The following is a 144,179-nucleotide window of genomic DNA, read 5'->3' on the forward strand; positions in this document are numbered from 1 at the left end:
ATGAGGCGGAGACCCAAAGATATGTAAAGGAACGAAGGAGCACCACTCACAAAAATCCACAGCAATGCACTTACCTGCCCCCTCCGACCACGCCGGGTTGTCCTTTTGTGCCTGGGCGCACTTTGGATGTCACTTCCTCATTTGTTAGTTGTCACGTCACTAACAGTTTTTTTTTTACTATAGTAAAATTGATTTCCAAATGAACAGGAAAACAATGACGAGTTATTTCTAACCCTGAACTCCGTGTGTAATCACAAGTGTCCACATTAAAGTTCTTCCATTAAATGAAGAGGCAGAGCAGCGTCATTTGACGTTATCTATCTATCTATCTATCTATCTATCTATCTATCTATCTATCTATCTATCTATCTATCTATCTATCTATCTATCTATCTATCTATCTATCTATCTATCTATCTGTCTATCGTGGGAGGGAAAATATATTTAAAAATTAATTCAGGAACGTTAGCTTTGTCAACATCCCCTTCTAGTACTTCAGCCCTGGATTGCTTGAGTGAGCATTTTCTGTTTTAGTGTTTATATGTTATCCATATGGAAAATTTAGGCTGTAACGTTTATTATAGAGTCAGATGAGATTCTACGAAGGTTTAAAGAAGTTATTAAATCATTCAATATTCTAAGCAGGAAACTCAGTACTCTGATCTTCTTTTGTAAGCAGTCATATTCCTATAAATATTTCAATAATAGGAAACAGGTAGGGTGGCGCAGTGGTAGCGCTGCTGCCTCGCAGTTAGGAGACCCAGGTTCGCTTCCCGGGTCCTCCCTGCGTGGAGTTTGCATGTTCTCCCCGTGTCTGCGTGGGTTTCCTCCGGGTGCTCCGGTTTCCTCCCACCGTCCAAAGACATGCAGGTTAGGTGGACTGGCGATTCTAAATTGGCCCTAGTGTGTGCTTGGTGTGTGGGTGTGTTTGTGTGTGTCCTGCAGTGGGTTGGCACCCTGCCCAGGATTGGTTCCTGCCTTGTGCCCTGTGTTGGCTGGGATTGGCTCCAGCAGACCCCCGTGACCCTGTGTTCGGATTCAGCGGGTTGGAAAATGGATGGATGGATGGAAACAGGTATGTTATTTAAGTTTATGTGAAGTTGTAAGCATGTACTGTATGTATATTCTTTGGGTGTGCACATAGAGGCTAACATTAACTGCTCATGACCCTCACGATTCATACATATGGTTATCTAGGACATCGTTGCTATTGCCATCCTTAGTTGAGGCCTGGTATTTATGTCACGTTCTTTGAATTGAGCATGAGAGGCACTCTCCGCTTTAAACTTGTAAATATTTTTTTTTATTATTAACAAATTTATCCTTTGAGGTAAAATATCTGCTTAACAGGACATGCCAGTTGGTTAATTTAAGGAATATGGCAGAAGGCAGCATTCATCAGAAAAGGTAATTAAATGAATGGATGGATAATCTGCACTGGCAGACAAGCCTTTATGGACAGAAGGGTGTTCAAGGTCAAAGCTGAAGAATATGCTGTTGGATCTTCAGTGTGTTTCTTTTCCCTTTGAATATCCTATATTCTAAGTTTTTCATACACCACATCGTTAAGCACTACCAAAAAAAAAGTTCAAAAATATTTATATTAAATTTCTAAATATGTTATTGAACACTTATGCCAATAAAAAGTTATTCAGATAAAAATATTGAAATTTCAGTGCTCTCTAGTAAATGCAACCACTACCGCTCCTGACACTGTGGATCAGTATATCTGAAATCTGTAACAATGATGGTTATAAGGTTGTAGCCACCAGAGGGCGCTCCAGCCGCCCAAATCCCAACGCAGACTCATACAGGCACAAGTCTTGCCACACAACACGGCTTTATTACTGTGGGGAAGCACTTCTGTCTCGTTCCTCACTGCACAGCACAGCACAGTAGAAACACCAATTACACAATACACAGTCCTTCCTTCCTTCCTTCCTTCCTTCCTTCCTTCCTTCCTTCCTTCCTTCCTTCCTTCCTACTCCACTCCTATTCTATTCTATTCTATTCTATTCTATTCTATTCTATTCTATTCTATTCTATTCTGGCAAGCTTCATCCCTTTTTCTCCCGACTTTGGCTCCCCAAGTGAAATGAGGTGACTGCATTTATGCTGCACCTGGGATTGCCAGATCTGGAATCACTCCCAGGTGTGATGGCAGCCCAATGTAGGGCTCTGCAACTCCCTCTGGCGCCCCCCACAGAACCCAATAGGGCTGTCCCGCACTCCAACTCCCATGAAGCCCTGTGGGAATCCATGGAGCCACAGCAACCTAGTGGGCTGCTCTCAGGTGCTCCTAGGGGAGGCAGTGTCCTGTGCACATCTAGTCCCCTGGTCCTTCCAGTATATCAGTCTCCTGGCCAGGCAGCGGCCAGAGCCGTACATCACAAAGTATATGTAACGTCACACTCGTGTATGTTTTTGTTGTCCTCGGCCAGGCCAGCGTCTCAGTGACTGGCAGCGAACAGAATAGTGTCTTTGCGCAGTGGGGCTCCCTTTTGGTGCCTTACTTGAAACCCAAAGACTCACGAAGAGCGACCTGCAGGTGATATCGTAGTTCATTGCTGCTTGCAGTGCTCCAAGTGGTGTGTGCGATGAAAATCAAGGGTATGACATTCAATTCAGGGATTTTATATACATTGTCAAAACCACAGTAATTGAGGTTTGTTCTGTATTTAATAGTTTTAAACTTTCCTGCTGACCATTTATTGTTAAGAAGCAGTGCATGTAAAAAGAGAGGAATTCCATATAGACTGTTAATTCTCTTTAATAATTTATTAGAGGACTATCTGTTTTGCCTGTATGTGTACATGTCTGAAATCATTTGTGGAGGCTTTTCTATTAACACTAAAGCCTTATTAAGTTTTATTGAACCTTTGTTGAGTTACTGCTGCTGCTCAAAAGAGCAAAATGAAGGGGGATATCATTAAATGTAATTTCTGAACAGCCTATTTTCTTATTGGCTATGGCGAGACTGACCTCCATTTACTTAGCTAAAGTACTTATTCTCAGTCAGTGTCATTTTGGGAGCCTACAATATGTAATGAACAACTTCGGCTTGCACTGACCCAACTGACAACAGGTACGGCACTGCCAAATAGCCAGCAATATGTCAAAGAGTACAGTCAGGACAGGCAAATTCCACATAGAACTCCCTTTAGCCCAAAGTAAAATGATATGGTTGGGGTTGACTTTCTGTGTTGCAAGCTTGCAACCATCATCCACCCATTTTCTGCCACTTACCTGGGTCCAGGTCACAGGGGCAGAAATCTAAGTAATAATGCCCTGACATCCCTTTTTCCTGCTACCTCCAAACTCTCTGGGGGAATACTGAGGCGTTCCCAGTCCAGATGAGAGATATAATCTTTCCAGCGTATCCTGGGTCTGCCCCAAGGTCTGCTACCCAAAACACCACCACAAGGAGGGGTCCAGGAGGCATCCTAATCAGCTGCTGGACCACCTCAACTGGCTCCTTTTAATGCAGAAGACCATTGGCTCTACTGTGAGCTCCTCCTGAATATCTATACTTTTCACCCTGTCTCTTAGGCTGAGCCCAGATACCCTGTGAAGAAAACTTCACTTCAACTTCAATTAAATAGTTATGTTTTGGACTGAATAAATAAGAAATACTTTTGAAAATTAATTTAAAGATTTGCAATAAATCATATGCTTACTATAAATGCAGGCTACTGGACACCAGTCAATAAGCATATACAGTATAAGTGAAGAGAACCTCAATGATTAAAAGAAGGTAACTCTCCTCATAACAGAACTGAAGGAAAGGACCACATAAGGACCCTTGAGTACTAAACATGTTGTGCTGGATAACAAAAGGTGTTTAAAGAAATTCTGTATCCCCCAGAATTCAATGTGTACTACGTCAAACAAGTGCTTCGTGTGTTGGAGCCGTGGACGATAGAACACCGCGTTTTTGCGTACGACTGTTTTGTGAAGAATAACCAATCTATTACCGCAGTTCAGCGTGAGTTTCGTTGCCATTTCAATATCCGCAGAAATAAAGCTGTTCCCGCTCGTAACACTATGCTACGTTGGGTTAAAGCACTTCGTACACAAGGTACACTAATGAACAAAAGACCACCAGGGACTACATGAATGGCACGTACCCCTGAAAATGTGGAAAGCATTCGACTAGCCCTGCTGCGCAGTCCAAGTCGATCTGCTCGGAGGCATTCTTCGGAACTTGGCCTCAGTAATCGTTCGGAGCACTATATCGAGATGATAAACAACTTCTTTTTACCTGAATTACAACGAAAACATTTCCCATCTGACGTGTGTGGTTTCAACAGGATGGGGCGACAGCCCACACAGCTAGAGCATCAATGGATGTTATTCGCCCTCTCTTCCCTGGTCACCTCATTTCCAGGTTTGGTGACATTCATTGGCCTCCTCAGTCCCCTGACTTATCCATGTGCGATTATTTCTTGTGAGGTCACCTCAAGATGTATGTATACGAGCATAAGCCCCGTATATTGGAGGAACTGAAGGAAGCCCTTCGCGTGGAAGTCACCCAAATCGACAGAGCGATGTTGAAAAGAGTGGAGGCCAGCTTCCATGAACGCCTTCAGAAATGCATCAGTGATAACGGACACCACATGGGAGATGTTGTTTTCCACACTTGATTTTGTCAAATGCTATTTCGATATGAACTCAAATCTTTCAATGAATTTCTTTGTAAGAAAAAATTAACAGTTTTGTGATTTTGTAAAAAACGTCCGTCCTTTCTGCCTCACCCTGTATATGGAAGGACTCTTTAACACTTTGTAAACATTTAACTCTTTTAAAGAGAGGGTGCTGAATGACCACAAGGAAATTTAATGAGGAGGAATGAACCTCAACATCTTAGAATATCAAACACTTTAGATCGAACAAATAAAATAACCACCTCCAAAATGCACAAGAATTACAAAAAAGAAAAGGAAACTTCTGACATGGGTAAAGATACGAGACATAAGATCAGTCACAGTGGTGCATTATAAAGGCATATTGCTGAAGGCACAAAGGAGCCCCAGTAGTTTCTTTGTGCAATTTTGCTAAATAATTAATTGATTCAATGTTAGTGTGTCAGACAGAGGATGTTGTGGAATAATAATTTTAGGGTAACAGCATTCATCTTAAAGAAATAGCATAAAGGCTTAATATATGTCAGAAACCTGTTCATGCACACCAGGAAACCAGATAAAGGTCAAGTGAACCACAAAATGTACACTGAAATATAAGAATTGCTTTAGAAAAAATACTAAGATGGTCAAGTAAATAATGCACCAGAAGAAAGGTTGATGTAATATACTAAACTAGCCAACCCGCGGCGTAGCATACGCCGCATAATTATGTATTGATGGGTGAACACTTCCTGAACGACACAGTTGTCCAAATGGGGTGTGTTTGAGGATACGACTGTGAGTGAATGAAAAGATGGAACTCTGGAGAGAGCAACATACAATTGTCCGTGACTGAAAGCGGGATCGTCTGTGAGGAAGAAGGCCACGCTGGTGAAAGTTACTTCATCGGTAGGGATAAGTTTCAGTACTTGTTCATTAAGGTGTAGCGAGTCTTCGTTGGTGACGCTTAATATAGCTCACGTACTGAGTTGTTCCGGAGTCACAGTTGAGAAGTCGATGTCGCCATATACAGTGGAACCTCGGTTCACGACCATAAATCGTTCCAAAACTCTGGTTGTAACCTGATTTGGTTGTGAACCAAAGTAATTTCCCCCATAGGATTGTATGTAAATACAATTAATCCGTTCCAGACCGTACGAACTGTATGTAAATATATTTTTTTTAAAGTTTTTAAGCACAAATATAGTTAATTATACCATAGAATGCACAGCGTAATAGTAAACTAAATGTAAAAACATTGAATAACACTGAGAAAACCTTGAACAACGGAGAAAACTTAACACTGCAAGAGTTCGCGCTATAGTACTATGAACCGCTCGCTAAAAACACTTTTTAAATGAGTTTTAAGCACAGGGGAAAAAATGAACATTTGAAAAATCCGTAATTTAATTTAACCACCAAGAAAAGTAACACTGCAACAATGCATGCTACGAACCGATCGCTGTAAACAGAAGTGAAAACAAAATCAAGCCCAGTGCATTCTTTAATTGCCTTCTCTGCCTTATGCGTCCAACCCCCTCTCTCTCTCTCTCGCGCGTTTGTGTCTCTCTCTTGCGCGCCGGTGTGTGTGTGTCTCTCTCTCTCGTGCGCCTGTGTGTGTGTCTCTTGCGCGTGTGTGTGTCTCTCTTTCGCGCGCCTGTGTGTGTCTCTCTCTCGGGTGCCTGTATGTGTGTGTCTCTCTCGCGCGCCTGTGTGTGTGTGTCTCTCTCTCGCGCGCCTGTGTGTGTGTGTCTCTCTCGCGCGCCTGTGTGTGTGTATGTCTCTCTCGCGAGCCTGTGTGTGTGTGTGTGTTTCTCTTGCGCGCCTGTGTGTGTCGCACTCTCTCTCGCGCTCTCTCTCTCTCTCTTTGGCTTGCTCGCTCGCTGCACAGGGAATGCACAGAGAGAGACTGAACACGTGCGGAAATCATCGGTGCGCACAAACCGAAAGGGAAACTGGCTTGTTCGTATACCGAGTGTGTGGTCGTGAACAGATGCAAAAGTTTGGCGAACTTTTTGGTCGTAAACTGATTTGTATGTGTTCAGAGATGTTCTTGAACCGAGGTTCCACTATAGTTGTTGAACGGGATCAGAAATAAAAGGAAAACAATGTGACGGTAATGGATGTGGGAGGAGTGTTAGAGTTGGCGGGCGGGGCTCTGTTGTGCGTATCCCATGATGCAGGAGAAGGGTTAGAGTTGGCGGGCAGGGCTCTGTCTTGCGTGCCAGTGTATCCCATGGTCGGGCGACTTGGTGGATTATATATAGAAAAACAGCTGGAACCGAAAAGAACAATGAAAAGTCAACATGGCTCAGAGGTGCATGTGGACTGTAGCAGAGAGGAAAGTGACTGAGGCAGTGTTTGGTGAGGTGTTGCGTGCTGGCACATGAGCAGGCAGTGTGCATGCCTCGGGAGCGAGGGTGGACTCGGGAGGAGGGTTAGAGTTGGTGAGTGGGTCTCTGTCGTGCATATCCCATGATGCGGGAGGAGGGTTAGAGTTGGCAGGTGGGGCTCTTTTGTGCGTATCCCATGGTTTTAGAGTTGGTGGGCAGGGCTCTGTAAGTTGGTAGGTGTGGCTCTGTCATGTGCATCCCATGGTCTCTGTCTTGCGTGCCATGGTCGGCTCCTTAGTGCAGGGGTCCCCAACCACCGGTCCGCGACCCACTACCGGGCCGCAGCCGTCTGACAGCCGGGCCGTGAGAGAACTGCCGGCAACGGAGACTCACTCAGACTTTTCAGAATGCTTGGTGGGCGGGGCTTTGCAGCGGCCCAGAGAGAGGAGAGAGACCGAGGTGAGAGAGTATTACAACAAAGTATTTTTACGGTCCCGATAGTTTCCCCATATGACACGAGACTATAGAAATCTCTTTACTACGAAGTACATTCAGCAGATGCTTTCATTACAACGAGGTGACCTTGAAATGCTTGAATGAATCATCCACAGAGCAGTTAGATCTGTGGCCGCAGCTCAGTTGTACACATTTAGGCTACACAACGATCCCCAAACAGAAACATTGTAAAAAAAAATTCTTTCTTTGAACTTTCCTCGTACTGTTTTTTTTTGATGTTTTTGTTTTCTGTGGTTTTCAGTGATACCTTTTGCTTAGTGCTTGTCAACATCTGAAAAACATCCATTGGAATTTAACTCATTGTCACCCTCCTATAGAAACGGCAGACACGAAAAAATCGATAACAGTGTTAATGTTTGTGATGTGCAGTCTGTTGGAATGGCAAATGCAAAGCATATGTCTTTGTTATATGCAAAAAAAGAAGAAAAAGCCCAGGTTGCAAACGTATGCGAACTGCTTAATAATAATAGAAATGTTATGTAAATTGTGTATAAAACTGCCCCCTCCCATCCCAACCCCCCAGCCCCTAACTACCACCCACCGACCGGTCCGTGGAAAAATTTGCATCTAATAAAGTGGTCCTTGCTGTCAAAAAGGTTGGGGACCACTGCCTTAGTGAATTGTTGGTGGGCGGGGCTCTGTGAGTTGGCGGGCGGGGCTCTGTCTTCCATGCGTCTTGCTTGCCATGGACTTAGTGAATTATATATATAGATAGAAAAATAGCTGGGATATGAATATAGAAACCGTTTAGCTTTATGAATAAAAGTTGAGAGGTAATAATAGATGTATTTTAAGATAATTGTAACTTTTGAAAATAACCTGTTAGCCTTACATGAAGTGAAATATGAATTTCTTTTCTAAATAATGCAAATCCCAAGACTGCACATAATTGAACAGTATTCTGTAATTAGAGCAATTGGGAAAGGGAATGTGGAGCTTAACTGTTTTAGTTTATTTTTATCTAATTTCCAGAAATAATTAGGAATTTACCAGTCCAGACTGTGGATTTCTTCTTTGATTTCTGCTTGCTATGCTGACTGAGAGATGTTCTCTGAAGGACACTGGTATTATATTACATTCATTATGAAAAGGGGATCGAGAATGCCTGTCTAGGCTCCAGTTCAAGACAGGAATAATAATGGAAAGTAAATACTTTAAAATTTTGTATAGGAACCTCCACAGAACATGACTCTTTAACTAATAACCACCACACCACTCTTTCTCTTTTCTTTTCTTTGGTTTGCCACTTCTGGACATATGTGTGTTCTCTATAGGAGAACTATAATCGGCTCTAATGAACTTGTAATATTAATGGGATTGGTTTCAGGGATCTTACTGACCAATACCCTCCTGCTCTACATTCCTTCTAAGGGGGGAAAGATTGATATTTAGTTTGCAAAGTTATTTGTAAAACAGCAAAGGTTATGTGCCAATACAGTAGTTTGATATTCTTAGACAATTGAATGCTTTTCCTTTGGAATATACAGTATATAGTAAGATTGACTTTATTTTATATTGTGATGATTTACTTTTTATGATGAATATGCTTTTAATTGAGTGGAGTCCACAACAATAGAAAAACTAGATACAACTATAGGAGGAGGAGGAGGAGGAGGTTAGCATGCGCTGATACAGCGAATTGCCATGCCCACAACACAACAAACCAGCTCAGGATCCAGATTAGGACCCGAGTGCAGCCATGCAACAGGTGACATCTCAGCACCACACTAGTTCAAATGGAGTGGAACAGTGTGAGGTTTTTTTTATGGTGGCTGAAGTGCCAATTCTGCCACCAAACCCCCAAGTTTTTCCCTGCTATAGAGAAAACTTTTTTATTGAGGGATATAGTTTTTGAACATAATGGCTACAATGAGTGGAAACTTCTGCATTGTGCTTACCAGTGGCAGAAATGATTTTTGACCATAAAAAACAAATTGCCTAAGAGACAGAGACTGGATAAAATGACCATCTGTTTTACAGCTAGCGTTATTTTTGATAAGGGATACCCCCAACGGAACAGGCCTAACACCTTGAGATATTTTGGAATCCATAGGTGAGTTTCAAAAATTACAGATGAAGTATTGCAATACTGATTAATATGGAACAAAACTTTTAAGTTTTTGCACCTGAAGGTAAAAGTTGTTTTTCCTAGCATATTTTTTATGACAGCACTTGAATTTGAACCTGAAGACTGAGCTGTGCTAAAGGTCTGCAGATAAACCAACCATCCGACTCCAAGGAGAAGCAAGCCATACCAGAGAGAGGATCAAGCCATGGACCAGGCCATTGACCAATTGACTACCGGACAATGTACTCAAAATTCCAGTCCAAGGGATCATGGGCTCCTGCTGCCAAGATCATCATGGTTCCAGAATTGTACAGGACAGCCTGCTTGGCATCCAGACCAGAGCCTCATTCATTAGATCAAGAGTCTTGGATATTGATATCCTTTGCTTTGGGGTATTGGACCCCAAGACCCGATTCACACTTTTACTGTACAGGGTTTTATATTCTTTCCCAGAGCCCACTTTAACTGTCCTTTCCAGGAAAATTCATGATTTGAACTATGGAGTTACAGAAGGTTATAGGAGGAAAGGTTAATTATCTGTAAGCACACCAAAGCAAATGAACTCCTTTTATAAGCAATATGTATTTATTGAATATTTAAAACTATTGTTTTATTAATGGAAATACTGCACAATTATTATTTAAATTGTTTAACCTGTATAGCAATTGGAGTACAGTAGTATAATTGAACAAGCTTAGAAAATGAGATTAGCATAACATGGTCAGCACTTAGAGCACAGGCAATGTGTAAGAGTAAGTACTTCTGGATAAATGTTTCTAATAAGTCTATTGATACTCGGTTGGAAAAAAACATTTAATGTTTGTATGTAATTTGGACTGTTAATCAGAATTTAACACATGATCATTAGCACTTGCAGCATTACCAATTAAAATTCAGCCCTATTTAAGGTTTCTTGGTTATTGATTTAATAACTGAATAATAGAGTTTAACATAAAGGGAAATTTGTTAACTACGAAGAACAGTAGTAAACTTGATGGACAGTTAAGTGTTTTGGGAATACTGTAGACACATATATATACAGTATATTGATATAAGGTGAAGATAAAATTTAAACTAGAAGTCTTTTTATACAAGCAAAATGCACCATTTGTTTGATAACTATTGTTTTTCATGAAGAATGTGAATTTTATTGTGTAACAGTAATTGATACAGAGAAGAATTATATTAGGAACTTTGCATTAGGATTAGATGCAACATTAGGACACAAATTTTATGATATTGGGTTTTAAGGTTTAAATATGCTAAATTAGACGCAGTGTATAGCACAAACCTTTAAAGTTTGTAGAACATTGTATAAGGGAAATTAAGTTTGTGGGATAGTGCTGACATTGTTTTAGGAACGGGGGTAATTAGGGCCATATAGACAGAAGTAGTTGGTGGCAATACAGGACAAATAATATATTACGGCTTCTTGTGCCTAAGTAATATAGAAGATAGCAAAACAAAGTAATACTTCAGCACAACAGAGATGGAGTATCCTATGCATGGAGTAGTGAGTGTGCAGTTTGTGAAATTGGAAAGCCCAGATACAAACCAAGGATCCCAGCTGGTGGTAGAAGATTTTAACATCAGTAAGAAGCCAATGACTTGCATTAATGAGAGTAGTGTTGGCATCTTCTGATGGGAGGATTGACACCTACTTTTAGCAAGATAGCTGTTTTTATGCAGCAAACATAATCATCTAATTTAAGGCCACAACAGGATGTAAATTGGGGCAACTTTGTAAATGACAGCACGATGATGTGAGCATGGTTGTTTGTATAAGGATTCTGTCTCTGGTTATTATTGTACACATCATTGGCACTGATGTTACTGACCCAGCACACCACAGCATGGAAAAGCACACTGGCCAGAGTTGTAGAAGATGTTAAGGATATATCAAAGGAAGAAGTCCCATAAGGTACAAGAGCCTGCTCTACGCTTTCTTATACAGCTCTTCTGTGTTACGTCATCAGTCCAACCTGTCATTGATATGTACCCCACCAAGTACATATAGCGGACATCACCTCCACATCCACTCCTTCACATCTTCAGTAAATAAGCACTTTGCATGATTTTACAGATTAGTACTGCTTGATAGTTGACCAGACTGAACAGAAATAAAATCAACTGAAGAGCTGTAAATATCCTTTTGTATCTAGAGTTTTGCCATGATCATCCACCCAATTCATTTCACAAAGATGACATTTCTCTCCTAAAGATGACAAAATCAAATTTTACATGTGTTGCAAATTAAGGACACCTATCCACAAACACTCCCATTTTCGGATTACATTTGTCTTAAGATTGTCATTCACAGTTTAGAATTGCCCTGTCATGTTTAAATGCCTGTTTTCCAAAAGATATATGATGATTAACTGTTTCATTTCTTTCTTCAAGCTCCTAGAGGCTCCTCTACAAGGATAGAGTTTTACGCATTTTTAAGCGTTATATTTTTGTGTAGTGCGATGAAGCTATGCCTCTTAAATTTTGTACTTAAAGAACTTAATTAGCCCTCCTGATCAGGTTGTCTGTGGGTCGCTGATTCTACTGAATGACTTCACACCTTTATATAACACAGCTTTACTCATATTAAATCTTTTATTCCAGATTTAAAGTGATGATAAATAAGTAAGAGTCTTTCTAATATGGTGGCTTAACAAAGGGGATGACAAAGTTCATATATCTTCAAAGGCTGTAAAACACAAACTGCTGAACACATTACAATAAATGCACATAGTAAAATCACATCCTCGTGGGCAGACACTCTAGGCTCTTAGAAAACAGCAGGGTCTAGAAAAGTGCAGAGTTTGTGAATTCTGACCACAGACTTGATGTTGCTACTCTGAAGATCCAGTAGGTCCAATAGGCTACCAACTAGTAGGAGAAAGAGGCTAGACCTGGCCAGACTCCAAGATCAGACCATTCCTAATGAGTTTGCACAGTTTGTGTGAGGAACTTACAGACTTGGTGCGACTGCTGATCCTAATATGATGTGGGAGATTCTTCTGTGACAAGACCTTTAGGATGGCTGAGGACTGTGTTGGTATTGCCGGTGTTCCCAGCAGGAGAAATTTCATCTTGCAGGGCACCCTGGATATCATCGAGACAAGTTGCAGCGCACGGCTTGATGGCAACTCAAGTCTGTACAGGGAACTGACAAGGACGGCTGCAAAGGTTCTGAGGGCAGATAAGGAGACGTTTGTTAGAGGAATCTTTGAGCAGGTGACACACCATCTGTAGTCTAGTGACCCACGTACTACTTACAGAGGAATCAAAACATTTTAAATATCCAAATTTATTCCTCAGAGAGTCTTGGTCAGGACGGGTGATGGAACAGTCCTTACGGATGACACTGTAGTTGTGACTCGCTGGGCTGGCTACTCTGAAGAGCTGTTCAAAACTGATCCTCCAGCTTGGACGTTGGACATCCCTGGGTCCACTGTTCTTGAGACTGAACCTCCAATTAGCTGTGAATCATCCAATCTTACGAGATTGCATAGGTGGTGAACCAGCTCAAGGTAGGAAAGGCTGCAAGGATATATAATATCCTAGGTGAACTTCTCCATGCTGGTGGTAAGGCTGTCCTCCTAGCATTGCAAGCAATCTTTGCTTCCATTTGGGAGACAGGCATCATTTCAACTGAATGGATAACGGGACATGTCATAACCTATCTGGAAAGGGAAGGGTGATCGCCTGGATTGCAGCAACTACAGCAGGATAACACTGCTGTCGGTCCTGGGTAAGGACCTTGCTAGGGTCATCCTCAATAGGATCCGTGATCACTTGCTCACTTACCAGCGGTTTAGAGCAGTCTGGTTTTAAGCCTATGAAGTCTCCCATTGACAAAATCCTGGCACTGAGGGTTCTCATCAAGTGCAAATGCAATTATCAGCAGACTTTTTGTGCAGCCTTTGCCCACATCCTGAGACTTCTCAGGATCCCCTTAAGGTTGCTGGATATCATGGCCGACCTGTACACTGGTACCGTGACTGCTATGCAGAGTGGAGGCAGGACCTCTGTATTTTACCCAGTTGATTCTGGGGCTCATCAGGGGTGTGCTCTTGATCCTACCATGTTCAATGCTTTCATGGACTGAGTGTTGGGCTATTCCAGTGCATGCTCACCAACTTGACCTGACCTGATGGTTGGCTTGTACTTAAGACAACATTTGGCATAAACTTGGAACCCCTATTGGACCGTATATCAATACCTCACATAGCATAAACTCTCACTCATCAACATGGAACCAGTTTTTTTTTTATTTTATTAAAATCAAATAACATTCCATACAAATAAATCAAGTTTTATAAAAATAGGTTCGAAACAAATCAACCCCCACCCCTGAGAAAGAGAGTTAGGCCAGCAGAGTAAAACTTTAAGCTAGTAAAAATAAGCAAATAGATAAATTAATAAAAATAAATGGTTTCCTCAATTTAAATGCTTATTCTAAAATGTTGTTGATTAGATCTGACCAGGTTTTGAAAAAGTTTTGTACAGATCCTCTAAGTGTGAATTTGTTTTGTTTGCAATTTCAAGAAATTGGTGGTGGGTGTGCAACATGCTATTCCAGTGCATGCTCATCAACCTGACCTGATAGTTGGCTTGTGCTTCGACGGCATTTGACATATACTTGGAACCTCTATTGGACCGTATGTCAAAACTTCACATAGCATAAACTCTCACTCACCAACCTGGAACCAATTAACCTACTGTGCACATCTCTGGGTTGTGACGGGAAAACCAGTGAAAACACAGGGAGAACATGCAATGTCCACACAGACAACAACCAAGCCATAATGTTAAGGGAACCCAGGCTCCTGAAGGTGCAAGTCATTAGTCCTTCCAACTATACCTCTGTCTTCCCATAAATAAATATATTTTAAAAAAATGCTGTGTCTTATGAAGAAAATCACAGTAATTACAATTAACAGCTATCTAAAAGCTTTTGTAGTTACCCCCAAACATACCAATTGGGTTTAACGTGGCAAAAAAGCCATTTTTTCACATCTGAAGTGGAATTAATCCACCTTTATATTTATTTTCTAAAAACATATTTACGTTTAGGGATGAGGAGCTCATGGACCTATCTAGGCCGCAGTGACTCCTAACCGGACACCAACTTTGAACGGGACGCCAGCCAATTACGTACCCACACGTATGCTTTCATGCTGTGCCATTTTACCTTAGCCGGTTATTCGTGTTGGTTACTTGACAGGAAAAGCGAAGTGCCTGAAGTGAAAAACGACGCAAAGGAAGGAAAATACATCCCCCCTACAAACAGTGAAAATAAGTCACTGCAAAAAGCCAAAAAAAAAGCAAAAAATCGCAAGGTTCTATCACAAGCTACAGTTATGCATCACCTAAACCGGGTCAATTTGGAGCCTTCAACTAATCCTGCACGGGCATTTAAAACTGAAAAAACAAAACCGTTTGTAAATATAACTCAAGGGGACGAGAGGCATTCAATTACTTGTCAAACATGTTGTCAAAGAAGGCGACATCCTTCTGATTTAAGACGCGATTCAAAAGTCGTCACTGGGGCGTAAGGAGTCTTATTGGCTGGGAGACGCCACGCCCACTCCCAGCCGTCAACTGTCTTTCCACGCGTTTTCTGAAGTGAGACTGGAGGGGGAGGGGAAACAGATAAAGAAAGGTCTATTGAAAACAGGAGACCAGCGAGCAACAACAAACGTCTGTTGTAAAATCAATAGGTACTGTCCTGGCGCAATGCACGTTGTTGACGGAAATTATTTTTGTTGAAACATTCATTAGTCTGTTTGAAACGCTACGCTGCAGGCTTGTTTGGATTTAAACCTCACATGTGGCTGTTAATGTACTCAGTGGAGCCTGCTTTGATTGCCAGTTTGCTTTTACTTTTGCCTTTTGTTAACCTGCAGCTTTGATCACACATTCGAGTGAAGCTGCAGTAGTACCTCTAGGCGTGCAGTAACACTGGCAAGGTGCTCGCAAGTGGACGTTTTCAAACGCTTCGTCAGCTCGCTTTTCGTTTTCTTTTTATTCAAACAAGGAAGTGCTGCAGTTTTTTCCAGATCTGGGCCTCCACATTTCATTTCACTTCTAAATCGTTTATGTGAAACTTGTCTGTATTTTTCTGTTTTTTTTTTCATGCGTTTTTCTGGCTTTCTTTTATTCACGAATTGACTTTTCACCCCTCCTCACTTTAATAAGGAATCGACAACTTGAAGCAATGATTCCCGGGTATGCTCAGCAAAGTAATGTGTTCCCACCTCCAGTCAGCTTAGCAGAAGAGGCGCACGTCTCGAGCTTTCAGAAGTACAAGGAGCTTTACATGAAATCGGTGGAGAATCCTGAAGGTGAGGGCTTACTTTCTTACTGTCATATATATTCAGGCCGCAAGCACAAAGTCCACCTTCTTCGGGTGAAAAAAAAAATCACATATTTCTATTGTGCATTCTGAAAATTTGACATAATAATCGCTTTTATGAGCAGTGAATGTGAAGTTGGAGAAGTGCGAGCGCTAATAACAATGACAGTTAAACTTGACCTTCGATCACACGTGAAGTCTCTGGAAGCCATAGTTCTTTCTTTCTCCGTATGACATAATATAACAATGTTAGGAAACATAAGAGTAATTATTCGTGACTGCGGTATGTGTATTTTCATATACACAAGGTACGGTTTGCAAAATCTCAGTCACACACTTGCAGTGCAAACTTGTTTCCATTAAGTCCATCATTACCCCGTTCTCATAGTCCCAGCTGCGTGACGTCAAAACGCCGCGTCCGCGGACATCTGTGCAGCATCTGCGCAGCAGCGTTATATCCGTGACAGCCAGTGCTGCGTGGGTTTTTACATTTCCTCTGTTTGGGTTTTCTCCGAGCATTTTGTTTTTCCTCGCACATTCCAAGACACGCAGGTTGGGTCAACAAGTTACTTTAATTGTATTCACTTAATCAGACAGTCGATCCTAAATTGTATTTGGTGAATTCAAGACAATGATGGACAGTATGTAACAGACTGCACAGGCCACCAGTCCATCAAAAAGCCCACACTCTCACATATCCCCATCCTTACATAAAGGAAATATAGGAGCGAAATCTATTTAGATATGGTGATATTTCATAGCCTTGACACATAGTGTAGGATTTTTAAACCACTGTTGGATCTGAGAGTTGACACTGGTACCCAGTTGTGCAATTTCCTTGCATAGAGCAAGAACTTTTTTTAATCATATTCCTTAAATTCTGTTTATATTCATTACAAATTGAGGAACTGAACTCAAGTAGCTGGTAGATGCTGATGTTGAACCCTGCACACTGTGTGTTGTTACAGAGGCTGATGCACAACATAGGCATATATTGTGATTTTCAAGGTCAAATTCAGAAACAGAAGTACTCTGTAAACTGTGGTAATGGCCAGTCTTCACAAACGTTTTCTGTGAATGTTGATTTATGTGTGCATACAGTGTATTGATCGCCTGTTCTGCTCTGGAAGGAGCAGCTACCTGACAGAATGCTGATTGCATCATATTGTCCTCAATGATGAGAACTTAATGACACTTTTGCTCTAGGTCAAGTTTAAAATTAATACTTTGCCATCCAGCAGCAAAGCTTTCTTTCAAACTGCCTATGCCAAAATTGTATGCAACATACAATATTTGAGTATCTCAAATTATGAGAATAATGATAACAAAATAAACAGTTTAATATATGTTTTAGAAACATGTCAAATTCAGGGAAGAATTGGATAAGGGGCAATAGAAGAGTGGTTTTGTTCCTGCTTTGCGCCCAGTGCTGGCTGGGATTGGCTCCAGCAGACCCTCCCCTCCCCGGGACCCTGTGTTAGGATATAGCGGGTTGGATAATGACTGACTGGCAATAGAGGAGCAGAGTGTTGAGTGAACAGCTCTCTAAATATACTGGATGCCAGAAGAAGAGGGAAAATGTATGTTAATTGAGTGTAAATGCAGGAATTATGCCTTTGATTTATGCCTTTGAACCCATGAAGATGCACACATGTCAAAGAAGGAAATGTTAAAAATGTGTGTTGAATTCAGTTTGTAGTTAATTTTAATCGCATAATCTGCTGATATGTTAGTAAACATTACAGTAATCCCTCGCTATATCGCGCTTCGCCTTTCGCGGCTTCACTCCATCGCGGATTTTATATGTAAGCATATTTAAATATATATCGCGGATTTTTCGCTGCTTCGCGGGTTTCTGCGGACAATGGGTCTTTTAATTTCTGGTACATGCTTCCTCAGTTGGTTTGCCCAGTTGATTTCATACAAGGGACGCTATTGGCAGATGGCTGAGAAGCTACCCAGCTTACTTTCTCTCTCTCTCTCTCTCTCTCTCTTGCGCTGACTTTCTCTGATCCTGACGTAGGGGGTGTGAGCAGGGGGGCAGTTCGCACACCTAGACGATACGGACGCTTGTCTAAAAATGCTGAATGATTATCTTCACGTTGCTATCTTTTGTGCAGCTGCTTCCTGAAACGACATGCTGCACAGTGCTTCGCATACTTAAAAACTCGAAGGGCACGTATTGATTTGTGCTTGAAAAACAAACTCTGTCTCTCTCTGTCTCTCTCTCTTTCTCTTTGTCTGCTCCTGACTGAGGGGGTGTGAGCTGCCGCCTTCAATAGCTTTGTGCCGCAGTGCTTCGCATACTTAAAAGCCAAACAGAGAGAAAAGCAAACAAATCAATAGGGCTATCTCTGTGACAGTCACTGCTCCTGACACGCACTCCTTTGAAGAAGAAGATATGTTTGCATTCTTTTAATTGTGAGACGGAACTGTCATCTCTGTCTTGTCATGGAGCACAGTTTAAACTTTTGAAAAAGAGACAAATGTTTGTTTGCAGTGTTTGAATAACGTTCCTGTCTCTCTACAACCTCCTGTTTTTCTGCGCAAATCTGTGACCCAAGCATGACAATATAAAAATAACCATATAAACATATGGTTTCTACTTCGCGGATTTTCTTATTTCGCGGGTGGCTCTGGAACGCAATCCCCGTGATGGAGGAGGGATTACTGTATACTAAACTTTCATAACCATTTAAAATAGAAGATATATTTGTTAATAGTTAATAGTAATTGAGAATAGCATTGAATAAAATGAGACACACATTAAAATGCAAATCAATATTTTAATTAAGTGAGACCCATACTCACAGACAGTAGCTCTTAGCTAAATTACCAAAAAATCGAAAAAATTGATTTTTTTTTTTTAAATATGGCTTCTGTCATCATGTAGGCCTAAAAGCCGTAATACTTTCTGTTTAAATTTTGTAAAGGTCCTATATATTTGCTGTAAGGAATTAGTTGTCAGCTCCTCTTATGGTCCAAAGGTATAGTTACAACTTTTTTGGGCATAATAAATGACTCAGTTTTTGTGTACTTGTATCTAATAATTAGACCTTTGATTTACAGTGAGAGCTCTCAGTATACTCATGAATTAATAAGCTAAAGCCACCCTCCTTCACTATTCCAGCCTTCTATCCATTTCCCTAACCTGCATATCCTTGGCAGGGGCACGGGGAAAGTGAAGCCTGTCTCAGCAAGTGCAGAGTGCAAGACAGCATTCCACTTGGGGTAATTTGGTTTTGAAAATGAATCCACTGAATAAATTACATGTGAAAGATCGCTGTTGTTGAAGAGAAGACAATAGCAGAAGGTGCTGATGTTTGGAATTTTGAAACCTGTTATTTCAGCACAGTGTATATATAATGATGTGCGTTTTCATTTGCTAATGCCTAATTGCATAATGGTAGTGTTGAAATTGTTATGCAGTTAAGGAAAGTTATGAAATATTTGTGAAGGCTACTGTGTTTGTCAGGTTAAGTGAAGTTTTACTGATGTGCCAAAGCAAGGCTACCATGCTAATACCAGAAATGCATTGTGTTAAGTTAGGCCGTGATACATTAGCAGTTAGATAGAACTTTATTTGTTTCCAGGGGAAACTTTAGTTGTTTTCAAAAGCTTTTTAATCAAATAAATACATAAATTTATATACAGTGCCCTCTATAATGTTTGGGACAATTTCACATTTTTCATTGAGTTACCCCTCTGTTCCGCAGTTTAAAAGTACAAATTATACAATTCAGACCTGATTAAAGTGCACATTGCTGAGTTTCATGTAAGAGTATTTGCATGTGTTTCAGTTCCAGCAAGTAGAAAGTATGTAGGCCTGCTTCTGCCCTTTGGAGTCTACAGTTGCCATTGTTCAAAATGAGGACAAGAGCTGTGCCAATGAAAATTAAAGTCTAAAAATACAAGAATAAAACCATTAGAGGCATCAGTAAAACCTTAGGATTACTTAAATCACCTGAAATATCATTAAGAAGAAAGAACACACTGGTGAGCTCAGTAATCACAAAAGACTGGTATGCCAAGGAAGACATCCACTGCTGATGGCAGAAGAATCCTCACTATAGTAAAAAAAAAAAAGTCTCAAACACCTGTTCGACAGACTAGAAAGTCTTCAGGAGGCAGATGTTTATGTGTCAGAGACTACTATCCACGGAAGACTTCATGAACAGAAGTACACAGGCCACACTGCAAGATTCAAACCACTAGTTAGCCACAAAAACAAGATGGCCAGATTATAGTTTGCAAAAAAGTATTTAAAAGAGCCTGCAGAATTCTGAAAAAAGGTCTTGTGGACAGACGAGACAAAGATGAATCTGTATCAGAGTGATGGCAAGAGCGAAGTGCGAAGACGAAAATGAACTGCCTAAGATCCAAAGCATACCACCTTATCTGTTAAACGTGGTAGTTGGGTTGTTATGTCTTGGGCATGTATGACTGACCTTGTACTTGCACACTTCTCTTCATTGTTGATGGAACTGCTGATGGCAGTTGCACAATGAATTCTTAGGTATATAGAAATATCTTACCTGCTCAAGTTCCAGTAAATTCCTGCAATCTCTTTGGAGGGTGCTTCATCCTACAACAAGGTAATGAACCCAAACATACTGCTAATGCAACATGAGAGTTTTTCAAAGCTGAAAAATTTGGAATTTTGAACAGTCACCCGATTTAAATCCAATTGAGCTTGCCTTCCATATACTGAAGAGAAAACTTAAGGGGCCAAGACCCCAAAACAAGCACCAGCTGAAGATTGCTGCATTAAGAGGCTTGCAGAGCATTACCAGGCAGATACTCACTCAGCACTTGGTGATTTCTATGAATCGCAGAGTTCAAGCAGTCATTGCACACAGCGGATATACAACAAAGTACTAAATATAACTGTTTTAATATACCTGTCATTACTATGTCCCAAACATAAGGGTGCCCTGAAATGGAGAAACCAAGTAGAAAAAAATGATGGTTTTGTTGATAAGTTGAAGACAATTCTCTTTGCACCAAGAATCAAAGTTCTCTACCTGACTCCTATTGCTCTGTCACATCCCCTTAATACCCCATAATTACAGAATCATGTGAGAATTTCTGTGAGTGACATGACCTGGTGTTATATTTGTAGTTGGAAGTGTACAGAGTGAAGAGAAAAGGAGACAGGCCCGTTCTTTGTGGTGCTCCAGTGTTGCTTACATCTGTATCAGAAACATAGTCCTTGAGTCTCACAAACTGTTGGCCTGACAGTCATTTATCCAGGACACCACAGGCTCATCCTCCTGCATACATCTGAACTTACCTCTTAGCAGGGATAGCTGGCATTAAAGGCTCTGGAGATTGTAGTTTCACAGATTAGAGTTTGAATTGGTATCCAGTACAATAGCAAAGATGGTTAAAGTCAATAATTAAATAATTCAACATGATTCAGTATTGAGTGAGGAGCTGTTTTTTTGTTTTTGAAGCTCTGGAGGAAGCAGTTAGTATTTAGTTGGAAGTTCTTCGCATTCCTCCAAGTATTGATGTTATTGTGTAAGGTAATCTGGTGTAAGGATTTACTGCTGTTACAGGTTCTACCTGTCTGTTGGACTTAAACCGCTTTTTCAGTGATAATACGCAGAGCAATGCATTTTTAAATCTTAACAGAAAGTGATTATTTGCTACAAGCAGCTTGTAGCCTTTGCTGTGACCTAACAAGCTTGTCATGTTGTTAGATCCCATGGATATCCTAGTGTTTGCACAGCTCACCCACTGCTCCATGATAGACACACACACAGACACCTTAGTGTGTTTAAATGTTTTGATGTTTTTTTTGTTGTTTTCATTTTCACAATAATCAGAATTATATTCCTTCAGTCTCCATGAGAAACAAGAAAGTAGAAAATATGTTCAGTGTATACTGACAAGGGAATAATTAATTGCACTGTTGCATTTTCCTGGTCTATTCTTATCAGAACTTTGCTACGTCAAAAAGAAAACAGTTATTTTTCCTTCAGAACTACCTAGTAAGCCAGATGGAATTGCAGCATGGCAGATTTGCAAGTCCAATTTTGAAATTACATTAACCTTTGGAATCAAGTGAAAAGGGAGTTCAATTTTTATTTTGTTGCATTAATCATTATCTTGACTTGTAAATCCAGATTACCCAGCATTTCTACTGCACCTCAAATCCACACTTAAAAGAAACAAGCATTCAGGAAGAGACAAATCTGAATGTTGTTTCAGTTTCCTCAATTATACTATACAAACATGAAAAGAGAAATCTGAATAGTCAAGAGCATTCTCTGCAATATTACTTTGGTTTCTTTGGTTTATATGTTTTTTGAAGGTTCATGTGGGTGCAACTTTAAACTATAAGACAGTAGATAACATTTGTGTGGGTTCATAATTTTAAAATGAGGAGCAGAAGAAGATCCAGATATTTACTGCATGCTTCCAGTTTAATTTATTTCTACAATAAAAAGACAACATATGGAAAACGAATGCTCTTTACCAAATGTATTATGTCTTCTAAAGTCATACAATTAAATTCTGTAAACCCTGAATTGAGGCGAATTAATGGATATAAACAAAAAATGGATTTTCTAATGTGCATTAGTTTTGTTTTCTCCCTTTTAAGTTCTTTAGTCCAGTCTGCCTTTGTATACTGTGTATCTTTTAAATATATGCGTTAGAATATGAGTTGTAACCAATCAGACACTCAATGCTGTAACTTTCTATATATAAAGCAAACACAATACAAGCAATCCAAAAGTTTAAAGAGAGAGTTAAAACACTTTAAATCATAAACACAAGAAGTAAGTAAAAAAATGGCAAGAGCCCTGTAGACTGTTATTTTAGGATTTTAGGGTAATTTTAATAACGCTGCACTGGTCCATGCACAGAATTTTACATTTATTTCTTTTCCTAGATAATTTAAGATGTGACTTTCTTATTGAATTATTGAGGAGTTGTTCCTTTTGAGTAAAATCCATCAGTACATTAACAATGTACAGTAGTATGAGAAACAACTGTTAGTTTATTGCTACATGATCTAGTCCTAACTGATACTGCTCCAAGACATGTCATTAAAAGGTCTGAAGTAATTAACTTTGGAAGAAAATGGTCATAATTATTACTTTATCAAAGTTGTTGTAATTTAGGACATGCCCAAAACATATGACCAAACAAGGCCAGTGCTTAATGGCATTGTTTACAATTATATCATGTTGCTGTTATATTTTAGGTAGTTTCAGTATGTAAAGATGTGTACAATTCGCAGTTTAATATGAATTACAGCTTGTTTTCCACAGATTGTTGAAGAATGTAATGTAATTGAGGTCCATTCCTTGTATGAAGTATTAAAGGAAATCATTCAAATATTGTTTTTCTTTTAATAGTGAAAAGTTCTCTTTCAATGGAAGGTTTGTAAAAATGTTACTGTGGGACAATGCAGCCTTTTCATATAAATCTCCAGAAGAGGGAAGATTAGAGGTGTTGCTGGACTGAAGGCTGATAACATGCCGCCTTGATTCTTAGGTTTTTGAATTCTTTCCCCTGGGCAGTACTTTAATGGAGAGGTTCCTTTTACATCACTGCGTGATGTTGTCAGGAGGTGCACACAAGACTGTGGAGTCAAAGTCGAAAGCAATTATTGGGTTACTGAAGTTGGATACAGAAAAATGTTCTGACTCCTCCTAAATGTAAATTGAAATATAATGTGTAAAAATTTCCAGTTTCACATTGTAATTTGATGAATCTATTTTTTCTTCTAGTTTTTTTTAATTGTGTAAGTTTTGTGTTTTGTTTAATGTTACTAAATGTTTGTAACGTCTTTAATAAATAATTTAAAAAGAGCCACAATGACATTGCTACAGCTTTTAAATCCAAACTTTAACAGGTTAGATTGCTAAAAAGTAGCCTGATGATTCATTTTTTTGATGAAATGGCTGATATCTTGTATGTTATGTGCTTTCAATGAACATAGTAAATATATACATCTGATATGGTCTTGTAAAAGCAGCTTGTTGGGCATCCAATCTCTGCCAAAGAGCTTTAACTTTATCCAATTGCGTTTGTCCTTTCAATTCAACCAATGTAGCATGTTTCGAGCTGTAATGATGGTCGAGATTGACCTTTTTCATCACTGCAAGTACATCCTCACAAACTAGTACACTGACTTGCCTTTTTCTTTAACAAAAAATTAATCATTTGTCCATTTCTCTTTGAAAACTCGAGATTCAGCATCTATTTTTCTTTTCTTGACTGAAGCCATGATGTGTCAGATGATAAGGGATAATAAACCTGTTGCGTTCACTCTGACTGTGACATGGACTGGCATACAGCCTGAACATGTCATCCAGATGACCCTACTACTTTATTATTATTATTTTATTTTGTATTAATCATTAACTCTTTCAAGGCAGATATTGACTTTTGTCAAGAGGAGGGGTTGAAGGTGGTAATCAACTGTAAACGGTGACCAAACTCACCGTTACATTTTAGTTGGACTGTCTTTGCCAGTGGAAAAGTTAGGTTTGTTTGTTTGACCAAGGTTTCTTGTGTTTGTGTGAGTAGTGAATAGCAAGCAACAGCAAAAATGGCATCAACATCTGGTGAGAGATCAAAGCGAATGCACAAAGAAAAATATTCAATGGACAACGTTTTGCATATTATCGCTGAATTGTAGTCTGACTTAGACTCCAATTTTGGTTGAAGTAATCAAAAATGAACCTGTTATCAGCATCAGCTGATCGTGGTGCTGAACACATTCGTGTAGCTGATACGCCTACAGCAATGTTTGCATGCGAGGACTGCCACTTACAATGGCAAGAGGTAGAAACCATTGCACTGTGCCTGCTGCTGCACCCACCCCATGAACACAGCCTGCCGGCCATTGTGCCGCCCCCATAAGCGGCTCAAGCCACAAGAAACGGTGAACTGGTGGCCACAGCACATGGTAACAGACGTTTTATGTTGATTTATGCGTGAAACCATTGCTTTGTGTGCTTTTCAGGAAACTGTGTATTTTGGGATACTCTGAGTTAATGTCCATTTTGAGCCCTTAATGGAAAAAAAATATTATGAATTGCCTGGAGGGCTGAATCAAATTCTCTTATGGGCCGTATGGAGGCCACAGGTTCTCCACCCTTGCATTACATCATATCCTTTCTCTTATTACACTGAAATATTTCTTATGCACAGTATATAGTCTGGACCATAAGTATATGTACATTGATATTTTAGCTTTTTACCAAAAAATGTTGGTGTTGAAGCTGTATAATGAGCATGGGCTGAAAGTGCAAACTTCCAGCTTTAACCTGAGGGTACATCCAAATTAGGCAAATAGTTTAGGAATTACGGCACTATTTATATATTTTCCACTCCTTATCAAGTGACCAGAATTCGACAATTAACTGACAAGCTTTTCTACGGCCATGGTGTGGTGTGGCCAGTATCCTCATTATCAATTAATCAGATAAAAGGTCTGTGGAATTAGCATTTAGAAGCTGTTGATGTGAATCAATTTGAGGTCTAAAGCAAGTGAAGCAGGCCATCATTAGGCTGAGAAAACAAAACAAGCCCATCAGAGAGAGAGAGAGAGCAGAAACAATAGGAAAGGCCAAATGAACAATCTGGTAAAAATCCTTAAAATAAGAATGCACTGGTGAACTCCGCAAGACATGGACAACCATTGAGGACAACTAAGCTAAGTGATTGCAGAATTCTTTCCTTCATGAAAAAGAAAACCCTTCACAACATCTAGCCAAGTCAAGAACACTCTGTAAGGTAGTTGTATCATTCAGTGCATTTACATGCACACAACTGGGATAAGTAAGTAATCCGGTTAAGGCAGAAACCTGGTGTCTTAAAAATCCATGTTTACAATCACAAGTAATCTTCTGGGGTTCTTTTTTGGCAAAATGTACCAACATCATTAAACAGCTCAGAAAAGAGTTTAACATCCTCATTGGCCACTGTGAATCCAAAAACAGGCATGAAGCCTGGGATAATTTTCCAGTGTTTTATAAATATATTTTGTCCTTCATGAGCTCAGAAGTAAATAACATTCATGCCCTCTTTACATCCTTGGCCTGAGACCTCAAAGATTGAACACATGAACACTGGCCACATCATCCCCCCGGTCACACTATTTCAACACATCTATAGCAAATATGTGTCTTAAAAGTAACTTTATGAATGTTTCTGTTACTGGATTGCATGCAGCACACTCTTTTCCTCTTGACTGTGCGATTGATCTCTGCAAAGAAACAATGCATAGGTACATGTGCTTCTTGCCTTATTCCCAGTGGTGCTGAGATAATAATAACACTGGTGTTTTTACTTAAATAAAAGAAGAAATGCGTTATGCAGACTGATTACTGTTAAAATAATAAGTAACCTAACACATGTTGCTGCTGAGCTTAGCACATCTTCAGTTTATCAGCATGAATGTAGTGATTTCTGAAAAATCTTGACAGATTATTTCGAGCAAGAGAAGGAATAATGCAATCACTCGAGCATTTGTCTCAGGAAATGTATCTTATGGACGCTTCAGTTTGTGGCTGGTGAAAGCTTGTGTGAAGCTAAGCAGGTGAACAGAGTACAAAGGATATGTACAAACTACAAAATATTTAACTTGGTTAAGGGTGTACATTGCCATATAACCAGGTTACGTGCGGAGAAATCTGCTTCTGCTAACAAGGTTTCTCAGAGATCAATAATCCAATTTCTCTAACCCGAATGAAGGTTTACATGCCATTTTAGGAAACTGGTTTCTGTGACTAACCAGGTTAATAAAGTGCATGTAAATGCACTGATTGTCAAAGTCTACAGTGAAAGGTAGACTAAATGTAAGTAAATACTGGTGGTTTACCAGAACGTGTAAACCACTGGTAAGCCTCAAGAATAGGAAGGGAAGACTTTGACTTTGATTTTGCCGGAAAACATCTGAAAAAGCCTGTCCAGTTTAAGATAAATATGTACCAGAAGGATTAGAAGAGAAGAGTATGGAGAAGAGAGGAACGGTTCATAATCCAAAGCATACCGCATCATCTGTAAAACAATGTGGAGGCAGTGTTATGGCATGGGCATGTATGGCTGCCTATGGAACTTGGTCACTAGTGTTTATTGATAATGGTATGACTGCTGATAAAAGCAGCAGGATGAATTCTGAGGTGCATAAGGCTGTACTATGTTCTCTGATTCAGCCAAATGCTCCAAAACTGATAGGATGAAACTTCCCAGTACAGATGAACAATGACCCAAAACATACTGTGAAAGCAACCGAAGCTCTTTTCAAGGCAAAGAAGTGAAATATTCTTGACTTTCACTCAACTGAACAAGCAATTCACTTGCTGAAGACAAACCATTTCAGTGAAGGCCGACCAAAGCATAACTAAGGAGAAAACCCAGCATTTGGTGACATCCATGATTTGCAGACTTCATTCATCATCAACAAAGGGTTTTCAACAGAGTATTGAAAATGGTCATTATATTTATGAATATGTTACTTTGACCAATTACTTTTCAGTCCCTGTAAATGTCTTTTAATATATAAACTTGGCTGTCGTTCCTAAACAGCTCATACAATTTTTTTCTCTGAATCCCTGTAGTGTAGTGAGTAAGGGTCCATGGCAGTGTACAAGTTTTTAAATAAAAACCATGCACCTTGGGCTCTTTTGCTGTAGCTGTGTGCAGCTTTGCAGCCCCATGATGAAACTGGATGGTCGAGATTGCAAGTGAAGGCACAATCTTCCCTGTCAGGTTTCTCGTTGGCATTCAGCGGCTTGTAATTAAAAGCATAAAAGAGTATAAATGACCCTGGGAAAATCAGAGAGTGGAGAAAAATGAAAAAAAAAACAAAACTTACAGGAGGTGATGGTTTAGTGGAGCTCAAGGCTTTTGGTTTGGTAGAAGACTGCTCTGCTGAGTGATTGCCAGGGTGGAGCAGCCCACCAGAAAAAAAAGTAGAAGGTACGGAGTTTGAGAGTGGAAGTGGTAGACTCTGATGGAAGCAAGCACTGGTGGCCTGGAATTTCCTGGGTTATAAATTGCTAGAGTGCCGAAGGAGGCAAGCATGGGGATCCTGGATCACTGATTGAGTCGAGTGTTCACTGGATAAGAATTTAACAGAGCCTTGGTGACTTGATGAAGGGAATGATCTCAGATCTTTGTGTTTTTAAGGATCAGACATTTATCATTAAGTTTTTATTTATTTATTTATTTTGCCATTGACATAATTTATTGATTGATTTTTATCTTCCATGATGAGCACTTGTTTTTATAATGGATTGTTTATTATATTAAGAAATACACAACACTTTGTTCTGGCCTCTAATTCAGTCAGTCATTGTCTACCCCGCTTAGTCCTGAATAAGGTCATTTTGAGGTTGCTGGAGCCTATCCCAGCTAGCACAGGGCTCCTTACTACGAGGCAGAAGCACTACCACTGCGCCACCATGCTGCCCTGTTTGGAATAACTGTTTTGAAAAACTGTAAAATGCACTTATGCACCTAATTTGCTGTTGTTTGAGTTATTATTGTGCTAGCCCATCTCAGTCTATTACTATCGATGAACAGTGCTTACTTAAGGAGGTTAATGCCTGCTGCAGGCAACTCCGGCGTCACAACCCCTAGAATTAAGCTGAAAGTGTTCCCTTCAATCACGTCTTGAGTGCTTCCATTGAAATCCATTGTCGTGGCGTACCAAGTGAAAATTACAATTGTGTGACTGTTCAAATGTATAGCATTTGGGTTGTAAAGAATTATGAAATCCCTGAACTGCCAGCCATATCCCTTTTAAGCTCTGAAATACCAGCCCAGTCCTTTGTTTTGTGACTTCAGTCAGTGAAATGCTCAAATTGTGGGTGGCTTGTGTGCAGTATGACAATGGTATGACAATTCAATAAAAATGCACAAGAAGAAAGGTAAGATACCCTGCCTGTCAGATCTGTTCTGCAACCTCCTTGGCCAAATGAAGTTGTATTTGTCATTTGCACTATTTCATAGATCCTTATCAAACCCAAAAAGGACAGAATATGCAAACTGCTAAGACAGACAGTGATTGGACGCCGAGTTAGAACAATGGCTTCTGGATCCTTGAGGCAGTATTGTTGACCAATGTGCTACCCTGCACACACAGTATTTACTTGTATGTATGTATGAATGTATGTATAGTATTGTAGTATTATTTTTTCTGCACCTTTTCACTTTATAGCTGCACTCCACATAAAACAGATATCTGGAGCACCCTCTCCAGACTTTTCAATACTGAGAGCTCCTCATTAGGCTGCTCCAGGCAAGCTAATTTGATGTCACTGCCATAACACTTCTGACCAAAAGTCTTGCCGTCTGGCAAGTTGTTAACTCTGTATGTGGCATTTATTCATATATTATGAAAAAAGATGGGTCTCTACAATACTTGTGTAATGTAGTTTGTTCATTTAAAATGCATTTTCCCATTATATGTTTAATTTTTTTTATTATAAGAGTAGAATTGTCTGACATGTTTTTCTTGATATTTTTTTGTAAACAGAGTTCTGGAATGACACCATCAAAGAATTCTTTTGGAAGACTAAACACACAGGGAAGTTTTTGGACTACAACTTTGATGTCACAAAAGGAGATATTTTCATTAAATGCATGGAAGGTGCTTCAACAAACATCTGCTACAATTTACTGGATAGAAATATCCATGAGAACAAACTTGGAGACAAGGTTGCTTTTTTCTGGTAAATGTGACTTTTGCCTTTGGTCTTTACTGCATTCTTGCATAATATTTTGTTAGTACAGTGGATGTTTTCATAGCAAATTATGTTTACAAAATATGAATGTCTAAATATATATTTTACTGTGCATATTTTGTGATGTGTGGGTTACAAACTTGCACAAGAGAGAAGGAGGTGAGTCCAGGTTTCCACAAAAATCAGCTTTATTGTTGTGAAGACAGGAACATTCATAAAACATTTATTTAAAAGGGAGCTGTCACTCAAACACACCACATGCAGCATGCAAGCAGTGACTATGATGTTGTCCTGTATTCATTAACTGCTCAAATGAAAAGAAGAGATAGTCATTTCTTCTCTTGTGCATGAAGGCTATGTCATCGAGATATGCTCCAGCATATGCAGAGTGGGGTCACAGAATCTGAACCATCATCCACTGAAAAGTTAACAGTGCGGATTCGAACTACAATCCCTCATCTTTTCCGCTCCAAGATGACCCCCTAACCCCGCACCCTCCCCAGACATGGGTGTGAGCAGTTTTCAACAATGTCTCTCTGTGCCCACTTGGGGCCACCAACTGCTCAATCAGTCTGCCCTCAATGCAGTCGGCCCAACTGCTCAATCTTGTTTATCATAGTAAAGTAACTTTTAGCAATAAAACTTAAATGAAGAAACTCTGAGTGGCTACAGGCTCAAACTTGAACCTTTTCAAGAATTTATTCATAAGCAAGATTCTTGTGATCCGCTGTGGCAACCCCTAATGGGAGCAGCAGAAAGAAGAAGAAGTACTGCATATGCCTGGGCTTACATTTAAGCTCTTTAGAGTTATTTAGTGCATTCCACAAAAGGTTACATTTATATTTTATGAAAATGAGCGTTTTAAATAAAGGATGCCAGATTGGGGCCTTGTAGTGTGTTGCCATTGCTTTGATCCTAAGCCCTTTCTGCAGACTTTGCATATTCTTTATATTTGCTTTGCTTTCCTTTCACTGTCCAAAGATCTACGATAGTGGAGTTGATTAATTTTCAAATGAGCAGTTTTTTATCAATTACCACGTTAGAAGTTCTGATTAAATATAAACAGTTTCAGTGAGAATGAGTATGGGGTGTGTGCATGTTCATACCCTGAAGTTGGTTTGTGTGCCATCACAGTGGGTTGCCTGCCTTGTTCCTGGTGTTGCCAAGATCTTAACTACCTCTTTTTACATTTTAGTATGTTTCAAAAATATAGTAAAGCAGAATGACAATAAGAGCAGTTATTTACCTTTATAAATTATTAGCTGTCCCCTGCTGCTCCACCCGTGTAGTAGTGAAACAGGACAAACTTGAAAAATCAGTAAACAAGCAGGTATTGCTAGCTAAGTGGAGGCAATGTACGCTCCAAAATGTGGCGAGAGCTAGAGCAACTCGAATGGACGCTGGCGTGTAAGTGAGGAGGGCCCTGCCCGGGTCCCCACTCCTGACGCCACACTTCCCCCTGCCCTCAGCCTGCACCTCTGTCTCGGATTAGTGCGAATATATGTCTCCTGCAAGTGAACTATGATACTTAGCGTGATGGCTGAAGTCACAAAATCAACAGGAATGTTCAAGGAAATTATAGAAAAAAAACCTGATCTAAATCCATTAAGTACAGTAATCCCTCCTCCATCGCGGGGGTTGTGTTCCAGAGCCACCCGCGAAATAAGAAAATCCGCGAAGTAGAAACCATATGTTTATATGGTTATTTTTATATATTTTAAGCCCTTATAAACTCTCCCACACTATTATAAACATTTCACGCACAATTATACAGCATAAACCCTTTGTATTCTCTTAGATATTAGGTAAGATTCATTGAAATTATGTATGTAAACACAGTTAACATACAGTAAAACCTAAATATTATTTGAAAGATATCGAGCGTCTCCGATATCACATATGTTACAGCCATTACGACAGACAGGCCACCATCAATAAATACGTAAGAAAGAAAAATTGTATACAGTAAAATGTGTGTACAGTGACACTAAACTATGTACATGTAATAAGTACTGTACGTAAATAATTAATTATGGTTACTCACCAACAATGACACGACGACTTGTCCGATAACGATGAGTTTAATTTTACTGCACAACAAAGGATAGCGTTACAGCTCTTCTAAAGGAGCCTCTTCAGGCGACTGTTTAGCACCGCCGTTGTTCTTCTTCCATCACTCTTCAATCCAAATCCCTAAAGCAGATTCCATCCAGACTACTGCCTTACAACGTCCACTTGCAACTCATTTTGCGCCCTGGTTAAAAGACATTGCGGCCGTAGATCTTATATGCTTTTCCTCCTTTTTAAATAAAAAGAATCGTGGACTCATTTATGCTGTAATGGTGTCCTGCAGCGGTGTAGCTGTTTCCTTCCTTCAACATATCCAAAACTTTTACCTTTTCTGCAATCATTTGCATCTTCTGTTGGCGCTTGTGCACGTTAATGTTGAATGAGTGAGATTAGACTTCCTGGTTAATGCAGCACTCCGTCGCTGAGCCAATCAGCAGCACACAGGAACTTAACCGCGTGCTCTGATTGGGTAGCTTCTCAGCCATCCGCCAATAGCGTCTCTTGTTTCAATTCAAATGCGTCCCTTGTTTCAATTCAAATGGGCAAATCAACTGAGGAAGCACACATACTGTAGACCGCAGACATCCGTGAAGCAGTGAAAAATCCGCGATATATATTCACATATGCTTACATTTAAAATCCGCGATGGAGTGAAGCCGCGAAAGACGAAGCGCGATATAGTGAGGGATCACTGTAGTTCTCTCATGAAAAGCGAACATACATACAGACATATTTAGAAATAATCCTTTAATTGTTTTTGGTTTGGTTTGTTTGTTTTGGTTCTTGTCCTAATTTTCTGTTCAGTGCTAATAGTAGTGTACTCTGAAAGAAAATGAATTATCTGACACCCTGTTGGTCAGTGATTTTGGAAACATTATTTTTGGTGCTTGTGTATTTTAAGGCTGATGCAATTAATCTATGTAATCAACCAATCAACTAAAATTTTAAATTGAATTGTGTTTTCTTAATCAACTGTCTATCCAGCACATTCTGCGCATGGCATGCTATGACGTTTTGTTCAGTTTTTCAGTAGGCTAATCATGGCAGCAACTGCAACACATTCAGTGGAATAAGGTTCCCCCAAATATTGGGAAAAATTCTCTGAGAAAATGGTTGTTTATTGTGTAAAAAAGAGTTGGTTGTCTATGACATCACTAGGTCAGTGTATGAACACCCTAACAGGAAGCATGCTGGAGGTGTAGCACAACAAAAACCCACAATTCCGTAAGTAAAGCACTTGCACTTACTTAGCTATTAGACAATAGTGCTTTCAGTGTTGTGAAGTTGGTTATCTTGAGAAATTCATGTTAGTGACTAGCACCAAAATAGAAGTTAGAGCCATAATCTTTGGAAAGAACAGGTAAATTGCACTTGTCAGTTGCCACCATCACAGCTTGCGTGTGCACTGGAGTAAAATAATGCTTCAGTGCGTAGGCTAAGTACAATAGACTAGTCTGTGAAATTCATTTACTAACATTATTTGGGGAAGACATTCATTTTCACTGTTTGCCAGATATTTTATTCCAGGTCCACCAACTTGTAACTCTTTAACTATCAACTAGTGGATCCTAAAGAAGACTACTTATTAGCGGTCGTCAAAGTTAAGCAGCAATAACATCATATATAGACACAGGTCTGCTTTATTAATCTATTTTTAGGCATTCTCTCCAATCATTTAACTGTTAATAACAGCTTGGACGTTTTTGAAAAGAAACACAACTTTTACTGCAGTTTAGATTGGCAAATGTATAGACCGCACAGTTCAGCAAAATTTTGGATTTAATGTTAAAAAGATATGTATGTCTTAAGTAAATAGATTTTGGGCACTTTTCATGTTCTTCCTTAAGTTTGTGTAGACAGGCTGATGACTGGCTAACTTTCTGTCTTGCCAGAAAGGAATACAGTGGAACCTCGGGTCACGACCGTAATTCGTTCCAAAACTCTGGTCGCAACCCGATCTGGTCGTGACCCGAAGTAATTTCCCCCATAGCATTGTATGTAAATACAATTAATCCGTTCCAGACTGTACATATGATTTCTCAGTTTTTTTTATTTTTAATAAATTTGCAAAAACCTCAAGTGAACTTTTTTCACGTTGTCATTATGGGGTGTTGTGTGTAGAATTCTGAAGAAAAAAAAGAATTTAATCCATTTTGGAATAAGGCTGTAACATAACAAAACGTGGAAAAAGTGATGCGCTGTGAATACTTTCCAGGTGCACTGTAGCAGCATTAAAAAATTCCAGAGAAGAGCAACTAGGCTCATTCCAGGGGTACAGGGAATTAATTATGAGAATAGATGAAAAGAGCTGACCCTTTTCATTTTAAGCAAAAGGAGATTAAGAAGAGACATGACTGAAGTGTTTATGAAGGGAATTATTACGGTTGATCAAGACTGTTACTTCAAAATAAGTTTGTCAAGAACACAGAGACACAGTTGGAAACTTGTTAAGGGTAAATTTCACACCAACTTTAGTTATTCTTCATACAGAGAACCACAGACTTGTGGATAAGCTACCAAGTACAGTGATCCGTCGCTATATCGCGCTTCGCCTTTCGCGGCTTCACTCCATCGCGGATTTTATATGTAAGCATATTTAAATATATATTGCGGATTTTTTGTTGGTTCGCGGATTTCTGAGGACAATGGGTCTTTTAATTTCTGGTACATGCTTCCTCAGTTGGTTTGCCCAGTTGATTTCATACAAGGGACGCTATTGGCAGATGGCTGAGAAGCTACCCAGCTTACTTTTGTTTCTCTCTCTCTCTCTCTCTCTCTCTCTCTCTTGCGCTGACTTTCTCTGATCCTGACGTAGGGGGATTGAGCAGGGGGGCTGTTCGCACACCTAGACGATACGGACGCTCGTCTAAAAATGCTGAAAGAGTTGCTACCTTCTGTGTGCAGCTGCTTCGTGAAGCGACATGCATACTTAAAAGCTCGAAGGGCACGTATTGATTTTTGACTGTTTGTTTTCCTCTGTGTCTCTCTCTCTCTCTCTCTCTCTCTCTCTCTCTCTCTCTCTCTCTCTCTCTCTCTCTCTCTCTCTCTCTCTCTCTCTCTCTCTCTCTCTCCTTGCTCCTGACGGAGGGGGTGTGAGCTGCCGCCTTCAACAGCTTTGTACCGGCGGTGCTTCGCATACTTAAAAGGCAAACAGCCCTATTGATTTGTTTGGTTTTCTCTCACTTTCTGACATTCAGTGCTCCTGACGTGCACTCCTTTGAAAAGGAAGGTATGTTTGCATTCTTTTAATTGTGAGACAGAACTGTCATCTCTGTCTTGTCATGGAGCACAGTTTAAACTTTTGAAAAAGAGACAAATGTTTGTTTGCAGTGTTTGAATAACGTTCCTGTCTCTCTACAACCTCCTGTGTTTCTGCGCAAATCTGTGACCCAAGCATGACAATATAAAAATAACCATATAAACATATGGTTTCTACTTCGCGGATTTTCTTATTTCGCGGGTGGCTCTGGAACGCAACCCCCGTGATGGAGGAGGGATTACTGTATTGTGGTAGACAGTAGGACTTCAGGGACCTTCAAAACTTGACTTGATGTTATTTTAGAAGAATTAGGTGGATAGGACTGGTGAGCTTTATTGGGCTGAATGGCCTGTTCTTGTCTAGATTGTTGTAATATTCTAAACAATGCTTGTTGTGTATTAAAAGTACAGAATATTGGTTTTACCTTAGTCTTCTCTTCAAGATATGAGTTGATAACCGTCTCCTTCAATAAGATTTCAGTTGGTATCATTTATACTTTACAATACATTATTAAGCCACTATATTATATATATATATTTTCACGGCATTTGTAGTCTGAATCACAATCTGATTGTATGGGTGGTTACATACCAGGTAACGCTTGTGGTTGGTCAGCAAGTCGGCTAACATCCACCACGATGCCCTCAGTTGTGAGAAGCAGATCATAGAATGGTTGAAATAGTTTACTGTCAAATAATGCAAAGAGTATGCGACATGTGTTTCGCCCTAATTCTGGGCTCTAAACTATTTCAACCATATATGTATAATATGAATTTCCCCTTGGGACTATCTATCTATCTATCTATCTATCTATCTATCTATCTATCTCTCTATCTCTCTCTCTCTCTCTCTCTCTCTCTCTCTCTCTCTCTCTCTCTCTCTCTCGCTCTCTCTCTCTCTCTCTCTCTCTCTCTCTCTCTCTCTCTCTCTCTCTCTCTCTCTCGCTCAGTTTCCATCCAGTTTTTTGCGACGTTTTGTTATCGACAAACAGAATATACGTAAAAAAAAATGTGCGAAATTTGCTGTCTCCAGCCTGTTTCCATCAAACTGGCTTTTTATCGATAAAATGGTGTCCGTGATGACGTCATCCCCCCCCCAAAACGAACTGTCGCATAACTTTTGTTGTATCGCGAAAAAAATCTGCCCTTGACCCGTTTCCATACATAATTTTGTGTATGTCGCAAATTATCTACCTTTTGTTTTCCACGTTACACCCCCTCCACTAAACAAAGAAACAAAGAAATGGAGAGATTATTCAGACAGTTTTTTGAAATTTGCCAGCTTACTGTTATTTCAGTTTCACAAATAATTGGAATTGTACATAATATCCGAAGACGACAGCAGAATGAAGCAGTTGCTTGTGTGATAGCCCTAGAGCTCGAAGAAAGTACCCCAGTGCGACGAAACCCACGGGTATGGGAGAGACGACGGAATAAGACCTTCTGGGAGGAGGTGGTGGAGAGACACTTCACAGAAAATCTCTGGCTGCAACATTTTATAATGACACGGCCGACGTTTGAGATGTTGTGTGGATTCATCAGTCCTGATGTTGCGCCTATCACAGGTTGCCACCGACCACCGGTTCCAACCCAAAAGCGGATTGCCATCACCCTTTACAAGCTGGCAACCTGCGCCGAGTATAGAGTAGTTGGAGAAACTTTCGGGGGTTAGTAAAACTACCGTCCATCGATGTGTATATGCTGTGTGCACCGCTATTAAAGAAAAATTAATGCGGCATTATATCAGACTTCCGACTGTAGCGGAGGCCAATGAAATTGCATACCGCAATTCCTTGGTGCATCTTGTGCCACAGATTTACGGTGCGCTGGATGGCACGCATGTGCCTATTCTTCCCCCGACGGAAGGCTACCGCGATTACATTAATCGCAAAGGGTGGCCATCTATTGTTCTCCAGGCCCTTGTTGATGACAGGTGCATGATACGAGACATTTGCATTGGCACTCCTGGAAGTGCCCATGATGCAGCTGTGTTTGCAGCATCGGATCTGTACAGGTGAGCCTACCTTTCAACATCCTTTCTCAGTGCGATAACAACTGAATTAACCTGCTTCCCTTAAGGTTTTTAATTAAAACTGAAATTTGAATTAATACAAAATAACGACGTTTAATAAAAAAAAAAACTCTCTTCATCAGACCATGAGAACCGCTCTGCCATTCTCGTTTTGATTGCACGTGATGAAAATGTGACACATTTATTTGCGCTAAAGCCCTTTTTTCCGACAAAAAGTGTTTCCAATGTAGTTTTTGCGACATCTGAAGTATCGATATGGAATTTGTGCGCTAAAGTTAAACAGAAAAATATTATTTCGACATGTACAACATTTTATCGATAATTAGCATTTCCATCAGCTATATCGGTAAAAAAATTTGAAGCGCTAAATATTTTTTCGCAAAAACTCCTTGGATGGAAACCTGGCTTATGACTAACATATATCTGAATTTAAGATGGATTTAAAAACATATATATGAAATGAGTCTTAGGATTGATCCATTGTAACACTTGAGTATAAAAGACCTCAAAAACCTAATTATTTGGTCATGTTTTAAGCTGAACTGCTTACATAAAGTTATGTTAATTTAAACCGTTATTAATCAAAAATATTGTTTTTAAGCTTTACTGACTTAAATATTTTATTGTCAACAGTGTTGTTTTGCTGCTTTTCTTGCTTGAGTTATTTTAGTTGTGTTTTTAATATCCTGATGTTTTAAAATTCTACATATAAAATTAATCTTTATTTAAATATCTTAAAATCTTTACAGCACACATTTACAGTCATATGAAAAAGTTCTTATGACTGTAAATTCTTTGGATTTTTGTTTATCATTGGCTGAGCTGTCAAAGTAGTAACTTCCTTTTAATATATGACATGCCTTATGGAAACAGTATTTCAGCAGTGACATTAAGTTTATTGGATTAACAGTAAATATGCAATATGCATCATAACAAAATTATGGTGCATAACTTTGGGCACCCCAACATAGATATTACATCAATACTTAGTTGAGCCTCCTTTTGCAAATATAACAGCCTCTAGACGCCTCCTATATCCTTTGATGAGTGTCTGGATTCTGGATGGAGGTATTTTTGACTATTCTTCAATAAAAAAATCTCTCTAGTTAAATTTGATGGCTGCCGAGCATGGACAGCCTGCTTCAAATCATCCCATAGATTTTCGATGTTATTCAAGTCAGGGGATTGTGACGGCCATTCCAGAACATTGTACTTCTCCCTCTTCATGAATGCCTTTGTAGATTTCGAACTGTGTTTTGGGTCATTGTCTTATTGGAATATCCAACCCCTACGTAATTTCAACTTTGTGACTGATGCTTGAACATTTTCAAATTTTGCAAAATAAAATGCAATTCTGTTATTTTATTGCTTAATTGAAGACTCTCAAGGGAAATACAAATGCCATTAATTATTTATTTTCTTTGTACATTCATAACTTTCCAGAAATAGAGTGGAGTACTATGAAAAGCTGGTCCCTGTCTACTGCCGTTGGTGCTGGATAGGCTTTGGCTGCGGATGACCCTGACTTGGGAAATAATAAGGATGGTTAAATAACTTTCAACTCATGAATGAGCTAGTGGGATTGTGGAAGGCCGCAAATTCATTTTATTTGTCTGGATAACAATTAAAACAACACTCATGTTCCAATTCTTTTGTAAGTTTTGCCCAGCTATATAAAAATTTCTATAACCTACTGGGTTTTTCTTGCATTTTAAATCTCAGGGATTCTATCAATACCACTGCTTCCTTAGTAAAACTTTGTTTTAACATTGTTAAAATGGTTTAGCATTTTGTTTTGAAATTTAGCACAACAACATTTTTAAGAGCCCAGAGCGTGTCCATGGAGATCACTGGCAGAACCGTATAAAAGCAGCCATAGTGTATAGTTCATTACCTAAGTTTGTGGGTACTTTCTGGAAGTCTCTAGTGGTTCTTAGTTTGGCCAAACAAACTTATCTCCCGTTTTCTCACCTTGATTTTGTTTAAAATTTTGGCTTGGACGAATCATTGGACTTGTTTTTCTGGTTTTGACCCTGCAGTCTTCTAGTCCGTTTCTTCACTGCTCTCATTGCCTGGCATTTTTCTTCTCCTGTCAGAATACAAACAGCCAGCCTAGGTTTTGAAAGCTTGCAGGATCGGATTTATTTGTAGAGTTGCACTATTTTAAAAATAGAATCAAGCTCATGTCCTGTGAGGTCTTTTGTTGCTCAGATATCTTTGATGCTTTGAGGTTTCTTAAATTGTACTTGGTGTCAGGTATCAAAAACTCCATTGGTGTATGTAGGTGACAATATTATATTTTCTTCAATTTTTGAATGAATTTCCAGCTTTGGTTTAATTTGACTACTGCATCTAGTAAGCCGATTTTTGCATAGTACAAATGTCTTTAAAATTAAAACTGCATTTTTGGTTTTACAACAACAATATTTATTTATATAACACATTTTCATATAAACAATGTAGCTCAAAGTGCTTTACAAGATGAATTAAAAAGGAAGTTAACATATCAAATATGAACAAGATTAGGCAATAATATTGTACAGTATGTAACAAAGAAAAAGGTAAGGTTGAATGGCCAGGAGGACAGACAACAACAACAAAAAAACTCCAGTTAGGTTGAGGAGAGAAAAGACAAAATCTGCAGGGACTCCAAGGCCAAAAGACTGCCCAGCCCCCACGGGCATTCTACCTAACATAGATATAATCAGTTCTCATTGTTTACAGGCTTCACATGGAAGAGTTTTATAAATGATGGTCATGCGGACATCTGGGATATCCACCTTCAATCCATAAATGTAGGGGGTAGCATGGTACCTTGATAAGGTGATGTTGGTGCAGGTTGCCACCACAGAAGAACTGGAAAAGACAGGAGAGAATAGTACAGATTGGTACGAAATTGCAGAACCCAAAGGAAAACAACTAGATACCCATATAGTCTAATAGGGATACATCTAAAATGTAGCTACGAAAAAGCCATTTTAAAATAACGGGTTTTTAGCAGTTTTTTTTTAAATTGTCCTACAGTATTAGACTGACGAATTTCTATTGGTAAAATATTCCAAATTTTAGGTGCATAACCGCAAAAGGCTACCTTACCATTAGGACAGACATTCCAAAATGTTGGATAGGGTGAGATTATTTAAGGCTTTGTAAACCATTAGTAGTATTTTAAAGTCAAGTCTAAATGACATGGGTAACCAATATAATGACGCTAAAACAAACTACGATATCTTGGTAACTAAAGGAAAAAAAAACATTCATGGAGATCATGGGAGAATTCAAGGTCTTTGTCTTTTTGAAGCATACTCCTGCTTCTTGATTAATCTGTTCAGTATTATGTTTTTTGTGAGTTATGCATTGATAGATGCTATTTTTTTCATTATAACCAATTTATTTTATTATTCATGTATATGTATTCAAGAGAACGTAAAACTAGCAAACCTTGTTTCTTAACTCTGATTAGTTTCAGTAGAGATTTTTAATTCAAATATTATTTGGCTGGCTTTTGTATGCTATCATGTCTGCTAATAAGCTGCAGTATGTATCATGCATTTTATCCATCTACTTACTTTGTAATGTCTAATCCAGTGTCTGGAGGACAGGAACTAAACCTGCATGGGCTGCGAGTCCTTCACCAGACATGCTCGCCTCTCTGTCCACCTTAACTTGTACAGCCAATTTAGAGTTGCCACTCAACCCAGCCCGCCAGACATTTTGGCTGTGTAAATAAACCTGGGGTCACAGAAAAGACACACAAAGTTGTGAATCTTTGTTTAGTTAGTTCTATAAGGTAGTCCTCATCTTCTAAAGTTTTGGTTATAAATGTTTACATGTTGACCTGGCTGTATTAATGCAGTGAACTTTATAGTGGGACGTCGTATCCTAAACATCATTCATGCATGTACTGTTACAAGTGATGATGTATTTTTTTATTATTGTAAGTCTTTTATTAGTATTAGTAATATATTAATACACTTGTCACTGATGAGAGTTTTCAGGAATGGTTGGTATATTGTTGGAATAATATATAAACTAAGGTTTTTAGAAATCCATTTTTTTTATGGATATACAGTAGAAATATATAAATAAGCATGTTTTTACTCTTAAGCATTTGACTTATTAACTAAACAACTGTTGTTTATTTTTACATATTTCGGTTTTTGACTTAAGTTTTTGTTTATGACATCTGTACAGCATAAATACTGTGTTAACCGGTGACCTTGTTCACTGAATATTTTCCTGGAAATTTGCCTTGGGCTGGCTTAGGCGAACATTCCCTAATCCCCCCCCCATGCCCCCCACATAGTCCATGATGTTTTACAAGGCCAGTGTGACATCACAGAGCTCTAGCAGTCTTGCTCAGAACTTTCATGCCGTTAAGATAGTTGCTGTCACAACCCTATCAGTATTCCAGCCGGATTTCAATCCCACATGTATTTTTTAATATAAAAAAAAAAGCAAAAACTTGCAGTATTTTCATTTTAGGGTTACATTAGCTCAGTGTTTGACATGCATTGGGTTGCAACCTAGTTTGGTGTCATACGTCTCTATCAGTTGGTTGAAAATTGCCATTGTTGGTTTGGGGTGGGTCACTTATGTGATCGATGGCACTGTATGATAGGTTTTCTCATCTCTAGTTGAGCTTATTTCATGAATGGGAACCGCTTCATCCTACTCTACACTACAGGGTAGCATTGATTTGCAGAAGAATTTGTTTATTAGCAAAGATTTTCACTACTTTGTGATCAGTGTTTTGTGTAACCATTTGGCTTTGGGCTCAGCTTATCATGAAAGCAGGTTCTCCTCTATATTCACTTTAATATAGGCAGGCGCAAAAAGCGAGCAGAAGTTCATATAGGAAATGTCCAATAGAACATGCTGCAGTCCTCTTTAACATTTCAAATTATGTTATGGGTGCACTGTTGAAGCTATTAAGCAGCTGTCACATACCACATGCTTAAGATTTCTTCTTAAAGTTGGTTAACACTTCTAGGTTCAGGGCCATGGCAAATCTTGAAAGTAGCACACAGGTTATTACATACAGTGCAGCACAGACCCTGGATTTGCCTCTCAACAGTTGTTTACAAGCCAGCTCATTCCACTGCAAATTTTAACCGGTTTCGTATTCAAGACTTGACTTTGTTTTTTAATGTCATCTCCCTCTCAGTTCTTACAGCTATTCTAAGAGAGGCATGATTGATCCAAATTAGTAGTGTTTAGCCAAGTGTGTGAAGAGTTGTGCATGAGATTAATAAACAATGGTTTTGTTTTGGAAATTAACTACTAAGAAGTGCTCTGTTTTTTAATAGTAGGTTAAAAGTATTTTTTATATTTGTTTAGTTTTGGATATGAAAATAGTTTGCAGTACTTCTGTGATCATTTTATTTGATTTAGTTATATTTCATTTTCAACTGGATTGCTGCTGTTGGCAGCCATGGCTGGTCCAACATAAAACTCCTGGCATGTTTCAGATGCCTTAAATTTTGCTATTTTATAACAACAACAACATTTATTTATATAGCACATTTTCATACAAATAATGTAGCTCGAGTGCTTTACATGATGAAGGAAAGAGAAAAAAAGACAAAGTAAGAATTAAAATAAGACAACACTAATTAACATAGAATAAGAGTAAGGTCCGATGGCCAGAGAGGACAGAAAAAACAAAAAAACTCCAGATGGCTGGAGAAAAAAAAATCTGCAGGGGTTCCAGACCATGAGACCACCCAGCCCCCTCTGGGCATTCTACCTAACATAAATGAACAGTCCTCTTTGTATTTAGGATTCTCATGGAAGGACTTGCTGATGATGGTCATGTAGACTTCTGGCTTTTAACACACCTGCAAACCCAAACATATTGTGCAAACACAGGTCCTTTTTTTTTTTTTAAGAAAAAGGAGCAAAAACAGCACAAGCACACTGTATTAGCCCTTGGAGAGTTTGGCTGTATTGCTTGTTTGAGAAATGTAACTGTTAAGCTGTGTTTTAAAGTATGTGTTCATCTGAAGACGTTTCAGGTTTAGCATAACGCATGTACGATTTGGCCAGTTTGTCACATTTCTTAGCCTTAATTAAATGACTGAGGTACAAACTTGTTGAATCTGTCCAGCAGAAGTCAATTTGTTTTCATTATCTTCTGTGGTCATGCAAGGTATGACCCTGGATCCAGGTAAATGTTGGGGCACCAAATGGGTTGCCTCATTTAATCAACAAAAGCAAATTCAACTTAAGAGTGGATGATGACACATATAAACCAAGCAAAGAAGTGTTTAGTGGCCTCATTATGCCCTTCTGACCTGGATTGGAGCTTTGTATCTGTCAAGCATCAGTCCAAGATACAACGGCATCTTCTGTGAGTGCCACGAATGTTTTGTCCTCCAACTGGATGTGGCGGAGTCAGTTGTCCTCATTGTGCATCTTCTTTCTGATGTGGGAACGTAAAGAGACAATACCTTTAGTAACAGCGGACCTGCTCTTCCCAGGATGGTATTGCTTACCAAGGATAAGCCAGAAGGGTGATACTCAGATGCCCATGTGTAACACTGCTCATCATAGTAAGAGGCATAAAGGATTGGAGACTATAGTGCATATACCAGGCCCAAGGCAGATACCTTCTCTGCACAGGGATTAAACAACTTTGAAGAGTCTGCTTTTACATTTTGTCATTCTGTTCAATTCCTACATCTACAGACTACTGTCCTTTTTAATCAAGGACCGGGAAAGTGAAAATAGCTGTTGCCAAATAACGAAACAGTTCACGTTCTTGGTATCAATATTCAGATAGCCTATGGCCTTCAAACATTGTGCTTGTTATATCGGGGGGGCTTGATGAGTGTCCAGAATTTTCTCTCATCTCATTACCCAGCACAGTGGGAGGGATTGGTGAACCGTATTGGCCATATTGTGAACATTTAATAATCAGGAACAGGTATGTAGCAGGAGGTTTTTTTTAATTTCTTAAGTGTTTGTATGCCCCTGGTAAATGCATTTTTTTTACTATCAGATTTGGAAATTTTATTAGGTTGTTGGCTGACACATCCTATTTGCAGTAAAGTATAAATTTGTATATTCCGTTATGCCTACAACTTGACTGTTAGTTGACTTACTGCAGTTTTTTCCTTCTACTTTTCATGTGCAGAGTAAATATGGCCTGTTGTTCCAAAATAATATCCGCATTGTCACACACAATAACCATTAGATAGTGGGAGGAAACCAGAGCCCTTGGAAATAATCATATTTGAATGGTAGGATATTGTAGTTCACAGACAAGACTCTTCAGTCTGGAATTCAGGAGCACTAAAGAGAAAATATTCATTGACTTTTAGTCAATTCACCATTTTTTGGAATATTGATCTTGAGAATACTGTTTGTAAATGAGACAAAGCAATTAAAATTATCTGGCCTGCTTTGTTGATGAATAGCCAGTTTGTCTCAGTGTTTTAGCCAAAATATGCAATAAGGTATTGTGTGTGGTTGAACAGCAAGATTGTGCAGTTTGTTCAGAAGTCCCTTTTGAAGTGCTGCTTGGATTACATTTTTAATGCAGTTAACCTCATGCTCACGAGTTTAGAAGCCATTACAATGTTGTATTTAAACCCACAAAAGTATGTTTTATTTTCTCCCAGAACTGTATGCATACGCACTTGATCTATTGGTTTCTGCCTTAAATAGAACTTTCTAAATGCACTGAAAAAGTATTTGCCCCCTTTTCAGTATCCTCGGTTTCATATATTTTACACAATTATTGCCCTCAGACCTTTAGAAAAAATGCAATGTTAGAGAAAGGGAATCTGACTGAACACACAATGCAGTTTTAAAATCATCCATCCATCCATTTTCCAACCCGCTGAATCCGAACACAGGGTCACGGGGGTCTGCTGGAGCCAATCCCAGCCAACACAGGGCACAAGGCAGGAAACAATCCTGGGCAGGGTGCCAACCCACTGCTGGACAAGTTTTAAAATCAATAATTTCTTAATTCAAGGAACAGATTTATCTAATGCCCTTAAATACTTGGTTACAACACTTTTAGCAGCAATAGTCACAACTAATTTCTTACTGTGATTTAGTATCAGTTATTCATGTCACTTTTGGAGTTCTATCTCACTCTTGGATGGATGGATGGATAAATTATATTTTATTTGCAAATTTAGCTTTTTACTGAAGCTTAATAAATGTAACACACAACAACAACTCCATACACACAATAATTACAAAAAACAAGATAACTTCTGACTTGGCTAAAGATAATTGAACAATTGCAGTGAAGCATTATACAACAGTATAATGAATGATCCTCAGTAGCATTTCTTGACACACTTCTGCTGAGTGATTCTTTTGCTGAAAGTGCTCCATATTGGTGTATTAGAGAAAGGATATTAGAGAGGATGTGTAGCATTGTTCATAATGGCTGTCGGTCTTTATTCTCCCCTCTGCTGCCACCTCCAAGGGGCCAAGAGTGTAACCCATAACTGAGAGGGCTTTCTTACCTGCACAGCACACTAGAAGTGATGTTACTAGCTCAGTAGAAGATTATTGCACTGGCCATCACAGAGATGTAGAACATGCAAAGGAAGTCTGTTCTTTCAAGAACTACTTTAATTTAGACTCACTGGTAGGTTTATGAACTTGAGCTGCTCATTTCAAGTCCTGTTATGGCATCTCTGTTGGATTCAAATCAGGTCTTTGATTAGGCCACTTTCTTCTGAACCATTCAGCGGTAGAATTACTTTTGTATTTTGCCTCATAAACAAGTTATGCTTCAGCTTCAGGGCTTGGACAGGTGACTGGACATTCTTCTCAAGAATATTCTGATAAACTGTAGACTCCATGGTTCTTAAAAAAATAGCAAGTCTTCCACGACCTGAGGCAGCAAACCATGAAAAATAAAAATAAAACCTCATTCAGTAATACAGTAGGTGGAGAATATTGTTATGAAAGTGTGCTGCTGTAAAGGCATTTTTTATTTGATTTACAAAACATAGCACAGCTAGCACAACACAGGTCACCTTGCTTACGATACTGAAAGCGAAAACCCACATAATGGTCAGAAATATTGCTATGAAAAAAATTTTTAACAGTCAATTGTGTAATGCATCCTTATATTCTCTAGGTTCCTGTGCATCTTACTACTTTTTCAAATTAAATAGTAAGAATTGTTTATATATGCACATAATGTACATAGTGATGTCTTACAGATGTCAAGGTTTTGGTTGTCAGAATAAGCATTCACATGGAAGCTTTCATCAAAAAAATCACAGCCAGTGTTAAGACGTGTATTTCCATTGTTTCCCCAGAATTATCTTGTCCAGTACAGACAAATTATTTATAGAGCTTTCTGTTAGATATTGTCAAGACTTTCTACTCTGCCCTTTACTACATAGTTCTGAAATTGTGTATATCAAACACTAGCCAAATATCTTAGTACTTACATACTATCACTTAACAAGGTTATCCAACAATTATAATATTGCAACCAGAAAAGTTACATTTTGCATTTTCAGTTTTAGTAATTAAGTTGTTCGCAAGTCTTAACAATTTCTAAGCTCTCCTTAACAATCAAATGAAAGCTAGCACTATGATGACTTTTGTATTCGGTCAGTTGTTTTAGGATTTAGTTAAGTGATTTTTTTTCCGGACCACAGTCACATTGCATTTGTTCCTAACAAAATATTTGTTTATTGGTAGTATGATACATATCCAGGTCCACTGAAACAGGCCATGTGGCTGCTACAATGCGAGGTATTTATGCATTTTCCTGGCATTGGTCTATCACCTCTGGCTGGAAAATTTGAGCTTACTGTATTTTATAAGTCTGTAGACTTTGCTTCTGCCTTATCCTTAAACCTTTATTTTTAATTGGGTATCCTGCTTATCTGTTACCTTGTCATTACAAATTTAAACTTTCTTTTGATGAAACATTGTTTCTTGAATGCAGTCTTCCTTCTAACATTCTTCAGTCCTGACTCAGAGCTGACTATGTTTTCTTTGTCCATTTTCCTTTTGATAGTGCAGCTATTTGCTTTTTAAGTTCTCTGCTTCTATTCTGCAGGAGATAAAAAGTCACTTTCTGTTATTTAGATCTGAATATTGCAAAAAGCTATTGAATTTGGCTGTCACTTACCTAACATTTAAAACTTTTGGTCATTTAAATCAAATGGCTAATTATGGTTTAGGAGTGCAGTTTTATAAGCATGCCCCACAAATTATCAAAAACCAAGAATTTTTTCTTTGCTGTCATGGTTCATTTTGTATTTTAATATTAGGCAAGATTAATAAGTAATAACATAGATGTCAATTAGCTTGAGTTCAACCAAACTTGCAAGTCAAACATGGAGTCAGTGTTTTTCTAGTTTTAAGGTTTTTTTTAGTTGTAGTTTCAGGTTTTTTTATTTAGTTTTAGATTTTCAGCAATTAAGTTTTTGTCACATTTTATTAGTTTTGTATTACTCCCCAAAATGTCCACACAGACACAGTTTTACAAGTGTAAAAACACAGTTTTCTTGTCAAATTGTATATAATTCATGTTGTACCTATTAATTTAATACATTCTATTTTACTACCTGTAATAGAACTCCATTTTCTCCTGATAACGTGACAGTTCAAGGCTCCCAGTGAAATCATATAAGGCAAGAATCAACTAACATGTGTGCTCTGATGTCATTTGTTACTTTAACTTGCAATAACTTTAAGCATATGGTTAATTAAAAAAATGCTTTTTTATTTTTAAGATTCCGTTTGAGAGCAGTAAGAGCACTGCACCTCATTTTATATTTACAGTGGGTACGGAAAGTGTTCAGACCCCCTTCAATTTTTCACTCTTTGTCAAATTGCAGCCATTTGCTAAAATCATTTAAATTAATTTTTTCCCTCATTAATGTACACACAGCACCCCATATTGACAGACAAAAAAAAGAATTTTTGAAATTGTTGCAGATTTATTAAAAAAGAAAAACTGAAATATCACATGGTCCTAAGTATTCAGACCCTTTGCTCAGTATTTAGTAGAAGCACCCTTTTGAGCTAATACAGCCATGAGTCTTCTTGGGAAAGATGCAACAAGTTTTTCACACCTGGATTTGGGGATCCTCTGCCATTCCTCCTTGCAGATCCTCTACAGTTCTGTCAGGTTGGATGGTAAACGTTGGTGGACAGCCATTTTTAGGTCTCTCCAGAGATGCTCAATTGGGTTTAAGTCAGGGCTCTGGCTGGGCCATTCAAGAATAGTCACAGAGTTGTTGTGAAGCCATTCCTTCGTTATTTTAGCTGTGTGCTTAGGGTCATTGTCTTGTTGGAAAGTAAACTTTCGGCCCAGTCTGAGGTCCTTAGCACTCTGGAAAAGGTTTTTGTCCAGGATATCCCTGTACTTGGCCGCATTCATCTTTCCCTCGATTGCAACCAGTCGTCCTGTCCCTGCAGCTGAAAAACACCCCCACACCATGATGCTGCCACCGCCATGCTTCACTGTGGGGACTGTATTGGACAAGTGATGAGCAGTGCCTGGTTGTCTCCACACATACCTCAGTGCAAGACACATGACAGCCCGCATGGAGTTTGCTAAAAGACACCTGAAGGACTCTGAGATGGTGAGAAATAAGATTCTCTGGTCTGGTGAGACCAAGATTGAACTTTTTGGCCTTAATTCTAAGCGGTATGTGTGGAGACAACCAGGCACTGCTCATCACTTGTCCAATACAGTCCCCACAGTGAAGCATGGCGGTGGCAGCATCATGCTGTGGGGGTGTTTTTCAGCTGCAGGGACAGGACGACTGGTTGCAATCGAGGGAAAGATGAATGCGGCCAAGTACAGGGATATCCTGGACAAAAACCTTCTCCATAGTGCTAAGGACCTCAGACAGGGCTGAAGGTTAACTTCCAACAAGACAATGACCCTAAGCACACAGCTAAAATAACGAAGGAGTGGCTTCACAACAACTCTGTGACTGTTCTTGAATGGCCCAGCCAGAGCCCTGACTTAAACCCAATTGAGCATCTCTGGAGAGACCTAAAAATGGCTGTCCACCAACGTTTACCATCCAACCTGACAGAACTGGAGAGGATCTGCAAGGAGGAATGGCAGAGGATCCCCAAATCCAGGTGTGAAAAACTTGTTGCATCTTTCCCAAGAAGACTCATGGCTGTATTAGCTCAAAAGGGTGCTTCTACTAAATACTGAGCAAAGGGTCTGAATACTTAGGACCATGTGATATTTCAGTTTTTCTTTTTTAATAAATCTGCAACAATTTCAAAAATTCTTTTTTTTTGTCTGTCAATATGGGGTGCTGTGTGTACATTAATGAGGGAAAAAATTAATTTAAATGATTTTAGCAAATGGCTGCAATATGACAAAGAGTGAAAAATTGAAGGGGGTCTGAATACTTTCCGTACCCACTGTATTTTTGATGGATCTCCTGAATGTCCTCCACTCATTTCAAAACTTTGAAAGTGATTTTTTTTTTTTTTTTTTTAGAATTCTTTACTTATTTTTTGAAATGCTGTCAAAGCTATTACTTGCATTTTGTTACTAACAATAATAGCAGTAGTGGAGATTGTTTTTCCATGTATACAGTGAATATTTTACAAGCATACCATTTACATTAAATACTGAACATCTGTTATAGCAACATCAGATCTTTCATATGATAAGCAATGTGCAAAACATGGGGAGCTACCAGTGAGCCTAGAGGTTGTAAATGAACAGATAGAATGACAATTGAGAGACCCATATGACACAATTGTAATATCCTACTATAAAACTATCTGCACTTACGCAGACTCAGTCAACATACACATTGGGTAGAATATGAAAAATTCATACAGACACTGACCAGGTTAGCACTGAATAATAATAATAATGCATTTTATTTGTATAGGTGACATTAATAACACAGGATATAAACTAATATCAAACATTAAACAACAAATAACAGATAAATAATTGAAAGTTAAAGTTCTGGCTTAGATTAAGAGCTGTAGGTTAAGTAGGACAATGTTAGATAAGGAATATTTTTTGCACATAGATGCATTGCCGAAATTTCTTTCAATGTGGAGCAGATTTGGTATATTACTCATGTTAAAGTAAACACAGAGTGGGTTGGCTGGCTTCAGAATTAACAGTGAGGATGATCTCCTAAGCACACCACATCATTATCCCTGTGTTAAAAACCTATTCAGTACTGCAGCATTTTAAATATATAAAGATTATAGCATTATATCCATTTGCTATTGAGGAAACATTTTTATAGTCTGACTTTATGTTCATCATGATAGTCTGACAGAAATATGATGCGTAATATCGCACCACCCAGAACATAAGTACTAATAACTTGATTAAAACTTAAATGCATATTTGTAAAGTCTGCTCAGTTAATGACTGGCACAGTAGTGGTATCAACAACAATGCTAATGGTTTCTCTGTGAAATTAGGCTGAAATTGCTTAAACTCTTCCCTTCTTTGTCGTATAAAAATATTTTATTCCAGTTATATTACTGACCGAGTTTGAAGCGTTCGAGAACTGCTATTGGAGTTTGATTTATCTTCCATGGCTGTGTCTTCTAAAGTAACACATGGCATGTTTTAAGCATCTTTTCATTGAACTTTGATAAAAGCTGCTTGCCATTCATTGATAAAGGGGCCTTTCTGATGATCAATTATGGCCAATGAAATACACAGAATAAATTATTTACAAGTGGTGAGGCTTTGGTATTTGCTTGCTCTAATTTTTATAAGCGAAAACTGCGTGATGAATTAAATGGACAATAAAATCCACATATTCAGATGCCAGCAACAAGGGGTACTTGAATATCTGCATGAATCAAAAAATCAAAACTGCATGGTTTCAAATATTAAATTATTATATATATATCGGCAAGTACATACTCACATGTACATTAAGCACAGAGAATAATGTGGTGAAAAATCCATATTAAAATTAAAAAAAAGTTTTTTTTTATTTTCTCATTTTTATTTAGTTATAATTTTAGACATGATTTCACTTTTGTTTTAGTTCACAAAATGATTTTCATTAACTTGTTTCCTTTTAGTTGTACTTAGCAGGGGAATAAACACTGCATGCATAGCGGTACAAGAATTAACATACTTCTCTGGCAAAAAGAAGTACTGTATGTTGGGAAACAATTTTGTGATTCTCAGAAGTGGCCACATTTAGCAAGAATTCAAAAGCTTAACTGTAAAATACTTAATTTACACATTATCATGGCTGATACCCCAGACTGTTAGATTACATGTTTATTCTGTAATAAAGTTTATCTAATCTACACCGTGTTCCAAATTATTATGCAAATTATATTTTTCTCTGATTTTCCTAAATAGTCGATGCAAGTGGCAGTCAGCATAATTTTTGAGTCATCAACCATTACAGTGTAATTCGAATGTTGCTGAACAAACCTCCTAATGATAACGGTATGTTTTTCAAAAATAAAAAACTTAAAATGCACTGTTCCAAATTATTATGCACAACAGAGTTTCAAAACATTTTATATGCTGTAAAGAACTGAATATGGTAATTTTTTGAATTTGCAGCATTAGGAGGTCATATTTACTGAAATCAAAAGCTATTTCAATCAAAAACATCTTAACAGGTCAAGTTACATATTAACATAGGACCCCTTATTTGATAGCAGCTTCACAATTCTTGCATCCAATGAACTTGTGAGTTTTTGGAGAGTTTCTGCTTGAATTTCTTTGCAGGATGTTAGAATAGCTTCTCAGAGCTGCTGTTTGGATGTAAACTGCCTCCCACCCTCATAGATCTTTTGCTTGAGGATGCTCCAAAGGTTCTCAATAGGATTGAGGTCAGGGGAGGATGGGGGCCACACCATGAGTTTCTCTTCTTTTATGCCGATAGGAGCCAATGATGCAGAGGTATTCCTTGCAGCATGAGATGGTGCATTGTCATGCATAAAGATGATTTTGTTACGGAAAGCACAGTTCTTCTTTTTGTACCATGGAAGAAAGTGGTCAGTCAGAAACTCCACATACTTTACAGAGGTCATTCTGACACCTTCAGGGACCGTAAAGGGGCCGACCAGCTCTCTCCCCATGATTCCGGCCCAAAACATAACTCTGCCACCTCCTTGCTGATGTCGAAGCCTTGTTGGGACATGGTGGCCATCCACCACTCCATCCATCTGGACCATCCAGGGTTGCACGGCACTCATCTGTAAACAAGACTGTTTGAAAATTAGTCTTCATGTAGTTCTGGGTCCACTGTGGCCGTTTCTGCTTGTGAGCATTGGTCAGTGGTGGCCGAATAGAAGGTTTATGCATAACTGCAATCCTCTGGAGGATCTTGCTCCTTGATGTTCGCAGGACTCCAGAGGCACCAGCAGCTTCAAATACCTGTTTGCTGCTTTGTAATGGCATTTTAGTAGCTGCTCTCTTAATCTGATGTATTTGTCTGGCAGATACCTTCCTCATTTTGCCTTTATCTGCACGAACCCATGTGTGCTCTGAGTCAGCCACAAATCATTTAACAGTATGATGATCACACTTTAGTTTTCGTGAAATATCTAAGGTTTTCATACCTTGTCCAAGGTATTCAACTATTTCATGCTTTTCGGCAGCAGAGAGATCCTTTTTCTTTCCCATATTGCTTGAAAATAGTGGTCTGCTTAATAATGTGGAACATCTTTCTTTAGTAGTTTTTCCTCCAATTGGGCTCACCTGGCAAACTAATTATCATCACAGGTCTCCGAGATGGATTTCAGCGATCAAAAGAGCCCTGAGACACAATACCATCCATGAGTTTAATTGAAAACAAAATATTTAATAGTTATGACACTTAAATACAATTTGCATAATATTTTGGAACGCGGTGTATGTATTGATTGGGAGGTTAACATGGGCCGCCTATTTTGAGGAGAACATTTCTGAAATTTTGACCACTGTCTCACTATCAAGAGGGGAACTTTCAGAATTCAGTTCCTTCTCTGCGGTAGTATACAAGGCTTTGAAAAGTGGGTATACAGGGAGCACAACGTCAAAGTTTAGGAAGGGTTGGTGGCGGTAGGGGCTGTGCTAAACTGGTTTGATGACAATCATTAGAGGTAGCCTTTATGCCTATCTTTTAGCTATAAAACTGTTCATGAATAATCGGTCTTTCCTTCTGTTAGTAATATGATCCATTAACTTGTTTAGTTGGATATATAGTAAAAAACATTCTATATACCTTCAAACACAAATAGGTATGAAGAACTTTCCAAGGGTTTATGGTTGTGAGTATTTGACAAAATGTTGACTTATTTTTCAGCTAAAAAGCTGAATTTATGATGGGGTGAATACTCTGATCCTTTTATTGACGCACAGTGCCACTAATATAAGAGCAATGTTATTCATGTTAACCTTGTGTTGTGGTGGTTTCTCTTTTTTCCCTCACGTGTACTGTATGTGTTTAAATATTCATGGATGCATATGTGTATAGATCAGTTCTATACTCAAGAAAATAGACTTTAAAACCTAAACTGCAGTCATTAGCAGGTCAGTACCTTGGATGCACTTTGGATGTGTTTTACAACAGTATATTAAAAGTGGATAATATTGTAAAACACTTTTTTGATACATGTATTTGTAAAATCTCCATCAGAGGATATTCTCATTTACATTGTTATAAAATTATAAGCAAATAATAATTTTCTTTGTTTATTTTAGAGTTAAAATGATGGCCATTGTAAAATTGCAGAATATGGAGTAATCTGTGCTGAGACCCAAAAGACTAATACGACAGAAGCAAAAATGAATGGATGTAGTCTTTTGTATAAAGAACCTGCATTTGTTCCATATTCCTTTTGTGCTGGTCTTTCATCTCTTTAATTGTGTCTTTCATTTTCTTCTTAAAATAATGTAACTCTCCTTTTATCTCTCCCATCAGCAAAAAAAGTATATTAAGATGAGATCCCCCCCCCCGACAAATTCTAAGTATTTTACTTTGTGAAAGTCTATTGCTGATTTTGCGACACATCTCTCTATTGGCAAAAAAAAAAAATCTTGGGAGAAGACGAAACGTGATTTTCTCAGAGAAACACTTTCACGTCCCACAAGACGAGTCTTTGTGCCAAAAGATGTAACCACGCCCGGGGCCGGAAATAAAAGACAAAGAGTAGATGACAAAGTAGAATGTCGTAAAGAATTAAAAAAAGTTGACATGGTACGCATACAAAGAAGGTTAGAGATAATGGAAGTACGAGAATTGAAAAGTCTCAAAAAAAGGATACTAAAGATCACATTAGCGCAAACAAACAAGTTATTACTCGGTCAAATAATGGAACAGCAAAAAGAGATTGAATATATTGTTCAGATTTGAACTTTAAGTTGGAGACTTGCAGATCGTCTACTTCGTGTTGCCATCAGGGAAAAAATAATAGTGTTTCTTCCCAATAAAGAGGCGTATCCATGAGAATTAAAAGATTTGTTGTTTGGTGAAAGTGAAATCCCGTGAGAGAAAATTTCAATCCCCGTGAGACAAGAGCTTATGCAAAGGGATCTGAAAAAGTCTTGCCCACATAACCACGCACACGTTTCAATCATGTCTCATTTGTGTGAATGCTATTGTCAAACACATTTCTTGTAGAGAGAAAGAAACGATATTCACTCACGGACAGTTATACATAATGTAATTCCAAACACGGAATCAAAATTCAATGCGATATGGATGAAAAGGTAAAAGTGAAAAGAGATCGAATATATGGGCATAGGTGATATGACAGAAGTATGTAGATATTGTTTGGCTTTAAACTTTAAGTTGGAGACATGTAGATCGTCTAATTCGTGTTTCCGTCAGGGAAAAGTAGTGTTTCTTCTCAATGAAGAGTCCTATCCGCAAGAATTAAAAGTTTAGCTTAGTGAAAGTGATTACATCTTGCCTGAAGAAGGGGCCTAAGTTGCTTCGAAAGCTTGCATATTGTAGTCTTCTTAGTTAGCCAATAAAAGGTGTCATTTTGCTTGACTTTTCACTTTAGTGAAAGTGAAATCCACAAATGCGAGTAACAGGTGCGAAGTTGCTGGCATGTAGTGCAGGCGGGGCGGGGGGGGGGGAGGTCGAGCGAAGCGCTCCAGTTTTACTGAAATTACTATAAAGTATCTTTCATATGCAAGGGGAAAAAATTGCAACATAGCTAATGAAATATGCTCATTCTAGAAAACTAAATTTAATAATAATGAGAGCAGCCTGGAGCATTAAAACATAAACAAGGAGAGAATTATTAATTAATTAAAAAATACTTCTGCTTTTTTGTTCATTTAACAACTTGGCAAGATAAAACATGTTTCTTATTAGTTTTGATGTGATATATAATATTGCTGGCTAACATTCCTGTGTGTACATTTCTGGGCTTGCTTCCCAAATTGCCCCTAGTGCTACCTGGACAAGCACCAGCTTTCAACTAGCCGAGAAGATGACTTTTATTTTCTACTCTAGATTTTTGATTATTTCCTTGTATTGACTCAGAATTAAGTAAAATCCTTGTAGGATGTGCCAGGCAAATAATTAATGGTCCCCTGGATCTTTCAAGGTAGTTCAAGGGATCTGAGGATGTTTAGATAGATAGATAGATAGATAGATACTTTATTAATCCCAATTTTTAAATGTACAGTATAACTGAGGCTGACACTGCTGTATGTAAATCTGTAAAATTTTAAGTTTAATCACAGTAAAAGTCTTTTTTTTTAACAAAGAAGTCAAAAAAAGTGTATTGTACGTTATAACTATAGTGACATGTAATGAAAGGTATATATGATTCACCCATTTTGACAGCAAATGTATCATACTTTTGGCTTTTGTAACACAAGTCAATATTAGATTCCATTTTTTATATAATAATAAATATAAAATCATAATATGTTTCTGTCTTTTCTCTAATCATGCAAATGTGGCTGAACCAGTTGCCATTATTATATAGGCTACATAGTTTATTGAGTAAGGGGGGTTGTAATGGGAGGGAACCACACAAATATCTGGGATCTTCAATTCCCGTCAGGCAGTAGGAGTAAGCTGGGGCTGATGGGAGGATGCCTTTATCATCTCATACAAAGTTTTATACCTGCCAAAATATGGATCTCGTATAGACCATAGGTGCAGTATTCTTTTCTCAAATAACTAGGGGGCTCCGCCCCCTGCTCGCTTCGCTCGCCAACCCCTGGCAATGGGGCATGACAAAGAGTGAGATGTATGAATTAGATATAGAATAGTGTGCAGGTTTGGATGATGCCTATATAAATAAAAAATAGAGTGTTTGGCATAGAGTAATGTTTTATCGGAATATTTCTTTGTATACAACATTAGTAGTAAAGATGGTGTCTTGTCTTTGAATGAGTCTTCCTTGGCATGGATCATTTATAACTTTAACTTTAATGTCAGATGAACGTCGAACACGTGAGAAGGCAACATAAAGTTGTCCATGTCCAAAAACGGGTTCAGAGAGGTAGATGCCAACCTTGTCCATGGCTTGTCCTTGTGATTTGTTGATGGTCATGGCAAATGCAGGTTTAATGGGGAACTGTTGGCGTTTCAATGTAAAAGGTAAATCCAGGTCAGAACTCGTAAGGTCAATTCTAGGAATGAGAACAGTATTGTTAGCATGTGATTCTGTAAGAACTGTTGCTTGAATAACACCGTTTTTAAGGGTAAGGTTGTGTTGTGGTCATCCGTCTGGGTTAATAGTGTTCAAATATTCTAAGGGGAAATTCAGATGTTCATTGTTGTCATCAGAGTCAACTTTGTCAGAGCTTAGAAAGAGCCGTGTCTCTCCAGGAAGTAATGAAATGACCTGGTTATTAATGTGATTAACATTAATATTTTTTGGACATAATATAGTGCGTTTTGTTAACCACATATGCGAAAGCAGTATGGGCCATTGCCTTTTGGTGGCCTGATATGTACTCCGGTAGATGCAAAAGCAAATGAACTATTGTAGGATCTAATGCAGTTCATAAATTTTTTACTTTCAGGCACATCGTTAGTTAGAAGCTTCTGTAGATATTCAGGATATGAATGTAAAGGAGGCAGTCTAATCTGCCCCTTTTGACAACAACGTGTAAATTCATTATTTGTATTGCCAGTTGTTTCTTCTGGGAAGTTAAGTGAATGACAATGATTGCAAATGACATTCATTAATCCCAATGAATTTTCCTCAATAGTGGACTCATTATTGAAGGCGTTTTCTGGCGTTGATGTCCGCGACGGGCATGTTTTGCTTGTGGCGTTCGAGTGCCGCGTTGTTGCATGTCCATTATTTGTGACGCGCTAGTTTTTTTTTTTAATTGATTCGCCTCCGCTTTGCCAAAAGTCCGTTTCAGTCTACATCATGCATTGTTTGTATCGAGCCTTGTCCGTTTTTGTATGTCGGTCAGTTGAGCTTTCTGCTTTTGGAGTCTTGCTTGCTTGTTTTCTGGCAGGTCATATGCGCGTTGTACACGTCTTCATTCATTTATTCTGTCTATTCGCTCCCTTTTTTGTATGTCTGAGTCGCGAGCTCTTTCTTTTGAAATCGTGCTTGTTTCGATGCAGCACTTTGAGACGCGCGCTGTATGCGTCTACGTTCATTGTGTCTGTCCATTTGGGCACGTCTCTGTAACGGGGTTACTTGAGCTTTGCGTTTTTTGATCCGAGACATTTTTTCTCCGTTGCTTGTAGGGTGTGTGGGGTGGTTTTGTGTTCTTTTTTTTTGTGTTCCATGGGCTTGTTAAATCCCCCTCTTGGTGTGTGTCCCGTCCGGTGCCTGTAGGGGGGGGGGGGGGGGGGGGTGCCTTGCTGTTGTGCGCGAGCGTCTTCTTTTTTTTTGTGTGCTAGTTTCGTGTGCAATGGGTTTCGTGCTTTGCCTGCGTTTGACTACTTTTTTCTGTGCCTTTTCCTTTTTTCTCTGCTCGCGCCGCCTCATTTCTTTGACTCCTTTTTTCTGTGCTCACTCCTTTTTTCTGTGGTCTTGTCCGCCTCTCGCGGCCCCTCATCCGCTTCTCGCGGCCCCTCATTTCTTGGGGCGCCTGCGCAGTACGTCTTTTTGCGGCTACGGCCCATGGCTGGATGTCCCTGCGTCCATCCGGTTTAGCATTCTCGGTTAGTAATATGGATCTGGATAAGAATTTCATTGCCTCTTTGGATTACAGCTTTTGTCTTAAAGTATGACTTTTTGTCTCACTCTGGGAAGTGTTTAGCCATGTTCAGTTCCTAAAAGACAGCTTTTGCTTGTTTATTTTCATCTACATTTTCTGTGAAAAATACAAAATAGATGTATGATGTTGTCAAACCCTTAAGGAGGACTGTGATCCTTTCTTTCTACTTTAAAAAAGTTACAAAACTCCAGAATATCCTTTTTAGTGAGTTTTGCAGTTGTAAAATGAAGTTTAACATTAATTTCACAAAACTATGTAAAAATAAACTGTATTTTCTATCTACTATTTTGTGATTTTATATTTTACTTAGCATATGGCATGATAATTGTGCCGCTAGAGAGGAATTTTGGTAGCCTCCTCCATGTTGGTCAAACATGCAGATAGGACTTTTTTGCATTGTTTACATGTGACATTAACTCTGAAATTAACTGATGAGGCTAAATTTTTTTATCAAAGCAAAACCTTCCTCTTTTGAAAAAGACAATGCTGTTGTACACCCACTTATTGTTACTTAGTGTGATAGCAATAAGCCACATTAATAACTGTTACTGTTTCTTGATGGCAGATATTTGTTCAAGTCCATTTTATGACAAGGCAGTCGTAATGTTATGCTTTGATGCTAGCATCAGAATATGTAGCAATTTTAAATCAATGTTGAGTGAAACAACTTTTAATCATATTTATAAAATTACTGAATATCGCCACTATTGCTGTCTTCTGGTATAATTACAGTGATCTGCAGTAATGTCTATGAACCCCAGTTCTCGACTGTCCTCACTAGTGGGGATGCTTTCTGCAGTCCATGAATTCAGTTATTCAACAGACCATTCAGTTTATTAATGGAAGTGGGATTAAACTTATGTTAGTGAAACCCCAGTAAATCAAGAAATACAACAAAGTAGTGTTGATGGTTTCTGACCCAACAAGGATTCGTGAGCAGACATTAATAGCTAGAAGAGAGACAGTGTATATGATGGATGGGATACTTGGATTTCAGCCACCAATGAGAAAACAGTTAACATTTGAGATGCACACAAATATTTTATTTCTTATCTTAACTCATTATGCATATATACCTGGGCAATGATGAGTACTTCAGCTGGTATTGCAATAGATTCTTTCAAAAGCTAAATCTGTGCAGCACCCAAAATAAAAGTATGTAAAATATGATATACTAGCTGTGTGTGGTCTTCAGGACAAAAACACAACCCAAATACTCCCTAGCAATTTTACTACATTTGTGAACTTGGAGAGGTGTCCGCTAACTCTTAAGAATTACCAAGTGCAGAGGACGTGGACCCACTTGTGTTTGCTGCCCCACTGGCTTTCGTATGAAGACACTGGTGATACCATATCTTAGCCTTATGGCTGGCATATTAGTCCTATTTGTCTTTGTCTCAAGAGAATACCTCTAGATAGACAATGTTTTTAGGGAAAACTTCAAGCCTTGCCCTGCATTGTTGAGATGTTTCACTTGCACGTTGTTAAGCCGTGACGATTGCTTCATTTTTAAGTTGTGTCTCTTTATCTGTGTCATTAGCACAGCATCATTGTTGCGTGGTGGCTTTTGCTTTTGGTCTTTCGTAGTGAGATGCATGCAAGCACTGGTAAAATTTAAAAGAGCATGCATGTGTCATCTAAGTGGCAGTATTTGAGTGTGAGCAGAACGGTCTGCTCTCCATACACACACACACACACACACACACACACACACACAGGTCTTTCGTTTATATATGTCTAATGTCTTAATTTGAGCCCAGAAATTATAAGCAAAATTACTGAAGAAATAATATTTCAGGGACCTAAAACACACAGGAGTTTTGTGGCAGGTCTTTATTTAAGAAGTTCAGTTTAGAAAGCTCTCAGGTGTTAGAGATATTACAATTTGCCATGGAGGAATAGGCCAGAACAAGGGGGCTCCGCCCCCTGCTCGCTTCGCTCGCCTACCCCCGGCGTTGGGTATCCTGAAATACATTAGTCGAGCTCGTTCGTTTTGGAGCCGTGCCCGCATTGCCTGTGGCATTTCAGACGCGCGTAGTAGGCGCCTCCGTTCATTGAGTTTATCCAGGCGGCCTCGTGTTTGTATATCCGTCAGTCGAGCTCGTTCGTTTCGAACCTGTGCCTGCTTTGCCTCCGCAGTTTCAGACGTGCGTTGTAGGCGCCTGCGTTCATTGATCGTATCTAGGAGGGTCGCGTTCAGCGTTTTGTACGATCCCAAGCAGCACATTATTCCTAACTTCACTCCGCAGTAGTGCCACGCACAATATGGCGGTGACACCTGCGCCTTCACTACGCAGTAGTGCCACTCACACTATGGCGGTGATGCCTGCGCCTTCCGTATTATGTCGGGTTTCACCATGCTGTGTAGGCGCCTTTGCCTTTCGTACTTTCCCGCGCCTTCTGACGCGCGATGTAGGTGCCTGCACCTTCCATGTCTGCCTCCGCTGTGTGTTGTGGACGTTTAACTGTCGTTTTCTTCTGCTTTCATATTCTGTATCTTGCTGTGCACGTGTGTCGTGCCTAGGTTTTTTTGAAGCTGTTGCATTCCAGTTTTCATTATCTCTAACCTGCTCTCCATGTGTTTGGTCCCGTTCTTTAACCTCTTTATGACGTTTTACTTTGTTTTCTACTCTGTCTTTTATTTTTGACCTCACTTTATCATGCTTTTGTTTCAATGACACCTGGTCCGTGGTGATTCGAGTACTAATTTCCATTTGTTTGCGATACTGTGATCTTTACTGTACTGTTAATAATGCATCACTGTAATGTGATCCACCTATGCTGTATAGTTTGGACGTGTGAGGATGACGCACATTTGATACGGAGCGTCTGCCCGTGTCACTCTGGGGCCCCCCACTATTAATACAGAGCTCCTTCCGTACTATTATGCGGTGCATTGTGGACCACTGCGGTCTCCGTAGTGTTTCCCGTTTCACTTTGTAGCTCGGTCAGTCGAGCTGTTTCTTTTTGGAGCCGTGCCTACCTGGTTTGCAGCATGTCAGACGGTTCGTAGTCTCTCCCGTTTCGCTCTGGGGCAGGGGGGCTTTGTGTGGTGCCTGCGCACGTTCGTAGTCTCTCCCATTTCACTCTGGGGAGGGGGGCTTTGTGTGGCGCCTGCGTACTATGTCTCCTGCGTCCACGGGCATGTCCCTGCGTCCACATCCGGTTTACCATTCTCGGTTAGTAATATGGATGTCCGCTCAGAGCTGAACATGAATTACATGATTGTATATACCATGGATGCAGCTAAATATGATGCAATTATTGTAGTCCTGGATTCTGTTTATTTTCCCAATGCAGGACATTTGATAACTTTCTTTATAGAGTGGCCATTTATGAAATTTGTGAGTTATTCATTCATATTCCATGTTTTTTGGGCTTTAGTGTGAAGACTAGATAACATTAGCTGTTGAAAATGAACAAACATTTAGAAAATCTGAAAGTGGCAGAGAAATGAAGCATTGATGCTCTTCCTATTTTTCATCCTTTTCATCATGGTGAACGTTATAGTGCAGATGTGGGATGTTGTTGCCAAATATGTTTTTACTGCTCTTTTATAAAAGGGAGTAGAAAAGCAGATTTGTTTTTTTTTAACACCCAAGTACTGTGTCTTACCTTTGGATAAACTGCCAGAGTTATGTTATATAGAGAATGATGTATTGTGTGGGACTGTGGGATATATTTCAAGAGTGGATATCTTAGTTAGACTTCTGAGTGTATTTTCAATAGTAACACTTTCTGATCACCTTTCATATATACCTTGGTTTACTGTGCATGCATGTATATTTTAAACATCATAAAGTGGATCTAAAATTGGAAATGGACAACTTGACCAATATCTGTGATGGTCATGCTTGGGTAGTAGCAAGCAAGAGTAACAAATGGATCCAGCTGATTTATTGTCAAAGAAGTGGGAATGCCCTGAAATATGTGACGAGTCCTGGCTTGACATGTATATTACTCTTTTGATTCATTTTAAAATTTGTTATATATTAAGTGGTTTGGATTTAATATTAAATGAATGAATTGCAACAACTGAAAAGAGCTTCATCATCATTGCAGTGTTACAGTAGAGTAGGTGACCATTTTGTGGAATCAACTTCCATTCAAATATTGCCTTAATTCCAGATGCACAACCTGTGATCTTCAATTTGATCAATCAAGTTGGTAAAATGAAAGAATAAATAATTCTATTAGTTGGTTTTATGGTTCCCATATACCTTTATGTTTTTCTCCATAATAGCTTTATCCTTCTTGTATAAAATTCTTTTTAACCTGCTTACTTCTTCTTGCAGCCAAGTAACACTGTTAATGTCGGCATTGATATTATGGTGCAATTTTTCACCTTCAGACAACCTGCACAGAACAAAAATATAAGTTTAACAACTTATTTATGAGTTTAACAAATGAAAAAGGTAATTTTGCATAAAAGTCTATTCATCTTTTTTCAAACTATTTTCTGAGGTACAGACTAATATATGATACAAGAATGAACAAGGTTCTGATGATGTTTGTGAAAATTAATTTATACTTACCTTGTATGCTGGATGTCTACTTTTATACATTGTGTATTAAGTTTCTGATCATAAATCATCAGCCATAGCCCTTAAATTTGGGAACTTTCACAAAATAAATCTTTTATGTATTTAATATTTTTTTAAATTACAAAATCAGATGAGTAATGCAGAGACACAGATATGATGAGGGAAGCAAGTATTAACACATCATCTATGACAAACCTCCACCCAAAATTGATATATTTTTTAATTTATTTCTTAACCAATATGTTTTGTAGTAAGGACAGAAAAAAATCTCATGTTTTCTTAAAGAATGGACTTAAAGTTTATGATAGAATGGCATCTAATCGGCAGCCAGTTGAAATTGGATGTCTTTTCACTAAAAAAAAGACTTAATCAGTGATCGGTAAAAAACTTGATCACAAAAACTGATATTTCCAGCCCTGCTTTTCTAAGCTCCTTTACACAAAAAAATATTGTGGTAATTGAGCCAGCGTGCATCTTTTTTTCTTTTTCTTTTACAACAAACCTCTTGCAGTGTAAACAAACAGCAGCAAGTGGAGTCTTGTTTTATCATTGAACGAGAGATAATTGATATATGAGCCTTTACGTTAAAGAAAGTAGAGTAATAAATTGAAAAAACTTAATCAGAGAAGTCGTCCTGTGCAATTAGATAAATAGCAGGAAAAGCTACTTTAAGGAATTCAGACCTTTATTTTATTTATATTATTATTACCACACTTATTTTAACTTCACCTGTTTGTTGTCTGGTACAAATCTTGTAATTGATATTTAACCTACTTCCTGTTGTCCAAATGACTTGAAATTTTGCACACTTACTCAATTCCGATGACAATAAATGAATCAATAATCAATTTCACTAATTGATCAATTAATCCATGTTAATTAAGAAATTAAATTTTCATATGAAGAATAGTTAAAGATTTCACCAATAGGTGGCGCTAATAACAGATAGAAATATTAAAGGAAGTGTTAAAATATTGATTGCAAAATTATACTAAAACAAACCCAAGACTAAAAAGTTGAATATATACAGTATATATATAATATATTGCCACGCTTGGGTCACAGATTTTGCACAGAGACACAGGAGGTTGTAGAAAAAAAGGAACTTTATTCAAAGCACTGCAAACAAACATTTTGTCTTTTTTGCGAAAGTTTAAATGTGCTCCATGACAAGTCAGAGATGACAGTTCAGCTAGGAGCAGAGAATGTCCGAGAGAGAGATAAGGAAATCAATTTAACAAACTGAGAGAAGCCCATGCAGGCTTTTTAAGAAGGCGAAGTACCGCGCGAGAGGCATATTACGCGACAGAGCCGGCCAGAAGGGAAAGGAGGAATGTGAAGGTACTGTAATCACATGTTTCTTAGGGGTTTTCCCAGGGGCGTCTGTAACTTCTGGGGGTGCGATCAGCTTCGCAGCTCACAATATATATAAATATATACATATACAGTAATCCCTCGCTATATCGCCCTTCGCGGCTTCACTCCATCGCGGATTTTATATGTAAGCATATTTAAATATATATCGCGGATTTTTCGCTGCTTCGCGGGTTTCTGCGGACAATGGGTCTTTTAATTTCTGGTACATGCTTCCTCAGTTGGTTTGCCCAGTTGATTTCATACAAGGGACGCTATTGGCAGATGGCTGAGAAGCTACCCAACTTACTTTTCTTTCTCTGTCTCTTGCGCTGACTATCTGTTCCTGACGTAGGGGGTGTGAGCAGGGGGGCTGTTCGCACACCTAGACGATACGGACGCTCATCTAAAAATGCTGAAAGATTATCTTCACTTTGCTACCTTCTGTGTGCAGCTTTTAAGTATGCTGCACGGTGCTTCGCATACTTAAAAGCTCAAAGGGCACGTATTGATTTTTTTATGTCTCCTCTCTCTCTGTCTCTTCCTGCTCCTGACGGAGGGGGTGTGAGCTGCCGCCTTCAACAGCTTTGTGCCGTGGTGCTTCGCATACTTAAAAGCAAACAGCCCTATTGATTTATTTGCTCCTTTGAAGAGGAAGATATGTTTGCATTCTTTTAATTGTGAGACTGAACTGTCATCTCTGTCTTGTCATGGAGCACAGTTTAAACTTTTGAAAAAGAGACAAATGTTTGTTTGCAATGTTTGAATAACGTTCCTGTCTCTCTACAACCTCCTGTGTTTCTGCGCAAATCTGTGACCCAAGCATGACAATATAAAAATAACCATATAAACATATGGTTTCTACTTCGCGGATTTTCTTATTTCGCGGGTGGCTCTGGAACGCAACCCCCGCGATGGAGGAGGGATTACTGTATATATATATATATATATATATATATATATATATATATATATATATATATATATATATATCTTTTTAAAAACCAAGCTTATATTAAGTTAAAAAGTGCAATAAAAAGTAAAAAATGAGTCTTGCATACATCACTCGTAAAATAAAAGCATGGGCGCCTTTACTAAAATTTTAAGAAGTGTTTTTTGAATGTTGATTGATGAAAAGCACCCGCGCTTTTATTTTACGAGTGATGTATGAGAGACTTATTTTTTACTGTTTAGTACACTTTTTAACTTAATATAAGCGTGGTTTTTTAATAAGTATATTTTTATATATACATTATATTATTTTGTCCTTTAAATTAAAATGGACATCACTTGAGTTTGGACAGTGAGCTTCTTCAAAATGCAGAAGCTTACTGTTTTAATTGGAAAAAGAAAAGATAAAGACGAAATTGAAGTTGCTGCTTAGTAAAGAATAGACTTTTTTAAAAGATTTGTATTGTGTTTATTATTTGTTGCTGTGTGTCATACAGCATATGTTTTGGTAAGAAACAAATTATGCATAATTAAAATGGTAATTCATATTTATAATTACACCTCAAAAATTATGAATGTCTAGCAGCTAGACTCTAGCTGATAACTGAAAAAAAACAAACCTGCATAAATATAGTAAATGTATATTTTATCAGCAAAAAGCTGTAGTGCAATTATTGATTTAAATTATTAAAACATATAAATGCAAGTATGTTTATCTTTAAGCAGTGATTAAGTGCCAATATCAATTAATTCTGTGAGAAATATATGTGTGTGTGTGTGTGTGTGTGTGTGTGTGTGTGTATATATATATATATATATATATATATATATATATATATATATATATATATATATATATATATATGTATATATATATATATATATATAGTCTATAGTTTATTAGTTAAAGCATGTATTTTAAGGAAATTTTATTTGTTTCAGTATTTTTGGTCACTGAACAATAAACCTGCAGAACTTCATTTTGTTAATAAAAAATGAACAGTTAACACTTGTAGTCTATAGTTTAATTATTAAAATACACTTTAATATAGGATATAAGGCTTCTGTTTATCTGGTTATACAGGAGATTAGTGTAAAATGTTTTTTGGTGTAAAAATCCTGATTGGAGCATCCCTAGAAGTATCTAATGCAGTACAAAAGCAAACAATATGAAACATGTCCATCTACAGTGCATCCAGAAAGTATTCACAGTGCATCACTTTTTCCACCTTTTGTTATGTTACAGCCTTATTCCAAAATGGATTAAATTCATTTTTTGCCTCAGAATTCTGCACACAACACCCCATAATGACAACGTGAAAAAAGTGTACTTGAGGTTTTTGCAAATTTATTAAAAATAAAAAAACTGAGAAATCACATGTACATAAGTATTCACAGCCTTTGCCATGAAGCTCGAAATTGAGCTCAGGTGCATCCTGTTTCCCCTGATCATCCTTGAAATGTTTCTGCAGCTTAATTGGAGTCCACCTGTGGTAAATTCAGTTGACTGGACATGATTTGGAAAGGCACACACCTTGAATTGGACATGTAGGCCACCTCACCATGAAATTGGGCTTTGGTCCTTCTCATGGCAGTCAGCGATGTGGCCACACATCTTGTTGCAAGCAGTTATGCAGACACGTGCTGTGGCTGATGTTCTTCTTATAGAAGACAATGCCGCTGACACAAACAGAGGCTTCAGGTCCCTCTCACAACAGACAGTGACATGGTTATGTGGCTCACGGCAAGAAGTGATTCAGATGCACACCCCAGCAAACAGGAACAGCTTTGCAGCGTGCTCTGTGGCTGACAAGAACAGCTCAGTGGTGCACGCCACTGTCAAAGTAAGTTGCATTTCATAGGACAAGAGGAAGTTGTACACTTCCTCCATCATGTTGGTGGGCTTTGGTTATGTCAAGTATGTGGCATGTCTGTCAGGAAAGGAGCTATGGCAATATCTGATGGTAGTGAAGGACATTGCAGCAACCTTGGCATAGTGACCTGGGGTGTTGTGTGTAGTGGGAGACGCATGCACCACCTTTCTTTGAGGACCAGAGATCCAAGGGTTACTAGTGGGGGAAAAAAAAAAAATATATTAAAACATATATATTTATATTAAAACATATATATCATGTTACAGTGTTTAAATGAGTCTCTGATCCAAAAATGAAATCACCTTACATTTTTTTCCATCTACATTATGCATGTAAGTACATAGTTACCTGGCATCACAGTAGCCACTACTGTATTTGTTTTGTGGATGTCAAAAGTGGAAAGGCAGTCTTGTTTTGGAAGTCTGCTTTTGTGATCTTGATATTTTTCTAATAATTAGAAGGAAAAAAAACATTTTTGTTATCTTGTGCTAGATGTAAAAAAAATATTTCTTCATTTTATTGTTCTGTCCCTCTTACAATGATGTATAGTAGTACTAATTAAAAATACTTATCATACATTGGAAGCTCATTCTGCATTTACATTTAGATTGTATGGCTATGCTTTGTCTCAGGGGTAGGAGACAAGAGGTTTATTCTGACTCTTCCATCCATTTATTCCATCACTTATTTTCATAACTCACATACTGCATTGCTTACATTGCAGTTTGTTCTGTAACATGCTAGCATAATTTCACTGATCTCTTTTTTTTTCACTTTGGTGACATAAATAAACCTGATGTCATATTATCTATAGAAGCAGCAAAGGTTATTCATGTAAATTAATCATATACACATTTCCATAATTAAGTTTTCCCAGCACATAATGTTTTTCCTTAAGTTTATAATAAATATTAGTACAGATTTGTAATTATTTAATGATTTTTCCAAATTATTTAAATCACAGAAGTTCCATTTAGTTACTTTGGCCTCAAGTGAGGGAATTTTACCACAGCTCACAGTTTTGTAGTTCAGCCTTTAGCAGAAAGACATGTGCATACAGATGAATGTTGTATAGTGGCTCTTTGGTAGCAAGTATTATTTTGTAGCACAATTGGACTAACAGTGCAAATAATATTTTGCCTGCAGTTTTTTTTTCTTTTTTTTTTTTTTTTTTGTAAATTTCAGTATAGATGCAAAATCATTTTAAATGAATTTTTCAACTGTCATGGCAGTTTGACTCATGTAAGTTTTTACGGTAGCATTTTGAAAATATGGTTAATAGTTGCTCGGGATATTTAGAAGGGAAAAATCATTGGAAAAAGCAAATACAGAGTTTACTAAAAATATTTAGTAAACAATAAAATCAAAGTAAGAGGTATAGATGACATTTTAAAAACACACTCTTGCAAATGTCCATATTTAAAAGTTGGTTTCATTATCAGATTAAAGTACTTGTCTTATATTACTTTCTTTCCCAAAATAATGTTTTAAAAGGAAGTTAAAAGTTCTTTTCTCTTTTATCCCGACGTGCATTAATGAAATTGATCACATCATTGGCTCATTTTATTTTGCAAGTACAATTGTTGTTTTCTTAAATTGTGTTTTTCTTGTTTTGCTCACCTTTGGTGTTTTATTTTTATTTTTTTTGTAATGAGCTTCACAGTGTCCTCCTTCTTCAGCTGTTTAACATTCACCTCTATACATACCCTCAACTGAGTTAGCCAGTAAATGTTTAGGGTAATGTGTTTACATATGAATTTTTGTTTCATACAGTATTTATTAAACAAATAGTCTTTATTTCCCTCAGTCTCCTAAATGATTCTGTTGTTGCTTTTTTTGATTGCAACAGCTTATAATAATTAAAGTCCCATGATATTAGCACAAGATCTTTTGTTTTCTGGATACCATGGTAACTGGACTATCTATCTATCTATCTATCTATCTATCTATCTATCTATCTATCTATCTATCTATCTATCTATCTATCTATCTATCTATCTATCTATCTATCTATCTATCTATCTATCTATCTATCTATCTATCTATCTATCTATCTATCTATAAAAAAAAGAAAAAAGAACGTGCTTACAATTAAACGTGGGCACAATAACTGAGGTCTTGACTTTAAATTTCTTTCAGGCAAACCTGAACTTATCTAAAAAGGAAGTGCTGATACCCATTAAGCAGAATTTTATCAAGCAGAATTGCCTGTTATAATGCTTTGGTCTCAGGCTGTTGCATTCCTTATCTCTAGTTAATTTAAATTGTGACATCAAAGATCATAAATGGTAGACCTAAGTATAATCACATAACTCCAGATCTTAAATTACTGATGTTCTTTATTTTCTATTAATGGAAATGAATTCTGGGCCTTCAGTATGCTTGATTCTTTCTTAGTCTTGTTACTGCAGTCAGGTGCTTTTGTTAAGATTGTTATGATTCTTGCATATGGTAGATTCACTAAAATACTGAATTTTTCAAGCCCTATATTACAGACCTGTGGATGTTTGTGTATGAAATTGAAAAAGCTTTTGAATAGAGAGAACAGGTTCTAATAGTTGGCCCAAAGAACCTAGTCTGGAAAGAAAATATGTGGATGAAATATTTAACATTTTTTAGACAGTTGTTCATTTTCTTTACTACCAGCAGTATACTGTAACTATAACAAGCATTCATTGTTATCACTTAGATGTCTAATATCATACTCTACATTGTGTGTATGTGTGTGTGTATGTTTGTATATATCTATCTCTGTATTATAAAAAAAAAATCTTGGAAGGTTAAAAGGAGACGAGATGTGATTTTCTCAGAGAGACACTTTCACGTTCCACGAGACAAGTATTTGTGCCAAAAGATTTAACCACGCCCAGGGCCAGAAATAAAACAGAGTAGATGACAAAGTAGAATGTTGTAAAGAATTCAAAAACGTTGGCGCGATACACATGCAGAGCATGAGTATGAAAATTCGAAAGTCTCAGAAAAAGAATAGTAAAGATCACATTAGCTCAAAGAAATTGAAATTATTACTTGGTTAAATAATGGAACACTGAAAAGAGTTTGAATATATTGTTTGGATTTAAACTTTAAGTCAGAGACTTGTACACCGTCTAATTCGTGTTGCCATCAGGAAAGAAAAAAGTAGCGTTTCTTCCCAATGAAGAGGTGTATCTGCGAGTATTTTGTGTGTGTGTGTGTGTGTGTGTGTGTGTGTGTGTGTGTGTGTGTATATATATATATATATATATATATATAAACGGTATATATACACACACTGTGTATAAAATATACTGTATATAAAAAGTATGTTTTCAACCAATTTATAATTACATGAGTATTTAAATTATTGATCTTCTCCCTCATGGTTCCATGGCCGGTCATTTTCTGTGTGGAGTTTGTAATGTTCAGCCGTACTGAAGTATTTTACTATCTGTTTATCTCAGGGAAGGCAATGAACCTGGAGACGAGATGAAGGTAACCTACCAAGAGCTGCTACAGCAAGTGTGCAAGTTTTCCAATGTTTTGAGATCTCAAGGTAAGAAGGGTTTTGGGGTTAGCTGAGGGAGTTTGTTGTATGTCATACGGCCTGATTCACTGTTGACCCTCACGACTAGTATGCTTGCAGGCAAAGTGGACACAGCAATCTCTGCTTCCTTTATATCTATTGCCCTCTTGCTTTTTAAGAGCATTTGGGCTTAGATGTAAAGATGTATCCATTGGCTATAAGTCTGAAATTGACTTTTAATTATATACAAAGTCAATAAAAAACTTGCACATGGAAATTAACTTAGCGTGTGAAAATATATAACAAACTTGTCTTTTTGTTTTATAAACCTTTTCCTTTTCACTGTGAAAGGGACCAGCATTTATCTCTCATAATAATACTTTTATTTATATAGCACGTTTCATGCAATTAATTCAGTTTGTTATGCTTTGCACATAAATTTAATATTAATTACCATTGTTATACAGTGGATTCTGAAAGTATTCAGACCCCTTCACTTTTTTTCATATTTTGTTATGTTGCAGCCTTGTGCTAAAATAATTTAATTTTTCTCCACATCAAGCAACACTCAGTACACCAGAATGACAAAGCAAACACAGGATTTTAGAAATTTTTACAAATTTATTAAAAAAAGAAACAAATATCACATTGACACAAGTTATTCAGACGGTTTACTAAGTACTTTATTGAAGCATCTTTACTAGCGATTGCAGCCAGGAGTCTTCTTGGGTATGACACATCAAGCTTCGGATTTGGGAGTTTTCTACCATTTTTTCTGCAAATCCTATCAAGTTCTGTGAGGCAGAATTTCTTCAGTCTGCTCTGCTTCATATAAAGGTAGCATGTGGACCTCTACTTATAGGTGTAATGGAATTGATATATAGATAGATAGATATAATGATGTCCCAAGACTGTTCTTTATTTACAAAGTATATTCTGCAGCAACAGATATTTCTAGGTCTCTCCAAAGAAGTTTAATTTGGTTCAAGTCCGGGCTCTGGCTGGGCAACTCAAGGACATTCCCAGAGTTGTTCCATAGCCATCCTTGTGTTGTCTTTGGTTTGTGCTTAAGGTCATTGTCCTGTTGAAGTCCAGAGTACAATGAAGCCACTTCTCATTAAGGATATCTCTGTACTTTGCTCAATTCAGCTTTCTTTCAACCCTGTCTAGTCGTCCATGCCCAGCTGCTGAAAACCAAACCTCAGTGTGATGCTGCCACCACAATGCTTCTTTGTTAGAACGGTATTGCACCGGTTATAAGTGATGCCTGGTTTCCTCCAGATATGAATCTAATCTTGGTGTCATCTATCTAATCTTGTTTCTCGTACTCTGAGAGTCCTTTAGGTGCCTTTTCACAAATACTGTACAATGAAGGCTTCTGTGTGTGTTTTACTGAGGGAAGGCTTCTGTCTGGCCACTCTATCATAAAGCCTTGATCGGTGGAGTGTTGTCGTGATGGTTCTCTTCCTGGAAGTTTCTTTCATCTCTCCAAAGGTTCTCTGGAGCTCAGCCAGAGTGACTATTGGGTTCTTGGTCACTTCTCTTACCATGGTCCTTCACCCATCACTGCTTAGTCTGACCAGGTGGCCAGCTCTAGGTGGAGTCTTGGCTGCTCCAAGCTTCTTTCATTTAAGAATTATGAAGGCAGCTGTGCTCTTGAGAACTTTCAGTGCTACAGGAATTTTTTGTAGCCTTCCCCAGATCTATGCTTCAACATAATCCTGTGTCTGAGCTCTGCAGGCAATTCCTTAACCTCATGGCTTGGTTTTTATTCTGATACACATTGTTAACTGTGAGACCTTCAATAGACTGGTGTGTACCATTCGTAATCATGTCCAATCAATTGAACTGACTACAAATGGACTCCAAATAAGGGGTAGAAAAATCTCAGTGATGATCAATAGAATAGGATGTACCTGAGCCAAATTTCAAGTGTCATAGCAAAGAGTCTTAATACCTGTATTAATGTGACATTTCAGTTTTTTTATTTCTAATAAAGTGGCAAAAAAAAAATTTTCACTTTGTCGTTCTGGGCTATTGAGCATTTCTTGATGAGGGGAAAAAATGAATTAAAGTGATTTTGGCACAAGCCTGGAAAATATCAAAATGTGAAATAGTGAAGAGGTCTGAAACCACTGTATATTAAGAATAAAAGGTGATGCTACCAAAATATTAATAAAAATAACAAAAACTAAAGTAAATAAAAATCCTTAGAAAAGTATACAGAAAAAGTAAATACTTGCTAAAAACCATTAGCGTTTATTTATTTTCCTATCAAATGACAGTTGGATTTATTTTAACAATAGCTATGGCTATGGCTGAATGTCAATATCAGAGAGGAAAACAAAAACTCAACGAAGGCGAACCCCGGAGGACAACACAAAGTTTAATTGACTTTGGCCAAATGGACAAGCAGCTGATAATGGGGAAAGTGTATATTAGGCCAACAGTCTGTATCTCCCTACATAAACTTGATAAAGAGTAAAAACAGAAAGCAGAAATTAGTCTGAATATCCACTGCTAGCCCAGTGGTTTGGTGTAACTGGGAAAACTGCCAGTAGCTTTTTCAAAATGCCAATACACTTCTTAGCACTTTCAGAGACCTGGCAGGCAGACCATTCCCTTACGAGATGCCAGAGTGAGCTGATCAAAGGTTATAACTTTACCACCAGCTTTCAAAATCCTGTTACGAGCTCTAGTTGTAAACGTCAGAGTGCATACCTTTAGCTTTGGAATATTCTGAAAGTGTACATCATTTGTGACAGTGACAAGAGCAACAATCATGCCTTCACATTCATCAAGCTTCATTTTTGAAATTGAGGATCCCACTGCACCCAGTTCAGCACTTGCATGACAGCATTCTCAGCAGGACTAATTTGTTAATAAGTTTTGTTGGCAAAGTGTAGCACTACTACTTTTTAGGTCCTAGATGTTAATATTTTGTTATGTGTCTTTCTGATTTTTTCCTTTTCATATGTACATGCTTGGGTAAAGAGTGGATGTGTGTATGTATGAGTGTACATGTGTATTTTCCAATTTAATTGTTTTTCTTTTATGGCAGGCATAAAAAAGGGTGATAGAGTGTCTATCTACATGCCAATGATTGTGGAACTGGTTGTAGCTATGTTAGCTTGTGCCCGCATTGGAGCTGTGCATTCAATTGTGGTGAGTAAGATCATTTTCAAATAAGATTGCCCAATTCTTAATCACAACTAGCTTTTTATTATGTATTCTTAATTAAATTTGATAAAAGTAAATAAGTAGAGAAATAATCATGTGCCCCAAAAATAAATTAATACATTTGTGCCAGCTTCCTCATTGTAACATTTTGTCAAATTATGTATTTGAAAACAACATATTTACAATATTTAGACAATTATTTTTATTAAACTAGTTATTAATATTTTTTAAACCAATGAGGATACATCAAAAAGTAAATCCAATTTGAAAGCTACACAGTAACCGCAACTGTTAGCAGCTGATGCAATTCAACATGCTTGCAATGGCTTATGGGTATTTTGAACATAAACAGTAGAACGCTCTGCTGTTACTCTAGTTAAAGCTAGGTTTAAATGAACATCGATGCTGCACTGCAGAATCGCTCCACTGTTGAACAATGTTCCATAGTGAGATTTCTTGGGGCAGAGGAAGTGGGACCTCCTGAAATTCACTGTAGGATGTTGACTCCGTATGTTCTCAAACTACCCATATGCCATCGTGAATATGTTTTCAGAGTAACTGTTTCTTGATTTAACCCATGTATCTGTTTTGATGAAAATTTTTATTGCCATGCAAGTTCAGAATTTTTTAATTTAATGATTTGTTCTCCGTTTCTCCAACAGTTTGCAGGTTTTTCTGCTGAATCACTTTGTGAACGAATCTTGGATTCAAAGTGTTCTCTCTTAATATGTGCTGGTGAGCATTACCACTTTTTCACTCAGATGACAATACTGTGGCAATTTGCACTTTGAATATCCCCTACACAATTATGTAACTGCCTTTTAGAAGTACTTTATGTTTTGAATATGGCAAATTTGTTCCTTGACAGATTAAGGCAGGAGAAATTGAAAAAAGAAAACAACAAAGAAAGTTCCAGAAATGCATCTGTTGAACAGAACAGTTAATGATAAATCTGAAGCACAATTGTGTAATATTTTCAGTGCCTTTTATTACCATTAACACACAATGCACTACATATATTTGTTCCATTACTGTAGTTAGCTACATTTTAACTTTGCACATAATGAACCTTCAATCAAATTAAACAACAACTTGTTTTTAATGATAATCTTTTCTTGGACAAGGAAGTGACTTAAGGCAGTAACTGGTACTTCAGAATCCCTACCATTTAGTTTTGCCTGACAGTCTCAGCTGTTAATTTCATTGCTTTTTGTTAATTCCTTTCATGTTTTGATAACATAGATTTGACCACACAGTGGTGGAATTTTTTTTTATCAAATGGTATTTTTATGGATATTTTCTCCTGTTTTGTTTAAGATGGTTTTTATAGAGGCGACAAACTTATTAGTTTAAAGCTGATTGCTGATGAAGCACTCCAGAAATGCAAAGAAAAGTAAGTATCTATAGAATATCTCAGCATTATCTGTGCCTGGAGTCCCGTAAGTTTTGTAATAAATTATATAAGTTGTACATCTTATATTTTGCTGTCTACTTGTAATGGAAATAATATGGATGTTCAATATTTCTTGAATATGAAATCATTGCACCTGTTTTAGTTGAATTCCCTATGATATTAGTCATAGTGTCTGTCTCTTATTATGAAATAATTTTTTTCTTATGAAACAGGGACTAAATTATATAGAACAGTATAAAAACTCTCCTTCATGTCTATTTTAGGTAACACTGTAGGTACTGCAAGAATGCGTAATTACTTATTTACTCTTATGTGTCAAACCCTTAAAAAAGGCTTCTTTTGATCTTAATGTCACTTATAAAACATCAGTAGATAGATTATTCATCTCTGTGCAAGTGTGGCATGTTAAATTGATGGTAAAATTATTTGTTAATATGAAGGATTCACAGGTCTGATGGTAAATATGAAATATCAAGAGAAATGTGTCTCAGTAAAGCCACTTCAGATCACTCCAAAGTGAAATTTTTTTAGTAGGTCTCATTTGTAAGTGTTATGAAAGCCCAAAGATGTATTTGTTAAGGTCTTGTTACATAACAGTAAATGAGTAATAGATGCATTTTTACAGTACTTAAAGATACTGAATTCTGTTATTTTTGTATGAAATCCTAATTCAGACTTTATAGAGAGGAGATAAATACGAGGGAAAATATCTGTGATGAGTCTTAAAAGTAAATTTAAATAAATATTTGTAAGCTAGCTGTAGTATGGTTGCTTGTGATATCTTATAGAGTTCAGCTTGTGCATTTATTGCATTATAATTTTTTGCTGCATGAAATACCTGTTATGTGTTTAACGCTCTTTATTCCTTCTTTACTTTATAGCACTTATTAGTGAAATGCTTGGTTTAGGCAATATTTATATTTTTGAGTTGTTCGGTACGTATTTGGTAATACAGTAAATATTTTAACCTGTAGTTATATATAGCTTCGATTTTTTTTTATGTTGATTTTAGGGACTTCAGTATAAAGAAGTGTATTGTCTTAAAACATCTTTGTAAAGAGAAAGTCACTGATGGGGAGCTGTTGGCTTGCTTGAATTCTCCTCCTGCAAAGAGGCCATGTCATGACATGCAGGTGAGAAATTAAAGAAGAGGAAAGATCTTGAGTCAACATAGTGTCTGCACAGCAAATAAAATTATGCATAATAATTATTTTTGGAATAAATAAACAGAATTACAATTGTGGCTTATTCTGCACGAGAGTCACACTTTTGTTGTATTCAATTTTTTGTGTTGCTCCTCGTTGCTGGATTGAAATCTTGACATACAAGTGTATGTGTGTGTGTGTGTATTTGTGAAGATACAGAGCGATTGATAAAACATTTTTTCTCCAGCATTTGATATTGCCAGTATGTCTGGTTTGTTGTTTGTAAGAGGAGATGCTTTGTTGTTTTTGTATCTGCATATACTCTGTCTTTTGTAGTTGGCTAAGAGCTGTTATTTTGCCATGACGTGACATTGAATCTGCTGAGAATTGTTTAGAAACAATAAAATATTAATAATATATCTTATTTACTGGATTTTAAACTCAAGATTGTGAAATGGATCATCAGTTCAAACGGTGCTTCAATATTGCAAAAATTAAGAGTATAGTTTCTTTATTCACAGAATCTTATTGCTAAAGATGTGAACTGTAATTTAAAGCTGACGTGCACCTTAAATGTTTTCAGTAAAATTTCTGTCAGCTGACTACAATTTAATAATCTCCCCCTACAATTAACAAACATTCTGCTTTTAAAATGAATTTCAATCAGGTTAATGGAGCACATCTGTGACAATTTAACTCTCTTCCATTTCATTGATTATTTTAATCATTCCTTTATTTACTTTGGCAAATATTTTAACTTCATTTTATTTTCTTCCAATCTTGCCTGAATCAACATTTTAGCCAGAGAATCAGACTGAAAAAGTAGTGAATGTCCGTCATAAACCTCAGGTATTTTTGTCTTTTAATGAGCTTTTTCTTTGCCTTTGGCAGGTCTCACCTCTCAAGTGATGATCTGCCGCAGTGCCTCTATAGTCAGGATACAGCTCCATTATCTATTTATTTACAGTCTGTCAGTGTATGTTTTCTGCTAATCATGCTTCTGTTAATTCTTTGTGCTCCTAATTTTGTTTTCATGTAAGGCCAAGTTTTTAAAGTATGAAATTGAGTTTCAATTAACACAAAGTATGTACTTTCTGGCATTTCAGTGAATACAGGGATTATTAGTTTGGCTAGAGAAAGGTACTGTAGGCCATTGCAGTATTTTTTCATATGTTCAGTTAAACTTCTGTGGCTGCTAATGAAATCATTAGACATGTACTGCTGAAACTATAGCTTTAAACACTGGCAAGGTGTATGTCTAAGCATCTTTAGTGCATTAGTTCCTCAGTTCTTATTGTTTAAGGAACGGTTCATCGTTTTTGAAGGGGAGATTTATTATAAAGTCTACTATGTTAAATGTGGATACTCCAAACTATTTCTGTCTGTTTTGATTGCAAAAAAATGATTACATTAATATATTAATATAGACCTCGTTGACCCATTAAACATAAGGACCTCTGTTGCATACCACATAAGCATAACCCCTCTTTTGGGGTTAGCGCAAGAGTAATTGACACGTGTGAAATGTAAATTTGACATAAATTATTACAAATTGTTTTGAATGGCAATCTTACTCCATAGTCTTCTCTTTTGTGTTGAAGACCAGTAGTAAAGTTGCTACTTCATCAATTTCTTTTTTCATTCTCAAAATAGAGAGTTAATGAAGATCATTAACATTTAGAACCATTTTTATTTAATGCTTAGATCTGATGCACTGTCAAAAAAGAGTAAATTATTTCCTTAAGTCTGTTTTAGGTAATGTGGCACATTAACATTTTGACTGTGAAACGTTAAACTTAAATCAAGGTCAAATCTTGATATGTCCCCATATGTTAAAAAACATTTCAAGTGGTGTAGTTACTTTTTCACATAACTGTTGTGGTAAATTCACTGACATGTGCATTTTAGACTTGGGTGTATATACATGTTCTTTAAAGTGCCCTGGTTCTGGGAGGCAACTCTCAAAATATAGTTCATTCATAAATCATTTAGCCACCACGGAAGAGCAGGTAGTAGTCTACATACAGACCTTTAGTAGGTTATGCAACCATTAATAGGTTATATTGGATGGACATGATGATCATTTTCTCTTTGATTGCATGTAAACTGGCATCTTTTTCACGTACATGAGTTGAGATTCCTTCAGTTCATCAAGTTCCAGTAATTTTCCATATCCCAAGAACCAAATTGTTTAGTGCATCTAAATCATTTGGCTCTGCCCTACATATGCCTCCTATTTGACAGACATTACTCCGGTGTACCACCGCCTAAACCACAGACAAAAATGGCATGTCTGCTCATTTTTTGTTGAATAAATTATTGCAAGTTCAATTTTTCTTTGTTTTTTTGTTTCAGTTGCATTACCTTTATCTAAAGATAACTGTTTAAATGAAGACCAAATCTTACATTTTCCATTTAAATTAAAAAAGAATAAAATGTTTTTGGGGTGTTCTTACTTCTTCACTTGCATGTATATCTACTCTCTTCTGGCTAGTCCAGATATAAAAAAGATATCTAAGAGTGCAGATGGCTGTCCCTTTACATGGTACATTGACCCTGATATCAGTTCTTGTATTAACCTAAAACAATACTAAACCTATTTTGGTTTTGACCACCTTGTAATAATAAAATACTTTAAATTATTTGAATAATTCATTGGTTCAATACTGTTACTACTAGCACTGTCAACACCATAGTAGAACAGATTAGCAGGCTCAGTGATCTTTATCAAGTTTTTAAATTTTAGTGTTTTGTTACCTTTTAAAAACATATTCCTAAATTGGAGAACACTTGCATTTAATTTGGGTTGGCATTCAGACTAATTTTCTAATAACTAACTAACTAAATACTAACAACTCACAAGTTTTTAATTTTTATATTAGTGTTTATCTTTATTTGAAACTGTTTGTTTGGTCAAAATGAATGATGATTTATCTGGTCAGAATATTTCAAGACTGTATACAGTACTCTCAAGGTATTTTGATTATGGAATATTTTTTGATCAATGACTGTACAGTGCATCCGGAAAGTATTCACAGTGCATCACTTTTTCCACATTTTGTTATGTTACAGCCTTATTCCAAAATGGATTAAATTCATTTTTTTCCTCAGAATTCTATACACAACACCCCATAATGACAATGTGAAAAAAGTTTACTTGAAGTTTTTACAAATTTGTTAAAAATAAAAAAACTGAGAAATCACATGTACATAAGTATTCACAGCCTTTGCTCAATACTTTGTCGATGCACCTTTGGCAGCAATTACAGCCTCAAGTTTTTTGAATATGATGCCACAAGCGTGGCACACCTATCCTTGGCCAGTTTTGCCCATTCCTCTTTGCAGCACCTCTCAAGCTCCATCTGGTTGGATGGGAAGCGTTGGTGCACAACCATTTTAAGATCTCTCCAGAGATGTTCAATCGGGTTCAAGTCTGGGCTCTGGCTGGGCCACTCAAGGACATTCACAGAGTTGTCCTGAAGCCACTCCTTTGATATCTTGGCTGTGTGCTTAGGGTCGTTGTCCTGGTGAAAGATGAACCGTCGCCCCAGTCTGAGGTCAAGAGCGCTCTGGAGCAGGTTTTCATGCAGGATGTCTCTGTACATTGCTGCAGTCATCTTTCCCTTTATCCTTACTAGTCTCCCAGTCCCTGCCGCTGAAAAACATCCCCATAGCATGATGCTGCCACCGCCATGCTTCACTGTAGGGATGGTATTGGCCTGGTGATGAGCGGTGCCTGGTTTCCTCCAAATGTGACGCCTGGCATTCACACCAAAGAATTCAATCTTTGTCTCATCAGACCAGAGAATTTTCTTTCTCATGGTCTGAGAGTCCTTCAGGTGCCTTTTGGCAAACTCCAGGCGGGCTGCCATGTGCCTTTTACTAAGGAGTGGCTTCCGTCTGGCCACTCTACCATACAGGCCTGATTGGTGGATTGCTGCAGAGATGGTGCAGGATGCCCCTGAGCTCAATTTTGAGCTTCATGGCAAAGGCTGTGAATACTTATGTACATGTGCTTTCTCAATTTTTTATTTTTAATAAATTTGCAAATATCTCAAGTAAACTTTTTTCACGTTGTCATTATGGGATGTTGTGTGTAAAATTCTGAGGAAAAAAATGAATTTAATCCATTTTGGAATAAGGCTGTAACATAACAAAATGTGGAAAAAATGATGCGCTGTGAATACTTTCTGGATGCACTGTATACAAGAAACCACTCTGTATTTCACAGTACATAATCTTGTGTGTATTTAGATTTTATTTGTTCTCTTGAAAGAAGTTAGAAAATTAATAACGTACCACTCTTCATATGATATAAATGTTTATAACATGTTTATCAGGAAGATGATCCTATAAAAGTTTTATTATACAGGGTGTCCACAAAGTCTCTTTACAATTTCAAGATTTTATTAAAAAAAACAAATGAATAGACATATCTGCGGAAATTATTACAAAATGAGGAATAGATATTGAAGTTTTTTTTGCCTCATTTAATACACCTCTTTATGGGCACCCTTAGTTGCATGAAGCACATCAAGACAGTGCTCGATTTCTTGCCATGTTCTCTGTAGCATAGCATCATCAATGGTGGCAATGGCATCAGTGATCTTTTGCTTCAGGTCATTAATGTCCCATATCTTTGTTCGATACACAATATCTTTAACATAACCCCACAGAAAGAAGTCCAGGGGAGTGATACTGTATTTGGTGAACGAGGTGGCCAGGGAATTGGGCCACCCCTTTTATTCCAATTTTGTTTCAATAAACCACGATACACATTGTGCCTTTTCTTGAGGAGTAGCCATTTTTTAGGGGTTTATTCAACAGCCTCTCTTTCATCAATAGGGTATCTGAAATACACAAATGCAATGTGATAACAAACTTAGATAACAAGTGAGTACATAGGACAAATTTGATTAACATATCTCATCAATGGCCTTTTTAGTAATTTTTTGAAATTGTAAAGAGACTTTCTGGACACCCTGTATATTTTTTGTATTTAAGGAAGCTATTTGTTTTAAGCTAAGTATGCTTATAGAGTGAGTGATAATGCACCATGTAATGTATATGATTTAACACTTAATTTCAGATCCCTTGGAATCCAGATATTGATCTTTGCTGGCACAAGTTGGTAGCGGAGGCACCAGAAGAATGTGAACCAGAGTGGTGTGATTCTGAAGATCCTCTCTTTATTCTCTATACCAGTGGCTCCACTGGAAAGCCCAAGGTAAGCCTTACTTAAAGTTTACTTTAATATGTTTCTGTCATAGAGTCAGTATTTATTTAATAAAAGTAATCCTGGGAAACACACTTCAAAACATAAAATTGTTTACTGTGATGAATAGCTATAATACAGAGATGGGTCACATATATTAAGTTCACTGCCACAACAGATTTGAAACCAAATCTTTAGAATGACTCTAGCCAACTAAGTTACATAGGGGTCCTGGCAGCAAGATACCCCCATGTGCCTTGTGCCAGTATAACGTTTATTGGCTAGGTGTTTTGTCTTGGTAGAGTAATATATTGCTCTACTTTCCCCTTTTGTATTATTAATATGTAGCCTTTGTCAGAATGCCTCAAATATAAGACTTACCACTGTTTATAAGGTATCATACCATATAACTTCTCCCCACCTTCCCTTCTACATCTATAACCTCAGCAATTAGGTGCAGTAAAAGACAAGCAGGAGTTAAATTACAATTTAAACAATGTATTATTGGTAATATTCATAAATAATAACAATATGCAAAGTTCATTTGAATATTGGCAAATTTATAGATTTTTCTGTCCAACCCCTACAGCCAATAGGGTGTCATGGTACTTAAAGGCTTCTGATACAAGCCAGTTCCAAACAGCCATACTTCAGACCAATGGGGTGATAGAACATCTTCACACCTGCCCCCAAAACCGTATGTTAAGGTAAAGCTTGGCAGTTAGGCAGCCTGGCTTTCCTGCGGGGGATTGAGAGAGAGACTTTAGCAGAGAAACATTTGTTTCAAGCACTTTCCCCAACTCTGTCGTAAAATTTACTTTCCTGCCTTAGTTTTGCCTAAGTTACAAATAAAGACACAAAATATTTATCAACTTGTATGCAAAATATCACATCACAACACTAGGAGTACCCAGGTGCTTCTATTCTAGATCCTTTCATCCTAGGAGTCCACCTCCAGTCTCAAGTGGTATGTGTAAGAGCACAACATTGTAGCAATTCACTAATTTGCATCAGTAGTTGAGTAGTAATAGTGAATTCCTTCTTGTTCGAGTTTGGTGCGCATTTATGAAGTGTGATTCCTTATAGGTCTGTAGCATACTGTTAGCAAATGTGTGTGTGTGTCTGTTTTTTTAACAAACTTGCAACCCTTGAAAATGTATAAAATCATGAGAAACTTGTAAGTCAGATGTGTTGCATGTGATAAGAAAATAGTTTCACAAGTATCTCTTTTTTTTTAAATTGCATAACCACAGAATCATTGTTGACAGATTTAAGCCTGTGTAATCCTCTGAGACACACAAGAATAATTAGGCAAACTAAATGAACTTGGTATGAGTGTGTGTGCATGTGTAAGTCCCATCCAAAGTTGGTTCCTGCTTTTCAGTTTATGTTGTTGACTAATTGGTAATGTACTGTATAATGCAAAGTTTCATTACCCAGAGGGTAAAAACTGTTTTCACTTTTGTTGTATTCCACCTACATTATATTTATGTGGTTTGTAACATACTGAAATTATGATCAAATTTTTTAACTTCTTTGGGATAATATATAAAGGAAAAATTTTATTTTTTTAATAAGTTTTTAACTTATCTTTTCTAGGGTGTCCTGCACACCACTGGTGGGTATCTTCTATACACTGCTGCTACATTTAAATATGTGTTTGATTATCAGCCTGATGATGTGTACTGGTGCACTGCCGATATTGGCTGGATTACCGGACATTCTTATATCACTTATGGCCCTTTGGCTAATGGTGCAACTAGTGTGTTGGTGAGTATGATGGAACAGAAAGATAGGCGATGAAGCAAACTTCAGCAGTAAAGTGGAGCATGCTACTGGTACCAACTCTGATTCTTTGCACTGTGACTTCAAGTGGCAATTACAAAGAATGAAAGACAAAATATTTTCTAATTGAGGAAAGTTTTGGAAAGCTTTATTTTATTCATATGTGCCTGTTGGAGTTGAATAAAAAATTAAACTGACTGATACTCATCTCTAAATCAGTCTTTCACTAGTTTAATAAAAGGTATTTTTCTGCAGAAAATCATTGTGCTTTAAACAAAGTTCCATTTTAGTTTTCATATTTCTTTGATTTGTTACCTCATTTAATCTATTAATCAAAAGATTCAATGAGGGTACAAGCCAGCACAAATGCAATATACCTATACATCTTTTTAAACAGCTACACAGCATACAAGATAGAACACAAAATCAGTGTTTTTCCTTGTACCAGTTTGAATGCCCTCTGATTCCCCACATGATTATTGTGAATGCAGGTTGGCAGAGACCATTAAAGTTAGGAACAGGAAGGAGCCAACTGTCTCCTGCAGTGCAGATGGATGCACTGTTCTCTGGAACGTAAACATTCCACATTTTCAAATAGACAAAACTGGGATAATGTTTTTGAGAATTCTATTCAGCTCACCTTCCTCAAGGTTCCGGAATGGGTTGCAAATCTTATATATAATTTGCCAGCCGACTCATTTACTCACTCACTCACGTCCGTCCGAAGCCGAATGCGCAGTCGCCTTCTGCGCACGTCCGAAGCCGAATGCGCAGTCGCCTTCTGCGTAGCTGCCCGAAAAACCTTACGAGACCGACATCGCGGCAGGCGGTGGATTCACGGCCGCGAAAATTCAAAGAGAAAGGCGACTTCGACCGACATCCAACCCCAACATCACAGCAGGCGGCGGGTTTATGGCCGCAAAAATTCAAAGAGAAAGGCGACTTCGATTAAAGCTCTAGAGGCCTGAAAGGCGATTTCGACTACAGCTCGAGGCCTAATTACTCATTCATTCAATACACCTATATCAGGTTTGTGGTGCTTATACTTATTACTATTCCACTCGCGCCCGTTTCATCTTACGTTGTCGAAACGGGCTCTTTGTCTAGTCTATAATAAACATGCCACATGTACTGTATCTCTATCTCTTGATGTACAGGAATAGGCAATTAATACAGGTAGGTTGCTCATTTTGGGATTTGGAGAGAGTTTCTAAGTCAATTCAACAGCTACTTTTCATCTGCCAGCTGGATATTTAGAGATGCTCTTTAACCAGATGCCCACAGACTGAGAGCTCTATAGATTTATCTTTCCACAACTAAATCTAAGGCTGATTGGTTATATGCCCTGGCAAACCTTTTTAGTCAGCAAATTTCTCACAACAAAATGACACAAAACCATTATAATGGAGCAAAATGGAAGATGCTACCCATATTTGCTTTGGCATAGTATTCTGTTTCACTTCAATACTTGATGGCTATATTATTTTTATGACATTTTCAGAGTAGCAACAGAGAATTCACAACAGTCCAAATAAGGTGACTTTGAAATGAAAAATGTTTATTCATATACACTAAACAAAGCGAAAAAAATGCTATTATAAATAATTAAATGTCAAACTACAGTAAAAACCTAGAACATTCTCTCCTCTGTGATTTCTTCTTAGGGAAGATTTGTTTCTTCTAAAGTGAAGCATTTTTTTTTATTTTTATACATTTTTAAAAAATATCTAACCTGTTGTTGCACTTGAAAATGGAGGTGAATTGGCTGGGGCTGGGGACCAAACTTGAAAACAAAAGTCTTAAAACTAACCAAATATTATATATCCACTTTGAACTGGAAAATATTTTGATTTAGGAAAACTTGACTTCTGCATTTCTGAGGTATGTTCATGACAACAAAGGTAATCTGGAGGCATTACGTTATATCACAGATTTTTTTTACTCTTTACTTGAAGTAAAATATGCATTCTGTTCACTTGTGTGCTCACAGTGGCTTTTGAGGGTTCAGATTTGACATTTCCTACGCACGCACCCCCTATATGCCAAATTTCTGTTGCCTTGCCATATCTTCAGGCTGCGCGATATCCTACTTTTGTTTCTGCAATTCTATTTATTCATTGGTTATTTTATGCCATGATAACACTTCATACTCTGCTCAGAATTGTGCCAAGTGTCTTCTATAGTGGCAGAGTTGTCAGTTTTCAGTGAAATCATTGTTGAGCATGTATGTATCATTAAACCGTTGTGATTATTGCTGAGTCAAATCATCCACTGGTGCCACATGAATACTCAGATGATTTATTTGTGTATACCATGTGTGATCATCTTATTTATAAGCAATGCTGCTGCAAATACTAAATCACATACAGACACAGTGGTTAGTAACAGATTTGAACTCAAATCATATGGTTATTTTTTCTTAAACATTGGCATCGGGTCTTTCAGCAACTGATTTAGTGCACTCTTGGATGTATGTCAGCTTTGAGCACAGAAAACAGACTATTTATTTTTGCATTTTCATACATGTGGCTGTAAGCGTTCCACCTTCTAGTATCATACTCTTAATCCACGGCTTGCTCCTTCTCCTCTGTACTTCTCTCTTCTTCTTCTTCTTCTTCTTGCTCCTGTTAGGGGTTGCCACAGTGGACCATCTTCTTTCATATCGTCCTCTCTTCTGCATCTTGCTCTGTTACACCCATCACCTGCATGTCCTCTCTCACTACATCCACAAACCTTCTCTTAGGCCTTCCTCTTGTGTGGCAGATCTATCCTTAACATCCTTTTCCCAATATACCCAGCATCTCTCCTCTGCACATGTCTAAACCAACGCAGCCTCGCCTCTTAGACTTTGTCTCCCAACCATCCAAATTGAGTTGACCCTCTAATGTACTCATTTTTAATCCTGTCCATCCTTGTCACACCCAATGCAAATCCTAACATCTTTAACTCTGCCACCTTCAGCTCTGTCTCCTGCTTTCTGGTCAGTGCCACTGCCTCTAACCCATATAACATAGCTGGTCTCACTGCTGTCCTCCTGACACTCTTCTCCACCCATTCCACCCTGCCTGCACTCTCTTTTTCACCTCTCTTTCAGAATCCCCATTACTCTTAATTTTTGATCCCAACTATTTAAACTCATCCACCTTCACCAACTCTACTCCCTGCATCCTCAACATTCCTCTGCCTTCCCTCTCATTCACATACATGTATTCTGTCTTGTTCTTAATGACCTTCATTCCTCTCTTCTCTAGAGCAAACCTCCAACTCTCCAGGGTCTCCTCGACCTGCACCCTACTCTCGCTACAGATCACAATGTCATCAGCAAATATCATAGTCCATGGGGACTCCTGTCTAATCTCGTCTGTCAACCTGTCCATCACCATTGCAAATAAGAAAGGGCTCAGAGCCGATCCCTGATGTAATCCCACCTCCACATTGAATGCATCCGTCACTCATACTGCAGTTTTCACCACTGTCACACTTCCGTCATACATATTCTGTACAACTCTTACATACTTCTCTGCCACTCCCAACTTCCTCATACAATACCACAACTCCTCTCCATGCACCCTGTCATATGCTTTCTCCAGGTCCACAAAGACACAATGCAACTCCGTCTGGGCTTCTCTATAGTTCTGTATCAACACCCTCAGAGCAAACATTGCATCTGTGGTACTTTTACCTAGTATGAAACCATACTGCTGCTCACTAATCATCACCTCCCTTCTTAACCTAGCTTCCACTACACTTTCCCATAACTTCATGCTGTGGTTTATCAATTTTATCCCCCTGCAGTTACTACAGCTCTGAACATCTCCCTTATTCTTAAAAATCGGGACCAGTACACTTCTTATTCACTCCTCAGGCATCCTCTCACTTTTCAAGATTCCATTAAACAATCTGGTTAAATACTCCACAGCCATCTCTCCTAAACACATCCATGCTTCCACAGGTATATCACCTCTACCAACAGCTTTTACATTCTTCATCCTTTTCATAGCTGTTCTTACTTCCTCCTTGCTAATCCGTTGCACTTCCTGATTTACTATCTCCACATCATCCAACTTTCTCTCTCTCTCATTCTCTTCATTCATCAGCCTCTCAAAATACTCTTTCCATCTGCTCAACACACCCTCCTCACTTGTGAGTATGTTTCCGTCTTTATCCTTTATCACCCTAACCTGCTGCACATCTTTCCCAGCTTGTTCCCTCTGTCTAGCCAATCGGTACAGGTCCTTTTCTTCCTCCCTAGTGTCCAGCCTCTCGTACAACTCATCATACACCTTTTCTTTAGCCTTCACCATCTCTCTCTTCACCTTGCAACTTATCTCGTTGTACTCAAGGGGAGTACTTTCTGCATTTCTCTGACTACCCCACTTCTTCTTTGTCATCCTCTTCCTCTGTATACTCTCCTGTACTTCCCCATTTCACCACCAGGTTTCCTTTTCCTCCTTCCTCTGTCCAGATGTCACACCAAGCACCCTTCTAGCTGTGACTCTTACTACTTCTGCTGTAGTTGCCTAGCTGTCTGGCAACTGTTCACTGCCACCCAGTGCCTGTCTTACCTCATCCCTAAACTCAACCTTGCAGTCTTCCTTTTTCAACTTCCACCATTTGATCCTTTGCTCTGCCCTCCCTCTCCTCCTCTTCTTCTTGATCTCCAACGTCATCCTACAGACCACCATCCTATGCTGCCTAACTACACTTTACCCTGCCACCACTTTGCAGACTTTAATCTCCTTCAGATTAACTCTTTTGTATAGGATATGATCTACCTGTGTGCATCTTACTCCACTCTTGTATGTAACCCTATCTTCCTCCCTCTTCTTAAAATACGTATTCACCACAGCCATGTCCATCCTTTTTGCAAAATCCACTATCCTCTGACCTTCTTCATCCCTCATTTTGACATCACACCTCCTCATCTCCTCTGTTCCCTTCACCAGCATGTCCATTGAAATCCGTTCCAATCACCACTTTCTGTCCCTTGGGTACACTGTCCATCACCTCATCCAACTCACTCCAGAAATCTTTCTCATCCATCGAACACCCAACCTGCAGAGCATATGCACTGACAATATTCATTGTCACTCCTTCAGCTTCCAGCTTCATAATCATTACTCTGTCTGACAGTCTCTTCACCTCTAAAACACTCTTGACATACTGCTCGTTTAGAATAATCCCTACCCCATTTCTCCTCCCATCCACACCATGATAGAACAAGTTGAATCCACCTCCGATCCACCTGGACTTACCCCCCTTCCATTTAGTCTCTTGCGCGCACAATATATCAACCTTACTTTTCTCCATCATATCGGCTAACTCTCTTCCCTTACCCGTCATACTGCCAACATTCAAAGTTCCTACCCTCAGTTCCACTCTTTTTACCATCCTCCTGTCCTTCTGCCTCCGGACACGTCTCCCCCCTCTTCTCCTTCTTCGGCCAACAGTAGCCCAATTTACGCCAGCACCATGTTGGCTAAAAGTACTTGTGGTGGCCGTTGTTAACCCAGGTCTCTCTCACCCCTGAGAGAGAGAGCATGGCCATCAGGGTAAAACTGAAATTGATGAATTTAATAGGCCAGTAGAGATAAATGGAGAGGAAAAAGAAATGCGGAGATAATTACTTCCTCGGTGCTTTAAGAGCTTATTCTAAAATTTTATTGATTATATCTTGCCAGGTTTTAAAAAAATTCTGTACAGATCCTCTAACTGAGTATTTGATTTTTTCCAATTTCAAATAGTATAAAACATCGGTTACCCACTGACTTAAGAGGAGAGTTAGGATTCTTCCAGTTTAGCAAAATAAGTCTGCGTGCCAAAAGTGTAGTGAATGCAATCACCGTTTGTCCTTCTCCAATTTAAACCCATCTGGAAGAACACCAAACACAGCTGTTAATGGGTTAGGAGGGATTGTGACACCAAGGCTGTCTGAGACGCACTTAAAAATTTTGGTCCAAAATGATGTTAATTTGGCGCAGGCCCAAAACATGTGACCTAGTGAGGCTGGGACTTGATTGCAGCATTCTCAGGTTGGATCTTGCCCTGGAAACATTTTGGACAGTTTTAGGCGAGACAGATGTGCTCGATATATAATTTTGAGTTGAATAATTGCATGCTTTGCGCATATAGAGCTCGAGTAAATCCTCTGCATTGCTACTTTCCACCCCCTTTCTGATATATTGATTAAGAGATCTTTTTCCCATTGTCCTCTCGGATCTTTGAAAGGGAGAGACTGTAAAATAATTTTATACAGGTATATTGCAGAGATAGTATCTAAGTCCTTGAAGTTGAGCAATATTTTTTCCAGCATGTTGTCCACATATTGATCTGGCAAAATTTTACACTGGGTGCCCTTCCTGACGTAACCCTCCCCATTTATCCGGGCTTGGGACCGGTATGAAGAAACACACTGGTTTGTGCATCCCCTGTGGCTGGGTTAGGCTGTTTGTTTATTACTTCAATTTATATGATAAACATTGTAATGACATTTCTGGTGATTTTATATAGTCAATCTATTTCTCCTAATTTAACCTAAAACTCTAGGCTCCGCCCGTCATACTTAAATGTGTTTTAATTGTGGAAATGGATTCCAAGTATATCTGCAGCCTTATTAGTAAGAATGTTCAGTTTGGTACATTGTGTTAGTTTTGCATAGTGAATGGCTGTTCAATTCTGAAGTAATGATTGATTATATGAAAAGTAAAAAAAATACTATGATGTCTTTATTTGTCTTTCATTTTAAAGCCACTTTTTTTTGTTCAGATAGGTCAGATTTTTAGATTAATTTTGGTCAGTTAGAATGTTTGCAAACAAAGCATCTTTGTGAGCTTGCAAACACTGCAGTAAAGTGCTACAAGCATTCTGAGCTGAAGTGTCTAGCTTTCTCTTTGAATTTAGTGTCTAGCTTTCTCTTTGAATTTATCAGTTTATGGACACTAAATGCAATATAAATAGGCCTTCAAAAACATGTGTGCATTGTTGCATGAGAAGCAGATCACGTTTGTAATATAGTAAAGTACGTGATTGTAACATGCTATTGCTTGCAAACTACATGTTTCATATGAAATACTTTCTTTGCTGTAACATTTCATAGGCCTAAATGAACCCAGATATTCAAAGTAGATATGAATAAATGGATTTGTATAATAAATTTTGCAGCTCGCTGTCCCTGGAAATGAAGAAACAATGCATTTTGTTATTCAAGTATCAACTATATTAAGATATATTGTGAGGCCTGAGGCGCATACAGCTGCCCTAACCCAACACAGACAGGCGGAGACATAAGTGCAGCACACAACAAGCATTTATTCTTCCGTGGGGAAGCGCTTTTCTTTGCTCCCCCGAGCACAGCACAGCACAGTACACAGCACAATTCACAGTCCTTCCTTCCATTCCAATCCATAGTCTTTCCTCCTTCACTCCTCTCTTGCAAGCTTTGTCCTTCTTTTTTCCGAATCTGGCTCCTCGAATGGAGTGAGGCAGCTCCTTTTATTTTGACTCCTGGGAGTGCTCCAGGTGGCTTATTAGAATTACCTGGAATCACTCCCAGATGTGGTGGAAGTCCATTGTAGTGCTCTGCGGTCCCCATGGAACCCTACAGGGCTATGCCAAACTCCAAGTCCAAGCATGCCCTGCAGGAATTTGTGATGCCACAGCTGACCAGGAGAGCTACCCTGTAGTGTCCCGAGGTTGATAGTGCCTCAGAAATGCGCTCTCCTCCAGTCCTTCCATCCTGCTGGCATCCCTGTCACAATATATATACATTTCTACAAAGTCACTAATGGGTTTGGGAGATGGAGATCCCATTACATGCCCTCATTGACTCCCAAGTTCAGTCCTGAGAAACACCCCCAATCCCCTTGGTTATGGGATTTTATTTCAACCAACTTGAATAATAACCAATCAGTGCTTGGTTCTTAGTTTAAATTTATCCCACTCTTTAGTTAGCCGCCTTTTTTCACTCTCTTATTCTCAGAAATACTGAAATATTTGCAGTTTTGCTAAAACTTGAAATGTTTCTTTTCACATTTTCTTTTTAATTTACTTGTTTCCAAATACCGACAACACCTACTTTATGCTAATGGGGAGCAATGACTTAAGTGCCATATTCACTCGTATGTTTATTTGTAAGAAACATTTGTTACTAGCAGTGACCTGTTCATTGCTAACCATCAGTATTGGGATGTAACATTAATTGGGCAGGAAAGGGTAGACTAAAAAGAAAGTGGCAAAAGAAATATACATGTTGAAAGCTAATGCAAGGGATACAAATATTAAATATGAAAATATGAATATACATATACAAATATGAATTTCTTTTAAGAAATACATATTTGAAAACCACATAACTAAATCAGGAGGTCAATTAAAAGTGCGAACGACACACCAACTACAAAATTGTTTGGTATGAAATCTTGCAGCAACGGGGGTCTCTTAGGACTAGACTTGAAAGCCAATGCTTCACTTTTATTGATTTGTTTTTTTCCTGTTTTGCTTTCACCTCCTTTCACCTCTAACATTTACATTATTTAAGTCAGTGTTCCATGAATTCCTTTCCTTTTCACAAGAATTCTTACAAATAGCTTTTCTGTGATTCCCCTGTGCAAAGAGAAATAAACCATAATAGGATTTTGTTTGAATATGCTAACTGATTTTTGTCTCTGTACATTTCAGATGCTGACAGTTTATAATAAAGATGTATTTTTTGCAATTATTTTGTAAATTTAATGCAAAATAAGTATTTGTTTGGTTCTACTACTATAATTGATCTGTTTATGACTCAAAAAAGAGTGTAAAGTTTAAATAAATGTTGGTAGCATTCTGAAAGTTATGATTTTCTTTCCCCAGTTTGAAGGACTACCTACTTATCCTGATGTAAGCAGACTTTGGGAAATTGTAGACAAGTACAATGTCACAAAATTTTATACGGCTCCAACTGCAATTCGAATGCTAATGAAGTTTGGAAAGGAACCTGTTCAACGGTAAGAGCTGTGATGGCAATCAGCAGGACATGGCAAACCAAATTTGCTTGTCCTCTGCAAAATTGGTTTTAGCCAGGTTCTTTTCCATTGCAGTCACCAGAACTACATCACTGAATTTTGCAGTAATCTGGAAAAAACACCTGAGGTGCTGCTTAGGTCCTTTTTCCAAACTGGGACTGATTAGACTTTGGTATAGAAAAATAATTCAGTTTTGTCTGTCAAGAATTTTAAATTATACTGTATTATAATTTTATGACACACATTCCATACAAAATAGGCTGCATGTGTTAGCTCAGTATACTATATATCCTTGAAACCCGTGTTCCTTTTTAGGTCCAGTGCCTGTGTTTTCTGCAGCTTTTCAGTGCTGTTTTAAGGGGAATATTGTGTTTGCTTTTCTTACTGGTGAACCATTGCTTCTTTATTCCATGTTGTTATGAGGTCACTTTAAGTAGTTACCAGGAAAAAAGACCTCACTGCCATTAAGATTCCATGGTAAAATAATTCCTTTAATCATATTATTTAATATTTTTTATAAGAAAGCCCTAGATTTTCCTGTCAACATGTTTTATTTTATTCATTAAATTGCAAAGATATAGACTTAAGGTTTTTGTGTATTAGCTGTCCAAGCCAGCAAAGGGGTACAACATCTTGTTAATCATGCAATTAGGAATGCAACCATTAATAATGGAATTCTAGTCTTTTAGATTTATTTTGAATCTATGTCTGTTAATTCATTTACTAAATTATATACAGTATATTTCTTATATACATATACGTGTGTATGTCTCCGTGTGTGTGTGAATATATATATACATACATACATATATATGTATATGTATATACAGTATATAATATATATATGTGTGTATATATATATATGTTTGTGTGTATATACAGTGCATCCAGAAAGTATTCACAGCGCATTGCTTTTTCCACATTTTATGTTACGTTACAGCCTTATTCCAGAATGGATTAAATTCATTTTTTTCCTCAGAATTCTACACACAACACCCCATAATGACAACATGAAAAAAGTTTACTTGAGGTTTTTGCAAATGTATTAAAAATAAAAAAACTGAGAAATCAAATGTACATAAGTATTCACAGCCTTTGCTCAGTACTTTGTCGATACACCTTTGGCAGCAATTACAGCATCAAGTCTTTTTGAATATGATGCCACAAGCTTAGCACACCTATCCTTGGCCAGTTTTGCCCATTCCTCTTTGCAGCACCTCTCAAGCTCCATCAAGTTGGATGGGAAGCGTCGGTGCACAGTCATTTTAAGATCTCTCCAGAGATGTTCAATCGGATTCAAGTCTGGGCTCTGGCTGGGCCACTCAAGGACATTCACAGAGTTGTCCTGAAGCCACTCCTTTGATATCTTGGCTGTGTGCTTAGGGTCGTTGTCCTGCTGAAAGATGAACCGTCACCCCAGTCTGAGGTCAAGAGCGCTCTGGAGCAGGTTTTCATCCAGGATGTCTCTGTACATTGCTGCAGTCATCTTTCCCTTTATCATGACTAGTCTCCCAGTTCCTACCACTGAAAAACATCCCCACAGCATGATGCTGCCACCACCATGCTTCACTGTAGGGATGGTATTGGCCTGGTGATGAGCGGTGCCTGGTCTCCTCCAAATGTGATGCCTGGCATTCACACCAAAGAGTTCAATCATTGTCTCATCAGACCAGAGAATTTTCTTTCTCATGGTCTGAGAGTCTTTCAGGTGCCTTTTGGCAAACTCCAGGCGGGATGCCATGTGCCTTTTACTAAGGAGTGGCTTCCGTCTGGCCACTCTATCATACAGACCTGATTGGTGGATTGTCCAGAATGGTTGTCCTTCTGGAAGGTTCTCCTGTCTCCACAGAGGACCTCTGGAGCTCTGACAGAGTGACCATCGGGTTCTTGGTCACCTCCCTGACTAAGGCCCTTCTCTCCTGATCGCTCAGTTTAGATGGCCGGCCAGCTCTAGGAAGAATCCTGGTGGTTTCGAACTTCTTCCACTTACGGATGATGGAGACCACTGTGCTCATTGGGACCTTCAAAGCAGCAGAAATTTTTCTGTAACCTTCCCCAGATTTGTGCCTTGAGACAATCCTGTCTCGGAGGTCTACAGACAATTCCTTTCACTTCATGCTTGGTTTGTGCTCTGACATGAACTGTCAACTGTGGGACCTTATATAGACAGGTGTGTGCCTTTCCAAATCATGTCCAATCAACTGAATTTATCACAGGTGGACTCCAATTAAGCTGCAGAAACATCTCAAGGATGATCAGGGGAGACAGGATGCACCTGAGCTCAATTTTGAGCTTCATGGCAAAGGCTATGAATACTTATGTACAGGTGCTTTCTCAAATTATTTTATTTTTAATAAATTTGCAAATATCTCAAGTAAACTTTTTTCACGTTGTCATTATGGGGTGTTGTGTGTAGAATTCTGAGGAAAAAAATTAATTTAATCCATCTTAGAATAAGGCTGTAACTTAACCAAATGTGGGAAAAGTGATGCGCTGTGAATACTTTCCGGATGCACTGTATGTATGTATGTATGTATGTATGTATGTATGTATGTATGTATGTATGTATGTATGTATGTATATATATATATATATATATATATATATGTATGTATGTGTGTGTGTATATATATATATATATATATATATATATATATATATATATATATATATATTATAATATTTAAAATAAAAATGTACGTTTTAGGTATACAAGAAAATCTTTAAAGATCCTAGGGACAGTAGGTGAACCCATCAACCCAGAGGCCTGGATGTGGTACTACACTGTAGTGGGTGAAAAACAGTGCCCTGTAGTGGATACTTTCTGGCAGACAGAAACTGTGAGTAAAAAAGCTGACAAGTAACATATAGCATTCTAAATTTTCTAAACAGAAAATATTTCAGCAGTTACAGCATTAATAGCTTTTATAGCACTAATTAAAGTTATAATAAAGAATTTCAATAGCATGGTTCATTTTATTTCCTGCTATTCCACATAGCCATTAACATCTAGCTTAGTCAAAGCCATTAGATATTATGTTAATAACTTTACATAGCCTTTTAGTGCCTTATGACTTATTAGATTGTCTATGACAGTTCTAAACATATTTTCTTATTTTATATTTAGCCCAAAAAGATGCCTTACTTTTCAAGTGTAATGCTTCATGAGTATGGTGGTGGCCTTTGGGGGGGAAGAAGTTCAATTTCCGTAGCCACCCCCAGGCCTGATTACTGCCACACCTGTTTCAATCAAGAAATCACTTAAATAGGAGCTGCCTGACACAGAGAAGTAGACCAAAAGCACCTCAAAAGCTAGACATCATGCCAAGATCCAAAGAAATTCAGGAACAAATGAGAACAGAAGTAATTGAGATCTATCAGTCTGGTAAAGGTTATAAAGCCATTTCTAAAGCTTTGGGACTCCAGCGAACCACAGTGAGAGCCATTATCCACAAATGGCAAAAACATGGAACAGTGGTGAACCTTCCCAGGAGTGGCCGGCCGACCAAAATTACCCCAAGAGCGCAGAGACGACTCATCCGAGAGGTCACAAAAGACCCCAGGACAACGTCTAAAGAACTGCAGGCCTCACTTGCCTCAATTAAGGTCAGTGTTCACGACTCCACCATAAGAAAGAGACTGGGCAAAAAACGGCCTGCATGGCAGATTTCCAAGATGCAAACCACTGTTAAGCAAAAAGAACATTAGGGCTCGTCTCAGTTTTGCTAAGAAACATCTCAATGATTGCCAAGACTTTTGGGAAAATACCTTGTGGACTGATGAGACAAAAGTTGAACTTTTTGGAAGGCAAATGTCCCGTTACATCTGGCGTAAAAGGAACACAGCATTTCAGAAAAAGAACATCATACCAACAGTAAAATGTGGTGGTGGTAGTGTGATGGTCTGGGGTTGTTTTGCTGCTTCAGGACCTGGAAGGCTTGCTGTGATAGATGGAACCATGAATTCTACTGTCTACCAAAAAATCCTGAAGGAGAATGTCCGGCCATCTGTTCGTCAACTCAAGCTGAAGCGATCTTGGGTGCTGCAACAGGACAATGACCCAAAACACACCAGCAAATCCACCTCTGAATGGCTGAAGAAAAACAAAATGAAGACTTTGGAGTGGCCTAGTCAAAGTCCTGACCTGAATCCAATTGAGATGCTATGGCATGACCTTAAAAAGGCGGTTCATGCTAGAAAACCCTCAAATAAAGCTGAATTACAACAATTTTGCAAAGATGAGTGGGCCAAAATTCCTCCAGAGCGCTGTAACAGACTCATTGCAAGTTATCGCAAACGCTTGATTGCAGTTATTGCTGCTAAGGGTGGCCCAACCAGTTATTAGGTTCAGGGGGCAATTACTTTTTCACACAGGGCCATGTAGGTTTGGATTTTTTTTTTCTCCCTAAATAATAAAAACCACCATTTACAAACTGCATTTTGTGTTTACTTGTGTTATATTTGACTAATGGTTAAATGTGTTTGATGATCAGAAACATTTTGTGTGACAAACATGCAAAAGAATAAGAAATCAGGAAGGGGGCAAATAGTTTTTCACACCACTGTATATCCATGTAATGAGATGATGCTGAAGAGGCTCTCTGTTTTTTTAGGGTGGCCATGTAATGACTCCTCTTCCTGCTGCAACAACTTTGAAACCAGGTTCAGCGGTGAGTTTCTTTTAATTAACAAGCATCTCTTCATCTTACTAAAGTTAAACATTTTAAACTGTTTTCCTGTTGTGTTATGTAAAGCGCCAAAACTCTGACCGGTATATGGAATTCTACTTACTCCGGTGTTAAGAGTAAAATCACAGACTAGCCAAAAAAAAAGTTCATATCAAAATAATAAATATATGTGGCATGTGTTTTTCATGCCAACTCTTGAACACAGTATCAGTAACAGAGGGAAATTCCATTATACTGTAGGTTTGTTGTTTGGGGTCAAATGATTTTAGCCTTTCATACAAAGTCATGGCACTGAATATGGTGGTAAAAACTTTTCAGGAGCATTTTAACTAAGTGGTTAAACAAACCTAATTCTTCACATAATAGCTTTCTTATGTCAGTATTTCCATCCTCCTGCCTCCAGGAATCTGTGGGTGTGTTTAGAAAATTTCACGTTCGGCCTCCCTCTTCTGTCTTTCTCTTTGGAGGACAAATGGTTTCCTTCTAGAGTGAAAAAACATCAGTTAAAACTAATGTAGATTTAATTGGCAGTGGTGAATAAAATAATTATCTATTATGCTGAAATGTTTTGCAGACCTTTCCTTTCTTTGGAGTTGTTCCTGCCATCCTGAATGAATCTGGAGAGGAGTTAGAAGGGGAAGCAGAAGGTTATCTGGTAATATAATGTCTATTATATGATTATGTTTTACAGTATGTCTTTGAATGTATGCTGTTTTTTGGCAGATATTTGTAGTTCTTATAGTGAGACTTTTTTTTTCTTGCTGTCCTTGCATATACTATAAGAATTCTTAGGTTTTCAATATATTTACATGTTTTAAGCATTCCTGAACATATTGGACCACTTTATTTGAGCACTTTATGAGTGAGATATGTCTAGATATGAGTCTGTGGGTACAATACAGTAAGTCAAAACCTAATTACTCACTCACCCACACATTATTGCTCTGAATGCACTGTAATTTTGGAAGGGCGAAAGTCATTTTTTTCAGCCAAATTTGATGTTCCAGTTAATTCCTCTTGATTAAAAATTCAATTCAATATTTTATTTTTAAGGTTGCATCTTTGCCTAATTAATGTCCTGGATACATCATTTTTGTTCTGATGCAAAGAAATCACATTTCTGTCCTTACTATAACCTGAACCTTGGTTTCGGGTATGGATCATTTTTAGCTTTTAAATTATAAAGCTTGGTTGAAACTAACTATATATAGTATATATAAACATAGACATACTGTTTATGCCTATGTTTGAGTATGGGTTTTATTGTTTCATGGAAACTTAAGACTTTCGGACGGCTTCGAGGAGATTCTGGTCCACCATCCGGCGTCTCAGGAAGGGGAAGCAGTGCAGTGTCAACACTGTATATGGTGGGGATGGTGCGCTGCTGACCTCGACTCGGGACGTTGTGGGTCGGTGGGGGGAGTACTTCGAAGACCTCCTCAATCCCATTAACATGCCTTCCAATGAGGAAGCAGAGCCCGGGGACTCAGAGGTGGGCTCCCCCATCTCTGGGACTGAGGTCACCGAGGTGGTCAAAAAAACTCCTTGGTGGCAGGGCCCCGGGGGTGGATGAGATACGCCCGGAGTTCCTCAAGGCTCTGGATGTTGTAGGACTGTCTTGGCTGACACGCCTCTGCAACATCGCATGGACATCAGGGACAGTGCCTCTGGATTGGCAGACCGGGGTGGTGGTCCCCCTCTTTAAGAAGGGGGATCGGAGGGTGTATTCCAACTACAGAGGGATCACACTCCTCAGCCTCCCTGGAAAAGTCTATTCAGGGGTCCTGGAGAGGAGGGTCCGTCGGATAGTCGAGCCTCGGATTCAGGAGGAACAGTGTGGTTTTCGTCCTGGTCGCGGATCAGTGGACCAGCTCTATACCCTTAGCAGGGTCCTGGAGGGTGCATGGGAGTTTGCCCAACCAGTCTACATGTGTTTTGTGGACTTGGAAAAGGCATTCGACCGTGTCCCTCGGGGAATCCTGTGGGGGTACTCCGAGAATATGGGGTACCGGCCCCCCTGATAAGGGCTGTTCGGTCCCTGTACGATCGGTGCCAGAGCTTGGTCTGCATTGCCGGCAGTAAGTCGAACCCGTTTCCAGTGAAAGTTGGACTCCGCCAGGGCTGCCCTTTGTCACCGATTCTGTTCATAACTTTTATGGACAGAATTTCTAGGCGCAGCCAGGGCGTTGAGGGGGTCCGGTTTGGTGGGCTCAGGATTGGGTCACTGCTTTTTGCAGATGATGTTGTCCTGTTTGCTTCATCAGGCCGTGATCTTCAGCTCTCTCTGGATCGGTTCGCAGCCGAGTGTGAAGCGGCTGGGATGAGAATCAGCACCTCCAAATCCGAGACCATGGTCCTCAGCCGGAAAAGGGTGGAGTGCCCTCTCAGGGTTGGGAGCGAGATCCTGCCCCAGGTGGAGGAGTTCAAGTATCTCGGGGTCTTGTTCACGAGTGAGGGAAGAATGGAGCGTGAGATCGACAGGCGGATCGGTGCGGCATCCGCAGTAATGCGGGCTCTGCATCGGTCTGTCGTGGTGAAAAAGGAGCTGAGCCGCAAGGCGAAGCTCTCAATTTACCAGTCGATCTATGTTCCTACCCTCACCTATGGTCATGAGCTATGGGTAGTGACCGAAAGAATGAGATCGCGAATACAAGCGGCTGAAATGAGTTTCCTCTGCAGGGTGTCTGGGCTTTCCCTTAAAGATAGGGTGAGAAGCTCAGTCATCCGGGAGGGGCTCAGAGTAGAGCCGCTGCTCCTCCGCATCAAGAGGAGTCAGATGAGGTGGCTCGGGCATCTGATCAGGATGCCTCCTGGACGCCTCCCTGGTGAGGTGTTCCGGGCACGTCAAACCGGGAGGAGGCCCCGGGGAAGACCCAGGACACGCTGGAGGGACTATGTCTCTCGACTGGCCTGGGAACGCCTTGGGATTCTCCCGGAAGAGCTAGAAGAAGTGGCCGGGGAGAGGGAAGTCTGGGCATCTCTGCTCAAGCTGCTGCCCCCGCGACCCGACCTCGGATAAGCGGGAGACAATGGATGGATGGATGGATGGATGGAAACTTAATAGTTGCAGCTCTTATCTGATTATCAAAGTGATCATGGGCAAAAAAATCAAGTACCACTTGTTGGGTATGTATGGCACTAAAGAGAATCAATTTCTTAAACTTTCTCACAGGTGTTTAAGCAGCCTTGGCCTGGAGTGATGAGAACAGTCTATGGAAATCACGAGAGGTTTGAGTCCACATACTTCAAGAAATTCCCAGGTTATTATGTTACTGGAGATGGTAAGTTAATTCTGAAGTTGGACATTGAAATGGAATGCCACCTGCAATTGCGCTGTGCTTTTTATCTATGATTAATACTACTTTTTAAAGTTTCATAGTAGAAATTAATTGTCTAATTGTAGAGCAGTGCCTTTAGGAAATAATGAAAAAGGGGGAAATCATTTCAAACCTCTACTATTTTCTTAGTCTTTTCTTGTTTTCAGTCTGGCAAGTGAAGGTCACTTATCCAACTGAAGTCTCCAGTTTTCAAGGAGTTTAGTTGGGTTTCTTTTACCAGGTCTCCTAGGATTTTTTAAGTTCTGAGCAACCAGTGACAGGAACTGCACTTTATTCTTTTAGTCACCCCATTCCCCCGAGTGCTCATAAACTTTATAAAACGTAGACTGACTGGTACACCAAAACATTGCTTCTGCTTTACCACTGCCCTCCAGTACAATGCTACCATTGCCTATAAACAAGATCCAGTGTTTCTGTGGTTCAGCTCTTCTGTGTGAGGCAGCTGCCGTACATTCAGACCTTAATATGTAAGTGGACTCTTAAAAGCCATGTCAAACTTAGCTTTAAGATGCTTTAGATCAACAGACATAGGATAAGAGTGCATAATCTGCAAATAGCAAATTTGTATCCAAAAATGGATAGTGTCTGAATCCTGGCTACACTTATGTACTTATACACTTATGTGAATTTTTAATAAAGTCTGTCTATCTATCTATCTATCTATCTATCTATCTATCTATCTATCTATCTATCTATCTATCTATCTATCTATCTATCTATCTATCTATCTATCTATCTATCTATCTATCTATCTATCTATCTATATGCACAAAAGTTTATTTTAAATAGATTTGACTTATCAAGGCGGCACAGTGGTAGCACTGCTGCCTCGCACTGAGAAGACCTGGGTTCGCTTCCCGGGTCCTCCCTGCGTGTAGTTTGCATATTCTTCCCGTGTCTGCATGGGTTTCATCCAGGTGCTCCGGTTTCCTCCCACAGTCCAAAGACATGCAAGTTAGGGGCATTGGCAATCCTAAATTGTCCCTAATGTGTGCTTGGTGTGTGTGTGTGCCCTGCGGTGGGCTGGCACCCTGCCTGGGGTTTGTTCCTGCCTTGCACCCTGTGCTGGCTGGGATTGGCTCCAGCAGGCCCCCGTGACCCTGTGTTCGGATTCAGCGGGTTGGAAAATGGATGGATGGATGGATGGACACTGACTGACTGACTTATCAAGTATGCAAACTCTGTTCACTCTCAGCAAATACAAGGAACGAATAGCAAACAGTAGATCGGCCCCCATTTAGCACCTGCACCAACAAAATACCAAAATATGGAATGCACTTTCACAAGGTTTCTTGATATCTAAAAAATGTGTAGAGGGACTGTCACATTTCCATATTTCCTAAAATGTCTGACAAAAGAAGGCTCACTGTACGTAAACCAGAGCATAGTTCACATTTCTGTCCAGAATCTGGGGTTCTGTACTCTCCATTAATGCAATAAACCCCAAATGCTACCAATGTGGGTGATTATTAGACACCAAGGACCTTAAAATTGCAACACAGTAATGCTTTGAAAATATTACAAGAATACACATTGAAAAGCTGCTGGATGTTAGGGTGATTGGTCTCTTCACAACATATTCTTATGTACTATTGCATTATTTTACTTCCATAAGATGAATTTATTTCTTTGTGTAATGTAACAATGACTGTTACTGGACCAATTTGTCAATCCAGAAAACCACTTCATCTTCTTCCTTTCCTTCAATAGGTAATGGCTTAGCAGAGACTGCCTCAGCTAGGTTCTCTTGTTGTACAAATTAATATATCATAATCTCTCTATTATAAAAGAAATCCTGGAGAGAAATAGTAGGGCGTAGAGACGTGATGTTCACGTTAAGATCACGGAAGACAGTTAAAAGACCCGCGAGGACCTTAAACATGAGACATTGTGCCAAGAGATTGACCCAGGACTGTCTCGCGATGATGTAGAACATGAGATTCTTGCAAGACAAGCCCTACTTACAATCAATATCAAATAAGACAACGGGGCGGCAAAACATTCAGTCTTGTGAAGGATTTGAGCACACACAGATCCAGGGTCTCAGCGCATAAAAATCATATAAGGACAATACTTTGTAAATGAAATGTCGACGACTAAGTGAAGAAGAAAGCAGCGCGAAGAAAAGAGACTCAAAAGCGTTGGGGAGAAAAAAGAGCAAAAAAGAAAAAATTAATCTAGGTGCAAATTCAGAAAATAAGGAAAGTAATTATCAGCCCGTAACAAGTGGAATTGAAACAAAGCATGTCCAATCGGGCTGAGAATTAAAAGACAGAGTAAAAGACAAAGTAGAACTTCATAAACATGTTCACAAACGTTGGCGCTGTACACATGCAGAGCAAATTATGAAAGCAGTGGAATTTGAAAGGCTCAAAAAAAAAAACATGCGCAATACAAATGTGGAGAAAGTTAAAGAATATGAAAGTAGGAAAATTAGAAAGTATAAAAAAAGAAAGTAAAGATTGCAGTAGCGCAAACAAACAGAAATTATTACTCGAAAAAGGGAAAATAATCACCACGGACCAGGTGTCATTGAAAAAAAAGCAGGACCAAGCGAGGTCAGAAATAAAAGACAGTAGAAAACAAAGTAAAACGTCATAAAGAGGTTACAAAACAAAGCGGCCAACATGCAGAGCAGGTTAGAGATAATGAAAACTGGAATTCAAAAGACTCAAAAAAAATATAGGCGCGAAAAACATGCAGAGCAAGATACAGAATATGAAAGCAGAAAAAAACGACAGTGTCAAAAAAAGAAAGTAAACATCGCATTAGCGCAAAAAAAGAGAAATTATTACTTGGAGAAATATCTAAAAGGCAAATAGAGATTGAATATATGGACACAGGTGATATTTCAGAAGTATGTAAATATTGTAAGGCTTTGAAGTTTAAGTCAGAGAATTTCAAAAATGTGTTTTACCTCACATGCATTTATTGGTTACTTTTCAAAAAAAATTATTAACTGCTGATGATGTAGATTGCTTTGTCTGTGCTGAAATTCCAAATAGAGAAACCTATCCTGAATTATGGTACAAAGTCATTAAACACATGTCTCACTGACCTTATTTAAAAGATTCAGCATATTGGGACTCGAAAGATTCCAAATACTGTTTTTACATAAGTTCTGAAATAAAAGTGAAACTAATGAAATAGCAACAATTAAAAGAAAAAAAAAATCTTAAAAGTGTGTATCCGGAAAAACCAAACATGGGGGTTGGCGAGCAAAGCTCCCTAGTAAACTATATATTTATAATTACCATTTGACTGACATTCTTTTATACAACAGGTGTTTGGATCTTTAAACATCAAGGGTGCCTTGACTGATGCAGGAACAATATTTTATTAGTTTAGACTTGTTATACCACCCGTTTGACTCTTTCTTCAGTGATAAAACCAATATACAGTAATTATGTGAGATTTATTGGATTTTTTTCCCCTTCTGTTCAGTTATTGTAAGTTTTGTGATAAAATATACAGATCACATTAAAAAAATACCTTTTATTTATCTTATCAGAAATCTATTATCTGTCAAAAATACTGTCTTAGGTATTTTCTATATCTACCTTGAACATTTATCTACTTTTATTTATCGATAGGCTTATTATAATGGTGCCAATACCAGATGAGGAAATCTGCACTTTATCAGAAGTTGCCTAGTACTCTGCAGTAACCTCGGATACAAACTAATTGCCTTTTTTATTTTGAATATATTTTTCAGTCTGTATTTCCTGTGGTGGGTATAAAATGTTTGTACTTTTTGTTTATTAGGATGCAAGAGAGATAAAGATGGTTACTACTGGATCACAGGGAGAATTGATGACATGCTAAATGTATCAGGTAAGAAGAAACTGGTGTTTCTTTAGGGTTTTACTGAATATAAAGGAGAGAATAAATAGATGTTTAGCTGCAAAAATAATGCAGCCATAGGCATTTTCATTATTTGCTATAAGTACAATTTTGTTTTTAATAATGGAAAGTTTTTTCATCAAGAAATAATTTATATTTTATCTATCATTCTCATCTATTTGACTATTGTTTCCCTGTCTTATTCTGCCCCCATTCTTTATTATAACTTATATTTCTGTAATCTGTTATTTCTAAGATTACATATATAATTTCTGTTTTTTATTTTTCATTTTTTGCATTTTTATGGTGCTATGAGATTAGGATGAGCAGTACAGCTATAAATTCATATTATTGTTTAACTAAAAATCCTAATGGTTTCAGTAGGTAATTGTATAGTGTATTTGTATACACGTTTTCTCACTGAAACTTATTTTTAACAAATAAAAATGTATTGCTGATAAATGATTAATGCTCATCAAACGATTTAATTGCATGTATTTGCCTCTCTTGAAACCTATTGGAATGCAGCTTATTTCTTACTCTCATTCGCATCACACGTATCAGGCAAACACAGCACAAGACATGGCTTCTCTTCTCGTTTGCATCAATTCAGCAATTATGTTGAAGCGCACAACTTCTGGGTAATATTGTTAATGAATGAGACTCACTTCTTAAATGTAGTTCACATACATGTCCATACACAACAACATTAGATTTAAGACAGAAATATACAGAAAGAAAATCACATTTCTCATTTCCTTTCACATTCACCTTTTGTGTTTTATTTTTAAATGTGTTTGCAATTTTTCGCTGATTTTTAGTATACAGGTAAAAATGATTTTCTCAAAATCTATGCCAAAATAAGAATTTCATCCAATATACCAGATCAACCAGTATATCTCCTTCTACTATTCTAAGATGATTTATTGTGAAGAGCACAGTTTAAAGATAAATTGCATTGGCTCAGTCATTATGAAATAGCATTCATTTTCCATCCACTCTGCTTGGAGATAGTTACAGTGGCCAACCATTAGATATTAAATGTGGCGAACCCACTCTATGGCCAATGATGAATTTAAGTTTATCCTAACTTTCTAACATTTCATAGGTAACTCTGGGTCTTCCCCATGAAGACAAGGCTGTGGTTCCCTTCCTCTGGTTGGTTTCCAGGAGGAATCCTAACTGAATCTTTAACACTAGAATCCCTGAAGCCTATGAAAAAAATCATAATCCCGGGCCACCTTAAATTCCTTCACACCTCTTTATTAGTGTCTTTGTTTTGCAAATGTGTCAATCAGCGCAAGCAGTCTGCTATACACCGGCTGTTACAGACTCAAATCAAATGTATGTTTTTATTCTGTAATAGTAGCAATAAGAGCAGCTCACTACTCGAGACGGTAAATGCAGGAAGGACCCGAAATTGAATCTGCAACCTCTTGATTATAAGACAGCGTCTCCTACTGCTGCACCAGCCAAGCAGACGTGTCCGTGCACTTGTTTTGTTATACCTGTATGTCACGTGAAAGTATTTATTTGATATTTGGACTTCAGTCTTCACACGTTATACGACTCATGTTGGCACTTTGAAAATTATTAGTAGAACATGAAAAATATTTCTGTTTTAGCTATGTGTTCAATGTTTCTTGCCTTGCATTTCCTGTCATCCTACATTTATCCAGATCATTGTAGACACGGAACACACATGACATGCATGCGTTGCAAATAATGATTTATATTAACCCTGTACAACTCCAGGCACTTCACATCCAGATAAAGAGACTTGAGCTGGGAGAACTTCAGCTACGTTGGTGTGGGGGATGGGACAGCAGGCTGCTTGTACCAATTGACACATTTGCAAAACAAAGATGTTGATGAGGGAATTTAAGGTGGCCCGGAATTATAATTTTTTTCGTAGGCTTCAGGGATTCTAGTGTTAAACCTCCTCAATGGTTCCTCTTGATCTCAAGAGATAGCAGCTAATTCTTCTAGTCCTTTAGTATTGCCAGGATCCTCAGTCTGTAATGCCACGTGAGTCCTGTAACCTCAGTTTGGCTACTTGTTCTTGAGTTTTAAATTTTTAAAGGCCACTACTTAGAGGTCATGTCCACTGGTGACGACAGGGATTTAAGACAGACTTGCCAACTGAAACCCATTTTTAAGGACTTGACTGCTTTACCAGTATACTCTGGTACAACATTTGCAAAACTGCTGTTGCAACTTCAGTGATTGTTGGTCAACCTCATGATCATCTCTTCGATCACTTGTCAACAAGTTCCTGACATACCTGAACCCCACTTGGGGAAGTTGCTACTCCACAACCTGCAGACGGAGCAAATCATTGTCTTCTGGAAGAAGAACATGACCTCCGGTTTGGCAATCCCAGTTTCCATTCTAACTGCATCAGATTAACTGCACATGTTGGAGATACAGGTGGGTGAAGCAAAGAAGACAGCATCATCTACAAAAAGCAGAGAGACACAACCCTTAGGATCTTCAAACCTCTTCTGCTCCTTAATGACCTGTTCAATTTAGTTGTTAGCAGAAGGGGAAATAAGACATATACTGTCTGTTGACCCAACCCCTTGTTAAGTAAACTTGGCTTAATGGCAATTATGCCAACTGTGAAATAGTGCTTCCCGGACACAGACAGGCAGACACATTTCCAGCCATCACCACACATTTATTCGCACTATTATTATATACACAGTCTTAAGTGCACCGCCACACACAAACCCCCACAGTCTCCCAAAGTCCAGGCTTCACTTAGCCACCTCTCTTTCTCTTTCTCACTCTCTTCTCACACTCCAGGCCTCTCCTCGCCGCCTCCTCTCCGACCTCGTCCACCTCCTCACCCGACTCCAGCCTTGATTGAAGGGAGGCGGCTCCTTAAATAGGCAGGCGGCTGATGACCACACCTGGCCACCTGCCACACAACACAAAATGTCAATTAATGACTAGTTTTGTGACTTCATCTCAGGATGCATTTTATCTGCTCTTGAGAGAGATGTTAAATTGTCATCTGGTCACCACTTGGTGGCAAGCCGACATATATGGATATATCCGAAAGACCCAAATGGATAGTGAAGGTGTGTTCCTTCCTCTAAAAAATCTCTTATATTGTGAGAAAGTTTAGGGTCTTAGAGTCTGAATGGATGCTTTATAAGGCCTCAGTTACTGTGGCAGCTTCAAGGAGCTTTGGTCATAATGGCTACCATAGTACTGTTTGATGGTTGTGAGTGGTTAAGGAAAGCTGTCAGACTGAACTAAGAAGCCATTTGTGCAGTATTAGCAGTAGGGTCTTTAAATTTTGGATATAAATACTGACAGGGCAAAAAGCTGTTTTGGAGGAATTTGCTGAAGACTTCAAAAATGAATTTTAGACAGCCTTAAAGAGGATCAGAAAAACTTGAGATGAGTTTTGGGCAACCTTGAAGAGATTCTGGCAAACATTTGATGACTCAGGAAGAGTAGGTTCATTTTTGCCCAGGCTCTTCTCGGGGAAGTGGGGAAGTGTTGACTTTAACTTGAGATATCATTGATAGACAGAAGGAGATCTTCCTTGGAGGAGTTATTGTCAGAATCCCATTATGGAATTGGGTCTGTTTATGTTGCTGTGGTCACTGCAGTGAAAAGAATATCAAATCAAGAGTGGTGGATAAGATCTAGCTGGAAATACTGAAAGTTCTATATACTGTGGAGAGTGTCTTCATTAACAGGCAGAATCAAAGTTGTATGGAAAGTGGTTCATGACTAGCAGACCTGAGTGGCATGCAAGTAAATGTGTACCTTTTGCCAAGAGATTGCACTCCTCTGGTCCCAAAGAATGTCAATGTTAAGTCCTGTCCATATGGGATTAATAGACCAGGAAAAGGCTTGACAACGTGTACCCATAGTATCCTGAGGAAGCTCCTGCGAGAGTGTGGATGGCTGCTGCAAGCCATTCTGTCTATGTATTTATGGAGGGACTATTGTAGTACTGATTTAATCAGCCAATTTATTTGAAATTTTCATAAAAATAGAAAAGCACCCTTCCAGAAATGGTGAATTTCAGCTAACATACTATATGTGACAACAGTGAGAGCTGTACAGTCTTTCATGGCAAAATAAATTTAACATAGTTAAGTGAAGAAAAGCTGCATGTTTTGCAGCCATAAATAATGTTAATATAAAGATGTAATTAAAATATATAATGTATTTTGTAATGTTTATCAGAAGTAATTTCTCCCCAATCAAAATAATAATATTTTATAAAGCACTGATAATTTTTGCTTTTTGTATGTTGTGGTCAGGACACTTGCTCAGCACTGCAGAGGTGGAATCTTCTCTGGTTGAACATGTTACGGTGGCAGAGGCTGCGGTTGTTGGCCGTCCTCATCCTATCAAAGGAGAATGTCTCTACTGTTTTGTTACACTCAAGGAAGGACATGAATATACAAAAGAGTTAGAGGCTGCCCTTAAAAAGCAAGGTAAATATGAATGTGTTTAATCTAATACAACAGCAAGGGTAGATTAGATTGAAAAAAGAAATATTTAAAAAATTCTGAAATTTTAAAAAGTACAGTACTTTGGTCAGAGGTATAGGTGAAACAGGAGTGCATAATGTCACTATATCATTCAAATCCTAATAGTCATGTATTAAAACTCTATTGCCATTCAAAAGATACTTTTCTTAAAGCTGTAACATAATCATACTCATTTAATAGCGAATTTATCTTTATTTCATAAATATTACTAGTACATTGGTGTTATTGGTTACATTTTTTATCAATAAAAGACATGTTACAAAATATTACATAGTACATCCTGAGAAACAGGCATTGAAAGAAACTTGTTTTAATTATTCATATGCAGAAGAATAGGTTTTTAAGTTCTCCTATTCTTCACTTTGTTCTTGATGCCACTGTTGTACTAATTAGATTGAGCTGTCATACTAAATCTTAGCAAATTAGGAGAATTGACTGCCTAGTTCATTAAGTACAGTAGCTTAAAGTTTTATTAACCTTAAAATAAATCTTCTATTTCCCATATAGATCTTTTAAGAACATTACAGAAACATTTGAATAGCTAAAATCAAAAAATCTTGTATAACCTGTTAAACTGAATTTATGAAATGATATGTTTGTACAATACAGACAGGCCCTTCGGTTTCTAACAATTATGAATACGTTCAATGACACTTTTTATCTCCGTTTTTCTCTTTTTCACAAAACCTTGTTAGTTCGTGAAAAGATTGGGCCAATTGCAACTCCAGACTACATACAAAATGCCCCTGGATTACCTAAAACACGATCAGGTAGGCTAATTTTTACACTTATTATTGTTTTCTGACTTGTTTAAGGCAAAAAAAAAATGAATACCTGTTGTAAGAGTGGAGTATTAGAAGTTCTACTGCATTACATTTAGATTATTTGAAAAATCCATAAAATATGCCTACATCTTTAAAACTGACATGCTTTTCAGAAATTAAAGGCAAAAATATCTGCCTGTACACATATCAGTTGAATTTAATTTTGTTTGTAAGTTCTGTGTTTTTTTTAATATGCTTAACTACATTAATGTAATTGTGAGTGTACTGTATATACAGTAGATGTGCGTACGTGTGTGTGTGTATATATATATATGTATATATATCTTTGATATATGCACATACCAAATCGACAGGACACACATTCAACTGGGACAACGTAAAAGTAAAATTTAAGGCCAGTACTAAAAGTGCCAGAGAGTTGGCCGAGTCTTGGCTATCAGATGAAAATGCCATCAACAGACACTTGGACATAAATCCAGCATATGCCAACTTAAGAAGGGTTAGGACATGTACACAATAATTAAACTATACAACCCCCCAACCCTTGATCATACTGACTTAGTCACCTCCACCCACCCCCCCCCACTGATTGTGTTGCTATATATTGCCTTTGATTCTTGTAAGTCTAAGCATTATCCTCTGATGAAGACCCCTGATAGGGGTTGAAAGCTCAGGAATAAAACTATTTTATGATACGTGATTCGTTTTTTCTCCGTTCGTGGATCTCCAACTGCAAATATGCAAACCGTATCACAGACCTTCTCTTCCATATATATATATATATATATATATATATATATATATATATATATATGTATTATATATATACAATATATATAATATGTGTGTGCGTATGTATGTGTGTGTATGTATATATATATATATATATATATATATAAACATTATAACAATATATATATTATTCATATATTTAATTCAAAGTTATTGTCTGTTTTTACCTGCAAAAAGTATTTAGTCAGCCACCAATTGTGCAAGTTCTCCCACTTAAAAAGATGAGAGAGGCCTGTAATTTTCATCATAGGTATACCTCAACTATGACAAACAAAATGAGAAAAAAAATCCAGAAAATCACACTGTCTGATTTTAAAGAATTTATTTGCAAATTATGGTGGAAAATAAGTATTTGGTCACCTACAAACAAGCAAGATTTCTGGCTCTCACAGACCTGTAACTTCTTCTGTAAGAGGCTCCTCTGTCCTCCACTCATTACCTGTATTAATGGCACCTGTTTGAACTCGTTATCAATATAAAACACACCTGTCCACAACCTCAAACAGTCACACTCCAAACTCCACTATGGCCAAGACCAAAGAGCTGTCAAAGGACACCAGAAACAAAATTGTAGACCTGCACCAGGCTGGGAAGACTGAATCTGCAATAGGTAAGCAGCTTGGTGTGAAGAAATCAACTGTGGGAGCAATTATTAGAAAATGGACGACATACAAGACCACTGATAATCTCCCTCGATCTGGGGCTCCACGCAAGATCTCACCCCGTGGGGTCAAAATGATCACAAGAACAGTGAGCAAAAATCCCAGAACCACACAGTGGGGACCTAGTGAATGACCTGCAGAGAGCTGGGACCAAAGTAACAAAGGCTACCATCAGTAACAAAGGCTACCATCAGTAACACACTACGCCACCAGGGACTCAAATCCTGCAGTGCCAGACGTGTCCCCCTGCTTAAGCCAGTACATGTGCAGGCCCGTCTGAAGTTTGCTAGAGAGCATTTGGATGATCCAGAAGAGGATTGGGAGAATGTCATATGGTCAGATGAAACCAAAATAGAACTTTTTGGTAAAAACTGTACTTGTCGTGTAACGAAGGAGCGGCTTCGTAAGAAGCATTTCAAGGTCCTGGAGTGGCCTAGCCAGTCTCCAGATCTCAACCCCATAGAAAATCTTTGGAGGGAGTTCAAAGTCCGTGTTGCCCAGTGACAGACCCAAAACATCACTGCTCTAGAGGAGATCTGCATGGAGGAATGGGCCACAATACCAGCAACAGTGTGTGAAAACCTTGTGAAGACTTACAGAAAACGTTTGACCTCTGTCATTGCCAACAAAGGGTATATAACAGAGTATTGAGATGAACTTTTGTTATTGACCAAATACTTTTTTTCCACCATAATTTGCAAATAAATTCTTCAAAAATCAGACAATGTGATTTTCTGGATTTTTTTTTCCTCATTTTGTCTCTCATAGTTGAGGTATACCTATGATGAAAATTAAAGGCCTTTCTCATCTTTTTAAGTGGGACAACTTGCACAATTGGTGGCTGACTAAATACTTTAATGCCCCACTGTATATATATATATATATATATATATGTATGTATGTATTTATGTGTGTGTGTGTGTGTATATATATATATATATATATATATATATATATATATATATATATATATATATATATATGTATATATATATATATGTATATATGTATGTATGTATGTATGTATGTATGTATGTATGTGTGTACAGTTATGTCCATAAATATTTGAACAGGGACAACTTTTTTCTAATTTTTGGTTCTGTACATTATCACAATGAATTTTAAATGAAACAACTCAGATGCAGTTGAAGTGCAGACTTTCAGCTTTAATTCAGTGGGGTGAACAAAACGATTGCATAAAAATGTGAGGCAAATAAAGCACTTTTTTAACACAATCCCTTCATTTCAGGGCCTCAAAAGTAATTGACATTTGACTCAAAGGCTATTTCATGGGTAGGTGTGGGCAAGTCTGTCGTTATGTCATTATCAATTAAGCAGATAAAAGGCCTGGAGTTGATTTGAGGTGTGGTGCTTGCATGTGGAAGATTTTGCTGTGAACAGACAACATGCGGTTAAAGGAGCTCTCCATGCAGGTGAAAGAAGCCATTGTGGTAATGCACAGAACCAAAATTAGAAAAAAGTTGTCTATGTCCAAATATTTATGGACCTAACTGTATGTGTGTATGTGTAGGAACCGTCATCTTGTACTGAACAAATGAGAAACATCTTACTTTTAATTGAAACAAGTTCATTCAAAGTAAAACAAAATCCGTTTTAAAAAAATAAGTATTTTTAACAAAAATACATATGCCACAATTGTTGGCACCCCAGCATTTAATACTTTGTGCAGCCTCCAGTTGCCAATATAACAGCACCAAGTGTTCTCTTGTAACCTTTTATAAGGTTGAAGAATACAGAGCATGGGATCTGAGATCATTCTTCTTTACATAATCTCTCCAGATCACCCAGGGTCCTAGGCCCTCTCCTGTGTACTGTCCTCTTCAGCTCACTCCACAGGTTTTCAGCAGAATTCAGATTAGGGGACTGAGATGGCCATGGCAGAACTTTCATTTTGTGGTCAGTTAACCATTGCAGGGTTGATTTGGAAACTTTGAAAAGTGTCATATGATAAGCCCAGCAAACAGTAACATCTCACAAATAACAATGGAAGCAGCATTAGGCTTGTTTGCTTGTGTTTGGTCTCATTCTCTCTCTCCAGGGTGGATGCTACATCCCTTGCATATTATTTGTGTTTAGTTTATGTATATATATTTTTTTTTAATAATCATGATATGCATAATTTTCTTTACATGTTTCACCTTACGTTAAGTAGTATAAAGGGTGAACGTGTTTTGCTTATTTTCAGGTAAAATCATGCGGCGAGTTTTGCGGAAGATTGCCAGCAATGACAAGGACCTGGGTGATACATCCACACTTGCTGAACCCAATGTTGTGGAGCAACTTTTCCAGAACCGCTGCGTCTAATATTCCAGCCCATTGACTTTATGCTATCTGAAAAGAAAAAACATTTTGAGGGACTATATTTGTAAAAGGATGTTCTATTTACTTTGATCTTTACAAAGTTGATATTTGTTTTTGCAGAGTTAATGAAAGTCAGGTTTGTCTTTTTATTGATTTTCAAAATATTTTTAACATTTTGAGCAACAAAAAATGCTTTATGAAATGAATCTTAACTCCAGCCATTTTTCCATAGCATTTATGTACAGTGTGTTCAAATTACATTTTTGTGGGTGGTTTAAGGATAGGTTTGGTATTTTTAAAGTCAAAGTTATTTCTTCAGAAACATGGTATATATGCGTTTGCCATGCAAAATTGTGTTCAAAGATTAAGCCCTTTCTATAAATTTAAAAAACTATCTTGCCTGCTCTGTCACTTTACCTCCTTGCCCCATACCTTCCTTTATAAAGTTCACGCACACATTGTTAAATGTTTTATACATGTCATTTTTTAACCCCCCCCAAAAAATACACCAATAGTATGAGATTCAGCCATTTTAAAAGGAAACCATCCGTGCAAGCTAGTTCAGTACTTAGTCTTCCTGCAAAACAGTCTTTCACTCCCAAAACCGATATGGTTTAAGGGGCTGAGTTTTGAGAACACTTTTTCTTCTGAATTAATAATTGACACGGTTAATATTCCAACAATTTAATAATTGATGGTCCCCACTTCTCATATTTATATTTACACACAGAGTGGATTTAGAAAGTATCCATACTCCTTCACTTTCTTTACACTTTGTGTTGTAGATTTAATTTTAAATAAATAAATTTGCCATTTCTGTTTGGAGTCGTGTTGGGTAAGTCTCTAGAAGTTTTTAAGCACTAGTGCAGGCAAGATGCTTTTTAAATTTCTAGAAAGCAATTAACTTTAGTAGTAATAATAATAATAAACTTAGAACAGAATTTTGCTTGGAAAATGTTTGTTAATAAATCATTTTAATTTGAAAAATACCAAACTTCACCTTTAAGACACAATAACATTTTTTGTTTTATTTGAAACATGTTTCCATTTGAATTTCACATTGTTGTTAGTGTTGCTGTAGCTATCCAGTTAAAAAAAAAACGGTTGTAAGTGGTTCAAAACCAGTACTTTAATATCAGTCTTTGGTGAAGTTCATGGTCTGAAGACCAAGAAATTTTTTTAAAGTAATGATTGCCTTCATAAACCTGTTTGGGTTTTAAAATTAAAAGATAATCAAGTCAGATCAGTTTATTATTACCATTGCACTGTTCTCATTTCAATGAACATTTTTCAAATATTATACATTTACATAAAACACAAAATACCTTGCAAAATGAACAGATATATTTCTGTGCATACTCTTCTGAAATTCTTGGCGTTACTCAGGTTTTTGAAGCGACTGACTGTGACAGTGTGCATAAATGATAATGTTATATGCTACAAAATAAGCTAAGGCCTTTTGCAAAGGAAAAAAAAGACAGTTTGATTGTGGGGATCATGCTCCTTGAGGAGAATGTAGAGTTTTTAATTTAATAAACAGCTTTTAATTGCCTTGCTTTTTAAGATTCCAAAATTTAAATTGCTTATTGTTTCCCTCACCCAGCTGAAATGAAAAATGTTTCCAAGTAAAGGAGCTGTGTAATACTAAAATAGGTCAAATGTGTCGGACTAAGAGCACTGCCAAGCTGTATACTTAAAGTAACATGTTTTAGTAACAGAAATAAATTGAGTTTTTAATTATAAAATTATTTTAAATCTCTGTTGTACATACAGTATGCCATGGTGCATAGTATTATCCATGTTATTGGTAGAGACATTGGATCTGTCACTTGGTGATGCCTGTCTTCTTTGAAGTCCTGTTTCAGTGACAGAAGTGATCAGTAGGTCAAAGCAGCACTGACCCTGAGAAGACAGAGTAAAAAAACAGAACAAGATAGTCATGTTGATTGCCACCATTGTAATCAAAGCATAAAAAAGCAACCACCCAATAATTCAATATTTTAGAGTACAGTAGACCAATGGGGGTTCTCATATATTGGCAAGTAGATCATTGTAGAGTTAGTAGGCTCTGTAACTAAAGGAAACTGAATCACCTAAACAGCCTTACAGTGAAGCACTGCAGTAATAAATCATGCTTAAGGTAAATGCTAGAACAGAATGGGTTGCTTTTATACAGATGAACATCCCAGTGTTCCATTGGTAATGTAAGAAACTTTTATTTAACTTGTAAAACAGAAAGCCACATTAAAAACAGGTTTTGTTAAGGTAAAAATTGTTCTCTATTAACATTTTCAAGTTCCGTTAACTCCTAAGCCATTAAAGCACTCCATGCCACTGCTAAAACTACTAACTGTCCCCTTCCCCTTCATCTACCACTCTGGGTAATTATGCTCTGGTTTACATCTGCTTTGCTATTTCTGTGTATGTTCTCACTTAACCTACTAACTAAAGTCATAGAAATGGTATAATGAAAAGAAAGTCCATGGCAGTTTGTTTTAGTTTAAGAAAGTAATAAAATATTTCACTGCCATCTATTGAAAATCATGCGAGAAACTGAACAAACCATGACATTTAGCAGCAGCTTGTTAAAGTTTTAACCTGAGAAAAATGGCAAGGCTATATATTTTTTGTGTGTTTACATATTTTTAGTATGATGGTGGTTTAAAGTCGTCTGTTGTAAAGATTTAGCTATTTGATCAGGCTCACGGAGCCCGACTCTCACAGCTGTACAGTCTTGCTGCTTAGGCACTTGAAATACATGAGGGGTCAATAAGGATGGATGTTTTTGTTTTTTTCTTAAGTGTTTTTTTTTTTTTTTTTTTAAGTTTTATAAAGCATCAAGAAAGACTTTAACCTTTTTGCACTCATTGTTCAGGTTGCGTTATCCTTTACAATGCAGCACACTCCGTTTACAGCCTTTTGACAGCTAGCATGTGCTCTCAGCAGTGATGAATTTAATTCAACTCACCAAATGCTTTGACCTCAGGCAAGTTTCATTTACTAAACTGTTCTGCCTTACAATGGGAGCGGTTCAGAGTAGAACAGTTATTCAGGTGGAGGAAAACTTCAGAACCATTTTGGTTCATATAAAAGCCATATTTGTCACTGTAGTAGTAGCTGGAGGGGAAAATACAAACTGTAATATTTACATTCCTCTTCTAGATATATGCATGCAACTAGTATATCAGCTACATGTGCAATCTTGCTTGACATTGTAGGTCACTGGCCATTTAAACAAATCCCAAGTTTGCCTCAAAAAGCCAGTTATCAGTATCTGGGAAAAGGTTAATTCTGGTGATTATAGCTTTGCTTTATTAAGGTTAATTATCTGAGACTACTTTCGTGGTGAAGAAAGGACAAGTTTTATGACTGCTCATTATAAAGAAATCAAAATCTAGAACATGCAAATCTTTTTCTTTTTAAATAGTAGTATTCCAAAAATGCACCTATATACTAAACCTTTGTAATCCATTTTTATGGTTGTGGAGATCGAGAGCTGATCTCGGCAACATTGGGCACAAGGTGGGAATAATCCCTGGATATATTGCCAGTGTGTTTCAGGGCGTACATACACACAGGCCACTCGCGAACACAGGACTGATTTAGAACCACAATTCAACTAAACGCACAAATGCTTTGGCTGCACAAAGAAAACCACTAAATCCCAAGCAAATATAGGGAGGAAATGAAAAAAAATTAAAAGTGCCAACCACTCTGCTGCCTCTACAGGATGATATATTTTACCCGTGCATTTTCCATTTTTAAAGAAAAAAGCAAATACTAGGCATGTCTTGACTTAAAAGATAATTTGGCAGCCCACAAGTTTATATTTTTAGTATATTGACATCTGAATGTTTTGGAGTTTAGGAATCGTCAAGAAGTGGAAAACCTACTGTGCACCGTGCTCCTTGGTGTTAATGTGTGTGTGTGAACATGTCCTGTCATTTTCCAGCCAAGTTAATCCAGACCAGGGTCGCAGGTTTGCTGCAGCCTATCCCAGCTAGCATGGAGTTCAAGGACATATAAGATAGAAAAAGGAGCAGTTTTCACCTGTGATCCACAATGGAAGTGTTTCAAAACAAGCCCAGACAGTTGTTGTATACTCCAAGGATTGAATTTGTTGAATTTGCTGCTGTTTTTTCCATAAATTATAATCTCGATATATACAGAGTTGTAAGAGTTTTATTTTAATATTTAATCATTTCATGTTAGAAGTACTTTACATTTTCAGTACAAAATAATGGTTTATATGCCATTCCAGTTGTAATAAAAGTAAAATAAGTAAGTTGAGATGAGTGATTCCCATACTTGGCTGGAAAGTAGCAGTGTTGTTGAGAAGTGTAGTAACGGCTGGAGAAAGGATGTCTTCCCCTTGAGTGAGATATCGAAGTTAGATTAAATAGAGAATGGGAACGGGGTGAATATTTTTGTAAGAAAGCAATGAAGTTGTCATTTTAAAACTGTGACCATCTATCAAGATGGAATTCTGTTGATTAATGGTGGAAGTACTAGGACTCAATACAGTGCAATTACCAAAGCTTTGTAACTGTAAGATCTGTTATTTTAAAGTTTAGGTGGGGCGGGTTAAATGTTATATTTTTGGTTGATATTTATTTTGTTTTTGTTTTTTTTATGTTTGCCATTTGTCTAAAAAGGGAATGGGTCAGTTTTGTAAATTGTAGATTTTCATTGAAGAATTTTTCTGAAAAAAGTGTTTTTTTTTTATAGTTTTATATATTTTTTTAGGTGAGATGCATTGTTTAAAAGCAAATGAATGAACAAACCTGGATGTTTAATGCTTCATTTTATACATATTGATGATGGAAAAATATCAGAATATTTTAAAGACCTCTTTTCATGAAGTAGTCCCTGGGCACTTGGTTGTTTCACTTGTTTTCTTATACTGCGCTCCTTCCATTTGGTGTCCGTTAATTCCATGCAGCAACTTGTTTACATAAAATAAGCAAAAATACAGGGTGGTCCAGATCTAACTATGCAACTTTTAATGCAATGCAATAATTGCATAGTTAGATCTGGACCACCCTATAGCTACCTTAAGCTACGTTTCTATTCAAGAATGCCTTGAGAAATGAGGTGACCAAACCTCAAGATATTTTAGAAACTTAAATTGTGTTGTTTATGAAAGAACCTAGCATACAAGAGGTTTACTTCAGAATAGGTATTACCTCTAGATGTAATCTGTAAACGAACATAACATGACATTTAGTGCTTTCAAATGAATCAATGAAATAAACTCGATTTTAAACTACTGATCTGTGCCACATTTTCCTTCGCTCTTTGTCTGATTGTTATTACACTAAGCTCTAAAGCACCCCAAATGTATATTCATTTGAGTGAAAAAAGAAGTTTTAGATGGAAAAGTGGATTCAGTAGTCAGTGTCAATTTATATTTTCCTTTTTTTTTCCACATGTCAAGTTTAAAAGTGTGCAGCTGAAATTCACATTGAAAGACAAACCTGAGGAGTGAATTTTCCAAACACAAGATGAACCTTATTCTATTAGGTGTTACATGGCCAGATTATTTCACAGTCGTGTTCATACAATGCAATAATTGTGCAATAGAGTTATTCCTTTCAACATGCTACCAATCGTGCGTCTTAAGTGAATAGTTATATTTTAGACAATTTTTATAAAAGACCACATGTTTTGGTTCTGAAGCATCATCCTTTTTGCCTTGTGGTGGAAAATGTCTGTTTCCTGAACAGTATGTGAGAATATCCAGATAGGACATATATGTGGGTTTATTGTGGCAGCTATCTCTCTGCTAACTGGGTGCCAATAAAGGAAGAGAAGATTGTTGACAATTCTTGTACTTGTTGGGTGCTTCAGTTATGTTTTCACATGAATCCACAAAATGTATTTTTACCACAGAATGTATGTATGTCTGTATACTGCAAACTTGTATGAATTATAGGTGTTTTAAATTTAAGAATGCATATTGTCAGCTCCTAGCATTGTTTTGAATGCACTTTGGTTTTTCTTTTCTAAATCCCACTATCTAGCTACAGTTAATGAATTTTGGATACTTGTCAGCTGCACTTCTTAATAGGTGGCATTAATAAATTTTTACTGTTTTTAGTAACAATACTACGGTAAAGTCACATGTTTTTGAAATACACTAGAAAATAAAAAATATTGTATGTCCTCCGTCTATGGAATGTATGTCTCATTAGTTAATATTTGGTTTCTGAATTACTGTTAATCATAATCCACATTATATTTTTTTCTTTTTTGTAGATGTATACAGATATTTTAGAAATATATCTTATCCCAAGGAGACCATTACTCTGTATAAATGTGTCTGTTCTATTTGTGAATTTATTTTTTTTATAGCTTACTCCTTTTTCTATGGTTTAAAATAAATTCTGCAATTCTAACCCTTGTTTGTGTGTCAATATCTTTTTCTGTTATTCCTGCAACATAAATGTCAGACTGTTCTTTAACTGCACACAGATTCTGTTCTGTGACCAAAAAATACAAGTGCTTTGTAAGAGCAGACTGTTAGAAATATAATCAGATCCATTTGCTATCGTTCTTAAAACACTTCGGGAAAGATTTGTGTAAGTTGTACTCGTGCCTAATGATACAGCTTTAGGGCATAAACATCATCTTATGATTTTGCAACCGATTGGGGTTCAAGGGCACTACGCTGTATTAGCTATAATACTCACACATACTGAAAACATTCAAGTATGCACTAAATTGTGTGTGGTGATGAACAAAGTAAAGCAGAAGTGCTCAAATGGGTGGCGTCTGTGGCTGTTGAAACTCAAGACATAGCTGACTAGGAAGTATCATGGTTGCTTGTGTCTGAGAAGAGCAGTTTTTTGTTATTTTAACCTTCAAAGCTGAAGAGTAAAAAGTAGTGAAAGTGTGAAAAACAGAACAAAAGATTTTAAAAATAAATATAACATATTTAGAAAATAGCAGTATTTATCCTTGTAGAACAGGGTCAGGTCAGCTTGGACAGTATGCACTGGTATAGTGCATTGCTGCACCCACCACACGACAGTTGGCAACCCCCCAGGCAGACACTCAGTCTAGTCCAACTCTCCGGAAATGACCCTCTATCTGCTGCAGCCAGATATTACATGGGTGTCACCTTGGCCTGGTCCAGCCACTCGGATGCCTAACAATAAGGATCCTGCAAGCCCAATCACCTTCATTGAATCACACCACATGGCCGTAGTGCCGTAACGGACGTTCCCCCACAATGCAGGTAATGTGTCTCAATCGGGACTCCATGAGCAACCACTCATTCAACACAAAGTCAAACCAGCAGTACCCAAGGATTCTCTGAAGAGGTACAGTACCAAAGAAGTCCAGTCTTCATCTCAGGTCACTGGATAGTGTCCATGTCTCACAATTGTATAGCAAAACAGGAAGCACCAGGACCTTTTGCATAGATATTAGGAGCCTCGCACACACCCCTTTCCAGCGACCTCATGACCCCCCCATGCTCTCCCAATCTGTCTGCTGACTTCATAGGAAGAGTCACTAGAGACATGAATGTCACTGCCAAGGTAAGTAAACCTCTTGACAAGGTCGACACTCTCTCCACAGACAGACACACTGCTGATGGCTGTGCCCAAGAGGTCATAAAAGGCCTGGATCTTGGTTTTTATCCAGGACACTCGCAAGCCCAGGCACTCAGACTCCTCACTCAGTCTCTCGAGAGCCCCAATCAGAGCCTCCATTGACTCTGTGAAGATCACAACATCGTCACCAAAGTCAAGATCAGTGAATCTTTCTTCATCAACAGATGTCCCTCAGCCATTAGACACCATGACCTTGCCCAACATCCAGTCCATGAAAGTATTAAACACAGTAGCAGCAAGAACACACCTCTGACGAATCCCAGAATTATCAATTAGGAAAAACGCAGAGGCTCTACCTCCACTCTGCACATCTATCACAGTACCAGTGTACAGGCCAGCCATGCTGTCCAGCAACCATATCTTAGTGTGCTTACACGAAATCAGAAGGGTCACAGATATCTTCTTAACAGGGTACCAATATGATGGACAGATGCATTTCTAATGTTTTTCATGTCTTCCTTGCATTTTGATGACCTGTTGCATATTCATACCTTCATTCATCCTTTTGGCACAAGCATAACCAGTTTCTCCTTGAAATTCGCCATTTGGGGTACATGGCCACCGTGTCAGTAACGCCGCACAGTCATGAATATTTATGTCTCCACACGGCCTTCACGCCCAGCGCAGACATGATGAGTATAAATCAGCCTTTAGTAGAATGTAGTTCAACAATAAAAAATTGCCTTTTGCATCTGTTACGATGAAACAAAAATAATAAATAAATTAAAAGTTGCAATGATGTCATTCGCCACTGGCAAACTAAGTAGAAATAATAATTGCCAAAGCTTATTTTTGGTCGCATTTGCGACCATTTTAGTCTCCGTCTGGAGTAATGCTAAATTACGAGATGTATTTCAAGTGCCTTCTGAAGTATTAAAAAATGAATCACACTTGTACTTGCACACTTTGGGGGTCAGCATGTAGGATCAGCTATTGTACAGCGGCCCTGGAACAATTTTCAGATTAATGGCCTTGATCAAGAGCCCGATGGAGTAGGATCCCTTCTGACAGTAACAAGATTTGAACCGGCAACCTCCCAGATACCAGCATATGTTTTAATTTGTTGGATATTTACATCCACATATTTAAACATTTCTATGATTGAAGTCCACTTATAGTGATTACTAGCTGAACCATGACATGTATTTCCAGTTAAAATTATATATCCCATTAATATGAGCCATTCTTTATTTATCATATAATTTCATTAATCTGAAGTATCTGGCAAACTGGATTAACCAACACTTAGGACACACGTGTCATATGTGTGCTCAGGAGGAGCAGATGGAGAGTTTTCCAAGCAATTCCTGTTAATGCATATGATACACTGACATGTGGATCCTTATCTTGATTCCTAGATATGTACATTACTAGTGAGCAGATGGCCTACTTGCTTTTTAATTACCTTTAGTGATTTCTTTCATTTTTGTCTATATTGAGATCCATCTAGGATCTAACCAGTGCCACATCAGTAAAGTACAGTAACCATAGACGGTACAAGTGCTTCTGTAGACTTTGACAAATTAAAGGTAAGTAAGAAGTTCCTAGGTATGTCATATATATAGTAGAGCAATTATTATAATTGTGAAGTCTATGTAGCTGAAAGGAGAAGTAAGACTGTGGAGTGAGGTTCATTTCACGTCTTACTTTTACAACATCAAGATCTGATTGTGAAGTGTACTCTGCAATCGCCAGTGAGTTAGGCCTCATGGTTAGACCTCATTATGTTATATGTTGTCCCGACTTCACGTACAGTATGTATTTACCAGTTAACAATGCAAACACTTTACAAGATGAGCTATAGTTTAAAGTATCCTGTTCCTACAGTCAATACACTAACTTAATTAAAAATATGTTATTCAAAGTGTTTTGCATTTCTTTTGAACATCCTAAAAGAACCACACACCGTACAGCATGAAGCATCCAGCTGTTCTTTTTTTGTGATCCATTTTTAATTAAATCGTTTCACTGAACACACTCATAAAGCTTAGCTGAAAAGGGGAAAAACTATATACAGTGCCCACTATCGTCACTGTCAAGAAACCAGACCATCTTGGCCCAATTGCGAAAGCTTGGCCTAAAAACCGGATTGGACCACAAACTGGAGACACCGGATAATAAAAAGCAGAAATTGACTTGTAAAAATGGGGCTGACAATTTAGAGCAGAAGATTAAGTAATAAACTAAAAACGAAAATGACAATAGCACAATTTTGGCCAAATTCTGCCACTTCTGAACGGTGAGGGTTTTTGAAGTTCTTCTGTTAAAACCTGAACTAAGAAATTTTCTTACTTCTTGTTATAAATGGTTTGATATATTATTAGTCTAGGGGGCTTTGCCCCCTGCTCGCTTCACTCTCCAACCAACCAGCCTGCGCTATGCACCCGCCACTTCACGTCTCTGCCGCTTACGTATGTGGATTTCACTTTCACCAAACAACAAATATTTTAATTCTGGCAGATACGCCTCTTCATTGGGAAGAAACACTACTTTTCCCTGATGGCAACAATAATTAGACGATCTACAAGTCTCCAACTTAAAGTTTAAATCCGAACAATATATTCAATCTCTTTTCAATGTTCTGTTATTTCACCGAGTAATAATTTCCACTTGTTTGCACTAATGTGATCTTTACTATCATTTTTTTGATAATTTCGAATTTTATCTCTAACCTGCTGTACATGTGTATCGTGCAAACGTTTTTGAATTATTTACGACGTTCTACTTTGTCATCTTCTCTTTGCATTTTATTTCCAGCCCCAGGCGTGGTTAAATCTCTTGACACAAAGTCTCATCTCGCAGGACTTGAAAGTATCTCTCTGAAAAAGTCACATCTCATCCCAGGCTAAAAAGTCTTGTCCCTGGATTTTTTTATTATAATAGAGAGATTTAAAATTTTCATATTGCACCCTGTGTTCGGATTCAGGGGGTTAGAAAATGGATGGATGTTTTTTAAAAAAATAATAATAATAAGTGTGAAGCTTGAGATACATGTATTTAGAAAATAAGTAAATATTAACTATGTACAGACATGTATATTTTAGTTATCTTTTATGGGTTGTTAGAAACTGTATAAAATTTGTTTATTTCAAGTTTTATATTATCTTGGAGGGGAAAGTCTATGGTGGAACAAAAACTGAATAAAATTTTTACATTTTTGTGTGAAATGGTGCCAAGTTTAAGATGGGTAGAAGGGATTGATGCAAAGGAGTCATTTTTTTTATTCCTCCTCACGAGCGGCCTGCTGGGAAGCTTAAGGGATGCGGAAGTGTCTCCTTCAAATATTAAGGAGCCACTCCAGGATTGGGTTGACTTTATGCTTTAGTTCATTGTTGTCCTATGTGAAATACCGGGGGCATACAGTTCCCCAGCCCAGACACAGACAGGCACAGAGGCACAAGTCCAAAGAAACACATGTCTATTTCTCAGGGGAGTGCTTTTCCTTCACTCCCCATCTCCATACAGTACATCAAGCACAAAGCACACAATGCTCAGTCCTCCTCTTCCTTCTCTCTTTCTTTGCCGCCTCCACTCATCTCCCAGCAAGCTTTGCCCACCTCCTCCTCAATCTGGCTCCCTGAATGGAGTGAGGTGGCTCCTTTTATTCAACACCTGGGAGTGCTCCTGGTGGTTCATCAGGAATACCTGGAATCACTCCCAGGTGTGGAGTAAATCCACTGAATGGCTCTGCAGCTCCCCCTGGTGACCCCCACAGAACCCAACAGGGCTGTACCAAACTCCAAGTCCCGACAGGCCTTGTGAGAATCCGTGGTGTCATAGCCACCCAGGAGGACTGCTCTCTAATGTCCCAGGATTGGTAATGCCCCGCAGATGCTCTCTCCCCTGGTCCTTCTATCCAGGTGGCGTCCCAGCCGAGTAATGGTCACATGCACTATGGAGCAGGCTTTCTTCAGTGTTAGGCTGTGTTCATTTTGACCAGTCTCCATATCCCTGCCACTGAGAAGTACTTCCATAGAACAATGCTGCCACCACCATGCTTTACCATAGGAATGGTATTAGGCAGGTGAGTGATGCCTAGTTTTCACTAAACATAGTTCTTGGAATTCTTTACAAAGAGTTCAGTATTTTCCTCATCTGACCAAGAATCTTCCTCCTCATGCTCCCAGAGTTGTTTAAACTGTCATATGCCCTTTAAGCATGAGTTGCTTTCATCTAGCCACTCTACCCATAACACCTGATTGATGGGAGTGCTGCTGAAATTGTCACCCTTTCAACAAGGTTCTCCCATCTCAGCAGAGGACTTCTAAGGCTCGGTTAGAGTGACCATTGCGTTCTCAGTCACCTCCCTGGCCAAGGCACTTCTTGCCCAGTTACTCAATTTGGCTGTAGGGCCAACTCTAGGAATGAGTCTTGATGGTTCCAAACGTCTTCCATTCCACAATTATTGAGGCCCCTGTGTTCTTGAGAACACTCAAATCTTTAGAAATGGTTTTATAGCCTTATCCTGATCTATGCTTCACCACAATTGTATCACAGTGGTCCACAGAACATTCCTTGGACTTAATGGGTCCACAGGTGTATGCCTTCTAAACTCTGTCCAATCAATTCAATTTTCCACAGGTGGACTCCAATTAAGTTCTAAACACAATTTGGTGTGCCACAGCAAAGGGTCAGAATACTAGAAATGATAATTTTCAGTTTATGATTTTTAATCATTTTTCAAGCTTTATGAACATATGTCATTATGGGTTATTGATTATCACATTTTCTTCTGGACCATTTATTACCAGGACACCACAGTATAATGCATATATGGTGAATAATGAACTAAAGTCGTAAAAACCATAGAAAAATGTGTTGGAAACCAATGGTTTTATTATCAACAGTAACTGTCAAAAAAACTGAAAATGTAAGTAAATCCAATGAAAAGTGTAAAGAAAATATTAATTATATTGTTTTTACTAACAACTAGATTAAATGTCTGCATTTGAATGCAAGTTCTTAAAGCCTGGCAGAGTGCAGGTTTAGAAGCACATGTGCCACAAATATGACTCATTTCTTTGTGCTGTCCACGCTGGTTGTGCACAACACATTTTGTGTGGTGGCTGCTTGTGCTCAGTGGGCAGCAGAATGTCCATGTAGTATAGTTGTGACAGGTCAGGTGTTATGTGATGAAGAAACGCTTTCAAGGCAACTGAAAACCAAACAGCAGGTCTGAGAACAAAATAAGAACTGTTATCATTATTAGAATCCACTAATGGAGGAGCAAAGGCCTCAGTCACCTCACTCTCCACATCAGTGCCAGGACCTACATGTTCTACATCATCCAATTCATTTTCAGTATTTTGATTACTGTGTTCGGTCATTGTCATCAAAACATTTATCTTGCAACAAATCTAATTGTTTCAAAACATTAGTTGTTTTTTGCGATGACATACTGTAACTATAGACTGTCCAAATATAACACTATTTTCGAATGCTGTGGCTACCAAAAAAAAAGATCCACTAGATGGTAGCACTGCTGTCTCTACAGTAGCTGTATACTGAGGTATGAGTTATATGTCTAAGGTTGACAAGCTCAATGACATACGAGTTAACTCGTACCTCACATTGAAGTGTTAGTAGGCAAAAATTGGCAATTTATCCTTTTAGAATTAAATCTGCCACACAAAGTGTGCAGAATGTGAAAGGGCTTTTCGAATCCATTAGATGTTTGTAGCCGACACTCCAAATCTGATCAGTACATAAAATGTAACCCTACCTTAAGATTGATGCTGTGGCAACTTTTAGTGTCCTACTAACATAGGAGCTGAAGGGGCAAATGCTCAAGTCTGAGTTAATATGCGATTGTCTGTACTTATGGAAAATGGCACACTGGGTGCCTTCTCAAAGGAACGCCACCCTGCAACAGCACCTGCTCCTGGTCAGTATACACATCTTAACATAACTGCACTGAGAGTTGTTTTTTCTTACTGACAACATGAACTGCAAATTTAAAACCACATCTAATGTAAAAAGAGCCCATATCAAAAAATAAAAAAAATTCAACGGTTGGTTTTAAATAGTTGATTGTCACAAATCTGTTATCTCCTTTTACCCCCAAGAGGGGTTTCTGACCTTCCTGAACTTGCCTTAGGACACCTGTATTACAACAATATATTTCTTTTGCACATTTTCATAGAAGGAATGACACTCAAAGTGCTTTCTAATGTGTCAAAGAAAATGCTGGAAGAAAAAAAAACAAAGCAAATTAGAAATAGATAACAGCAGAAATGAATAAATGACATACCAAAAATAGATGAAAATAAATAAATGTGCTCTGTGGTTGGTAAATAAGTAGATGGAAAGCCGAGAAAAAGTTGGGGTGCCAACCAGGTCACACTGTTTACAATGTAAAGAAAATCGAACAGATCTAAATGAGCGAAATGTGCCAAAAATGTGCAGAAAAACAGATGTAAAATGTGCCTCTTAAGCCTCAACAGCTTCTCAAAACTCTCGGCTCTATTGAGCAGATCTGGGTCTGGGAGCTCTTCATGCAGGACATAGTATCTATGAATGAGCTGCCATCTTCCAGGAGCCCTCAGATTTATACTGTACCATCCTGACCAGAAGGGGTGTGGCTTAACTGAGTGCGTTTCTGATCAGGGTGTCCTTCTTCGGTGGCTTCTTGGAGCTAAGGAGGAAAAAGAGATACTATGCTTAGTGTTGGCTCCCCATCTAGTCTCACCGGGTTGTTGTATACAAGGCTGGAAGATGATCCTCAGATGCCTATGTCTGATGGCACTTACATAAAACAGATGTACAAGTCATAGAACAAGTAGAGAGCTAATTTCAAGATTTATTTATCTCTGATAATAAGATGACAGAAACATCACTGTCCCAGAAGTACATTGTGTCAGGAAGGTGTGCCTGAAGTGACAGAACCATGGAACTGCCACTCTGGGTGAGTATTGTAAATATCTGATAATGAGTCATATGTGTACGTACATTTTGTTCTTTTTTTCCTTTGTATTTTTGAATTTACTGCTTTAATGCCAGTATTACAACACACAGCAATATCTTTCATCTGTATTAACACTTTTCTTACATAAGACAGTCCCACAGAACTACAAGGATGCCCTATTCAGGTCATATAGGCTACATTATTAGTTCACCATGTATAGACAACGAGTTACACACATCAAAACAAAAGGAAAAGGCTGTAAAACTACTCCCTGCAAAGTGTAATTTGACTTAACAAAACTAGTCTGCAGTATCACAGATTGTGCTGCCGAATACTGCACTATAATTTACAAACGCAGAATTTAAAAGTATTCTTTTTTGCCAGAGGTGCTGAGCTCCTTGATTTCTTTCTCTAAAGGTTGTGTTCCACTTTTGCTGAATGCCAGTCAGCAGTTGAGCTGACATAAATATAATCACAGGAAATCCAATTGGGCAGGTAGGGTCATTTTGAATAGAACAGATGTGGTGCACATGTGTACAGCTAGCAAGGCACTGTATCTAAAATGCCTGAATCATTTACTGTAGTAAGCATTTAGTAAAATGTAAAATACAGGACAAAAAAAAGACATTTGAAAGAGAAGTCAAACTTCTAGTTGCTCTAACTACTGTATATGAGCTATACAACATTTTCAAAATTAGCAAATACTGTATTTTAAACTTGGAAAAGGATTAAAACAGAGAGTGGCCCAGCAGGGCAGCATGTGCATTAGTAGGCTGGGGGAGTAAAACATTTGCATAATGTTTTGGTACCAGTACTAAGGTGTGAAAAGCTAGTATCATCCATCCATCCATTTTCCAACCCGCTGAATCCGAACACAGGGTCACAGGGGTCTGCTGGAGCCAATCCCAGCCAACACAGGGTACAAGGCAGGAACCAATCCCGGGCAGGGTGCCAACCCACCGCAGGACACACACAAATACACCCACACACACACTAGGGCCAATTTAGAATTGCCAATCCACCTAACCTGCATGTCTTTGGAATGTGGGTGGAAACCAGAGCGCCCGGAGGAAACCCACGCAGACACGGGGAGAACATGCAAACTCCACGCAGGGATGATCCAGGAATTGAACCCAGGTCCCTAGGTCTCCCAACTGCGAGGCAGCAGCGCTACCCACTGCGCCACCGTGCCACCCGCTAGTATCAGTATTAAGTCAAAATTTTAGTATCGATCCAACTCCAACTCGACTAACATTGGTGGGGAAGACTTACAGATTCCAAGCAAGTGGCAAAAAGCTTGGGATTGAAAAACAGCACTGAGAGGGAATATGAAGCAGGAGAACTAACCACTGGGCCACTACGCTGTCAGCTGTAAATACTGACTACACATAAAACATCTAACATAAACGAAGGGGGGAGTGAGGGGTGCAAGACAGTGATAGTGTGTGTTGGGTACATGCAGGCTTGGGAACAGTTTTTCATTTCTATTTACTCTTTTTGTCTTCTTTTATATTTGCACATAACCAAAGCCAAAAGATAATCAAGATGTAATGACATGAATTCAGTAAAATATGCATTCAGTAAAAATGTGGAGTGGTTTACATTACTGTTCAAGACCACAATGGTCACAGGTGTCTCTGCTGTCCACACTAAATATGTTCCATTCATTCTGATTTTCTGACAGTAATGGAAAGCCAGATGGGAGAGCATTTGCGGTGTCAGTGATATTGTGCTTATGGGATTGCATGCTGTCAGACTCGAGCCATCGGCATATCCTGACTAGGGCATATCCAATCCATTATGCTGTGGCTGTTTGGCTTCTGTTTGCCATCCACTCGTGTGTGAGATGATGATGTTTACTCTCCTTTTAGTCTAGAGGTGCATCAAATCCATCAAGCTCCTCTCCACCCATTCACTGTTTTTAAAACAAGTGTGAATGTTGCTGGTGTTACTTGTAAATGGCCTTGGCGTCCTGGAAGCAAGTCAGCTGCCAAGTTGTTGACCCCTCTGACCCTGGGGGGATGGAAGCAACAATAGAGGAAGACAGTCACAAAGTACACATGTTTGGTGATTTGAGGTCACAGGGGAGGGATAGAGAAAGGGCATATTTAACGGAAACATTTGTGAAGTGTTCAGGCAGTGGGTTTAACTGCAGTGGTACAGTATATGCTACTTAGTGTATTTGTTAAGGACTTTGGGATGGTGGCTGGCTTTTCACACTGACCAGTACTTCAGCCAGAGGAGAGTGCCATTCTTCTAATGGCACTCTCTGATTAATCATAGACAAAGACATAATTCACTTTTTGAATTGCTTTTTCTCACACCTTGTACTATCAACAGAATTATTACTTTGTTTTTAATTCTCTTGTACTTTGAGAGTTTCTCCTTTTAATTGTTATAATTAGAAATCAAGTAAGTGCAGATAATCATCATGAGGGTGTTAGCTTAGCAGAAACCTATTTAGTGAATGCATTTACATGCACTTAAAGAACCAGTTGCTTAACGAAACCTGGTTTCAAAAATGTAATGTAAACCCTTCTTCTCACTAGAGAAAGTGTGTGATTGGTCTTTGACAAACCTGAATAACAGAAATAGATTTCTTTCTTTTTTTCTTTTTGGCTATGTAAACCTTTAATAGGGTTACAGATAAGGATTTTGTAGGATGCGCAGGTCCATTGCACTCTGTTCGCCTGCAGTTGTGTTAGCTATTCCTTCTCCTTCAAATTATAAATGTTCACATGAATAAATAAATTGTTTCCACAATTTATTACTTTGTTTCTGCCACGTCCTCTCCAGGGCTGCGGATTATTCAGCAGACTTTCAGAAGTGTCCACAAGGTAAATTTCCTGACACAAATGCCTGAGCAATTACAATATTCCATCTCCTGGTTGAAATGGACTGTTTCAATATTTCAAATATCACTAAATTTATGTTGATGAACTGAACATACAATGCTAAACTTAGCTCTACAATCTCAGGAGCTTAATGTTGAGGTAACGTTTTAGAAGTAACATGTGTTGGGTAGTCCGATTGGTTTTAAAGTAATGAGTAACCTAAAGCAATTATTAATTTATTGAAGTAAAAATGCCTGCATTGTTGTTATCCTAGAAGCACTGGGGGTAAGGCAAAAAGTAAACGTACCGATAAGCTGCTCCATTGCAGGGCTCAATCACACAGCCACATAGAAAAGAGTGTTCTATGAGCAATTCACTAACCGAACCACATTAATAAAGTGTCAGTTTAGTTTTAATCCATCTATTTACTTTAGATATGTTGAAACAGGTGATGCAGTAGCCAGTGTTCATACTGCGAATCATCTGTGGCTCAGGTTGAGGATGTAATAAGTCGGTGGAAGTTATTTACTTCAAAGCACATAAAAGACTAAATGCAATCATAAAACACAAGACAATTATCACACAATTCATACTTATTTTCGGATTCACAACAGCTGATGATGATATTTAAGTCATTTATTACTGTTGGAGCATTTTGCCAAAGGAGAACGTGGGAGGCAAACTTATACATGTAAACGAGGTTTTTAAGAAGCCAGGTTTCGCCTTAACTAGAATACTCCCCTCATACTCAGTGCAGGAGTTATGTATAAGCTACACAAGCTATAGCTTAGGGCCCCCGCCTTCTTGGGTACCCCCAAAACAAATTGTCAGAGTGAGCAATTGTCATATATACTTAAATATACTACAGCATTATTTGTCCCAATCAGGCCCGGCCTTAGGCATAGGCGAAGTAGGCGACCACCTAGAGCCCCGGGGTCCGGGGGGCTCCGGATCGACTCCTTGGTCTAATTTTCACGCATTTCACAGAGCTTCCAGGGGGCCCCTGGACCCCCCTTTCGCCTAGGGCCCCATAATACCTAAGACCGGGCCTGCTCATACTCGTTTGTTTGTGCATGTGAACACAGCTACTTTCTCAAGAAAGTGTTTACTAATAAGGGGGGATGAGGATGTAAAACTTTGAAGATAGAAATTAGGTCCTCACAAAGCCATCTTTGCTCAAGACTAGAAAAGTTTAAATCCCTGAGCAAGAATTGCAACTAACTGGCTCTTTAAGTGCATGTAAACACACTCAGAATAGATGACAGAGTAGTAGAACTCCCATAGTCCCAGGTTGGGTCCTCCTGGTATTGTGGTGTGAGAGGGGCTGCTAAATTGGTTATTGATTGGCCTACTTCTGCACACCATGGACTGAACAGACACTCTCACATGAAAGCACTGAGCATTAGTGGTGCCAGCAAAGCCTATCACTTCTCTAGTGCTTCTATTATGAACTCAATAGCATAGGCTAGAGCAGGGGTTCCCAACCCCCGGTCCGCGGCCCACTACCGGGCCGCAGCCGTCTGACAGCCGGGCCGCGAGAGAACTGCCAGCAACAGAGACTCACTCAGACTTTTCAGAGCGCTTGGCGGGCGGTGCTTTGCAGCGGCTCAGAGAGAGGAGAGGTGAGAGAGTATTACAACAAAGTATTTTTATGGTCCCGACAGTTTCCCCATATGACACGAGTCTATAGAAATCTCGTTACTATGAAGTACATTCAGCAGATACTTTCATTACAACGAAGTGACCTTGAAATGCTTAAATGAATCACCCACAGAGCAGTTAGATCTGTGGTCGCAGCTCAGTTGTGCATGTTTGCACAACGATCCCCAAACAGAAACAATGTAACAAAAAATTCTTTCTTCGAACTTTCCTCGTACTGTTTTTTTTTTTGATGTTTTTGTTTTCTGTGGTTTTCATTGATTCCTTTTGCTTATTGCTTGTCAACATTTGAAAACATCCATTGGAATTTAACTCATTGTCACCCTCCTATAGAAATGGCAGACACGAAAAAACGATAACAGTGTTAATGTTTGTGATATACAATCTGTTGGAATGTCAAATGCAATGGACATGTCTTTTTTATATGCAAAAAAAGAAGAAAAATCTCGGGTTGCAAACATATGCGAACTGCTTAATAACTTAATAATAATAGAAATGTAATGTAAATTGTGTACTAAACTGCCCTACAAACCCACCCCGAGTCCTCAACCCGCCCCCCAACCGGTCCCTGGAAAAATTTGCTTCTAGTAAAGTGGTCCTTGCTGTCAAAAAGGTTGGGGACCACTGGGCTAGAGGACACTAAACCTGTGTCCTCAAGACAATGGAGGCTGGCACAACGTTTTACTGACTGTCACTTTCCAAAGGTGTGTAACTCCAAATTGTGCTGACCATTGTTAGAGTTGTCCTCCACTGTCTAACCCTGTGGTACTGAAGTGACAATGTATCCACGCCAGATGCCCTAAGTTTCACACAGCAAAAAGCTTTACACTGAACAAAAAAATACTTTCGGTAAGGATATGAAAGCTGGTGAGTAGTTCCCATGAAGGATACATCTGTGTGAGGGGGTGGGTTAGAGAGATAGAGCACATCTTGGCTGTAGTACTAGGGTGTTGTACTGTGTTAGACATTATGAATGTAGTGAGAAGTCAAGCAAAATGACACCTTTTATTGGTTAACTAAAAAGATTACAATATGCAAGCTTCTGAGGCAACTCAGGCCCCTTCTTCAGGTGAGATGTGATGATTGCATCTTGCCTGAAGAAGGGGCCTGAGGTGCCTTGAAAGCTTGCATATTCTAAACGTTTTAGTCAGCCAATAAAAGGTGTCATTTTGCTGGACTTCTCAAGGCATCTTGTCTTAATTCAGAAGTCAGGCTGCTGCATGGATGCCATGGCTGACGTCTAGATGAATGAGCTTTCTTCTTTTCCTTGACCTGACAGGACCGTTCTTAGTCATAGGCAAACTAGGCGACCGCCTAGGGCCCTCACTGCCAAGGGGGCCCCACCAGGTGCTTTTTTTTTAACCAAATAGCCTACAACTTACAGGTCCATATATTTCAGAAGTATAAATTTTCTCTGGTGGCAGAATTATCAATATGGTTACACACGAGCAAATAGGAAACAGTGACTACGACAGGCAGATTCGAGGTGACGGAGTGGTGCGTGGGGCCCCAGTGGGAGGGCACTGATCATCCACCTCTCCTGCCTCCAAGCATCTGCGCTACAAATCGATCATGCTATAAATAGCGGAAGCTGGGAAGATAAAAACCATTCCACAAAGCGACTTGACAGTGGGTGGGTTGCTCCATCCCTCCGTCTGCTCGGCTATAATTATACATGTAGGCTATCTTTTCCGTCGACTAGTCGCATTATCATTAGTCTGTGTATACATGTTCATGAGTTCTATATGGCACAAATACAATCAAGAACACTGGTCTATGGTCTACTGTACCATCAGTATTTTTGTATGTACAAGTGAGCAATCATTAGCTAATGACACAACTTGATTTTGTCCTCCCTGTTTGAAAATGAAGCGAGCTCATCAGTCTGGTGCTGCTAAACAGGCTTTTATTGCTTCTCAAAGAGGAGCTCTGTTGAACTTTGTCTCTCGCAAAGATGAATGTTCTAGCCTTAACACTAGTGGCAGGGACATAAATCTCTCATCTGAGGTCCATTTTGCAACTTCACAATTCAGTTTTATCCTCAGCGATTTGGTGGACCCCCCCCCCCCCTTCTGGGGCCCCCTACCTACGCTCAATGCCTAGGGCCCCCAAAAACCTAAGAACGGCCCTGGATCTGGTGGATTCTTCTTTTACACCACGTTCCCCATGTTGGGGTCCAGCTGTTCCTTGTGATGTTACTCACAGAAAAGCTGAAGCTGGAAGGCTCAGTCTAAGCTTTGATCACGAAAGTATGTGCAAAACACCTTATCTTGTTCAGAGTGGGCTGTAAGCACGTGGCCTCTGAGTAATAAACTGACCAGTCATTCTAACCTGGCCTTGTAATGTAAGTTATTCATTAAGATGTTCAGGTTAGGTTTATGTGTGACTCTAAATTGGTTTGGTGAGCATACAGTAAGTGTACACTGTATTTTAAGATATGTCAAAATGAGTTAGAGCTTTCTGGTAAATGGCTCCTTCAAGATATCTTAAATGCCTTTACATGCATCTTAAATATCTTTCAAAATATCTTAATGACATTTTGCTCACTTTCAAACATTAGAAAAGCGTAATTTCAAGATTTATATTTATTTTAGGATATCTGAAAAATTTGTAGAGAAAAATAACATTATGGGAATTTTGAAACGTGCATTTCAAGATATATTAAAATGACTTGCTATGCACATTTTATGTTTTCAAGAGGACCTAAAATCACTTAAAATGTATTTCAAGTATTCTCACATTGACCCACATTTCCAATGTGTAAGATAAATTATTAAATATCTCAAAGTCAATTTCCCCTAGGTCAGCATCTGACAGATTTCTACATACAGTATATTTGTAGATGTTTCAAATTTGATTTCCAAATATCTAAATATATTTACAGATATCTTTAGAAATACACGTTATTCTGAGATATCTAAAATACAATGAAAGATACAATATGTTCATTGCCATTCAGGAAGTTCCAAATTGCTTTCTGTTCATATTTAAATGCATTTCAGGAAATCTCAAAATGAACACCTAGCTATTTTTAAGATATTAAAAATATTGTACATAATATTGTAAAACAGACAGGAAGTCCTACTGGAAAAATAGGTCATTTTACAGAAACTAATTCTGAGATATCTCAAAATCAATTTCCGCTATCCTAGAATGTGTAGGCTGTAAGTTTGAGGTGTCTCAAAATGTATTTAGGATATTCTGGAAAGCATTTCGGATATCTTTAAAATGTATTGGAGATCTTAAATAGGGGAAATGATTTTGAGATATGAACTCATTTCCAGGCAAGGAAAGGTGAACTGCATTTTAGTATCCGTGTAATTGATTTGTGAGATATTTCTAAATGTTAATTGGGCTTTCACAGTGCAAGACAGAGAGACAAGTGCCTGCAATAGGGAAGGAGATCTGAAGAAAGCAATTGCTTAATTTCTGAAACATAATCCAGTATGGATATAGGTTCTCAGTCTATATTGTTCATAATGTGCAGTCAGAGAGTGGCCATAGCATCTTGTGTCTCAGTGACTGTTGTTTATGATACTCAGTGGTGAAAATCCGAATGTTGTACCACTTGGGGGAGCTGCATGCTTAGGTAAGCCTTTATTTAAGCTGTATAACTTCAAGCAGAATGGACTCACTTGAAAGATGTAAACAGGAAAACACATTTTGATTTTTATTTTAGAAGCTTTCAACGTTTGAAGCTTCTGTCAAGATATTATCAACAGCCTCAAAAGATAAAAAAAACGATGCCAATGCATTTATGAAGTCTGGCCTGCTGTGTAGTCATCCAGAGAAAGGTCAGATGTAGGAGTGGATCTTAAGTGTGTAACCCACTTTTCTCTAATCTTTGGACCCCTGCAGTGTAATCTGGTTCAGGAGGTAAATGTTATATGTGGCTGAAATTGTAAATTGTAAAGAAAATGGAGAAAGACCCATTTTAAAACTGAAGCCGCTTCCGCCTAATTTGGGTGATTTGTGAAGATCTGAGCCCTGACAATACTTTATGTTTTGATTGCTACCTTTTTTTTAAATACTTGTTTATGGGTTCAAGCATAAAATGTTAGAAATTTTCCCAACCTTTTTTTTTTTGTCAGCCATACTTGTTTGTTACCATAAAATGAGTTTGCTAAGCCTCTTAATATTTGTGAAGAAGCAGGACCTTCAGAACTGTCGAGGGGTCTCTGGACTGAAAAAAATATTACAGAAAGCAGCTATTTCTGTTTGCTTAATTTTAAGAGAAGGTGATGCAACATTAATAGCCTTGACAAGTATGTGTTATGCCATTTGAAGGCTAGAGAAAAAATAAAACTGACTAATTTTCTCTGCTTTTTTTAAGTTAAACAAGAGCCCCCTGCTCGCTTCGATCGCCAACTCCCGGGTATGGTTAACCGGATGTACAATTTAAAGCGATTGTTATTTTCATGGGAACTGTTGCACATGCATAATAGAACTAACTACTTTACATTATAGAGAGTAATTAACCATAGTTAAAAATAGTAAAATGTAATAAATTGAAGAAAATTATGTTTCATGTTGCGTTAGAGGAATTAACAATATTAACAGTATTTGGAATTAACTTTTTGTCAATATCGCATTGAATTTTGATTCCGTGTTTGGACTTACATCGTGACAACGCAACATATAACTGCCCGTGAGTGAATATCGTTTCTTTCTCTCTAATAAATATTCTGACTTTTTACATTACAGAGAGTAATTAATCACAGTAAAAAATATTTAAACGTAATAAATTGAAAGAAAATTATTTTTCATATTGCATTAGAGGTATTCATAGACTTATACGTTTTTGTTCTGTTTGGCTTTGAAATTAACATGCAAATACTTTTTAAACTTACACTTTTACTGTAACACTTCAGTAAATACAAACGCCAAACAACAAATCTTTTAATTCTTGCGGATACGCCTCTTCATTGGGAAGAAACACAACTTTTCCCTGATGGCAACACGAATTAGACAATCTACAAGTCTCCGACTTAAGCTTTAAAACCTTACAATATCTATATACTTCTGTCATACTTCTGTCATATCACCTATGTCCATATATTCGATCTCTTTTCCCTGTTCCGTTAATCTTTAACCTGCTCTGCATGTGTATCGTGGCAACATTTTTGAACCTCTTTACGACATTCTAGTTTGTCTTCTACTCTTTGTCTTTTATTTCCATCCCAGCTTGGACCTGCTATGTTTCAATTCCACTTGGTCCAGGCTGATTATTACTTTCCTTATTTTCCGAATTTGTACTTAGATTTTTATTTTTAATTCTTTTCTCTCCAACGATTTTGGGCATCTTTTTGATGCGCTGCCTTTTCTTCTTCACTTAGTCGTTGACGTGTCATCTAGAACGTATAGAATTATTGTCCAGAAATGGACTATTACAAATGAAATAAATAGATTGTATGTATACAAAGAATGCTTTCCAGAAAAGCTTCTTTTCATAAATGAATTAAAATGAGGAAAATGTAAAAATTTATAAAAGCTGAGAATGCAGGAAGTGTGTCTGACAAAAGCATTCACATGAATGAGAGGTGATTGGACCATGTGCATGGTTAAATAAGGTTGAGAGGCATGCGGGACTTAAAAAAATCTCCTAGCAAAAGTCTTGTCTCATCCATCCATCCATCCGTTATCCAACACCCGCTATATCCTAACTACAGGGTCACGGGGTCTGCTGGAGCCAATCCCAGCCAACACAGGGCGCAAGGCAGGAAACAAACCTTGGGCAGGGCGCCAGCCCACCTCAGGGGGCGCACACACACACACACACCCACACACCAAGCAGACACTAGGGACAACTTAGAATCGCCAATGCACCTAACCTGCATGTCTTTGGACTGTGGGAGGAAACTGGAGTACCCGGAGGAAACAGTCTCGTCTCATGGGACTTGAAATTATCTCTTTGAAAAAAGTCTCTTTCCAGGATTTCCTTTTATAATAGAGAGATGTGACAAGATCCTTAGGCTTATAGCTAGGACGCCCATCACTAGAGGTAGGAGAAGTGGTTAATGGAGGAAATTGTCGGGGATAGGGTGGTCTAGTCAGCCTAGATCACTGTACTGCCACCATGGTTCTCAGCAGGATGAAATTAAACTGAAAACATTATGAAAGAATAACCTGAGTTTAAACGTTTGTGTGTCAGGAAGCATGTTGTTGTCAGGAAATAATGACAGCACAATTAGCAGAACAAAAAGGGCGATTACAGTATTACAGAAAGCAGGGCCAATGCGTAGAATAATGTTGCCTGAAGCTAAATGCATTTTGCCACACTTTAAACACTAGCCCCTGCACCCCATCCCACACGCACACAGCCAAAGGTTAATCCTTACAAGGCATGAGATGACACCCTTATTTCATACATATTAAGTACTAACTATGTGTGGTCTTCGGGGCAAAAAACAATCTGAAGGCTCCCTAGCAGTTTTACTACATCATCTTGGAGAGGTGTCAGCTAACTCTTAGGAATTACCAAGTGCAGAGGACGTGGACCCACTTGTGTTTGCTGCCACACTGGCTTTCGTAAGAAGACACTGGCGATACCATATCTTAGCTGTATCGCTGGCATATTAGTCCTATTAATATAATAAAATACCTCCAGATAGACAATGTTTTTAGTGAAAACTTCAAGCCTTGCTCTCTGTTACTGAGGTGTTTCACTTGCACGTTGTTGGGCCATGGTGATTGTTTCGTTTCGACATTGTGTCTCTTCATCTGTGTCATTAGCACAATGTTACTGTTACGCGGCAGTAGTGAGAAGTGAGGTGCATGCAAGCACCATCTAGTGCTGTGGTTGAGCGTGAGCAGAGCAGATTGTTCATTACACATACAGGTCATTCGTTTATATGTGTCTAATTGGTATACAGGCTTCACAATATGGTACATTCTGTAAACAACAAGCAAAAAATAAATATTTTACTTTTAGAAAATGTATGAAACATTAAAATAAGATAAGCTTTAAAACTATAAAACACAAAACAGGCATTAAAAACAGGAGTATAGGGACCTAATCAATGACTTTGTTAAATGGTGCGACTCAAACCACCTACAACTGAACACCAGCAAAACCAAGGAGCTGGTGGTGGATTTTAGGAGGCCCAGACCCCTCATGGACCCTGTGATCATCAGAGGTGACTGTGTGCAGATGGTGCAGACCTATAAATACCTGAGAGTGCAGCTGGATGAAAAATTAGACTGGACAGCCAATTCTGATGCTCTGTGCAAGAAAGGACAGAGCCAACTATACTTCCTTAGAAGGCTGGCGTCCTTCAACATCTGCAATAAGATGCTGCAGATGTTCTATCAGACAGTTGTGGCGAGCGCCCTCTTCTACGCAGTGGTGTGCTGGGGAGGCAGCATTAAGAAGAAAGACGCCTCACGCCTGGACAAACTGCTGAGGAAGGCAGGCTCTATTGTTGGCATGGAGCTAGACAGTTTAACATCTGTGGCAGAGCGACGGGCACTGAGCAGGCTCCTATCAATTATGGAGAATCCACTGCATCCACTGAACAGGATCATCTCCAGACAGAAGACCAGCTTCAGCGACAGACTGCTGTCACTGTCCTGCTCCACTGACAGATTGAGGAGATCGTTACTCCCCCAAACTATGCGACTCTTCAATTCCACCCGGGGGGGGGGGGGGGGGGGGGGTAAACATTTAACATTATACAAAGTTATTGTCTGTTTTTTACCTGCATTATTATCTTGCTTTAATTTAATATTGTTTATTGTATCAGTATGCTGCTGTTGGAGAATGTGAATTTCCCATTGGGATTAATAAAGTATCTATCTATCTATCTATCTATCTATCAATTGAAAGTGAAACAAAACTTGGCTTTTCTACTCTTACCGCATGCTTGTCTAAACACCTTTGCTCGTTTCAAACTCTGTCCTGCAAACTTAAAGCCATCGTGCAAACTTCTGAGAATTTTAACAGGTATCGGTAGTGACAGACACTTTAAACTGATTCCGGAAATTAACAAAATTTGACAAAATTTTTAGAATGAGATACATACGTACATGTGCACCAACCTGTCTTAAATTTAAAAACTTAAAAAATTATAGGCTAAAACATGTAGGTACTAATCCAGCAATAATAATAAAAATTTAAGTAAATTAAATAAAAATTATAAACCTCAAACTGTCATAGAATAGGAGACACATATATGGTAAAGTGAAATTAAACAGACATGCAACTATAGACTAAATGCACTGGTAAAGACAGATTTAATTCAAAGTAGGAGCATCTCTCATATGACCTTATGTTAAAACTCTGCAAATCCCATACTCTGCTGTGCAGCTCCAACAATGACTTAATGATTATACTTTTCCTAATTGCTCCTTCTCCTGCCATGCCAGAAAACGTCTATGCCTAGCAAGAATACAATTCATTGGATGATAATACTGTGATCTTTGCATATTTTAGCAACAATAGGATAAAGAGAAATCATGGGTAACTGTTAAAGATAATCATTATAATTCAATTTCATTGAAGTTTTAAAGGATTGTCCTAGTAAGTTTAGTTCAAGGGCCTAAGTATAATTTACATGGTTATAGTTTATGGGGCTACACAGTTAATTAAAAAAAATGATAAATGTGCTGTCATCATTTTTTGTAAGTTGTCCTGCAGGCTGGCAAGTTAAGTACTAAGCTACCCAACAATCTATCTGTATGCAGGGCCGTTTCTGGGCATAGGTAGTCTAGGCAAACGCCTGGGGCACTTTTAAGTGGTTAGGGCGCATTGCTGCAGCTGTACTCTACTGCAGCGATTCCTATCTTTATTTTGTTTAGAAAAATGGTCCGGATCGGAACACAAAGAAATGTTTATGTTGTGCATCTCAGCAGTGCCTGCACTGTCTGCACTATGCAGAGCACAATCTGCTGCCCAGAAATGGCCCTGGGTGACGCAACATTTTTTAAACAATACAGACCTACGAACACTCGGACTCAAAGTGAATATTTTTATATTTATCTTATATTTAACCTACACAGTGCAACAATAACACGAAAACAACAATGATGATGATGCCAATAATAATAATCCTCAAACTGTAGCATAGAAGAGACAGATATGACAAAATAACATTAAACGATCAAAAACAGCGACAGGACTGTAGCTCTTGAGTGAATTGCTAAACACTGATTTAACCCAAACTACGATTGTCTCCCAAATGGACATACATTATTAAAACTTGTGCTAAAACATACCAAATATTATCCTCTCCTGCTCACCACTGTTTGTGAGATCAGCTCTAGACATGCTAAAGCAGTTGTGCGTTTTTTTTTTGATAGGTAGATTGCATTATTTGCATACGCAACCATATGGTGAATAAGAATTGTGGGTAAAGTTTCCTATTTAAAGATAATCTTTATATACACAGTTTCACTGAATGTTGTCCTAAGTTTTCAGTTTATTTTATTAATTTAAATGATATGTATATGTTATGGTATTGTCTTAGTTAAAAAAAAAAAAAGTATCTGTAGACTTTCACCATCATCAAAAGACACACATTAATTGGTAGTTTATACAGATAATTCTAGAATCAAAGCCATAGTCCTGGCAGTAACTTCAATGTTTCTTTCTTAAGTTTCTTTAAAGAAATGTTAAAAGCAATAAATAAAGACTGCTAATGCAGCCCTATTCCTACTTGCTTTTTGAAATGGCACGCCTTGAGAATGTATTTTTCTGAGACAGTCTTGTAAGCACACGTGTCTATAACTCAACATTCTTAAGCTGTGAATTTGCTGTCCTAAATACTTCACTCTCCCCAGTCCTGTCTCCAGGTCTCAATGTACAGTCTGGCAGTGAGGATTCCTCTCAAAGCAAAGGGGCTGGTGAGGCGCCATTTATAACTTCACCTAGGGCAGCAAAAATCCTAGAAGTGGCTCTCTCTGTATGTATTATCATTGAAGTGAAATGCAAGTTCTCACGTGTAACATAGATTTGATACTTGAAATGTGATCTGCAAAACAAGAGACGCATTCGGCAGTAGTAATTTCATTGCAAGCGTTTTTGAGAAATTGTCATTTCAAACCAACATGGTTATAAAGTTGCATCTATCTGATAAAAAATGATTTCATTTTGCATATTCAGGATGGTTTTCAGGAAAATGAATGCCAATACCATAGATTTGCATGTGGCTTCGAAATGTGCTGTTTTGATTCTTGGATGCTTGCAATGTGCCAAGGTATTGCAAATTTTGACACTTTTATAATAAAAATATTTCTCACTATTTTTAAAGGTAAAATATAAATAAGGCACTGGATGTGTGTATAACTCCTAAGGTGCATATTCTTTTGTATTGTTATTTTGTAGTGTTAAAAAAGTACATGAAAATGCCACCCCGACTAAAGTGCCACCTGAAACAATTGCCTCGTCGCCTCACCCCACGAGCTCTGCTTCCATGTCCAGCAGGAAAACAACTTTTCTCGTTCTTGTTGCTCTCGTGTTAATATTCTGAAATGAACACACTTAGGCTCGTCTATTTTCTTTTTTCCAGTCTGTTGTCACATTGGATGAGCACATGTCGTAGCCAGTGCCACTGCACTAGTGTTTGTACTTAGGAAGTGCCAAGTAAAGTGTTCACTGCAGAAAGTTTCTATAAACTACAAAGAGTGGTTTATTTGCATTCTTTGTAACCTAATACCTGAGGTAATCCTAAAATTATGTTTTTAAATATCAATACATATGTTACAGGTTTGTATGCCAAGATTTCCATCTGCAGATCATATTTAAATCCCACCATCCACCACACAAGAGAGAGCAGAAGTGGAAGATTATAATAAAAGATAGTGTCGTAAAATCTAAATGGTGCAGCAGTTGCACTTGTTGATGGTTTACTATGGAGAGTCCTGATCGAGGATGGCATCAAGAAAGAACTGCCAAATAGTTATAGAGCGCAAAACATAAATGCACCTTTTCAATTTCTACTTCTGACACACAGTGTGACTCCAAATGAGTTACTCAACCTACTAATTGTAAAAAATAAAAAATGGTTGCAATGCTATGTGTGTGTGATGTGCCTATTGTGGCAGGTGGCCGGGTGCGGCCCTCAATCAGCCGCCTATATAACGAGCCGCCGCCCTACAATCAAGGCTGGAGTCGGGTGAGGAGGTGGACGAGGTCAGAGGAGGCGGCAAGGAGAGGCCCTGAGTGTTTGTGAGGAGAAGAGAGACGGCTAGTGAAGGAGCCGGGACTTTGAGAGACGGTGGGGGTTTGTTGGTGTGGTGCACATAGAGACTTGTATTATAATAATAGTGTAAATAAACGTGTGGTGATGGCTGAGAACGTGTCTGCCTGTCTGTGTCTGGGCTGTACCCTTCTACACTAGTGAGGGTGTTCGCTATAGTAAGGCCCAATCTTCTTCTATAATACGCTACCATGGCTGTTTGTTTGTCTTTCCAGGATTTTAAATCACCTGTAGCTCACAAACCGTTTCACCTATTGACTTGAAATTTGGTACACATATACTACGTGACATCTACTGTCCGTTTTTGGGGTGATGATTTTATTACTCTTTTTATTTTTATTTTATTTTATTGTAGAATCAACTCTCGGCAGCGCGCAGCAGGGCGGCCATGTGGCGTATGCGTACGGGCACCGTTCTCATTCAAAACAACCTTCGCTAATCATTCTTGAGGCAGAGTGAATGCCAGCTTAAGTGACAGATTAAAGAAAACATACTAAGTAATTGCAACACAAAAACTAACAATTAGTTTTAACGCGAAAAGGTGCAGACAAAAAGAAGAGAAGCAGCGGGCCGCTAGGGTGGAGAAAAGAAGAGCTGCTCAGGAAGAAGCAAACACATCAACCTCTGAGCAAACGAATGCTAAACAGAGACAGAGAAAGAGGATGAAAACCAAGAATGCTCAAGTCAAGTGTATTCGTGCAGTGCGCCGTTACTGGTATAAAATAAAGGCTGATTGTTTGCATTTTACAGAATTAAAAGTTGTACACAATTATGAAAAATATATTAAAAATTGTCTCATATATTATTCCACTTATAAAGTGCCTCATGAGGAGGTTCACAGTGGAAAGGTGCAATATAAAATCAAGGATTTTTGTATTTGTAATGTGCCACTCAAACTCAACACACGCTTGATTCAATCCATCCAGTTGGGTAGTTACTGAGAGTTTTGACAGGTGGCTCTGT

The 144,179-nt window shown here is 38.2% G+C and overlaps 1 protein-coding gene and 1 long non-coding RNA gene across 4 annotated transcripts in view; one reads left to right on the forward strand and one right to left on the reverse strand.

Moving 5' to 3' along the window:
• The window catches only part of LOC114658565 (uncharacterized), a 6,203-nt gene extending 6,021 nt beyond the window's left edge, over window positions 1-182 (reverse strand). Inside the window, exon 1 of the long non-coding RNA XR_003717416.2 lies at window positions 75-182. This is a non-coding gene — a long non-coding RNA (uncharacterized LOC114658565). The remainder of the gene's footprint in view (window positions 1-74) is intronic.
• Window positions 183-15,006: 14,824 nt separating this feature from the next.
• On the forward strand, window positions 15,007-119,403 carry acss2 (acyl-CoA synthetase short chain family member 2). Of its 3 annotated transcripts, XM_028811781.2 has the most exons (20): window positions 15,149-15,253; window positions 15,732-15,877; window positions 29,396-29,591; window positions 70,250-70,341; window positions 73,373-73,476; window positions 74,154-74,226; window positions 74,809-74,884; window positions 75,918-76,038; window positions 76,852-76,899; window positions 81,140-81,277; window positions 82,865-83,035; window positions 91,901-92,034; window positions 94,760-94,892; window positions 96,666-96,722; window positions 97,315-97,395; window positions 99,913-100,021; window positions 103,844-103,912; window positions 108,211-108,387; window positions 109,140-109,214; window positions 112,890-119,403. In XM_028811781.2, the coding sequence occupies exons 2-20, from the start codon at window positions 15,751-15,753 to the stop codon at window positions 113,006-113,008; spliced, it is 2,100 nt and encodes a 699-aa protein (XP_028667614.1). In that variant the 5' UTR covers window positions 15,149-15,253; window positions 15,732-15,750; the 3' UTR covers window positions 113,009-119,403. The 3 variants fall into 3 exon arrangements, with proteins under 3 accessions (XP_028667616.1, XP_028667614.1, XP_051788780.1); XM_051932820.1 differs by lacking the exon at window positions 15,732-15,877 and having other exon boundaries at window positions 15,162-15,253; window positions 29,396-29,597; window positions 70,255-70,341; XM_028811783.2 differs by lacking the exon at window positions 76,852-76,899 and having other exon boundaries at window positions 15,007-15,877.
• Window positions 119,404-144,179: the final 24,776 nt, after the last annotated feature.

This window comes from Erpetoichthys calabaricus, chromosome 10 (assembly GCF_900747795.2).
Source record: "Erpetoichthys calabaricus chromosome 10, fErpCal1.3, whole genome shotgun sequence".
Lineage (NCBI taxonomy): Eukaryota > Metazoa > Chordata > Cladistia > Polypteriformes > Polypteridae > Erpetoichthys > Erpetoichthys calabaricus.

Coding starts and splice junctions, on each gene's coding strand:
- acss2 (XM_028811781.2), top strand. CDS start 15,751: ATGATTCCCGGGTATGCTCAGCAAAGTAATGTGTTCCCACCTCCAGTC. Junction 74,227..74,808: donor TTCTCTCTTAATATGTGCTG/GTGAGCATTACC, acceptor GTTTTGTTTAAG/ATGGTTTTTATAGAGGCGAC. Junction 100,022..103,843: donor TTATTATGTTACTGGAGATG/GTAAGTTAATTC, acceptor TTTGTTTATTAG/GATGCAAGAGAGATAAAGAT.